Here is a 144,179-nt window from a genome sequence, read left to right as displayed (position 1 = left end):
ATCAGGATCCAGATGGGCCTCACCCTCCATGAAAGCTTTAAGAGAGAACCCTTCCCTGTCTGCCCAGACTCTGCTTGGTTGCTTGGGATAACATCCATTGGTTTGCTATTGTACCAGTCTACTCTCTACCTCCTTCACATAAGCACATTTGTCATTTGATTTACAGTCCAGTCTAATTCCTTATAATCTCATCTACTTACTTTGTTTTTGTTTTTCTGAGGCAAGGTGTCTGAACGTAGCCCTAGCTGTCCTAGAGCTCACTCTGTAGAACAGGCTGGCTGTGAATTTACAGAGATCTATCTGCCTCTGCCTCCTGAGGGCTGAGATTAAGGGCATGCATCACCACACCTAGCTTTTCATCTCTAAACAATTGCATTTAACCAATAACCTTTTTCCAAGTAACGTTGTAGTCCCTCCTTCTGAGTGGATGTAGCTTCGTGGTAAAGGGCTGAATGTGTCAAGCCCACCAACCATTGGCAAAAATGTGCCAAATACAAACTTTACTCCATCCCAGGAGATAAATTCTACCTCCCAGAGCAACAGCAACTGCTAATGTCCCTGCACTTTGTCATTTCACAGGAATTCTCCTTATGGCTTAGAAATACACATCTACAGTGGCTACATAAGCTGGAAGAAACTAACCCAGAAAAGGTACAAGCTCACAAGGCTGTGCCCAGTCTGTATAGAGGGTTCTCCTGTTGATCATAGAAATATCCTACACAGGTGACTTAGCATGATTTGAACAACCCCCAAGGTTATAGAACATATGATGACAGATTATTTTAAGGATGTAAACATGGTCCAGGATATACATTCAAACCTGAAATGCTTGGTTTGACTTCAGGCTGTGCCCTGTGGGTATAAGGGTCAGAATTCCAAGGCCTCCCATCTCAAAGAAAGCAGACATGAATTGAAAGGTTGCGTAGATCTTGGCTCCATGCTGGCCAAGAGACATTGACACTATTTTCTTCCAAAACATCTTCCTGTCTACCCTTCTCTCTTCTCAGTCCATCCTGCACCAGGGTCAAGATGCTTGAGATGGATGCTTCTCTGGTCCCAACAATCTTCCCTAGAGAGACTTATTTCTCATCTGACTCTCAGTCCTCTCCTTCCTTGAATCTCTCCTCACTGTGCTTTGGCTTCACAGTTCAGGTATCTCTGTGAAGTTCTTTCTTAGTGACTTCCTTTGTCAACCCTTATCACATACGTCTTTGCTGATATTGGAAGGTAAATAATGCCAATTTTTTGCCCTTCTTTATCCCCATCTGTGTGATGTCACTGTTGACTGGCACTGGAAACTTCTTCTTCTTCTTCTTTTTTTTTTTTTTTGGAATGTTTCCAGCTCCTACCCCAGGCCACTTAGTTTTATAGAATTCATGAATTTTAGAATAGTTGCCTTCCATTAATGCTTAACTATTCTCAGAAGTAGTTGTAGAAGTTCCTGGCTTTGATCCTGTAAAAAGACTCATTACTAATTGTATTATTTAGCCAAAAAGAAGAGCAAAGTATCATATCCAGGGATCTGACCACTTTTATCTATGACTAATGCTGTCATCATTGAATCTGTGTAATAGGAACTATCAGGGATTAATTCACCAAGCTTCCTTCCCTAGAAAGTAACTTTCCAACAGCCTGTGTACTGTCAAATGCATGATTCAGTGGGAGACATTTTCTGTCACTCCTGTGTCATAGCCTACATGGGCCAAGCTGAGTCAGCCACTGCCCACCTGCTTTTTAAAGAGCTGAATTCTCTTACAGGCCTATGTAGAGAATGTTATTATCATCTCCATTTAAAAGCAAGAAAACTAAAATCCTGAGAGGTTTACAGACTTGGACCCTGGCTGGGCTCGGCTTGTCCATCTGACCCTACTGTGTTATAGCCATGGCCACATGGCCACACACTGCCACCTTTGGGAAGAAATAGTGGATACCTTAATGACCTGCACCTGGGATGTCGAAATGTGTAAAGAAAGCATGATCAATGTAATAAGGCTTCCATGGACAATGCTTCAGTCAGGCTTTCTATTGTAGCAGTAAAACACTATGACCAAAAAGCAACCTGGGGAGAAGAGTTTATTTGACTTACACTTCCACATCACTATTCATTATCAAAGGAAGTCAGGACAGGAACTCAAACAGGGCAGGAGCCTGGAGACAGGAGCTGATGCAGAGGCCATGGAGGAGTGCTGCTTTGTGGCTTGCTCCCCATGGCTTGCTCAGTCTGCTTCCTCATAGAACTCAGAAGCACCAGGCATGGATGGCACTACCCACCATGGGTTATGCCTCCCCATCAATCACTAATTAAGAAAATGGCTTACATGCGTGCCTACAGCTCAACCTCATGGAACCTTTCTCTTGAGGTTCCCTTCTCTCAGATGACTTTAGCTCCTTTGTAGTGACTTTAGCATTTTTAGTTTTATGTCAACTTGTCATAAACAAACACATAGGTTAAGAATGAGGTCAATGTCTTTGAATACATTTTACACATGAGGAAATGGGGAGAGAGTCTAAGTCCAGCTCCTCTAGCTCTCTCTCCCACTCTCAGCTGGTCCCAAAGAACATCCCTTCCCCACCAAGCTGACATGACACCTTGTGGGTGTGCCCTGCTTCCATTGAGAAAACTGAAAAGCAACTTTTGTATTTGTTGGCCTCCTTGTCTGCAGTCTGTCTATATCTCTGCTTCTCTTGAGCCCAACTCTGCAGGATGTGCTCCTTCAGTAGGACTGGAGTTATACCCAGAACTGACCCATTTATTCCCAGTAAGCCTCTCTGAGGAAAATTTCAGTTACAATGCAAATATGTTGCCTGGCAGAGAGGTCTGGATTCTGTTCATTTTTTTCATCCCAGAGAACACGGCTTGTGGGTAGTGAGATTTGCTGGGTGAAATGATGGGGTGGGGTGGGGGGGTCATGGTGCAGAGGACAGTGGTCAGAGAGAATTCAAGTGCAGCACCAGGGACGAGGGAAGAGAAGGAAGTTCTGGTCCTAGAGACGGACAAGGATGGGATAGGCCCTACTCTCTTCAGTTTCACCATAGGCCACTTGGCTCTTGGAAGCAATTAGTCTGATCCAGTCCTCAGAGAACGGCTAATCATGGATGAAGTTCTGGGCTCTGTCTTCCTCAGTTCCTATAAGGGCAGCAAAGTAGATTCTCCAGGAGTGCACAGCTATGCATTCACCCACTGTCTCCTGTTCATTCCTGCTCTCTCTGGCTTTTTCTCACAGAACAGCAGGTGCGAGGGGGCATCATCCTCGCCCACCTTCCAGTCAAGTTCAGCAAAAATCTGCTTTCTCTTTCTCTAGAGGCAAGCTTTTCCTAAACCTCCTCTCGGCTTCAAAACACAGATAGAGGTGTTGTGCTCAATAATGGGTCCCACTCAATACACAGTCTGTTGCTTGTAGGTTCTGTTTAAATATATTGAGCATCTCCCTGTCAGTTCCAATATATAACCCATAGCTTTAAGACAGCTGCATTGTATCATATACTACAAATGTTTGTGTTCCGGTGTCCTTTGGTTGCCTGTTCCAGAACTGCATGGTCCTCTTAATGGTATTTTTATTTATTTTCTTTTTGTTTTTCTTTTCTTTTCTTTCTTTTTCTTTTTTTCTTTTCTTTTCTTTCTTTTTCTTTTTTCTTTTCTTTTCTTTTTTTTTCTTTTAGTATTGCTGCCAGTTACACATATGTGCTGTATCTCATGTGTGTGGAATGACAACTGCATTTTAGAGGCATCGTGGACTTTAGTGTTTTATTCCTGTGGTCTTATGAAGGGAGAGGGGAGGACTGAATGCCTCCCAGACCTAACCTTAGAAGCTCAGCTCTAGGCTGTCCTGACCGGAGGGCAGCCAGTGAATCATTTCACCCCAGATTGGGGCCAGCATCACAGAGATCAACCATGAGTGAGAATCTTGACCCCATAGTCACCACCCAGGTGGCCTCTGGCTTCCCATTCCAGGGCACACAGGCTCTCCTGCATCATTTTCTGTAAATGTCAGAGGAAATCCCCAGAGAAGGTGGACTCCCTCCCTGCCTCCCAGAAGGCACTCCCACGGAGATAACCGGATGAATAATTCTCTCAACCCCAGTCACAGTTCTCAATGGACTCTGCCTGCCAAAAGATGATAGTTTAGTTCACTGCGGCCACCACCAGACACAGCACTTCCTAGAAAAGACTAACTCCATTTACTGTCTCATCTCAGGGTGGCTGACCATTTCCCATAAGCTCTTGCAGTCTGAAAGCAGGTTTTTGGTAAACCTCAGTGAACGTCTTCATGGGGGGATGCTGAGTATCTGTCTCACCTACTCAATGTTTGACATTCCAGGACGAAGGAAACCAAGCGCCTATCCTTGGTTCAGCTTCAACCATTCTCTACAAAACACGATTCTGCTTTTACGAACATTCTCATTTTAACATTCCTTTGTAGAGAGTCCCTGAACAAAAATCAGTAAGGTCATTTACCTGTTACACAATGGACAGCACACATTTTCCACACTGGTCATTAGTCTCTGGATTTAGTCAAATAGTCTGTGAACAACTTATATAACTAATTTCTTGTGATATTTAACGGCATTTTTAGTTGATGTAGCTTCATCCTCGTTAATATAATGGATTTGGCATGTTAATTGTATCTTTAGTGCATATTAAAATTTAAAATTGTTGCATATCTGCTAAAGTGCTCTGGAGCCCAGAACAGTGGCACACTGCCAAGCTGCACCACATGATGTCCCACACTCACACCCTCCTTAGGGGAGCTCACGTGGGCTGACTGACGACTACTCAGACATCAAGAGATCCTGCCATTTTATACCTCACAAGTCCAGAAGCTGAGTATTGGGAAGGATGAAGAGATTGCCTCTTTTTCATTTGAAAGAGAAGCCGAGTGGAGAACAATGTAGACTTAGGTATCCTTGCTAGTGACAGTAACCCCAGCTCCTCATTTCAGAAGGGGCAAATTTCTAAAGAAACCTGACAGCCACTTTCTAAACTGGAACGAAGATTAAATGAGGTAAAATATGCAAGGTGTCTGGGATCACTGTCCCCAGTGAAGCCAGCATGAGCTTCAGAGAAAATGCAAATGCGGCAATCCCCCAAGTGTAGGCAGGCCACACCCACTTGCTCCTGGGGGACCTCCGCAAAGGAAATGTAAACTCAACAGACAGAAAGCAGCATCGAGTGATGGCAGAGTCAAGACCTCTTTGAGGTGTCCTGGGATTCCTGGAGATGTATCAGAGGTGTTCTTCCTAGTGTCCTGGGCTGCTTTCCCTCACTCAACAAGCAGCATAGGGGTTAGAAGTTAAGGTGAACTTTCAGGCATGTCTCTTGAAAAATGGAAGCTGAGGCCCACCATGTTAAGTTCTTTCAAATGGGCAAAGGCAGCTCCATGCCATGGTGAAGGTGTGGGCCCTGGATTGGTACCTGGGCTGGCAATTCCATTTCCACTTGTACCGAAGCAGCCTATGCAAAAGGCTGGGGGTAAATATGTTGCTGAGGATTCAGAAAACAAGCAAGGAGCCCGCGTACCGGAGTGGGCTAGAGGAGGGGATTCAGAAAACAAGCAAGGAGCCCGCGTACCGGAGTGTGCTAGAGGAGGGGTTTCAGAAAACAAGCAAGGAGCCTGCGTACCGGACTGGGCTAGAGGAGGGCTTGATGCATTTCATTCCTGTCCTCCTACCTTGATCGAGAAGACAATGAGAGAAGAGACCCGGCTTTTCAATACCAAGAGGTCTGGTGACTCTGGCACAGGACTGAAAGCCTGAGTATCAGCTCTTGCTGTGGGTTTAGGCCGATTTGCATGTCTTTTGGAGGACACAGTGTAGGATCTTGAAAGACATTCTAAGAACCCGGGCTAGTGCTTGGAGCTGACACGACACTTGAGGGTCTTTTGAAATGGTGGATGTATGTCACCTGAGCTTCTGTTGTGCCCGGATGATATCAGACAGATCACAGAGCTGGTGTCTATTCTCTATGTCTGAAATAAAAGCTGGGGTAAGCAGCTTAAAGGCTGTAAGAGCAATATTTATCCAAATTCTTGTTCCTAAAAGGAAAAGGAAATCATGCGTTGTAGACAAGTGGGCCTGCAGTCTGGGATGAAGGACTGTCATATCTGATCCATCTGAGGTCTTATTTCTACTTCTTGACAGCCATGTGATCATAGCCCAATCACTGGCTCAGCCAGCAGAGATCCCAGGGTCTTCAAAGATAATATCTAGACACAGAACCATTGAAAAGATCAGACAAAAGACATGAAAGACCCCTCCCCTACGTACAGAGTAGAAGCTGGCTGATAGTGTTTTAGCCCTGTACCAGGGTCACCAGGCTTATTGGTACTGAAAAACTCGGTCTCTTCTCTCATTGTGTTGCAGAACTGGAGGGCACAAAACAGTACTCTTGGCCCCAAATAGCATTTTTAAAGTTCTAAAGGGCACTCTGGACTCGTGACCACATTGATGATGTTGTAGCCATATCAGGTCTTGGGAAAAACTTGTACAGCAGGAGCTTCCCCTGCCCCTGGGGTGGATCCAGTGTACCTTCACAGCTCCTGCGTGATGTGGGGTCCAACTCTCTCCAGCTGATGCCACACAGAGCCGGACAGTGTTGGGCCACAAGAAGGACTGTTCCAGCTGACTTCCTGCGGTGAGATCTCACACAGTCGTCCTCCCTCGGAAGATGCGCTCAGATGTGCTGCTGAGAAAACAACCCACTTCCTGCGGAGACTTCAAAAGCCCACGCCTGCTCTACCGCTGCACATTTTTGCAGCTGAAGAACTGCTGGAAATAGGAGTTTCCCTGACGTCATCCTCCGAGGCCAACTGTGTTCTCTGGGAGACACCAGGGAGTTGGCTCAGGAAGGGCTGGGTGGGAATTGATGCCGCTTTGCTCAAAGGTGCTGCGTTCTTCCCTCAGGGAGGAAAAGTGGGGCTCGGAGTTGGTCGAACTTTCACTTGCCCCTCATGGCATCACAGTTCAGATTATGAGCCCGGAGTGGGAGAGGGAAGCAGGTAGATTGTCAAATATTCCAGCCATTCCTCTCCGCACCCCCAGCCCCAACTCTTTCTCCAGTGGACTCCTCTTGTTCCTTCTGGTTCCCATTCTTCGGGCAGTACTCAGAGGTGCCTAGCAGGTCTGGGGGTGTAGCTCAGTGCTCGAGTGTTTGTCCAGCATGCTCAAGGCTTTGGGTTAGATTCTCAGCACTGCAACAACCAAAAATGTAGCGGCCACGGTGGCTCTGACTGAGCAAGCCTGACAACCTGGATTGGATCCCTGGACTCCATATGATGTAGGATGTGACGTGCCTTCTCCCTTCCTACACACACGATAAATAAACGCTCGGGGAAATTCTGAATGTTGGCTATTGTTCTATGTGGTTGGGATGAATTTCTCTGAAAATTGACAGGAAGGAAGAAACACCTATCTCACGATTCTCTGTGAACTGTTATTTCTGAATAATGAAAGATTAGATACATAAAAAGTCCAAGATGAGCATGGAGTCACATACTTGTAACCCAGCATTCTGGAGACTGAGTCAGGGGCTCTTGGGTTCCAGACAAGCCTAGAGGCCATAGTGAAGCACTGTCTAAAAAACACGAATGTTCTCCCACAAATGAAAGACTGAGGAACTAGAAAACTATGGTTTTGCAGTCTCTGATTATCAATGGTTGCTGACTGGTGAAGGGGAAGTTTACAACAGGAAATGGTAACAGAGAACATTGTGTTCTGTGTTGTTTTTGGCTTGATTGCGTTTGAAACGATATCTCTGTACATGGTCTGGGGTGGGCTTGAGCTTTATACCTTCCTGCCTTCTCCTCCTTAGGAACTGAAAATATAGGTGGGACCTCCATGCTCTGTTGAGAGGATTGTGTACAGCGACCTCAGCCAGGGGCACCGTTCTGTGCTTGTAGCCCAGCCATCAGGAGGCTGAAGGAGGAGGATCCTCAATTCCCATAGTTCCAGCACAGCCTGGACAGTGTAGTGACATGCCATGCCTTTCGAAGAGCGCGGAGAACCTCGGTGACGACAAATGCTGTGATGTGATTTTTGTGTATAAAGTGCTTCAAACAGTTCACTCTTCCACGTGTTCGTGGTGGACGATGTAATCTCTCAGCCGCCCTCCCGCTCCTGCTGCCTGCTGCCACACCCTCCTCACCACTGTGGAATTGTAAGCCTGAATAAACTGTTCCTTCTACAGGTGGCCTGGGTCATGGTGTTCCATCAGAGCAACAAAACGTCACTTCTTCACTCTGCCTCCAGCTCTGAGCTATTCAATATGATAGCCATGGTATCCCTGAACACTCGAAATGGGTTATCCTCACGGAGCAACACTTTGAACAGCTAATATGCATATTTGATTTTGAACAATGTAAAGAGGAACAAAAATTTTTGTTTAGAATATTATATCAATCACATTTTGAACTGATGATATTTTGGCTGTTTCACATTGAATTAAACATAGTATTAAAAGTAATTTCAGGACTGAAGAGATGGCTCAGTAGTAACAGTATTTGCAGTGGACCCATGATGGGATTTGCAACCAGATCCAGAGGCCGTCCACTTCACTGAACGTCATTGCTCTACCCCTAATTTCACAGTGTGAAGAAAGTTCTGACCACATGAGAGTTACTTAAACAATGCCAGAATGTGGGGAAATTCTGCCAATATAACAATGACTTGTTCTCTGCAGTGACTAAATGATTTGGAACAGGAAGGGAAGGAAATGGCTTCAGGTCTCAGCCTCTTATTCTGGGTGATGGATAGCCAGATACAGTTTCTGAATGGTGAGACATGAGTGTTTTGGATCAGAAATAGTTTCTCACCAGAAGGAACTGACGGTGGTTCTGGCAGAGCTCTCTCACGAAGCCGTGGTTCTGGTCACATGACATGACTTTACATTGCACATATTACTCTACAGTGAACACTGCCCCAAACAGTTCAGCTTGGATTACAGACTTCTGACTTCCACATGCACACTGTGGCATAAGTGTGCCTACACACTCATACACGCTCATACACACACTAATTCCTACCATCATTACTCCATGTAAACAAATTACTATACCTTTGTCTTATATTATACTAGAATGGTATATATATATATATATATATATATATATATATATATTTAGGACAGTGTTTCTCTATGTGGCCCTGACTGCCCTCGAATTCTCTGTTAGACCAGGCTGGTCTCATACTCACAGAGATCTGCCTGCCTCTGCCTCCAGAGTGCTGGGATTAAAGAAAGGCAAGCATCACCACTGCCCAGTTAGAATATTTGACTTTAAGAATTGTTATCAATGGGCTGGAGAAATGGCTTAGTGATTAAGAGCACTTGTTGCTCCTGCAGAGAACCAGGGTTCAATTCCCAGCATCTGTAGTAACAGCACAATTGTCTATAACTACAGATCCAGGGATCTAACGTTCTATTCTGGCCCCTACATTCACCAGACATCCATGTAATGCACAGGCACACCTGTAAGCAAAACACCTATATACATAATATAAAAATAAAAACTGAACTAAACACTGTCTGGGAACTTGAAGAAAATCAGTGGATGAGTGTTTGGTGTGCAAGCATGAGGCTCTAGTGTGATCCTGAGGACCTACATGAAGAGTGTAGACAGGAGGACGCAGTCTCATGCTGCTAGCATGGGGCAGGCACAGACAGGCAGATCCCTGGAGCTCACAGGCCAGACAACCTACTGAGTGAAGTCTAGTGAAAGATCTTATCACAAAAAAAATCAAGGTTAAGTTAGTGGTGAGGAAGACACCTGGGGTTAACCTCTGGCTTGCATACATGTACACACACACACACACACACACACACACACACACACACACACACATGCATACACCCACAATAGATGGGGCCAGATGGGAGGAGGAAGGAGATCAACAAAGGCAGAAAGACAAGAGAGGGAGATGGTGGCCATGATCAAGCACATTATGTACATGTATGAGAATGTCATGATGAAACCCATTATTATCTATGATTAGTATATGCTAAGAAAATCACTTTAAAGATTTAATTTTTCAACTAGAAATAAATAGGCAAATCCCTTGTATTGGTTTGCAAATTTTCTTTCATACTTAGTAAATGACAAAATAATATGTCTACTATGAATTGTTCTTTTAAATTTTCCTGTGTAACTTTCTAATCAGTAAGTGATTGAACTGTACATCTGTTCTGTACATCTAAATTCCTAGGGCTGCATAGGAATGCCTGGGGCAAAGGAGGTCCAAGTAGCTAGAGCTCTCGAAGCCTTGTTTAGACTGAAATAGATGAAGCAGCCAGGTGCACACAACATCTGACCCTTGTTTGCTTCCTCGGCAACCAGTTACACAAAGAGACCTCTGGAAAAATCGGGAAAGTGACTATTGGGACTGGCTATTAGATCATATTAAGATTATATTGCTTACTTTGTTGCAGGTAATAATGGCATTATAGTTATGATTTTGAAAACGCCCCTATCTGGAGCTACAATGCAGCTCAGTGATGAAACATGTGCGTAGCATTCACGAGGACACGTGCACGTCTATCTCTTAGGATTGTGTGATGATTGATTCTACTGTCAACCACACATTACCGTCACTCGAATAGGGATTCCCCAACTAAAGAACTTTCCTGATTGCTCTAAATGGCACAGGACACTGCACCCCAACTGTGGGCAGCAGCATCTTGTTGGAAACCCAGATAAAAGAGGTTAACAGAGGAGGAAGATCATTCCTTACCTTCTGCTTGCTTGACCTTCCTTCCCTCTTGCTGCTTGGCCTCCGCTCCGGATACTGAGTTCGTTTACCGTTGCTTCTGCTGTTGTTGCCTTTGATGCTCTCAGAACCAGTCCTTCCGTCGTGGACAGAAGGCCAGCGGCTCTCCAGGGCTGTCTGGGGCTGTGGTGCTAGACTGGAACTGCTCAAGTACCCAGGCTTGTGCACTGAGCAGCTGCCTGGTTCTCGGCTTCTCGGGCGTGAGAGAGACATGTTACCATCTAATATAAGCTGTATTAACACACACACACTCAGTCTCGAATGTACACATGCACGAGTACACACACACACACACACACACACACACACACACACACGCACACACACTGAGGACCTACATGAAGAGTGTAGACAGGAGGACGCAGCCTCATGCTGCTAGCACGGGGCAGGCACAGACAGGCAGATCCCTGGAGCTCACAGGCCAGACAACCTACTGAGTGAAGTCTAGTGAAAGATCTTATCACAAAAAAAATCAAGGTTAAGTTAGTGGTGAGGAAGACACCTGGGGTTAACCTCTGGCTTGCATACATGTACACACACACACACACACACACACACACACACACACACACATGCATACACCCACACTGTTTGTTTTGTTCCTCTACGGAACCCTAACTTATAGAGACAGTAATCACCGGCATTTGCTTTAAATGCTTTTGAAGTTCACAGTCACAGTGTTTGGAGAAAGGATGGCAAATGGATACAGTTCTAGGTGGTCAACATCCAGAGTGAAATCCCTGCACTTTAGGGATTGAGGCAGGAGGATAGCTGTAAGTTTGAGAGTTGCCTGGGTAAGATAGTTCGAGGATACCCTTGATTATGATGACCCTACCAAAAACAAAAACAAACAAAACAAAGACATATATGGAGAGAAGGGAGAGGCCCCACCCACTCTGACCTCTGGCCTTGTGATGACATAGGTCATGCCTACGTTATCATAAAGAGTGCAGGCTATCCCAGAAGCAGCTGGAAAGTCCTGAATTCCTAGAATGGGAGGAGGATTGGCAAAGCCTGAGGTAATCTACTGAAGGTCTGGAAAGAGCCTATCATGAACCAGACCCGATCACCCCACAGGCTGCTGCTCATGTGCGCGCCTTGGCCCAGGTGATGACTGTCTGTGGTGTATCCTCAGTTCACAAGCGGCACAAGTACAATCCCACCTTATTAACTGACATAGCGCTGCAGCCATCAAGGATCAGGTACATAAATAGCCATGGCCACTGAGCAGCGTGTGGTGGGAAACAGTCCTGTGGGCTGTACCTGACTCGCTTGTTAGTAGAAGAGACAGCCAAACCTTAATTTTGCCCCTGGGGTGTCCTGGCTGATTACCTGAGCATCGTTCTCACTCCGCCTCAGTCAGCTTTGACCGAGATTGTTTCTGTAAAGAAACTCCTCCACGCTTTTACAGAGCAGTCTATTCCTGAAGTGCTGAGCAGTACATCTGTGCTGCTGTAACGAAACACTACAGACTGATAATTCTTAAAGAGGTTTGTTACTCTGGATGCTGCAAAGTCCAAGATTAAGGCACTAATAGTTCTGTTGTCGGATGAAGGATGATCTCTGCTTCCTTCACCTGTGTCTTCACAATGTAGAAGGGGGAAAGACAAAAAGTGTGTGTGTGTGTGTGTGTGTGTGTGTGTGTGTGTGTGTGTGTGTGTGTGTGTGTGCCCGTGTGCTCTTGTGTGTGTGTTTGAGACAGGGTCTTACTATGTAGTCCCAGCTGTCTTGGATCTTGCAATCCTTTGACCTCAGCCTCCAGAGTGCTGTACAAGTCTCTTTTAGAAGACTCTCACAAAGGTCCTGCCTGGACTTACTGGGTCATTGGGAATTAAGTTTCTATAGGACTTTGGAATGACATAGTCAAACTGTAGCAGACGGGAGCCCTCAGCTACCTTGTCAAGTACAGAGAAGGGACAGAATGCAGCCAGGGGAGGCAGAGCCTCACTGTATAGATCCTGGAGATGCATGCTCTAGGATTTCATTTAATCCGCTGCATCTGTTGACCAATTGCGTGGCCTTCAGCAAATAGCCCTCTAAGCCCCGGTGCCTTAAAAATCAGGCCTTTAATATTACTGTGAAAAAAGGATCCCATACAGCATATGGCACAGTGCTGGCACCTGGTAAGCACTTGAGAGATGGCAGCTGTGGGTGTTGTATCACTGTCGTTATTGAGCACCAAGTTCTCCCTGGCTAAGAGAGCTTTGCACATAGGGTCGATGTATATGTCCAGACAGAAGCTTGGAGCTGCACAGCCTCCTGCTGCAAGCGGGGCTCTTCCTTCTTGTCCTTTCCTGCCCCTGCCCTTCTCTTCACTTCATTTCGACAGTCTTACTATACTGCCCAGCTTGTCTTGAACTCACAGCCTCCTGCCTCAGCCTCCCCAGGACTGGGATTACAAGGCACACTATGTTCTCCTCAGTCCTTTCACGCCACTGTGCAGCCTCCTTCTTTGGGAAGGATGGTGTGAATGATGGATAGAGACTGCCCTGGCTTCCCTTCAAGAGGAATAGTTACTTTTGTTTGATTGATGTTTGTTTAGCCTCTCTCTCTCTCTCTCTCTCTCTCTCTCTCTCTCTCCCTCTGTGTCCTCCCCCCCATGTGTGTGTCTTTGTATGTAGTCCAGACTGTTCTCAGGCTGCTTCAGCAAGCCAGGTGCTGAAATTATAGGCATGTGTTACTATGCCCAGCTAGTAAATTGGGTTATAAGCTCAGTATAAACCCCAGTCACAAACCTGTAGTAATTCCCAAATGCTGGTATCCGATACGTACTTAATAAATATTTATTAAGTGATCAGTGGAGGTTTTTTATTTTAAGGCAGTGTTGTGGGGTGCTGAGGGACATCTTTTAAGCCTGGGGACTCTGCTGAGACCAATCACTCCACAGAGGGTGGCTTCCTGACTGAGTTACCCAGAAAGCCAAACTGGCATAAGAGCCTAAGACCAGAGTGTCTGGGGGTAATAGTGATGGGAGCTGGAGATCGTCCTCCTAGCTGTGCCTCGGATCCATTAAGGTCTGCTTCTATGGGATGGCTTCCCGGGGGGGATGGGGAAGGAAGCTCACCACTTAAGTCATTTATGCTCTGATGGCCCAGGCCTGAGGAAAAGACTCCTGGGAGCGATCCTGAAGGGCGGGGGGTTGCATTAAATGGCTTAATAGATCCTGGCAGCTTCAGGAAAGACTAATGGTTCAGCGTTAATTGAAGAGGGACTTCAGATTTGCACGTTCAGCTCTCGCTGGCTTCAAAGCATTGCAGACTTCCAATTCACAATGGCTATGACAAAAACAGGCACTGAATTTCCACACCGACCATCTTCTCTGGGCATCTCCTCTGAAGACAGAGTGCCTAGGTTGTGTACAGCATGGGGAGGGAGTCCAAGAGACGATGAAGTAGCTGGCCTTGTCCCCAGGAGCCTCAATTAAGAAGGGCAGAGAGTGAGCATTAGAAAGAGTGAGACTGGCGGTGGCCAGCAGTATATCAGGGGAAGGCCCTTTCAGGAAGCATGAATCATGGCTGTGCTTGGAGCTGGAGGGGGTGGAGGTGGGAGCTTCCTGGTTGGATGGAGATAGGAGGAGTATAGTCGGCCTCTCAGGTGGGCAAACATGGGTTCTCAGCTAAGGAAGCCCTGTATGGGCCAGGCCGGAAGTGACACAGGAGCACAAAGGAGCCAAGGCAAAGAGTGAGTGGACAGGTGACGTTGGTCCTGAAGGGCGCCTGCTTCCTTGGGAGTATTTTGCTTACCCTCTGATGTGATTGTGAGTCACAAGAGGTTGGGAGCACAGCTGTGACATATGCAGTTATGGGCTGCAGAGAAGTGCAAAGGGCACATACACGAAAGCAGAGACTTCTTCATAGTCACGATGGAGGATACATCTGAAATAGCATTGGGAATGCTGCTACGCTAGCTGTAGCAGTGGGCAGCTTAGTGCACTTCTCTGGGAGCCTTTCTCTAGAAGTAAAAAGGAAGATGGTCCTGTTTCCCACACACTAAAAAGTGTTTAGTGGCAGTAAAAAGTGTTTACATGTCAGGAAAATGAGGATTCTCTGAGAATCACACCCTCCAGTACCTGCACGTCTTAGGGGTTCTATCAGTTGATAAAACACCATGACTGAAAGTGACTCGAAGAGGAAAGGTTCATTCATCTCATATGTCCAGGTCATAGTCTATCAGTGAGGAAGCCAAGGCAGGAAGTTAAGGCCGGAACTGAAGCAGAGGCCATAGGACGGCTGCTTACTGGATCTCCTCACTCATGACTTACTCTGCTTGCTTTTTAATTTCATGGAGGAATGCCAGCCTAGTGGTATTCCACCCACAAAGAGCTGGGCTCTCCCAGATCAATCATTAATCAAAAAATGCTCTACAGTCTTGCTTACAGCCAGATTTTATGAAGATATTTTCTCAACCAAATGTCCCTTTTCTGGGCTGGAAAGATGGCTCAGCTTTTAGAAGCTAGATTCACAACCAAAAATTAAGAGAGTCCTTTTCCCCAAATGACCCTAGTTTGTGTCAAGGTGACATAAAACTACCCCGCACACTGCATCTTTGATTTCTCGGTCTCCAAAATCCAGAAACAAATGTGTGGTATTTTGTTGTAGTTAAAATAGCAAATACCCCACACACACACACACACACACACTCACTAGACAGCACCAAAAAATCCTTTCCGGGTATTCAAAGTGGTAGGGATAGAAGATCCTGTCACTCTTTGAGAACACAGCTATTTGATTTTCACTGCTCAACACGGAGGCCGCAGAGCATTTTCCTGAACAATGTAGGGACTTCCTTTCTGTGGAAGGAAGTTAGTGTTGGGTCCGTGACTGCTATAGACTGAGTTAATAGATAGTGTAACACACATTGGGTTCCAAGCTGCTATAGTCATCATGGACAATGGAAGTCTCATATAATCAGCACAACCCTTGAAACCTTCCCAGGGAATCCAGTTTCAAACCAAGTTACCACCATCATAGCAGAATCATGCTTTTCTGGGTTACGACATGTTGTGAACACATTGGTCTTACTGGAGGGAAATACTCTTTGAGAATTACCAAAGTGGTGCTGAGTACAGTGAGATGCAGACCAGCAAGAGAGACCAGCAGAGCCAGTCCACCCTTGGGTCTGCAATGAGCTCTCACTGAATAATGGCACAGGGGGTCCTGCTTGCTTCTCTCGGTCTCCTTTCTCTTACATTACTGAGCAGGCCATTGAAACCATAGAAACCTGAGGAGCACCTAGTGTCATGATTTCTTGTTTGCTTGTGTAACGAATGCCTGTGTTCATCTCCTGGGATGTGTTTACTGAGCTCTGTTCATGCCACATTCCTTAGAGCCCATGGCTGTGCATGGCACACAGTAGGGTCTCCACCACTGGGGACTGAGTGAGTTCATACTCAAAAAGCCAGGATTGGCAGAGGAGGAGGGCTGGGGTAAGGAGACAGGAGAGGTTGGTGCTCCTCTTACTGGGTGTGGTCAGCCTAATGAGATGCATGACATGAGTGCTTGGCATCAGTGGAAAGACCACATTTCCAATGTGAAGAAGGAGCTATCAGCAAAATCAACAATAGAAGAAAAGTTGTGGTGGGCACAGAGGGTGTGTAAGTTAGGTTTCTGCCTCTGACAAGATACCTGGGACAGTCACCTTAAGGGTGTGGATGGTGGTTTGCTTTGACTCATGGTTTCAGGGATCTCACTACAATGACTGCTTGGCCATATTGCTTTGGGCCATATAGACTATCATGATAGGAACTCACAGAAGAGAAAGGGATTGGGGGCATGGCCCGATGACTGATAGGTTTTTAGGGAGGGAGAGGTGATCAAGAGAGACAAAGTATGGATGGTTCTTCAAGTTCTGTTAAAAGACTTATCAACAGTACAGTGTGTGGTTGGGGGAGTCTGAAGAAAGTGGCTCTAGTCACAACAGCAAAGCAAGGAGCCTATCCTTCAAGGTGTCTGAGAGGAGGGAGGCCTAATGCCACGGGCAGCAGACATAGTTAACATGGGAGCCGTGCTACGTGACAGAAGTCACGGAGACCCCAGGTAGAGGATGGAGTTAATGAAGGCGCCACAACAGTCAAGCTACTGGATGCTTGTGAGAGCAGTGGGTGGTCTGTCAGCTCTTCCCAGGAGCACCCCGAAGGGACAGCAGGAGGGTGTGATCAGGTCTGGGAGGCAGGAGGACCTGGAGGGAAGGACCGGACTCCTAACAGTGACCAGCTTCAGTCCACAAGGGTCCATGGCTTCCCCATAGGGCCACAGGTTGGAGACCATGCCTTCACCACCGGGGCTTTGGACACAAAGTATTTAAGATCCAACCCTGAAGGAGACAGAGACTTCGGGTAAGGGAGGCACCCAAGAATCAATGGAGGTGAACTTAGCATGACTCACTACATTGGGGATGTGGAACCTGAAGAGGCCACCTCCTGTACGACAGGAACTCCAGTGGAGCGATAGAGACACCCACCCACCCACAAAGCTTTGAAACCAAAATTGTATTCTGTCTACAAGAAATGCAGGCACTGGGAATGGAGCAGAAACTGAGGGAATGGCCAACCAATAAAACCAGCCTAACTTGACACCCATCCCATGAGCAAGCATCAATCCCTAACACTGTTAATGGTACTCTGTTATGTTTGCACGTTGTCCTCTGAGAGACCCCACCCAGCAGCTGACTCAGACAGATGCAGAGACCCACAGCCAAGCCGTGGATGGAGCTTGGGGACTCTGATGGAGGAACAGGAGGAAGGACTGCAGTCCCAAAGGGGACAGGAACTCCACAGGAAGACCAGCAGAGTCAGCTAACCTGCACCCTGGGGCTCCCAGAGACCGAACCACCAACCAAAGAACATGCACGGGCTGGACCTAGGCCTCCTCACACATAGGTAGCAGATGTGCCGCTTGGTCTTGATGTGACCCCTGAATAACTGGACTAGGGGCTGTCCCAAAAGCCGTTGCCTGTCTGTGGGATATGTTCTTCTAGCTGGGCTGCCTTGTCTGACCCCAGTGGACGAGGAAGTGCCTCGCCTCTCCAAGACTTGAAGTGTGGGGGGCAGGTGGGGAGAGATACCCAGGGGGTACCACCCACTCAGAGGAGAAGGGGAGGGAAGCGGGGACAGGGTTGTGGGATTGTGGGAGAGGTGACCAGGAGAGGGCAGTGAGTGGGATGTAAAGTGAATAAGTTAGGGATCCTCCTGACTTTCCTCCGATCTCCATCCTGAGGACAGCTCTCAGCCCCACCTAGCCTGGGTGCACTTCATATTGTCCAATGCCTGTAGTGCACTGCTCTGTGACTCTGCTCCTAGGGAGGGTGGATGACATTAGGGGACACTGTGTTTCTCATATCTGCTCTGGGGATCAGACAGTATAAGAACTGATGTTTGCTGGGCTCCACCTCAGAGGAGGTGAGGAATCCTGCACCTACCCTGCCAGTGTCATTATGAGTGTGGGTCTCTGACTCCAGAGATCTGCGGCTGAGGACAGCACTCTCCTCTGTGCAGCGGATTCATGCTGTTCTGCTGTCACAGAAGGGGGAGGGGTGTCCCCTGCTCTGGGGTGGGACAACTTTTTCTGCTGCAGACCTTAGATTTACATCCCAGGTGCAGCATCTAAGGTCATGGGCAGGACAGTCAGATGCCACAGAACAAAGCAGCCACCTGACTCATCAGGAGCCAGGTCAGTCACAACGTACATGGAGTGCAATATGCATCTTATTTTGCTGGAGAAATTCTCTGTGCCTATATAGTAGCCAATTCAGGCTACTGTAACAAAAAAAGATCTGTATCTGTGAGGTCCACTTCCTCATAGAATGTGTATTAAGCAGCTTTCTGTCACTGTAACAAAATGCTCAAGAGAAACAACTTATAAAAAGGGAAGGTTTACCTTAGCTCAGGGTGGGTACAGTTCAGTTAGCTGGTTTTTCCTTTGTAACTGTGTGGCCCTGGGGGACTGTGGAGAAGAAACATTCACATCAAAGAAGCTAAGGAAACTGAACTGAAGGGGAGGGGCGGAGGTTACAACATTCTCTTCAACCTCACCTTCTAAAAGTCCTTCCATCTCCCAAGTGTCACAGTCCAGGAACTGAGAGTTTTACACATGAGCCAAACTATATGGTAGAGGCCATGAGGGTACCACGCTTACCTCCCAGAAGCCCCATCTCAGCCATCAGTGGGGAGAGGTTCAGCATATGCACTTGAGGGTGAGGGATAGCACTATTCAAACTATAGCAAATACAAAACCAGAGTGGCAGCATTTTATAACCTGATCCCCTGCCCTCACACACACTTTCCCCACATCAGGATCCCCATCCAGTGTTTAAATGCAGGGATATCACCCTCTTTTTTATAGCTACATAATATTCTGAGGTAAGCATTTGCCATCATTTGTTCAATAGCGTTCTATTTATTATTGGGCACGCTAAGTTGCTGGTATCGTCTGCAATCATTATAGGCAATACTGCCACGATGCTTTTGTGTGTAATCACATCTGCTTGATAGTTACTAAAAAGATTTTCCTTGAAGTAAAGGCATGAACTGAAGGATGTGAATGCTATCATATGGGTCATACTAATGGGTCAATTTACAGCCTCTGGGCAACAGGCAGAAAGTCTCAGTGAAACCCAGATGTGGCAGCACATGACTTTAGTACCAGCATGTATGAGACAGGTGGATTCTTCAGTATGAGGCCAGCTTGGTCTACAAGGTGAGTTCCAGGACATCTGGAGTTACGTGGACAAGCCCTGCCTTGAAAACCAAGGAATAAAAAAGTGTCAGTGGATATATGCATTCTTTAAGTTTTAATTTTTATTCTATATATAGATATTTTGCCTGCATGTATGTCTGTGTACCATGTGCATGCCTTATGCTCAATGATTCCAGAAACAGATATTGAATCCCCTTGGAACTAGAATTACAATGGTTGTGAGCTTGAACCCGGGTCCCCTGGAAGAGCAGCCAGTGCTCTTAATGGTGGCACCATCTCTAGCCCCACCTACATTATTTTTTGTCTTTACTACACTTGAGATATTTATTTTGTTTTAATTTTTGTGTTTTTCTTTTTATTTATTTACTTTTCAAAATTAGGCATGTGTCTAAATGCTGTGTACATGTGTGGGTTGATACATGTGGGTGCAGTACCGATGGAGACCAGAAGATGGCATCTGATTTCCCCCTGGGTCTGCAGTTACTGGAGTGACCGGATGAGGTGCTGGGAACTGAAACCAGGGCCTGCCAAGAGCCGCAAGTGCTCTTACCTGCTGAGCCATCTCTCCAACTCCTTCGAGTTTTCACTTTTGACCACTAGAGATTGGTTTCTCTAGAGATTGGGTTTCTCCATCTACATATGTGTTTCTTTAAAGTATAACAAAGGTAGCTTATTTGTGAAGTTTTCATTTTTATATTAACATATATATTTGAGACAAAGTTTCACACCGTAGAGCCCTAGTTTGTCTGGAATGTGCAGTGTTTATCATGCTGGCCTCAAACTCAGAATTTTCCCTGGCTCTGCCTCCTAAACACTGACATTAAAGTTGTGCACCACCACACTGGCAGTTCAAGTCTGAGCCAAAATGGCCCTTTCCACTTCATAAGGCTATGCAGACAACTATGACATAATATCTATTCTGTCTATTGGGTTTCAGTCCAGGCCTCACCTCCTCCAGGAAGCCTTCTCTGACTTCCCGAGGTTATCTAGCTGTCCATCACTTCTTGGAATAATCCTTTCCCATGGACTTACTCATCGCATATCACCTGCTACTCATCTGTCTGCTCCCCGAGGGTGGGGCCCATTAGGTCACACTTGCATTCTCAGTTAGTGAGTAAGAGGGCACAGTGGGGGAGAAGAAAGCAATGGATACCAGGGAGCCCCAGGACTGGCCACCGGCGATGGGCTTAGACAAGCAAAAATAAACCTTTGAAGATTGGGTGTGGCAGAGGAGGAAGATAAGCAAAAGGGCTGGACAGCCAGATGCAAGCAGTGTCCTGGGGAGAGATACTTCAGCTCCAGCCCGGGACTGTCTGATACCGAATTCCAGGTCTCTTTCCAGATTCCTTAAGATGCTCAGAAAGCTGTCTGTGCCTCCACTTTCCTCATTGGTAGAAAGGTCTGTCTATCACGGCAGCAAGGACGAGCACCCTCACATTCCCCAGCCCCTTTCCTCTGCGCATCTCCTGCTTTCTTGAGACTCTGCTGGAAATGTGGCGTGCACGCAGTACACATGGGCCCCAGGGGGATACTATGGCCCTCTCAAGCTACTCCCTGGAAAACACTCGTCCATTTTCTTTCTCTGTGAAGTGACCTGCTCTGATGGTTCACACAACTGACTTATATGGAGTGGAACAGTCTGTGAGCGGCTCTCTCGTGCTCTCATTTGTTTTACTTTTGGAGACCGGGTCTCCAGGCTGGCCTCAAGGGTCCTGTGCAGCTGAAAGCTGAGGCTGACCCCGTTGCCTCCACCTCCACATTGCTGGGACTACAGGTCTGCGCCTCATACTGACTCACTCGTCATACTTTGTGGTACACTGTACCAGTTGGAGATGCTTCGGGGGTTTGTTTTTGTTTTTGTTGTTTTTGTTTTTTTTTTCTGGCTAAATAATTTTCCAATTATTTTATCCCTTCTATGAATAATCCGTTTATTCGTTCACTGACATTTGGGTTGTTGCCCCTTTTGATGTCATCAGTAGTACTGCTACGAAGATTGAGTGTCCCTTCCCTTAGCTGCAGAGGAAATACTCCATGGAGTCTGTTTGCTTTGCTTTGCTTTTTCTCATACGTGCACATCTATGCTAAAGGTCATTTAGTACATTAGGTATAATGAGGTTAGGAGTAATAACTAATGAGAAAACAGTTAAGTTGACACGAAGGAAGAGGGATTCATAACATTGAGGATTTGCCTCTCTCTCTCTCTCTTGCTTCCTCCTCTTCCTCCTCTTCCTCTTCCTCCTCTTCCTCCTCTTCCTCTTCCTCCTCTTCCTCCTCTTCCTCCTCTTCCTCCTCTTCCTCCTCTTCCTCCTCTTCCTCCTCTTCCTCTTCCTCTTCCTCTTCCTCCTCTTCCTCTTCCTCTTCCTCTTCCTCCTCCTCTTCTTCTTCTTCTTCTTCTTCTTCTTCTTCTTCTTCTTCTTCTTCTTCTTCTTCTTCTTCTTCTTCTTCTTCTTCTTCTTTTCTTCTTTTCTTCTTCCTTGTTGATGGCCATTTTCTGAACTGCTAATTGAAGTGGGAGGATCCAGTCCACTGTGGGCAGTATGTGTGTGCTGGGTCAAGGGAAGTGTTCCTAGTCAGACAGAGCAGGATACAAATGCAAAACTTCTCAATTGTTTGCTTCTTTCAATGTCTCCCACTGAGACTGACTGAGGGTACCTGAAACCCTGGAGAGCAACAATTCAGACAAAGGAAGGGTACACTGAATAGTTTCACTCCTCAGATTCTTTGGGGTATGTGTGGAAATTTCTGGGTTCTGCGATAACTTGACAGCCTGCTCTCGAATGAAGCTGAGCGTTTTACATTCCCGCCAGCAGTGCCAGAGAGTTCCTGTCTCTCCACACTCAAATGATACTTATTTTCTGGAGTTTCTGTTGGTTTGGGTTTTTGCCATAGCTGTAACAGTCAACCTGACTGGATTGAGAGGTGTCCAGAATAAAGCCTATTTCTGGGTGTGTCTGTGAGGGAGTTTCCAGAGATGCCAGACAGGTAGACAGTATATGAGGATGAGAGACCCACCTTGAATGTGGGCAGCAGCGTCTAATGGGCTGGGGGCCCAGGCAGAATAGAGGAGAGGGACAGCTAGCCCGAGGAAGGGGAAACTGCTCTTTCCAAGTGGGAGAACCAGAAGCTGCAGCTGCCGCGTGTACTCCAGCTTCCTCAGCCTTTCTCAGCACACACACCAGCACCAACAATGACACCCCACCCCCACCCCCACCTTCCGACTGATTGCACCATTGTTTCCTTTATTCCGAAGGCTTAGCTTCCTGGGCCAAGCAGCTACAAGGCTCCACAGTATTTACCTTCCTGTGGGTCCTACTCCTCTGGAGAAGTGAGCACTCCTGGCGCTGTGTTTAAGGTGTAGGGCACCCAGGCATCTCACTCTGGTTTTGATGTGCATTTCCCTAATGACCTAGCTTCTTCCTACACACTGAGTTGAGTCCCGGGCAGATTGCAGCTTGGTGGCCTTGCACTATACAGGAAAATGTCTTTAGAGAGTTCAAGCCTCTTGCCTTGCTCTTCTACCCAGGGTATGGGGTGGCCTGCCATACCTGTGTGAAGTCAGTGCTGCTTGGCTCAGACTGAAGGTGATCATACAGTGAAGTAGCCAAGAGTGAGGACTCTGAAACCATGGAGCTGTGACCTTGGGCTGCAAGAAGCTTGGTTTCTTGGTTTCTTGTGCGCAGCTGACTTACAATAAGGACTGCTGTGGAGAGTCACTAGAAGAAGTGAATCGTGAGTGTCTGAAGCCAGCATGAGTCAGCACAGCTGGCTGGCACCATCTTGGGCCTGCTGTAGCTCAGCTTCCTATGGACATGGCCTTAAGCTCCTGTGTGTTTCTTCCATTCTCAAGCTCCTAGGAGCTCTTTATGAACCGTTTCCATTTGAACTACATAAGGACTCTCATCTCTGTTGTTAGTCTGCGAGAGTCTTCATGTGATGGTGCATTTGTGTCCAAGCAAGACTTTGAAGAGAGCTGTTAAAAGGGCAGGGACAGAGTGGAAAGGCCAGCCTCTTTCACCACGCACAGCTGTCAGGGCCACAGCGGTGTAGCTTTCCTCCTCTCAGCTCCTCTGTCTCCAAACACGGAGACCCTGAGGCACACAGCTGGGCTAGCCTAACGGAACATTCCAGAAACCACCTTGACCTTGCCTGTTTCTAACCCTGGTTTCCTCTATGCAATCTGGGATTCTGCCATGCTCTCACTCTTGGTCTGAAACATCTTAGACAGAAAAGCTCTTAATTGGGAGAAGATTGTTCCTTTGATATTTTACTTGAACTACCCTTTAAGCCCTACCCCCTTTTCCTACTAGCTACAATGAGCAAAATCCGTTTTAGATCATGGGAAATACTTTGTTCTTTTTTTCTTGGATTCAGGCCTCCGTAGTCCTGTGGAAGCTTCTAACACAGCACTGAAACAGCCTGCTGGAAGGCATTCTTGTCTTTGTGAGGTGTAAGAAATACTTGATTCTGGAGCCATGGAGTAACCATGGGTTGGGGACACAGGATTTAGACTACTCCAAATTTCCTGTTCCATTGTGGGTGCAGTTTTATAAAATTTTTGTAGTTTTACAGAAGAAAGAAAGCCACAAATCAAAACAAGTTTAAAATATGTCCGTGTATACATCAGAGAGGTGGGTACAGTGAGACGGAAGGATCTTTCTTACAAGTCTAAGATGGAAACCATTCTTGTAGCAAAAAAGCCAGGTATGGACTGGGTTGTTGAGGTGGGGGTGGGGGTATGCTAGGACAGTGCCCTGCCTCTGAGAGCACTTCCAGCTCACAGGGGGGCACGAGAGCCACCCAGGGACCCTTTTCAGCTGCAGAGAAGCACCGGGTGCACCAGAGACAGCATTGTTGCTGGTTCTCATTTGCATGGTGGGTCTGATGGCTCTGTCTGTGGTCAGCATGATTCGGTGGCAGCTCAGATCAGTCCCATGGGATTCTAAGGGGGTGTTCCATGCTCTTTGTTCATCGATCGAGGTGAAAATCAAGACTGTGGGACTCACAACCAGACAGGATTCCTGGGCACATCCTGGAAGCCCCCGCTCTACTGGAAGGCATTCCAGAACAATTTCAACACGCCCAGCCTTCCAGTCAGGCTCCAGTGGGTTGTGAGTCTGCAAGGCAGGAAAGCCCAGATCTCCTCAGCTGTGGAACAGCAGACCTTGTCACTGCACGTATTACTCCACCCTCAGCAGGGCCCACTCACTGGTGTCGTCCTGGGAGGTTTACATTTCTGCCTCCAGTGGGCATTTTTTCCAGCCCCTTCCTTTTCTCCCTGACCCCTCTCCCCTCCCCCCCTTTCTTCCTCCCTTATTTTCCCTTCCTTCCCCCTCCTTCCTCCTCCTCTTCTTCCCCCACTCCCTCAGGCCATGTACTAGGAAGTTCTGATGACAAGAAGCTGCAGACTAAATCAGAGCACATGACACTGTGACCCGGGCAGGGACGGAACAGGGGCAGCCCAGATCCTGTGTGTACAGTTGGCCCAGCTACACATCTCTGTGCATTTCCTTAGCTTGACCACTTCAACCTCCTTCATCTACTTTTTGACCAAAAATCTAGCTTTAGGAGGTTTTTGTTTTGTTGTGTTTTGTTTCCTCTTCCCATATTCTATAATCTGGCCTTGAGCAGTCCTTTTGGTCACATTAGCTCATGAATGTGCCTCTGGCCATGAAAGTGGAGACCTACACACGAACTCTCAATGAAGCAAAGGAATGTGCCCACATATGTGCATATCCGCGTGTGGACTTGCTGTACTACGTATCTGTCTCTTAGGCTTGTGGCTGGGGTCTATCCTCAAAGTGCCTCTGGTACCCTGGCATGGTGCCTTGGAACTGTCTGCTTTGTGTAGCACCTTCTCCTCTCAGAGTTCTCCATGGCTTGCTTTCTTTCTAGCCTTCTGCAGGGACCTTCCCTTGAAAGTTTGCTGACTGAACTCAAACGTTATTAAGTGATGCATAGGACAGCATTTCTCTTTAAGCAGGCACAGTTTTGGATACTAAAGAGGAAAGAGACTGGGTGCCCAAAGAGTCTGGGTTTAGTCCCTCTTCTGTGTCTCACAGAGCAGCTTAGCTGAAAAAGTCAGCTGGAAAGGTGGGTTTCTCCACTTCCTCACTGAAGAAATGGGGCCGTGACACTCATCTACTATGTTCTGGACACACCAAGTGCCCCATTTTCAGAACAGAGCAATTTGTGTCTCATGAAGCAACGCAGTATTCAGTCCACACAGGAAGTGGTTTTTCTTTGTTTGTTTTTGGTTTACTAAAAATATTTACCCTTAACATGAAGAAGCCCACTTGGCCCAACACTTAGTTGACAAGAAAACCAGGAACAGTTAAAATGATGTCATGAAGGAAAACAAGCAATTTAGAGTGTGGACTCTTCCTCAAGACAACCAGCCTGGCCACTGTGAGCACACTGGTTTCATGAAAACAATTACGAAAGTGAAGAACTGTTCAGTCACTTTGGCAGAATCTAGAATTCTCTCTGAGCTTACTGTCCGGGGACTGTCTAGATCAAGTTCCAACTGTGGGCAGCGGCAGTGCCTAGACTTGGATCCTGAATTAAAAATGGGAAATCTGGGACTAAAGAGATAGAGTTTGAGAGCACTAGCTGCTCTTGTAGGGGACCTGGCTTTGGTTCCCAGCTCGCCATAGCTAGCAGCTCACAACCATCTGTAGCTCCAGTTCTGGAGGATTTATCGCCCTCTTCTGGCCTCCTCAGGTACTGCATGCATGTGTGCAGGCAAAACACGCACACATATAAAATTAAAAAGTAATAAATAAAGGGTTAAGCTAGCTGAGCATCAGCATCCATTGCTCTCTGCTTCCTGCCTTTGGCCGCCATGTGACCAGTTGATCCACACTCCTGCTTCCACCCCTTCCTTGTGATGATGGAGGTGCCTTGATCATACACGTAAACAAAACATTTCTCCCACACAGTGCTTTTGTTGAGGTGTTTTCATCACAGGAGCAGGACAAGAAGAGAATAAAAGAGGCATGAAGTGCATGGAATGCAGTTTTAAAAGACATCATTTGGCCAGCTAAGACATGAGGACCCAGTATTTAGGAAGCTGAGGCCAGGGGATTGCTATGAGTTAAAGGGCAGCTGGGTCTACACAGTAGCATCATTTCTCAAAACAAACAAACAAACAAACAAAAAAAAAAGCCAAGGAAAAAATATCTACATAGGCAAAGCCTGGAGAAAATGCTCAACAAACACCTAAGCACTGCGTGTAATACAGAATGCCGTCTTGAAGGAAAGTCAGCACTGTGTGCCCCTCCATCCCCCATCTCCCTCCCCTGTCACCTGCCCCCTGCCCCAGCTGGCTTTGACCATGTGATCTTCCTTCCTCTAACACCGGAGGGTGGCCTCCAATGCCTGTGCCATGTCTGAAGGTAGATGAGCCAGGCTGGCAATCCCACAGCCAGGCTGTGGAGAGAGAAACAAGGGGAAGCTGGAATTCTCCAAATGTGCAGGGAAGTCTTTGACAGAGCTATCCGACCAAGCCACTGGGGTTACCTTTTCCTTTTTATGAGAGCTTTACTTCTTCATTTTTGTCCTTGAAATCATGTGTGTGAGCGTGTGTTTGTATGTGGATATGTACATAAAGTGCAGGTGCCTGAAGGACCAGAGGCATTGGATTTCCCTGGACCTGGAGTTCCAGACAGCTGTGAGCCACCAGTATGGGTGCTGGGATTCAGCTTCAGAAGAATAGTAATTACTCTTAACTGCTAAGCCGTCTCTCTAGCTCCTCCCATTTAGAAGAATGACTTTTATGTGTTCTCGTCGATTTCATACATGTATACAATGTATCTTGATCATTCCACCCCTAGAACCCTCCTCCCTTCTCACCCACTGTTTCTTGTTAATATTATTCATGGAGTTCATTTCGCTGCCTCTGGAATGTTGGCTGATTTTTCGTTGACTTGATCCAGTGCAGGTAACCATACCTGCTGTGGCCAAAACAGCATCTTTCAGTGGCTCTTAAACTCTCTCCACCCTCTGTACATGAGGATTCCCGAGTCTTGGAGAAAGGGAAAATGTAGATGCTCTATTTGTGTTCTCGGCACTTTGACAGGTCATGCAAGTCTTTGCATTGTGATTGCTATTATACCAAACTGTCAAGGAAGATGCGCACACCAGAATAACAGTGCTGTGGTTGGATTTAAGGCCTGCTTCATAGGGCAGAATACAGGCCATGGTCCCCGAGATCACGACCCCAAGGGGAGCAACCACTGTGATTGTCTTACTAAGTGAGCATGCTGTCAGACTGCCATCTGATTTTATAGCTAAAAACAATGTAAATTAAATAAACTAAGCTCAGAAGGACAAAAAAAACCTATCAACTGGATGCTCTAGGCAAATCCCACCCAACCAATGGAAACAGGATAAGTGTACAGCAAAGACACGTTCCTAAGGAAATCTAGAATATGGATTTTGATGTAAACAGTGTCAGGAATTGCTAATGTGATATAATATTTTGGCTATGTATTTTAGGAGATTTACATATTGAAGCATTTGGAAACATATACACATTACCCTGAAGTTCTAAGAAAGAGGGAGGAATACGAGAAAAGAAGAGAGATAGTTTGGTCCAGTTAAAGAGAAATAAAGGGAAGTTGGGTGTGGTGGTTCACACCTTTAATCCCAGCACTCAGGAGGCAGTTTTGTGAGTTCAAGGCCAACCTGATTTACAGAGCAAGTTTTAGGACAGCTAGGGTTGTTAAAAGGAGAAAACCCTGTCTTGAAAAACTGAAATGGGCTGGAGAGATGGCTCAGTGATTAAGAGTACTAACTATTCTTCCAAATGTCCTGAGCTCAATTCCCGTGCAACCACATGGTGGCTCACATCCATCTGTAATGGGATCCAATGCCTTCTTTTGGTGTGTCTGAAGACAGTGTATTCATATACATAAAATAATTCTTTAAACAAAGGAAGAGAGAGAGAGAGAGAGAGAGAGAGAGAGAGAGAGAGAGAGAGAGAGAGAGAGAACAATGACCAGTTGACAGCTACAAGACACTAGGTAGTAGTCATTGTATTGTATGCTTTTGTCTTTAAAAACAAAATTATGGTCTTTTCAGGGTATGTGTTAGGGCCTAGGTAACTGTTACCTAAGCCTTCCATTTTATACTGTCACTAGGTTGCTTCTGCTGTTACTATGAAACTCTCTCATGCTTAAATTGACTACATATTGTGCTATGTTCTGTGCTCTTGGAAACCAGTCACCATAGAAGTTGGTAGAACTGCTTTGTAGAATTAGCCACAATGAGCTTGGACCCGAACCACCCACCCAGTAGCACCTCCTGCACCAGTGTGTAAGCTTCTCTGGTATTTGCCTTTATAAGCTGCAGTTGGGATGGACCCCTGCACCAGTGTAAGAAACTATTTTAAATAAGACTTCCTTTTTTAATAGTGGTAAAGTTTAAGTTCCCAAGACTTCCCTGGGTACTGACATCCTTGTTGGCAGAAAGAGACATGTACACGGGTAACTGACATCCTGGGTAGGAAGTTAAGACAATAATGTTACATAAGACGAGTCCCATCCTGGTAGACAAGTTAAGACATGAATGTTAGACAAGACGAGTCCCACAGTTGGATAACCCAACCAATGGAAACAGGGTAAGTGTACAACAAAAACATGTTTGTAAGGAGATTCCCCATCCTTAAATCTGGACTGGTGCAATAGCTTGCCACAGATCTTAACTCAATGTCATGGTCCAGTTCCCGAATCTGGACCATGGCCCTGGTCAACCAGTCCTGGAGCCTATGCTCAGTAAACTATTCTGAATAAAATAGGTGTTTGTGTGAGGCAATTCCTGGACCCCCAACAGAATGTGTTTGTGAATGTGAGTGCCGCACCCTCAGAAATCAGAAGAAGGGGTCGGGCACAATACCCCATCTTGGCTACTAGGAACCATTTTTTTTTTTAAACCATTTTGCAGATTATAATTAAAAGGTGTGAAACATTTCTATAGACTGCAAGGTATCTTAGTGTGTGCTTAGAGTCCCTGCTACTCACGAGCTTGGGGTAGAAGGACTGCTTGAACTCTGGAATTGCAGGCTCAACTGAGCAACAGTAAAAACTGACTTCTTAAAGGAAAGAGAAATGGAAGGAGGGAGGGAGGGAGGGACGGAGGGAGGGAGGGAGCGAAATTCCATGGAGCCTTAATGGGTGTGAGCAATTGGGCGCCTCTTGCTTCTCACTCTGGGGGCCCTGGGAGACCCCTCTGCCACTCCTAGAGGGTGCTATGCTGGTGTGAGTTGTTTCTTTGTTGTTTTAAATGTTCCTTGAAAGGAGCTCTGTGTACAGAAGAAGAGATGCTATTTGAGGACAGATTTTAGACGTTGTGCTTAGGGCTAGGAAGGTGGCTCGGTAGGCAAAATGCTTTTCATGAGAGGATGAGGGTCTGGGTTTAATCATAAGGCATGCTGGCTTGTAACCCGGGGCCAGGGAGGCAGATACATGGGGAAACCTGGGCTAGTCAATCCAGTCAGCATTGGTAAGCCTCAGGTCGGTCATCTGACATTCCCACATTCGAGCACATACAGGTATACATAAATGTACACATTTGCATACATAAAGGCTGTATTCAGTTTACCTAAGCAATACATTGAGGAAAGTGTAGCCGTTCATTCTCTTTAAACTTCTAACTCCAACTAACGACTTTCATTTTCCATATGAACTTAAATATTCACAATTGCTTTGAGGGGGAATTTTATGTTTTGCTTAATTAAATCCCCTTATATATTTCAAAATGAGTTTATAAATGTAGTACATTTGAGTTTATTTATAAGGATTTCAAATGCTGAACAATCAGAACATTCCCAAACACTTAAACAATTCTAATAAGGATAATAAATTACACTTTAAAATACAGCACATCTCAAGTACTCATAAACATTCCAATATTGTTTACAAATCTAGTAAAATCACAAATCTAAACAATTACTCAATTACACATTTTAAACTGGAATCATGAGGCTCATATATTAAATTCTTAAATACTGACATTACAAACACTGAAAATGCCCAATATACACAGGTCACTGTGAAGCCATGGGGAAAAGTGTTCCCACTCCGTCTGACCCCTTCCTGAGGTCAACAGACACTTGTGCATAGAGAAAACAATTAGGTCGACTGCAGCAGCTTGCAGTTTCCTCCTGGGAAACTGAGGTGCTGTGGAAGATTCTGGTTCTCTTGAGACATTCACAGACAAGAGGAGTTAGCACAACAGAGACTCCATGGAGGGCTGGAATTCACTGCTTAAGTGACCTCTCTTCTGCAGTCTGTCTGTCTGTCTCCTCCCCTTAGATAGTTTTGATGTGTTTATTGATTATCTAATTCTGGTCAGGATCTACTCCTCACATTCCATCCAATCTCTAGTGGGACCACAGCTCTTAGTGTCAAACAATACCCAGGTAGAGCCTACGTCTCTCCAATGGTTTTGTTTAGCTCCACATTCAGCACACAGAACTCATGCTGGAGGTTGACCTAGAGCCCAGAACTCAGAGACTGCATCCCTGAGGCCACACTGAGGGCACAGATACAAGCTAAGCCTCTGCCACAGGTGTCCCCTCCGCTCCAGTCCTAAGAAGCTGTGTGTCTTCCAGATCTGGGAGTATTCTCCTGCTGTGTAAGCAGGTGGGGTGCCCAACCTCATGAACTCAAGAACTTTATCTCTATTCGCCTTTCCCCAACCCTTTTCCCCTTAAGAGCTTTAGAAGGCAAGCACGAGAGACCGTCACATCTCTCCCTCCCTCTCTGTATTATTTTATTTTGCTTCATCGAGATGAGGTCTTGCTATGGAGCCTGGGAGGCTTTGCTAATGCTGGGTGGGATTCCATAAATGTGTCTTCCTACTTGAACTGCTCTTTCCTTCCTCCCTTCCCTCTCTCTTTCTTTCCCCCACCCTCTTTCATTCCTTCCTTCCCTTTCCCCCTCCCTCTTCCTTCCTCCCTTCCCTCCCTCTTTCTTTCCTTCCTCTTTCCTGTCCTCCCTCCCTCCCTTCACTTTTCTTCCCTTTACCTTTAGAAAACTATGGAGAATTTCAATCATGCAAAGAAAAGACAGTATAAAGGATTTCCAATGGTGCCCTTTACTGTATATGTAAATGCAAGGCATTTGACCAGGAGGATCTCTGAGTTCAGCATCAGCCGGGTCTACAGAGCAAGTTCCAGGACAGCCAGGGCTCCACAGCCAGATGCCCTTCAACAGAGGAATGGATACAGAAAATGTGGTACATCTACACAATGGAATATTACTCAGCTATCAAAAACAACGACTTTATGAAATTCATAGGCAAATGGTTGGAACTGGAAAATATCATCCTGAGTGAGGTAACCCAATCACAGAAAAACACACATGGTATGCACTCACTGATAAGTGGCTATTAGCCCAAATGCTTGAATTACCCTAGATGCCTAGAACAAATGAAACTCAAGACGGATGATCAAAATGTGAATGCTTCACTCCTTCTTTAAAAGGGGAACAAGAATACCCTTGGCAGGGAAGAGAGAGGCAAAGATTAAAACAGACACAGAAGGAACACCCATTCAGAGCCTGCCCCATGTGGCCCATCCATATACAGCCATCCAATTAGACAAGATGGATGAAGCAAAGAAGTGCAGGCCGACAGGGGCCAGATGTAGATCGCTCCTGAGAGACACAGTCAGAATACAGCAAATACAGAGGCGAATGCCAGCAGCAAACCACTGAACTGAGAATAAGACCCCCGTTGAAGGAATCAGAGGAAGAACTGGAAGAGCTTGAAGGGACTGGAGACCCCATATGTACAACAATGCCAAGCAACCAGAGCTTCCAGGGACTAAGCCACTACCTGAAGACTATACATGGACTGACCGTGGACTCTGACCTCATAGGTAGCATTGAATATTTTAGTAAGAGCACCAGTGGAAGGGGAAGCCCTGGGTCCTGCTAAGACTGAACCCCCAGTGAACTAGATTGTTGGGGGGAGGGCGGCAATGGGGGGAGGGTGGGGAGGGGAACACCCATAAAGAAGGGGAGGGGGAGGGATTAGGGGGATGTCTGCCTGGAAACCGGGAAAGGGAATAACACTCAAAATGTATATAAGAAATACTCAAGTTAATAAAAAAAATGATAAATAAGAAAAGAAATAAGCTGGGCACTTGGCAGTGGAAACCCTCATTTGATCTTCCTTTTCCTCCGTTGAGCCTGAGTACTGTTTGGAGCTCATGCTTAGCACTCAAACTTTTATTTAATAAGTGCACTCATTGTCAACAAACAGTTGTACATCTTCATAAATAAACGACATCATATAATGTAGCCCCTGGCCATTTGCTTTGGTATTCGGGAGTTCGTCGGCTTATGTTTATCACGTCATTTCTTTTTTCTCAGCTTTTCAAATGATCACACCACTATGGGTCCATTCTCCTCAGGATGGACAGGTTGCTTGCATTTTATCCGCCCAAGCACAAGAGAGAGAGAGAGAGAGAGAGAGAGAGAGAGAGAGAGAGAGAGAGAGAGTCTTGCTACATTCATTTCATTCTCTGAGGGGCACGTGTGAACCGGTCTCTGTGTTTTCATAGGAGTGGGTGGTTGTATAACAAGGTGCACGCATGCATCTTTACAGAGTGGGAGGTCGACTCCCGCCAGCAATGACGGTTACGCCTCTCCCTCCACACGCCAGAGAAGCGAGTCAGACTTTGGTAGATGGTGAGACACGATCACTCAGTGAGACAGTGAGACAGACTCACTTACCATTCTCTGCAGGATTTTCTAACCCGCGGTTTGATCTCCTGCACTCATGAGCAGAGCTAGTCCAGTTATTTTTAAAAGGAAGAAAGGGATGAGTAGCTTCCACAGCCCGACGAAGAGAACGTATTTATTTTTCATTCTGAGGTTCTAGGGATCAAACCCAGGGCTTCATGCTACCTAGACAAGTGCTCCGAGCCTTCACTTTCCACAACGCCTCTTTCTCTTCCGTGGTTACCTGTGGCTGCAGGACAGCCTTCCTCCAGCAGCAGCATCTTATGTTGCCTGTAAACCCAGCCAGCAGGGATCCTTTCTGGTGTCTTTTGTTTTTCAAGACGTGTGTGTGTGTGTGTGTGTGTGTGTGTGTGTGTGTGTGTGTGTGTGTGTGTGTGTGTGTGTTTCTCTGTGTTTCTCTCTGCCCCGGAACTTGCTCTGTAAACCAGGCCGACCTTGAACTCAGAGATTCGCCTGCCTTTGCCTCCTGAGTGCTGGGATTAAAAGTGCGTGCCAGTGCTCCTGGCTAAAGATCCTGTAACCGTGCACCCCAAAGGCTTCCAGCTGCCATGTCTGTCTGCATGAGCAGCTTGGCCCTTTGTGTAGTAAGGGCAGCCTACAGGAACGTTTTCATTTTGATGTTTGACCACCTCCTTAGAGTCTCCATATTATCCCGAAAAGCTTGGAAACTTCCATTATATTCAAAGAGCAGGAGCAGCATGGAGCCGCGAATAGGTCTCTGATACCTATTAACTAACTGTGTCTCTTTCACTTCTTTTCACAGAGAAAGTGACATTAGCATTTATCATCATTTATTATAGTTTTAAGGACTACCCAAGCCACCTGTGCAGCACCCAGTCTCCCCACTGGATCCAGAGATCTAGCCTCTTGGTTTGTACACTTGAAATTAGATGCTAGCACCTTAAATCATGGCCCTTGCTGTATTACTTATTAGATGAACATTGTCACCCCATTAATGCTAACCTTTAATTGCTAAACGTTTACTAAGGGCTAGAAAGATGGTTCAGCTGGTAAAGACACTTGCCACCAAACCTGATGACCTGAATTCAATCCCCAGGGCCATAAAATGGAAGGAAAAAAGCCCAACTCTAGATCCCCCCATACCCAAGAACGTATACGTGTAGGAGGCCTATATGAATGTATGCATGAAGTTGTGTGCATGCACGAACACACATACACACACAATGAATAAATGTTAGATGTATTTTTAAAAAATTTACTAAACATGTTCATTTGTTCATGTATTCTATTTTAAAGAGCTTTATTGGAATATAATTTACACGTCTATAAAATTTACCATCTAGAAATGCGTGGTTTAACAGCTTTCAGCATCTGGAGTTATATATACCCATCATGATCAGTTTCAGGTCCCTTCACCACCCCAAAGACAGACTTAGTCTCCTTTGCTGCTCTCTTGTCCTCCACTCCTGCCCTCAGACTTAAGCAGTTGCTGTGTCTGTACACTTGCCTCTTCTGGGCATTTCATAAGTGACGTCATGTGTCTGGTATGTTATGACTGGCTTCTTTCATTTCATACACTGTTTTCAAAGCTTATCTTGTTCTATCATATATACATGTATATATCACCTCATTCCTTTTTAGTGGCCAAATAATATTCCATTGTGTGGATATGCCACATTTGTTTATCCGTTCACCCTTTGATGCCCATTTGGCTTTACTTCTTAAACATCTGGACCAAGGCTTCTATAGACATTCATGTAGATGTTTTTGTTTGAATACCTATTTTATTTATCTTTTCTTTTTGTTTATTTATTTTGGGATGGGTTCTTATTATGTACTCAAATTCCTGTCCTAGAATCCCGAGGGCTGATATTACATATGTGCACCTGCACACACTTACACGAACCATTTAAACGTGAGCACACACATACATGTTCACACACATTCACAACTAACAAGGTAGGCTGGGCATGTAGCTCAGGGGTAGAACCTAGCTTGTTTGATCTCCAGCACCATAGAAGACAAAATAAATTTTAAAAATTTGTAAGAGAAAAACATAGCCTAAAAAACAAAAACCATAGGGAGTTTCACCCCATGACCACTACTAGCTGGGACATCAGTAGTAACTCATTGGACTTCCCAATGAATGCTAGAGTGGCTGCACCCTTGTGTATTTCCAGAAGCAGTGCACAGGCTTCCAGAAGCAGTGATAGCTGGGCCTGGGCTGCATTGCTCAGGCTTACGGGAGTCATTGAGAAGAGCCCGGCTCCTGCTGAGAGTTATCAGCACTAAGTTCTGCACTGGAATGCAGAGTCTGTGACTATGTGAGCCCTTAGCCCCTGCCCTAAGGCCACCACTTGACTGTCCACGTGCCACACTGGACTCTGCAAACTGCCTACAAGCTCCGGTGCCAGCCAGCATTTCAGCCTTGTGGTTACTCTTCATATCTCGGGGCATTTGCTATGGAGGGGAAAATTGGAAGAATTTTGGAGAATAAAGCTCCACTTGCATCTACGAGAAGCCAGCCAGCTCATTCCCATGGGGAAGCACCTTCCTGAACATTAGCAGGAAGATCTGTAGTACAATAGCTTCTCTGTCCTGAGGGCCTACTGGGTGCCAAGTACTCCAGGGGGAAGGAAAACAAAATGGAGTCTGATTCAGGAAGACACCTGGTCTAGCCAGAATCAAACTGTGAGGTGTGAAGACCAGCTGCCCTCTTGGCACTGCCAGAACGGTGTGCCTCTCAGAACCTGGGACAGTCTCGTGCACTCAAACATGTCTTGAATGATACCCTGCCAGGTCCAAGGGATATGGTTGGGGGAATGTTGCCTGTGGTCTTTTGCACACCCTTGACATTATATCTGGGTGAGCCTGAGAGTGACTGAGAAAATGACTGGAAGCTAGGCCAGGCACCACAAGGCACCGTGGCAGGTGTCCGTCACTGTAACCCTCTCAGAGACGATTCCTGAGCTGAGCTGAGAGCACTCACAGGCTCTGGTCCTCCTCTGTCTCGGCAGCACTGGCTGGCAAGCTATGTGTTTGTATTGCAATTTCTTCCTTCCCTGTCCTAGCTGGCAAGGGTGGTGTTGGCTTTGGAGAGCTGTGGCTACTTGTAGATAGAATCTACTCTCTGAAATGTCCACAAGGACTGTAAGTCACTCTGGTGGTCAAATGTATTCGTGGTTGCCTATAGATTTGTTGAGGTAGGAGGATCACATGACTGCGGAGTTTAGGACCATCTAGGCAACACAGAGATCCTAATCTCTTAACGAAAAAACAATATTTGACCAAGAGAACAATGCTAGAATAAGCATTTAATATGCACAAGGCCCTGCATTCAGTCTGAGAGAGAGAGAGAGAGACAGAGAGACAGAGAGACAGAGAGACAGAGAGACAGAGACAGAGAGAGAATAAAACTCACATTTTATCCCCTTGGTAACATTTACCATCTTAACAACTTAAAATATATGTCACTATAGATCCAATTTTTCTCCAACTTCCGCACTGTACCCATTAAACAACTTGTCTCCCTTTCACCAGCTCTCACAACACTTATTCTACCTCAATGGTGGCAAAACGTTTCATATGAATGAAATCATGATCATTAGGCCCTTTTGTGACTGATCTATCTTATGCAGTTCACAAAGGCCCTCAAGGTTCATTCAGGTCAGAGTATTATGTATGTATGTATGTATGTATGTATGTATGTATGTATGTATGCATGTATGTATGTATGTATGTATCCATGATGGGGTGGGGGTGGGGGGGTGGAAGAGGAGGAAGAGGAGGAGGAGGAGAAGGAGGAGGAGGAAAGGTCTTGTTATGTTGCCCAGGCTGCCTTCAGACTATGGAACTCAAGGGATTCTCCTGCCTCAGTCTCCTAAATAGTTAGGACCACAAATATACATTATGTATGCCTGATGAACTAACTTCCTTCTGTATGCATATATGCTTGAGTGTGTATGTGGATGGCGTCTTGCGTGTCTGTGTGTGTCGTGTGTGTGTGTGTGCGTGTGTGTGTGTGTGTGTGTGTGTGTGTGTGTGTGTGTGTGTGTGTGTGTGTGTGTGTGTGTGTGTGTGTGTGTGTGTGTGTGTGTGTGTGTGTGGTATACTTGTATCATTGTCCCCACTTAGGTTTTAGGGTCTCTTACTAAACCTGAAACTCAGGTTTGTCAAGAACAGCTAGCCAGCAGAGCCCGGAGATCTCTCCAACTCCACCCCCAGCCCTGGAATTAGAGGCACAATATGCAGTACCTGGCTTTTGAGCTCACTGGCCTTTCAAATGGTAGCTGGGGATATAAACTCAGGTCTTCACACCTCATGCTCTTGTGGTAAACCTTACCCACGGAGCCATCTCTCCAGCCTGCCTTTCTCTCTCATTTATTTATTAATAATTTTATTTATTCACATTTCAAATTATATTCCCCTTCTAGGTTGCCCCTCCAAACTCCTACCCCTCCCCTTTGCTTCTATGGGGGTGCTCCCCTATCCACCCACCCACTCACTCACCTATCCACTACTGCCTAACCTCCCTAGCATCCCCCTTCAATTGGGCAACAAGTCTCCATAGGGCCAAGGGCCTCCCCTCCCACTGATGCCCAACAAGGCCCTCCTCTGTTACATACGTGGCTGGAGCCACAGATCCCCCATATGTGTACTCTTTGGTTGGTGGTTTAGTCCTTGGGAGCTCTGGAGTGTCTGGTTGGTTGATATTGTTGTTCTTCCTATAGGGTTGCAAACCCCTTCAGCTCCTTCAGTCCTTCCCCTAACTCCTCCATTGGGGTCCCTGGGCTCAGTTCGATGGTTGGCTGTGAGTATCTGCATCTGTCTTAGGTGCTGGCAGAGCCTCTCAGAGGACAGCCATACTAGGCTGCAAGAACATCTTATTCAATAGTGTCCAGGTTTGGAGTCTGTGGATGGGAGGGATCCCAAGTTGAGGCCGTCTCTGCTGCCTTCAGTCTCTCCCTGCATTCCCTTTAGACAGGAACAATTCTGGGGTAAAACTGTTTAGATGATCCCTCCCTTGTCTATCTACTGGAGATGGTCTCCAGTCTCTATTTCCCCTCTGTTGGGTACTTCAGCTAACGTCATCCCCACTGGGTCCTGGGAGCCTCTCACATCCCTGTCGTTTGGGACTTTCCAGTGTTTCCCCAAATTCCCCACCCCATCTCCCACTGCTGCTTATTTCTATTCATTCTCCTGACCCTCTGGACTTCTCTTCCCATACCTGGTCCAGCCTCCCCCCCCTTCTCCTCCCCCTCCTCTCTCCCACCCAGGTACCCCCTACCTCTGCCTCCTGTGATTATTTTGTCCCCCATCTAAGTGGGCTTGAAGCCTCCACACTTTGTCTTTCCTTCTTAAGTTTCATATGGTCTGTGAGTTGTATTGTAGGTATTCTGAGTTTTGGGCTAATATCCACTTATCAGTGAGTACATACCATGTATGTCCTTTTGAGTCTGGGTTACCTTACTCAGAATGATATTTTCTAGTTCCATCCATTTGCCTAAAAAGTTCGTGAAGTCATCATTATTAATAGCTGAGTAGTACTCCATTGTGTAAACGGATACATTTTCTGTATCCATTCTTCTGTTGAGAGACATTTGGGTTATTTCCAGCTTCTGGCTATTGTAAATAATGCTGCTAGGAACATAGTGGAACACATGTTCTTTTTATATGTTGGGGCATCTTTTGGGTATGTACCCAGGAGTGGTATTGGGTCTTCAGAGGAAATATTTCCAATTTTCTAAGGAACTGCCAGATTGTTTTCCAAAGTGGTTTTACCAGCTTGAAATCCCACCAACAATGGAGGAGTGTTCCTCTTTCTCCACATCCTCACCAGCATCTGCTGTCTCCTGAGTTTTTGATCTTAGTCATTCTGACTGGTGTGAGGTGGCATCTCAGGGTTGTTTTGATTTGTATTTCCCCATGACTGAAAATGTTGAGCCTTTCTTTAGGTGCTTCTCAGCTGTTCAGGATTCCTCAGTTGAGAATTCTTTGTTTAGCTCTGTACCTCATTTTTTTAATTGAGTTATTTGACTTTCTGGAGTCTAACTTCTTGAGTTATTTGTATACATTGGATATTAGGCCTCTGTTGGATGGAGGAATGGTAAAGATCTTTTCCCAATTTGTTGGTTGCCATTTTGTCCTAATGACAGTGTCCTTTGCCTTATAGAAGGCAAAGTTTCATGAGGTTTCATTTGTCGATTCTTGATCTTAGAGCATGAGCCATTGGTGCTCTGTTCAGGAACTTTCCCCTGTGCCGATGTGCTCAAGGCTCTTTCCCGCTTTCTCTTCTGTTAAATTCAGCATATCTGGTTTTCTGTGGAGGTCCTTGATCCACTTGGACAAGAAGATAGGAATTGATCAATTTGCATTCTTCTACATGCAGACTACCAGTTGAACCAGCAACATTTGTTGAAAATGCTTTTTTCCACTGTGTAGTTTTGGCATTTTTGTTAAAGATCAAGTGATCATAGATTATTTCTGGGTCTTCAGTTTTATTCCATTGATCTACCTGTCTGTCGCTGTACCAGTACCATGCAGCTTTCATCACTATTGCTCTGTAGTACAGCTTGAGGTCAGAGATTTTGAATCTCCCAGAAGTTCTTTTATTGTTGAGAATTGTTTTCATTATCCTGGTATGTATGTATGTATGTATGTATGTATGTATGTATGTATGTATTTATTATTGTTATTCCAGATGAATTTGAGAATTTGTTCTTTCTGTCTGTGAAGAATTGAGTTGGAATTTTGATGGGAATTGCATTGAATCTATAAATTGCTTTTGGTAAGATGGACATTTGTACTGTGTTAATTCTACTGATCAATGAGCATGAGAGGTCTTTCCATCCTCTGAGATCATCTTCAATTTCTTTCTTTAGAGACTCAAAGTTGTTGTCATACATCTTTCACTTGCTTGATTAGAGTTGCCCCAAGGTATTTTATATTATTTGTGACTATTGTGAAGGGTGTCATTTCCTTAATTTCTTTCTCAGCCTGTTTATCCTTTGAGTAGAGGAAGGCTACAGATTTGTTTGAGTTAATTTTATACCCAGCCACTTAGATGAAGTTGTTTATCAGCTATAGGAGTTCTCTGGTGGAATTTTTGTGGTCACTTAAGTATATTATCATATTATCTGCAAATAGCGATGTTTTTTACTTCTTTTTTTCCAATTTATATCCCTTTGACCTCTTTTTGTTGTCTGATTGCTCTGGTTAGGACATCAAGTACTATATTGAATAGGTAGGGAGAGAGTGGGCAGCCTTGTCTAGTCCCTGATTTTAGTGGGATTGCTTGAAGTTTCTCTCCATTTAGTTTGATGTTGGCTACTGGTTTGCTGTATATTGCTTTTACTATGTTTAGATATGGGCCTTGAATTCCTAATTTTTCCAAGACTTTTAACATGATGGGATGCTGAATGTTGTCAAATGCTTTCTCAACATCTAATGAGATGATCATGTGGTTTTTTTTTCCTTTGAGTTTGTTTATATAGTGGATTACATTGATGGATTTCCATATATTGAAACATCCCTGAATCCCTGGAATGAAGCCTACTTGATCATGACGGATGATCATTTTGATGTTTTCTTGGATTCTGTTTGCAAGAATTTTATTGAGTATTTTGGCATCGATATTCGTAAGGGAAATTGGTCTGAAGTTCTTTCTTTGTTGGGTCTTTGTGTGGGTTAAGTATACATGTAATTGTGGCTTCAGAGAATGAATTGGGTAGTGTTCCTTCTGTTTCTATTTTGTGGAATAGTTTGGAGAGTATTGGTATGGTATGAGGTCTTCTATGAAGGTCTGATAGAAGGTCTAAACTCATCTGGTCCTGGCCTTTTTTTGGTTGGGAGACTTTCAATGACTGCTTCCATTTCTTTAGGAGTTATGGGACTGTTTAGATGGTTTATCAGATCCTGATTTAACTTTGATACTTGACATCTGTCTAGAAAATTGTCCACTTTATCCAGATTTTCCAGTTTTGTTGAGTATAGGCTTTTGTAGTAGGATCTGATGGGTTTTTTTTGTTGTTGTTGTTGTTTTTTTTTTTTTTTTTTTTTTTTTGGATTTCCTCAGATTCTGTTGTTATGTCTCCTTTTCATTTCTGATTTTGTTAATTGGATACTCTCTCTATGCCCTCTGGTTAGTCTGGCTAAGGATTTATCTATCTTGTTGAATTTCTCAAAGTATCAACTCCTGGTTTTGTTCTTTGTATAGTTCTTTTTGTTTCTACTTGGTTGATTTCAGCCTTGAGTTTGATTATTCCCTGCTGTCTACTCCTCTTGGGTGTATTTGCTTCTCTTTTATTCTAGAGGTTTCAGGTGTATTGTCAAGCTGCTAGTGTATGCTCTCTCCGTTTCTTTTTGGGGGCACTCAGTGCTATGAGTTTTCCTCTTAACACTGCTTTCATCGTTTCCCATAAGTTTGGGTATGTTGTGCCTTCATTTTCATTAAATTCTAAAAAATATTTATTTTCTTTCTTTATTTCTTCCTTAACCAAGTTATCATTGAGTAGAGCCTTGGTCAGGTTCCATGTGTATGTGGTCTTTCTGTCATTTTTCTTATTGAAGACCAGCCTTAATCTATGGTGATCTGATAGGATGTATAGTATTATTTCTATCATCTTGTATCTGTTGAAGCCCGTTTTGTGATCAATTATATGGTTAATTTTGGAGAAGTTACGAAGAGGTACTAAGAAGGTATATTATTTTGTTTTAGGATGAAATGTTCTATACATATCTGTTAAATCCATTTGGTTCATAACTTCTGTTAGTTTTTCTGTGTCTCTGTTTAGTTTCTGTTTCCATGATGAGCGTAGGGTGTTGAAGTCTCCCACTATTATTGTGTGAGCAATGTGTGATTTGAGATTTAGTAGAGTTTCTTTTATGTCCTTGTATTTGGAGCATAGATATTCAGGATTGAGAATTCATCTCGGTGGATTTTTCCTTTGATGAGTATGAAGTGTCCTTCCTTATCTTTTTTGAAAACTTTTGGTTGAAAGCTGATTTTATTGGATATTAGAATGGCTACTCCAGCTTGTTTCTTTGGACCATTTGCTTGGAAAATTGTTTTCCAGACTTTTACTCTGAGGTAGTGTCTGTCTTTGTCACTGAGATGCATTTCCTGTATGCAGCAAAATGTTGGGTCCTGTTTACATATCCAGTCTGTTAGTCTATGTCTTTTTATTGGGGAATTGAGTCCATTGATGTTGAGAGATATTAGGGACCAATGATTGTTGTTTCCTTTTTTTTTTTAGAGGTGGAATTATGTTTGTTTGTGTGGCTGTCTTCTTTTGGGTTACTAGAAAGATTAGTTTCTTGCTTTTTCTAGGGTGTAGCTTCCCTCTTTGTTTTGGAGTTATCCTTTGAAGGATTAGGGTTGTGGAAATACATTGTGTAAATTTTTTTTGTCATGGAATATCTTGGTTTCTCCATCGATGGTAATGAAGAGTTTTGCTGGATATAGTAGCCTGGGCTGGCATTTGTGTTCTCTTAGGGCTGGCATTTATGTTTTCTTAGGATCTGTATGACACCTGCCCAGCTTTCACAGTCTAGCTTTCTTTTCGCTTTCATAGTCTCTGTTGAGAAGTCCGATGTAGTTCTGATAGGTCTGCCTTTATATGTTTCTTGACCTTTTTCCCTTACTGCTTTTAATATCCTTTCTTTGTTTTGTGCATTTGGTGCTTTGACTGTTATGTGATGGGAGGAATTTCTTTTCTGGTCCAATCTATTTGGAGTTCTGTTGGCTTCTTGTATGTTTATGGGCATCTCTTTCTTTAGGTTAAGGAAGTTTTCTTCTATAATTTCATTGAAGATATTTACTGGTCCTTTAAGTTGGGAATCTTCACTCTCTTCTATACCTATTATCCTTAGGTTTAATCTTCTCATTGTGTCCTGGATTTCCTGGATGTTCTGGTTAGGATCTTTTTGTGTTTTGCATTTTCTTGGACTGTTGTGCCAATGTTTTCTATGGTATCTTCTGCTACTGAGAGTCTTTCTTCTATCTCTTGTATTCTGTTGGTGATGCTTGTATCTATGACTCCTGATCTCTTTCCTAGGTTTTCTATCCCCAGGGTTCTCTCCCTTTGTGATTTCTTTATCTTTTCTATTTCCATATTTAGATCCTGGATGGTTTTGTTCAATTCCTTCACTTGTTTGGTTGTATTTTCTTATCATTCTTTAAGGGATTTTTTGTTTCCTCTTTAAGGGCTTCTACCTGTTTACCTGTGTTATCCTGTGTTTCTTTAAGGGAGTTATTTATGTCTTTCTTAAAGTCCTCTAACATCATCATGGGATGTGATTTTAAATTGGAATCTTGTTTTTCTAGTGTGTTGAGGTATCCTAGACTTGCTGTGGTGGGAGAACTGGGTTCTGAAGATGTCTTGGCCTTGGTTTCTGTTGGTTATGTTCTTGTACTTCCCTCTTACCATCTGGTTACCTGTGATGTTAACTGGTCTTACTGTCTTTGAGAGTGGCTTGAACCTCCTGCACTCTCAAGTGTGTCCCTACTGAGGGATTAGCTCTCTCCCAGTGTGGTCAGGGCACAGAGGTCTGAGGCTCAGTGTCAGCTCTAGGCTCAGACAGAAACTGGAAGGATCCTGTCCCAGACTGCTCCTCAGCTCCTGCGTCCCATTCTGAGGGCTCGAGGTGGGTCCCTGGGAGCAGCAGTGGTAGTCCTACGTGTGCTCTCAGGTGTGTTAGCACTCCTGGGAGGCTAGTTCTCTCCCAGCGGGATCTGGGCACAGAGGGCTGTGGCACAGGGTTAGCTCAGGGAGCAGATGGAAACCGGAAGGGTTCCTGTTATTTTCGTCGTCAGTGGTGGTATTATGTTTGTGTGGTTGGTTCTCTTCTTTTGGGTTTGTTGTGAGATGATTAATTTCTTGGTTTTCCTTGGGTGTAGATTCTCTCTTTGTATTGGAGTTTTTCTATTATCCTCTATAGGGCTGGATTAGTGGAAAGATATTGTTTAAATTTGGTTTTGTCATGGAATATCTTGGTTTCTCCATCTATGGTGATTGAGAATTTTTCTGGGTATAGTGGCATTTGTGTTTTCTGCATGACATCTGTCCAAGATCTTTTGACTTTTAGAGCTCTCTTGAGAAGTCTGGTATAATTCTAATAGGCCTTTATATGTTACTTTACCGTCTTCCCTTACTGCTATTAATATTCTTTCTTTGTTTTTTTGCATTTGGTGTTTTGACTATTATGTGATGGGAGGAATTTCTTTTCTGGTCCAATCTATTTGGTGTTCTATAGGCTTCTTGCATGTTCATGGGCATCTCTTTCTTTAGGTTAGGGAAGTTTTCTTCTATGATTTTGTTGAAGATGTTTTCTGGCCCTTTGCATTGGTAATCTTCTCTCTCTTCTATTCCTATTAGTCTTAGGTTTGGTCTTTTCTTTGTGTCCTGGATTTCCTGGCTGCTTTAGGTTAAGAGTTTTTTGCATTTTGCATTTTCTTTGACTGTTGTGTCAATATCTTCTATGGAATATTCTACACCTGAGATTCTCTCTTCGATTTCTTGTATTCTGTTGGTGATGCTTGCATTTGTGACTCCTGATCTCTTTTCTAGGTTTTCCTTCTCCAGGGCTATCACCCTTTGTGATTTCTTTATTGTTTCTATTTCTGTTTTTAGATCCTGCATGGATTTGTTAAATTCCTTTACTTGTTTGGTTGTATTTTCCTGTAATTCTTTAAGGAATTTTTGTGTTTCTTCTCCAAGGGCTTCTACCTATTTATCTGTGTTCTCCTGTTTTTTTTTTTTTTTTTTAAGTGAGTTATTTGTGTCCTTCTTAAGCTCCTCTATCATCTTCATGAATTGGAATTTTAGGTCAGAGTTCTGCTTTTCAGGTGTGTTAGGGAATCCAGGGCTTGCTGTGGTGGGAGAACTGGGTTCCGATGGTGCCAAGTATGTTCTTGTGCTTGTCTCTCACCATGTGGTTACCTCAGGTGTTCACTGGCCTTGCTGTCTCTGACTGGATCCTGTCCCTCCTGGGAGCCTGGTTGTGTCAGAGCTCCTGGAAGTCAACCTGTCTCTGGGTGGGGGAGGGGTCTAGAGTGCTGGCTATGCCTGGTTGAGTTGTGGGTCAGAGGAAGATGTGTCTCCAGCAGGGCCTGACTTTTCTTTCTTTACCCTTTTGGGTTGAATAACATTCCTAAGTGTGTCTCTTGTAGTTTATTGGGGTTGTTTTCACCTTTAGGAGTTGTATACAACCTGCTACAAAAACAAAACAAAACAAAACCATGAGTATACACATTGAGAGGACTTTCAATTTTCAGGGGGGCAGGAGTAAAATTGTTGGTTCACATGGAAGTTCTGGCTTTATTTTTATTTTTTGTGCTTTTGAGACCACATTTCCCTATATAATTCAGGCTAGTCTTGATCTCAAGATTCTTCCGATTTTATGTTCCAAATATTGGAATTATAGACATGTATCACCATGCCTGGCTCATTTGTAAATTTAAAGGGCTACCCCACTTTTCCATTCCTGCCAACATGGTGGGCATTCTAGTTGTTTCCATAGCTATTTCATGATTGGAGTGTGCTCCTTGAATAGGCTTCATTTTAAGTTCAAAATGCAGAATCTCCTCTTCTTCCTCCTCTTCCTCCCCTTCCTCCTTCTCTTCTTTCTCCCTTTTCTCCTCCTCCTCCTCCCCCCACCTCTTTTCATTTTCCTGCCTTCCATGAAGGGGTTTTTGAACCTGGCATTTGCTACTTTGTGGTTTCTTTTTTCTTCCATCCTTTCCCACCATTTTTTCTAAACTTTCAACTCCCTTACACTAGATAGGTGAGAGAAAAGGATAGAAGGGAAAGGGGTGACATCATTGTCAGCCTGTTTCCTGCTGATTAGGGGCATTAGGGGTTCCTTGGGACAAGTTTGATCTTCACCATGAAGATTCCTAATTCTTCTTGTTTCTTCTTCGAGCATGATCACTCAACAAACCTTGACTGATAGCGACCAACAACCTGCCCTGCCAACTGGGACCCCATTTATGCACCTCTGAAAGTCTTCAGAATTCAAACCACACAATCACGGAGACCACAGCTGGCAAAATCATACGCCTGCTACAACACTGGGCAAATCCGAGTCAGCTGCTGTGGACAGTCTGAGGCAGCCCCATATCCCATGCCTGAGATTAAAAGAAAAATATTCACATAATACTTTCTGAGGGTTTTTTCCCTCTTAACTACAGGTTTTAGAGGTGTAAAACAAAGAACAAAGTAAAAATGCTAGAAGCCCTAAGACTGACTGTAGATCTACCTGGGTCTGCAAACCTTCGCAGCCAAGAAGCACCTAGTAGGTTGACAGAATTTCGTCCTTTTTAGTTGATACCTCACCTATTTCCCCAGTCACTCAGTGTCTTCTTAATCCATAAAATACCTCTTCCTTTCTAAGATAAGTCATTTCAAACTGACACTCCCTTGTGGAGGATAAACAGAAAAGTCTCAATCAAGCTTTTTTTTTCCTGTGCCTCACTGAAATAAGCCCTCTGGGACTTGAGAGAAACTTGCTCCTCAAAGTTCTGTTCTAGGGCTTTGCAGTCCCTGCTCTCCTGCTTTGTGCGTTGCAGGTAAGGAACATAGTTCCTGGGTTTTCAGCTGGCCAGAGGATGGTCTCCTGAGACACAATCCAGGCGCCCGCCCGCCCGCCCGCCCCGCGGAGGGCAGGAAGTTGAGCAGCTGGAGGAACTGTGGTTAGGGAATCTCCCCTGGGCTGCAGTTTTTGCTCCTCCAGCTCTCTCCATGACAGCCATATTCATTTCTTCACTCCCTGGCCACGTTGTGCATTTCCTGGCTCTTAGGCCTCCAGGAATGTGAGGGCAGTGACTTGGGCTTGAGTCCTCAGGAGGAAAGCACCTCAGGTGCTGTTCCGGGGGCTTTTCCAAGACCCTCAGCGTCCTGCCTTCTGTCTGAGAAAATCTGACAGTGCCCAGCCGGCATGGAAAACAGAGCGAGCAGGGAGGAAATGGAGCAGTGTGCTGCAGACAACACAGGCTTCCATTCTGTCTTCCTGTCAGAGACAAGCTTCTCATTGCCCCTTCCAGCACAGTGCTGCTGATAGGTTCCTCCCTGCCTGCCTCGGTGCCTGCCTGTTTAAAACTCCGCCTGATCTCTGTTTTATTCTTTGAAATGCCAGGTATCATGAAGGCCTGGGGAGATCTTCCCTGGTTGATCTGAGTCTGACTGACCTTGGAAAGGCTTCACCAACTTCTGGCTTTCTGTAACTCTGCGTCCAGGATGGATTTAAGAGCCAAGGCCTCCGAAGCCTGTCTGTCTTGAATTTCTTTCTTTAGCAGCTCCTTGGAAGCAACAGAGCAGGAGAAAACAAGTGGGTTCATAAGCAGAAGATGTGGGAAGTCCCTTTAAGGTAGATGTTGACACATTCCAACTTCTAAAACATGAACTACAGGTATCTAAATCCCATGGAGGAGCCCAGGCCAACCTCTATGGAACATCCCCTGTGCCTTTGACTCTATGTAGTGCTAGGACCAAGCCCCCTGAAATAATTAATAGAGAGGCCAAGCCCTTAATTACAGTAATTGATTCCAGCATAATACCCAGAGTATTATAAAACACTTTTGGACTTGTGTACCATGTTGTGTGTGCACACACATACAAAATTAAATGTCACCCAAACATATTTGGTCTTTATGTCCTCAGTTCCCAGCATAGAGCTCCTAGAACTCAGAATTTCTGACATGGTAAGATCTTCTCTTTTTATTCACAGGGCACCTCTTGCAGTCATATCTGAGTTTCTGCTAATGGAGACTGGGCACGTGCAGAGTTTGAAGGGTTCTCTTAGAGGTGAAGGGAATTTTAACCAGCACACTACTCTGTGGAGAGAGAGCAAATGGAATCCACCCTGCAGTGGCCAATGATTTGATTCAAGCTCCGTAACAAAGCCTGGTGGAGCATTTTTATTTTATTGACTGATTGATTTGGCATAGTCTCACTCCACATAGCCTTGACAGTCCTGGAACTTGCTATGTAAACAAGGCTGGCCTCAATTTTACAGAGATCCCCCTGCTTTTGCCTCCTCGGTGGCTGGGAGTCAAGAAGGGCCCCACTCTGCCCCGCTCTTCAAAACCTCTTGCTCTGATGAAGGCTCATCATCCGACCACTCTAGAGTTGGAAGCCTGAGGTCAGGGCCAGCCTTGACTACAGAGCAAGGTCTAGGCCACCCTCAGGCTGCAGGAGTAATACAACTACGCCTGTCTCAAAACGCAACACCGAACAGAGCAAGTAGAAACCAGTAACACAAAGAGTCCGCTGGTGTTCATGGGGGTGTGGAGTCTTGGGCCCCACCCATACTTTTCCTGTGTAAGGGCATCTGGCTGTCCATCTATGTTTTTTCCACTACAGACCAGAAACACCAGTGTTTTCCAGAGTTCTGTGTTATTCTAGGGAATTCTCAATCCTGAGTGGGGTTGTGGGAGCTTCCTAAATTTGTGATCCTATAGATGGGTAGCCTGGGGACCCATTTTACAGATGGTATCTGAGGTAGGGGCAGTGTTTTGGAGCTGCACCACTTACTGTGGCAGCTGTTGCTGGGGACTCTCAGAAACTGGACTGAATTGTACAGTGCCCAGATAAAGGCAAAGGCCATGGGAAACAACAGCCCTAGAAACAGACACTTGGGTCTGACTACTGCCCCCGCCCTCGTGCACACTGTGAAGGTGAACGTGTGCGGTTGCTCTTTTGTAGACACAAAACTGCATCCATTGAGAGTGTACAGGAAGGTCAGGCACGGTGCACATTTAGTCTCAGGATTCAGGAGGCTGAGGCAGGTGATCTCTGTCAGTGTGAGGCCAGCCTGGTGGTCTACACGGTAAGACCCTGTGCATCCAGCCCTATCCCTCAGCATACTCTTGACAGAGGCCTGCTATTAGTCCCGGTTTGTACCAGAAGGAACTGAGGCCTGAGAACGTTCAAGGCCAGGGACAGGCAGAGCAGGGTTGGAGTTCGAGCTGACAGCAGGAGCGAAGGTTACTGAGTTTGCAGTGGAAGTGTTTCAACCTGAGTGGCTTAAGATGAGACGAATCAGGCTGGGGATTAGTTCAGTGACAGGCCCTGAGTTCCATTCCCAGCTCTGTAAAACTGAAGGAGCAGGACTCTATCCCTTTACAAGTCTGGAGGCTCTGAAACCAGAGCTGCAGTGGGGGTTGGCTCTTTCTGCTAAGGGACAGTCCTGCACACCCTTCACAGACCCTGGTACTTGGTGTAAAAACTGTCATTGTCTCTGCCTCTGTGTCTACCTCCACCTCCCTACCACCTACCTGTCCCGTATACTCCACATTGGCCTTGAACTCACTATGGAGTAGAGGTTGGTCTTGAATTTCTGATCCTCCCGTCTCCACTGGAGATTATACGTGTGTACTATGTGTGTCCCCTTTCATGCTGTGTTGGGGACAGTGACCGTGATTTTTGTACCTGGCAGGCACCATTGGATCACATCCGTCACCTTCCAAGTTCTTTTTGGTAAGGACACCAATGACTGAATTTAGGGCCACTCTGATCCAAAGCAGTCGCATCCTGGTTCCATCGGAAGATGCCCTATTTCCTCATATGGGAGTTTCTAGAACGTCACTGCGTCTTTTCAGAGGACGTGTTTCAGTTTGTTTCTGCCCAGCAACTCTACAGGATGCTGTGCGGCTGGCTCACGGGACATGTCCATGGGCCAGCACGACCACCCACTCAGTAGCCACCTGGACCACTGGGTCCTGGAGGAGATGGATGGACTACAGCGTGCGGGAGGATGAAGGAGCTAGTCACGCTCTCCCCTAGGAGGAGGGGGTGGGGGTGGGGCTGTGGTGGAGCCTAGGTGGACCACCCAGGATGCATGGGCAAGGGAACGGGGCATTTTTCTTGGCTGCTAGGCACATACATCTCTCCCAGCAGCATGGCTTCAATCACCTTGACAGCAAAACCTCAAGTTTCCAGTCTGGGCTGACAATGCTTTGTTTTTCTTGCTAATCAAGACTCTAGCTTTTGGCTCATGCTGACAAAGATTTCAACAGCCACAGCTAAAAAGGTTGTTAGGGGCTCCTTCTTGGAAGGCACTATGCTAAGCTCTCCATGGAAACAGAGCAAGGTAAACGAGAAATAACCTGGGAAGAAAGGCTTTCTGGAAGGAGGAGACAGGTATCTTTCAGCATCTTCAGAGTGACAAGTCATGAAACCTTTGCCATCCCTAAATAACTGTAAACCCAGGAAGAGTTAAGAGTAAGTAGGAGCTGAACCGAGGCCTCACACTCTGCCTTGGCATTCTCTGGGGGGCAGGCACATCCATCTTGATCTGGGTCCTGGCTTCAGCAGGTCTTGGCCTCCAGTGAGTTTAATGCTTCAAGGACCAGATAGGAACACATTGCTGTGAACGGATTGATAAAGGCTGGTCCCATTTCATGTTTTGTCACACCAAGAGAATGCATTTTAGCTACCATGTATCCATTTAGTAACTCCTGAAATGTATTTTGTTTTCCCCCAGGGTTCTCATGAAACATTGCCTGCATATTTAAGCAGTTCTTGCTTCTGAGGCCAAACAAGCAAAATTGCCAGAGAACAACTTCTAGGATTTGCTTAGCAAGAAAATGTCCTTTGCTGTCTTAGCAATGGATTCAGTTACTAGAAACCCTAGTGGAAGATTAAACACACCATGTGCTATCTGTTAACACTGTTTTCACCTTAAGGGGTCCCCACCCCAGGGATGGCCACACAGACTTTTTCTTAGGACAAACTAAGGTTTCTGAAGTGTGACTCAAGCTAGAGAGAGAACTCAGGCTAGGGTTCAGGCAGGAAGGAGGGCATTGTTTCTAGTTGAGTTTCTTCACTTTGGGAGAGGAAATCCAAGCCGGGTCCCTGAGTCTCTTCATATTCTCTTATGGCCCCACTTGGATCTGTCATGCCCTTCCCCCTCCTGGGTCTGACTATTTCACAGCTTCCGAGTCTAGAATCACAGTGCCAAACTCCTTCCCTAGGCAAGGGTCCATGTCCAGCTACAGGTCAATGAAGATCACCCCCCGCACCAAGAATACCACCCTCCACTCCTCCCAGTACTGGAGCCCAAACCCAGAGCTGTGTGCATTCTAAGGCTGTTCTACCATGGAGCTATGTCTCAACCATTTTCTACTGAGACATGATCTTACTAAGCTGCACAGAACGGCTTTTAACTCATTCTATAGCCCAGGCAGTCTTGAATGTTTTTGCTCCTCCTGCCTCAACCTCTCTTCTATGTAGCTAAGGTTAAAGGCCTACCTGAATGACCCACCCCAACGTAACATTGCTGTGTGGAGTCTGTTTTTTCCACTGAAGATGCACTGACTCATTCTTCGTGGGTAGCACGCTCTTCAGTCCTGAGAGCTGGTAAGTTAACTATGTTTAGTTCAGCACAAGAGCTCCGTCCTCACTGCCCCCTGCCTTACAGTGGGTAACCTGGCTCTGGGTAGCAGCTGTCCAGTGGTTTCTTGCTTCCATTGTCTCAGGAATCCACAGAATTCTGGTGGATTATTCTGCTTCCTTCCCATATGAAAAGAAGCTGGTTCTCATCGAGAATGCGGGTTATTCTCAAGATGGAATCTCCTTAGAGAGTAGGGACCATTTCCCCCTCTATGTTCTGCTTTAGCCACAATGAATACAATTTAACTCCTGGGACTTCCCTGGGAAGCCAGCTACATCAGCTACCAGGTCCCCGCTCCCCATCTTGCTGAAACCTCACCAGAGTCTGAGGCTTCATGCATCGTGTGTGTGAACAAAGGCACTGGCATTGAAATGAACAAGCCACATGAATCCCCGTGCAGAAGGCTGGTGCATCACACTGTGGATACACGTGGCCTCTGTGCTCCCGGCCACTTCTGGCCCTTACAGATCTTCCTCACTCATCTCTGTAAGCAGGTGCAGTGCAGTCAAGGAATCTGGCACAGAAAGAACCTACCTGCCTCCCCAGTTTCTGCATCAACTTAGAATAATTTCTGCTAGTCGGAAAACAGTCTTTGAAAAAGGCACATCACTTTTCAACTTGGGAAAAACTAGAAAGGTATAGCCATTCAAAGAAACAGGATTCTCTGTCTCTCTCTCTCTCTCACACACACACACTCACACACACACAAACACTCTCACTGTCTGTCTCTTTGTCTGTCTCTGTCTCTCACACGCACACAAACAGCCTGGCTTTATGGAGTTCAATCCTGTCAAGCTAATCTTACGTGACAGAGCAGCAGACCCGGTAGATCAAGGGGGATAATAGCTGGAATTTATCTTTGTCGGCTTTGAAACTTCTGATTTCTAAGTCCTACTCAATATGATTATCATTAAACTGGTTGAGAGATTAGAAAAGACAGGGCCAGTGCTGGCTAGGGACATAAGTGGGACTCCCCGGGGATCAGCCTTAGGCCCTGTGGCCCTGAGCACTCACACACGTGAACCAGCCAGGAAAGAGAACACAAGAGTCAGCATTACTGTCAAGGTGCAAGCTGGGGAGGGGACAGGGGGTTACAGATGATCCACCATCCAGAGAAATAGCCTTGCAGTCACCACAGTGATCAACGCCAAGTATGGAGGCTGAGTTCAAGTGAGTCCATGTTGTGCAAGTACAACAGAGATGCACAAATGCACACTAGGCAACTTGACTATGTTGACAGGAGAGGATGAACAGTATGTGGAACTCTGCAGTTCTCAGCCCGTCTCACCACTAACCCCTTCCAAACTGAACATAATCCTGGGGAAGACAGGTGGACAGTTCAAGGGAGCCCAGAAGCAATTAACTAGGCTAGAACATGGAAATAAAAGACAAAAAGTTAAACAAATTAGGTTTATTGAACTTGGAGATGGACCACTTTATAAGGGCCAAACCAAACGAAAATAGAAACAGATTAGACTCTAACACATGAGAACAAAATTAAATGTAATGAGGATTCTTGTTGGCTTTAAGGCTGATGAAACGGGCTATTAAATGAACAGACTTCTCCAGGATGGTTTTCCTAGCCTAAGTGGGAAAAGACCTAGATAACTTGAAAACAGCTGTCCCACCCAGCACTGTTAGAACACTGCTTCATACGTGAGAATCAAGCAGCAGTTCATAAATTTAGTGTTAGACTGCCTCAAGGCGTGGTTGGTTGTCATACCTAATGAGAAGTCCAAATGCACAATAAAGATCAGCAGTGAGCCAGGCCCCTTCCAGAATGTGGGGTCCCTGAACAGAGGCACCCACACTAACACAGGCAATGGGTGACAGCGACACCCACGCTAACACAGGCAATGGGTGACAGCGACACCCACGCTAACACAGGCAATGGGTGACAGCGACACCCACGCTAACACAGGCAATGGGTGACGGCGACACCCACACTAACATAGGCAATGGGTGACGGCGACACCCACACTAACACAGGCAATGGGTGACAGCGACACCCACACTAACACAGGCAATGGGGTTGTTCTCTCTTCCCATTTCTAACAAGCTCTTGGTGAATGACCTACTGTGGGCAGCTGGTGAGACTGGAGACTGGACTACATGAAACCCACCCTAAGTGTTACCCCATTCAAACACTTCTTTGAGTAACCAGAGTAAGATAGGCAGGGGAAAACCTCACAATGCTTTTCCTTATAATGTGGTCGACAGCTAATAACCACACAGTCAGTTATGTAAGTATTTAATCAGTTCTTTAGAAAACTTCCTGATTAGTAAAGTTGGCTTCTTGGAACAGCCTTAAACATTGGTCACCGTTTAAACAAGACATCCTAAAACAAACAAACAGAAGCAATCACATAATGTTCATAGTAATTTACAAGAGGATGGTACACACGTAGATACAGAGGTAGAAATTCACTTTACAATGTTTCACTAATACACATATACCAAATTCAAGGCACAAAATAGTTTGCTTTACAAAAAAATACTGTAAAAATGTCATTTGCTGTTCTACAATGTGAATAAACCTTTCAAGGAATCTTTACACCCTTCACAATACTCCATACAAGATCCGTCCCCCACACTAATCAAAGCTGGCACGAATGTGGGGACTTTTTAATGCAGAAATTCCCATTATCTTTGTAGAGCTGCTGTGTTCGGTAGACAAGGTCCTCTCTCCTCCCTTAAATTGCAGCTCCGTGAGGAAAGGGCACTTTCTATATGCAGCAAAATTCACAGGTAGAAAATGTATAACCATTTGGATTAACCAGGTCTCTAAACATGTAATCTAGTATTTCAGAGATTGAATTTAAAAATCACTGACTATTTAGTCTGTAAGTTTAAGAAAGAGACCCATGGCCTTCACTGTGATGGTCAGACTGCACTGATCTCAAACTGACATCAAAAAATCCAGACACCCAGACGTGCATGAGAAGAACCGACAACACAACAGAACAGGCCACACTGTCGGTCCTTGAATGCAGAAGGTGCCACCTGGGCTTCCACGGTAATGAATGACTCAATCCTGTGGGGACCCAGAAGACTAAGCACATGAAATACACGGCAGCCATCATCTCTAGACTCTGCTCATTAAAAAATAGTGATGTCACGTAGTGCTGCCTAAATACTGGACTCATGTTTAGGGCCCTGTCTAAAAAAGACCCCGCTGGCAAAAGCCCAAGCTCACAGTTTTCAAGCACACTAGTCAGTTAATTTACACTTTATTATTTTTTAAAAAGTTGATTAGAAAAACAGTCGGCATGGGGTTCGAATCCAGACGTTCAGTACTGCTGATGCACATGGACCAACCATCCTGACAGAAACGGCACTCCGTACAAAAGCACTTTAGATTCCATTTTTTGCTTCATTATTGTTTGTGGCTTGTTTTCTCTGAGCAATAAAGGGATACATACACTTGTCTGCTCCTAGAAATCGATACATGCACACGACTGCTTCGAAGGGAAGGATGCTGCAAAGGAAAGAACAGTTAGCACATGGCAGGCCACACGTTCGTTCACCGGGGCTGGGGCGGGCAGGGCAGGGCTCTCCGTTACCTCTTCATGAATGTCACGATGTACATGAGACGAGGGGTGCAGATCATGGGCTGGTCAGTGAGGATGGCCTTCATGGCCTGCTTCACACAGTAATCGGGCTTCAAAGGGGGCAAAAAGGGCTCAATTTCTTTTCTGAAAATTTACAGAATTAACACAGTAAAGAAGGATGACAATACTCCGAAATACTGTGACATTAACTGAGGGACAAGATTTTCTGGAACACTTTATTTCTTTCTTGGTATTTTTGTTTTGTCTCACATTTTCCTATTATAAAAAAACTCCACTTGTACCATCTAGTAAATAAGTTAGGAGATAAGTAAGCAAAACTAGGTGGCTCTTCTGTAAAATGAGATCAGGTTGGTGAGATGCCTTATAAGACAAACTTCAAATTATTCTGATTTTTTCCTTGACTAGAAAGGCACTTGTTATTGCAATCATTAAGCTCTAGCAAGCGATGCTGCCCTCTGTGTTAGGTGTGGCTGAGACGGTGTATACACAAGCAAGCAGCCTTGCCGAGTGTGAGACTCAAGGCTGGCTGAGGAAGTCAAGCTGTATTCTAAGGCATCTGGGGCAAAGGACTACATTCTAATTCACTGCATCCCGTGCTGCACACATAACATGAGACAGCTTCTTCCTTCTCACTGCTCTTCAGAGCCTTTGCCCTGACCACTGTGCTAAGAGGACACCAGGACCCCAGCAACACAGACCTAAACAAACGCCACAGTCACACAGGTGTTCGCCAAGGATATTAGGCAGACCCGGATTTCGTTTTCCTGTTGGAGCTGGGAATCAAACCCAGGCCTTGCACATGCTAAGCACATGCCCCAGATCCGAGCCACATCCCAGGCCCTAGAGCGGATGTCTAGTCTAGACTTAGCGCCAGCTGGAGAATGGAATGACTCAAACCATTCCCCATCCCTAATTCTGCTCATTGAGTCTAAAGAGCAGTCCCCAGCAAACAGGGGCTGTCCAGATCATTGTCCTTTGCCTTGCAAATTCACCCAAGCAAAGCTCTCAAGTCAGCAGCTTTCACAAGTGTCCCTGCTGAGTCACAGTGGGGTTCCTCCTGTTGAGAGTCCGTAAAACCCAGTGTTGAGGTATTTAGATTCCCATATGCCTCCTTCCCAAGTCTGAGGGGGAATTCCACTTCATTGTTAGTAAATCTAAATGGGTTTGTCTTAATCAAGTTGAACTTAGCTATATACACTTTCTAGAAAAAAAAAGCTTTCAAATCTGGAGCACAACATTCAGTCTTTTTAAGAAGACATGTTAATCCTTTGTGCGGGTGACATTGTTTCATAGCCAGATTAAAGTCATATTAAGGACTTCTCCCCTGCAGCCATCACAATAGTAGAGAAGTCAAAGGACCTTGACAGACTAAGAGGAATCCTGGACATTTGTAGGTCCCCTTGAAGATGGAGAGAAACCCATTCTGTCTGATAGTCTCACGTATCCCAGTACGTTCGAATCAAACCCTCACTTGTGATCTTACACAGCTTCTGTACAAACCTGAACTAGAGAGCTCCAGGTTAGCTGCCTTTCCTTCTCGTTTAGCTAGGTCTCACTACGTAGCCCCTGCCCTTGGAGAAGTGCTATGTGACTCCAAATGTGTGCTACACAATAAATGGCCTTAGCCAAGGCTCTACTGAAAACTCAAGTACAAGACGCTGACTGGAGATGAAGTCCACACATTGTCCTGACTGTTGGGATTCTGTCTAAGCTCCATCCCCACAGCTACCTGGCAGCAGCTAGGTATGCTCCGCCCCACAGTTGCCTGGCAACAGTCAGCTGTGCCTGACACTATCCTCCTCCTCCTCCTCTTACTCCCTCCTACCCTCTCTTACCCCTCTTGCTCTTTGTTCTTCTCTGTTCTCGCTCCCTTCCCCCGCTCCACGTGCCCATGGCCAGCGCCTTTCCACTCTTCTACTCTTCTCTCATTAAACGTGGAACCATGGTGTCTTAGTATTTTCTGTCCGAGCTGAGATTCAAAACCCTAACATTGGTGTTCTTTCCCCACAGGTGCGACTGATATTCTGATAGTATTAATAACTCATATATGATATTAATATCTGAGATTTAAATAACAACACTGACATTACTCTGTTGTATTGGTAAGAAGATGGGCACTCACTGACCTGATTCGGCAGCCTCTGAACATGCCCGTGTCTACAAGGTAAGGGCAAACCAAAGTTGTTTTAATTCCATCCTTTTCAGCAGCCTTCAGTTCATGACTCAGAGATTCATGAAAACCCACAACTCCAAACTTACTGGCACAGTAATCCTGAGCAAGAGAGGAGAGAACAGAAAGGGTGAGTCTCTGTAAACGGTCCCGTCCAATCTGCAGCTTCCTGGTCCTGTTTGGCTAGGTGTTCATTACAAAAGGTTAGAGGTAACGAAGCAGAGAGAAGGAAGCTGTCTTAAAGGACAGATATCTACCTAAAGTGGTTCAGAGCAGAAACAACATTTTCCAGGCAACAACAGAAACAGAAGAATACTTTTTACCACATCAACCAAGTATCGTGTTTCTTTGGGGGAAGTCACTGAAGAGGGTTCTATGACAGCTAAAAGACTGAAATGAAAAAAATGCAGGGAGCTTCCCTTTGAAGTGCCTGGAAAGTTTACAAATGTCTCTTGTTTAGCAGCAGAGACTGAAAAACCTGTTTGTTTACATTAATGTAAGAACAAAGACAAGTCTACTGATCTGAAGTTAAAATGGCAATAGTACCACATCTTCTGAACTTGAACTAAAACTTAAGAGCATATGATATGAAAATATTTACATATTTGCAAGAAGTGATGCTTTCAACTTTCTAGGCTTCTGGAAGCCAAGCCTTAAAGAACAATGTTGTATAATTTGGACACGGTTAAGAAAGGGTTAAGAAACCCAGACCTGCCACTGGCCAGGAGCTCATTGAGCTCGCAGCAGGCAGCTCACTTTTGGCCGGTTGACTAAAACAGAATGGGAGCCCTTACTTCTCTGTCTTCGCTCTATGGGCCATCTTGACCCTAGGCCTTAACCAGCAAGGCTGCTAAGGAAAACTGCTCTGTGAGGACTGGGCTGTTCTCCTCCAGAGCTGGTCCTGGGTCAGAGGGAAGCACCATGAGCTGACAGGAAGGTGTGGTAGCCGGTCTTTTTGCGATGTGCTTTTGAACTGACAAACCTCAACTCCAGCAGTGCTGAACAGTCCCAGGGAGCTCGCCACCGTCACAATATGGCCATGATTAATCTCCAGCATCGTTGGAAGAAAGGCCTTAGTGGTCTGAAAGAAGATGCAGGCTTTAGAACTGACATGTCAACATCTCCTCTAAAACCCAGGATCACAGAACAGTCTCTGAGCCGTAAAAATTGCATTTCCCAGTTCATTTAGAAACATCCTACGTCTATCAATAGAGACGCTCCTTTAAGTGTCTGGCTAACCTAGCACCGTATCATTGCCCTGCTAGGCCTATTATGAGCCGTGACCAACAAGGCTGTAACCCAAGAGCGTTCAGAGTCCACAGATGAAAAGAAAGTCATTAGGAGAAGGCTTTTTATCACCTTCTGAGCAACAGTGGCTGGCGAATCTGAGCTTTTCCACTCATGCCATGGCTCAGCTGTGTTCTAGTCTGTGAGAGACCGACTGCCAGCCTATCTACCAGCAGATGCCCCATAGTGTTGGTTTCTTCATGGCAATGTTTCCATGGTGACACTCCCGTGAATGAAGAGCCATCCTGTACTGTGTGTTAGCACCCGGGGTTTATAGTCAAAGTAGACTAGCAGGAGGTGAGGTATTTTAGAACATAAAACTTATAAAGTGCAGAACACCATTTCAGTGAACAATTAGTGCCAGGGTGTGAGTGTGGTACTGCTAGGCACCCAGGGTTCTCTGCAGGGTCACACTCCAAGTTCACCCACTCAGGGGGAGCAAAGTCAGGGGCAACACAGACTTCTTACTAAACTTTTATCTTCAAGACACAAGGCTTTATTTAAACAAAAATCCTTCGAATTTCTTAAAATGATCTATAAACCATCCCGCCAGGCTCCCAACAGTTTTATAACCTGCTTCTTAAAAGAAAGCGGAGGAGAGCAATCTGTCTGCTGTTGAGCTATGGTCCACTGCCAGCACTGGGCCCACGATTCACGAAGCTAAAAGACAAAACACTACACAGCCTACCTGAAGAAGAGCTGTGTTCCACTTCAGGCACTTTCCTGGCTAAGGTATCAAGTCAGAGCATGGATTTCCAGTGTTTGGATAATCGTGTGTACAAGATCAAACACAGTGGTGCAATTAATTTTGAAGTTTTCCACGCTTGACTTCGTGGAACAGTTGCCAGATGAGTGTTCGTCAAGCTTCTCAAGGTCTTCCCTAGCCTGCCTCTTGGGCTGTCACAGAGCACCCCATTCCGCTTTGGAACCCATGCCAAACTCGTTTTCAGTTGCCCCCGTAAACTACATAAATTAAAGTATAATATTAATTACTTGTTTATCTAGTTTTAAAATGAGTTTTAAATACTTCATATCACTGGAATCTCTAATGATGTCTTTACTGATTTTAAAAACCCAGCTAATTCTTTCTTGAAGATATTTTTGCCTTCGTGTATGTGATATCAGAGATTGAAGCCAGAGCACTCTGTAGCACACATATCACTCAAGTACAGCCAGGTCATGCTGTCTAGAAGTATTCTAGAGCAGCTTAACATAGCTAAGTCTCTCGGTTATAATGCATATCACTCACCTTAGCATATCATTATAGATTTTAGTATTTTGACTCTGCTTGTTTTACAGTTACTTGTCTGACTGTCCCAGATAAGCTCAGAGACATATATATCAGTCAGTCTTGTGAATACAAGGGTCAACTCTCTTATACAGGACAGGGCCAGCACAAAACTGCTGTCAGAAACAGCATTTTGGTTCCATTGTGTTTCTTTATAAATAGGGTCAGGACAGTTATGATTCTAACACTACCGTGGTCAGCCTGATACCTCAGAAGAACTGGTACTTCAAGTCATCTATAGGCTTTAAACCTTAAATGTGGTGGTTACGTCACAGATCTGAAATAAAGTAGTTTGCAGAGGAGCACATACATTCCAAACTAAAGTAAAAAGTCTTAAGTCTTAAGAGTGCTACGTCTTCTAAACATCTAGTTAAGATTAGTAGCTATAAAGTAGGTAAAAACCCTAAGCTTGTAGTTCAGCTTTGCTCGTTTAAAAACGTTGTATATGTGTGAATGTTTTCTGGGGGTGGGGGGGCAGTGAAGGGGTGGCTGAGGCACACAGAGGCCGGAGGTCAACATCAGGTGTCTTCCTCTATTGCTTTTCATCTTAGTGTTCGAGACAGGGCCTCTTACTGAACCTAGAGCTTACTGAGGGTGAACAGGCTGAATGGCGAACTCCATCCATCCGTCTCTACCCACCAGCAACAGATTCCCACCACCTTAGTTGGCCTTTATGCGGGTGCTGGGGACCCAAACCCAAACTTTGCGCTTGTACAGCAAGCTCTAGGCCAACTCCCCAGCTCCAGGAGATTTTATTCTTCATGTTCATCTGAGGTCATTTCCAAGGCTTTATGAGTCTACCAATAAACTCACTGTAAGGAGAAAGGACATTTGCTATACCATACCTACTGCACACTGCAGCTTCTCCTAGCCCATTTCAAGTGTGCTCAGAGCACTTGTGTCACCTGGGCACAAGAGCGGAGCGATTAAAAAGATCAGAGTTCAAGGCACAGCTCCTTCTGAACGTACTATCATTTCAAACCATCAACAGTAAAGGGGCCTGAGGCAGACCATTCTGAGCTAACGGGGCTGTCTATATTAAGTTTGCCTAGTGTTGAAAGACAGGGATAAATTTAGTGCGTTTTTAACTTTTTGTTTTAGAAGTTCTTACTGTAGGGCAGGTACAGGGACTTGACATTATATGCTAAGAAACTACACACAGTCTAAAACACCAGCAAGATCTCAATCTGATCCTCTTGTTGAAGTGGCTGTGGGAGGCGGGTGACTGAAAACCTATACACCAGGGTAGGTGAGATCCAGACAAGGACCATGGGTTAGGGTCCTGTCTACAGGTAAGTAACTACCCAGACCCCCCCCACACACACACACACAGAACAAAGACAGGTGACAGCATATTGACATGTTCCTACCTAGGTTTCAACTGTAATTTTGAAGCAAAATTCTAAAACTGATTAATGTTCCTTCCTCCCTTCAGAAAGGAGTCTGGTGACATCAATGTGTCCAAGTAATACGTCTTTCCTCTACACCTACTATTCGCAGGTGCAAATAGTATAATATAATATAATGACCTGGTCAAGCAGTCATTAGTGAGACAGGAGTTGGTCCATTCCTACACTCCTGTCTTTGAGCAGAATTCTACATTTACCTGTGCATCAAATGTAAGCCAGTTAAAAGTTTACCTTGCACACAAGACAGTTACTACACAGTATAAAAACAATATGATTTGGGTCTAATTTTGCTCTGATGTCCCTGGTCCATCCCACCCACCTGCAATGTTGTCTGGAAAGTGAAGCTACTTTGTGTTTAAGGGAAGAAGGCAAAAATAAAAAATCCAAATATGGCCATATAATTAAAGTCTTTATGTGTGCACTACAAACACACAATAGGAGAGAATTATTCGAGTGGCTAGTAGTACAATATGGGAGGAGTGCTTTGTTCGGATCTGAACCTTTAAAGTAGCATTGGGCCAATGTTCAGTTTAAAGTATATGCTTTCTTCACCTAACAGGCAGACCTTTGCATGAGGGGAATGGAATAGGCTTTTGTGTCTTTTTGTTTAGAAAGTGTCCAATTGCAGGTGAAGCTAGAAATCACTATAGCAGCTCCGGGTGATGCCCATACAATCATGCTGTGGTTGACACTAAGAGGTGAAGACACCTGAGGCCACACAGTCAGCCTGCAGGTTTCCTGTCCCTTGCATAAAACTCTTACCAGGCCTGACCCTTTGCTAAGCAGGGACAATGAACCCTCTGAGGCAATTGAGCCCACATGAGGGTCATTCTGCTGTCTCTGAAGCCTGTGCTCCTTCCTCTCCCTGCTCAAGTCCAGGACATGTGACTGCACACTGAGGTTGTTAACCACTTCCTTGCTGCCTGAATAGATATGGGCGATGACAGCTGCAAGCAAACTCACCTGGGGCATGAAGAACTATTAAATAAACTCTGCAGAAGAACTACTGCAAAGGGTGACTAGAAAACACGGCTTTCTCCAAAGCAAGCCGAAACTGGTTTTCCTTGCTAACAGCTCCTGCCCTCAATATCCTACTCGATGGCATCTGAGATAGCACGGTGTAGTCTGTCCTTGACACAGCTTGACAGCACAAAGAAATCTGGCACTTTGCAATGAATTATTAATGTGCACAAATGTTGTAGCATGTGCGAGGTGGAGACCAGCAAAAGGTGAAGTTCTAGTTGCCATGACACCAGTCAGTTCAAGCTGAGGTTCATGATCTTTACCTTTGTCTCAAAGAGTCATTATAGGTACATACAAGGCAAATCGGAGCCTCACACCTAAGTGACTTCAGGTATGAACCCGAGCTTGTCCTCCGTGTCTGATCTCAAAGGGGCCGCTCAGAAGCCACTGGCCAGTCAAGTCCACAGAATCTAGATGGGTCTTTCAGGCAGTATGGCTGCTTGGATTTCTTAGCTGGCTGATGCCCTTGGTAGCTGATAAGGCTTGCTAGATTCTGACTTAAATTAAGACAACTGTTGTCTATCTTCTAGTTTATATGTCTAAAAAATATAAAATAAAAAACAGGAACAAACTAATGCTTCACTAGAGAAGTCACAGTGGTCACAATAGCAACAACTCTTATTTGAAACAAGGGAGCTCGGTGTGTTTAGAGTTAGAAAGATGCTAAGTCTATTTAGTGTTTGTCCGCCTCCCCTAACCCCACTCCCCAAGCACACACTCATCTGTGAAAATGAAAACTCTTTAGTAATTGGCTCACAATGTAAAGTGTAAAGACAGAACCTCAACACTCTGTGATTAATTTTATCACAAGCCTCTAATGCACAACTTGCTGGCAGCTAAGGACAGTGACTGACCGAAAGGAAGGAAGGCAGGCAAGCGAGCCTGACTGAATGGACACTGGCACCCACTTTACTGCTGCCCAGCTCCTCGGGGCTCCCTTGTGGAGCTCTGGGCCCTCGGCAAGGAACTGGAAAGGTCCCTTTACTCTGAGCAGGGCCTTCCTGACAGGGGCATGTGGCTGCACGGGGGCACGGCACCCCACAGCCTGAGGACAGGGGCACGGCACCCCACAGCCTGAGGACAGGGGCACGGCACGCCACAGCCTGAGGACAGGGGCACGGCACCCCACAGCCTGAGGACAGGGGCACGGCACGCCACAGCTTGAGGAATCTTTGAAAGTCACATTTACACCAGATTAACTTCCAACTTCTGCCCGCTGTCCAGATTGCTCTTGGTGCTCTTAATGACAGCCTGGGCAACATGGGGCCTGCAGCTGCGGTGTCAGGACAAATTAGGTTCAACCAAAGACACTGTGAAGAAACGTGGGACCAGGCAATGTCTGACTTCTGAGATTTGGAGAGGCATCACACCGTGGAGCTGCAGGTCAGACACTCAGAATATATTTCACAGATCTGAGCTACTTCAGGTTCATAGGCACTAAGGACAAAATTAATTTCTCTCAAGAGGAAAAGGTTTCACATTACATTGTGTGTGTGTGTGTGTGTGTGTGTGTGTGTGTGTGTATTTGCCAGACCATTCTAGGAACAATTTCAGAAAAAGCCATCTTAAAAAAAAAATCCAAAGAATTTGTTTCTCAGTTGAATATTCAAAGATGAGCCAAAACTCATTTTAAAGCTGGACCATGAATTGTATTATGGTAGGAAATGGATTAATAGCCCTGACATAATATAGTTAAGGATTTTCAGAATTCCAGATGACAGCATGATAGACAATTTAGGGAGGAAAAAAATGAAGAGGAAGAGGAGGTGAGGGGCATGAGGAAAAAGAAGTGCCGCCAAGGGGCTGGGGATTTAGCTCAGTGGTAGAGCGCTTGCCTAGGAAGCGCAAGGCCCTGGGTTCGGGTCCCCAGCTCGAAAAAAAAAAAAAAAAAAAAAAAAAAAAAAAAAAAAAAAAAAAAAAAAAAAGAAGAAGTGCTGCCAAGAATCCACTGAGCCAAGATTTCATACAGAAATACCAACAGTGGCAAATGCCTTTTTTCTTTTTGCTTGTTCTGCTGTGCTGTTGCCAGGGCCTTTATCAAGCTCTGGCAACAACACAGCAGAACATCCTGCTTCTCTACAAGACTATCACGGAATCTGGTGGCATTCCTGGGAGGCCTCAGTCACTGTTCCTGGAAAAGTGACTCAAAGCGAAAATTGTGTGTGTGTGTTTGTGTGCACATGCACCAGAGGCACCTCAGGTAGGGTGTGTGTGTGTGTGTGTGTGTGTGTGTGTGTGTGTGTGTGTGTGTGTGTGTGTGTGTGTGTGTGTCAGGGCCTCAGTCTCACGAATAAGGTTAGGCTAGGCAGACAGTGAGGTCCAGGGATCTACTTGGCTCCATCTTCCCAATGCTGGGATTACAAACATGTGTGAAACCTGGCCTTTGAACTTGGGTCTCCAAAAGCACTTTATCTGAACTACCTGAGGACCCAGCTATACCTCTCTTGGGCATATACCCAAAAGATGCCCCAACATATAAAAAAGACACGTGCTCCACTATGTTCATAGCAGCCTTATTTATAATAGCCAGAAGCTGGAAAGAACCCAGATGCCCCTTCAACAGAGGAATGGATACAGAAAATGTGGTACATCTACACAATGGAATATTACTCAGCTATCAAAAAACAATGACTTTATGAAATTCATAGGCAAATGGTTGAACTGGAAAATATCATCCTGAGTGAGGTAACCCAATCACAGAAAAACACACATGGTATGCACTCATTGATTAGTGGCTATTAGCCCAAATGCTTGAATTACCCTAGATGCCTAGAACAAATGAAACTCAAGACGGATAACCAAAATGTGAATGCTTCACTCCTTCTTTAAAAGTGGAACAAGAATACCCTTGGGAGGGAATAGGGAGGCAAAATTTAGAACAGAGGCAGAAGGAACACCCATTCAGAGCCTGCCCCACATGTGGCCCATACATATACAGCCACCAAACTAGATAAGATGGATGAAGCAAAGAAGAGCAGGTCGACAGGAACCGGATGTAGATCTCTCCTGAGAGACACAGCCAGAATACAGCAAATACAGAGGTGAATGCTAGCAGCAAACCACTGAACTGAGAACAGGACCCCAGTTGAAGGAATTAGAGAAAGGACTGAAAGAGCTTGAAGGGGCTTGAGACCCCATATGAACAACAATGCCAACCAACCAGAGCTTCCAGGGACTAAGCCACTACCCAAAGACTATACATGGACTGACCCTGGGCTCCAACTGCATAGGTAGCGATGAATAGCCTAGTAAGAGCACCAGTGGAAGGGGAAGCCCTTGGTCCTGCCAAGACTGAACCCCCAGTGAACGTGATTGTTGGGGGGAGGGCAGTAATGGGGGGAGGATGGGGAGGGGAACACCAATAGAGAAGGGGAGGGGGAAGGTTGGCCAGGAAACCAGGAAAGGGAATAACAATTGAAATGTAAATAAGAAATACCCAAGTTAATAAAGATTAAAAAAAGCACTTTATCTACCAAGCCATCTTCCCAGCCCTTGGCAAAAACTTTTTAAAGCACCAGAAATATAGCTAATTGTGTTAGGAAGACTAATAGGATAAATCGCCAATATGCCCAAAGTGTACAAATGGTGACACACTACACTCTATTAGAATACATGGCTAAATACCACGGATTTTACAGATTTGAAGGTATCTGTTTAATATAAATATATATCTGCTTAAATATAATGATCGAACTTTATAACTTTGGCAATAGACAAGTGTTATTTGATAACAGCAATCTTTATTACAAAAATACCTTTAGTTGAGAGATAAAGTATATTTGCTAGGAATATACTGATTGATTCTTTTAGATGCAGTTGACAGATCTTGCTGCTCATGTAGCTAGCTGCATGAGAACCAGGGCTCTGTCCTCACTGGCAGAGGCAGAAAGGTCTTTGAATAATTGTGCAATACAACCCCAAAGCATTGGAGCCTGGAACTACTCTTCTCTTAGTCTTAACACAATGTACATCATCATTGCCACTAAACTGAGACACGACGTTTGCTTTAAATATAGAAGAGGGACTAAAGCATGTGTCATGAGCGTCACATCTGTGCTAGTACTGCACTGCCTAGCTTTTAAAACATGACTGGGGAGCTACAGCAGTGGCTTAGATTGGAACAGCATCAGCAGTTAAGACTTGACACACATGCACACGACTCCTACAGTTGCCCTGCAACCAAGAAGCTAATAAAAGCTCAGCTTTTCAGATGAACACCTTGATGATGACACCATAAGTTATTCAGCAAAAATAAATGCTTCATTAACTTGTCTTCCCACTGTTAAGGATGGGTGAATCTAGCCCAAGGCAGAAGACATTATACCAACATTTGCTTACACTTTAGGGATTGATCTGCAGAGGGATCAGGAAGTGTGACTTAACACTCCATCTGCTGGGAAAGTATATTGGTCTTTGAAATCCAGAACCCACAAGTGCCAATTACTTAACCTCCCTCTGTATGTTGATGGACTTGTTTGTGATATAAGAGGAGATCTCTAGGAGTTATACTTTATACTCATTCCTTCACCACCCTTAGCATCAAGCACTCACAACACAGGTCCTCGCACTGGCGCACTCCTTGCCTAAGTCTCTCGTAAATGACTCAATAATGAATCAACTCTATTATTGCAGCTGCCAGCACCTGGTCATCGACCCATTAAATATTTATTTGTTGTCATGGCTGTACCTTTTCACATAGCTTAACATGCGTTCATACCTTATTATCTATTAAAAATTACAAACTCTGTGTGAGAAACACTTGCCACTTTTTCTGTTGTATTTGAGTCTGTGGCAGTCCCGTGCGTTAAGAGAGGAGCACGGGTTTGGAAATGCTGATTCCCAACCCCCCACTGCTCCCTAGATGATCAAAGGAGGGCCAAGGGCCTCTATTTAATAACTCTATGGAATAAGGAACTCAGAATTGCAGCCATTCACCTAGTGAGCGGCCGGCTGTTGCCAAAGCCTGTATCTTGCACCCCTTCCCAGAACCCACAAAGCAGACAGATCTTGAAGGGCAGACCCTGTCTCTGCACCAGGGATCAGAACCACATCCAGAAGCCATAAGCAATGCCTGCCGTCTTTGTCCCTGTTCTAAGGGCTCCATGACCATCAGCTTCTGCAATTCACAAGTGCAAATTAAGTCAATTTTTTCACTGCTTTCCAATGTGTTTACAGCAAGTCTTTAAAACGAACTCTTTATTTAACACATGGTAAGTATAACTGAGGGATTAATTTGTGAAACACCTATGGTACCTGAGCTAGTTAGGTGCTGCTAAAAACAAAACAAAAATAAACACTTGTGACTGTCTTACAGAACTTTCAGAATTATAGACATCACCTTTTGCTATAAAGCAGTGGTTCTCGAGTTCTGCTACATACTAGACCCGTCTGGGAGGCTTTCCCGTCTGGGAGGCTTTCTCCTGACGCCCAGGCGGTCTACCGCCAGCTATGCCGGCACCCATGGATGCACATTCCCCAAGTGGCTGCAGTAAGCAGCAGTATGGGATCCAGTGCTATAACACAGAACGTCTCAGACTCAGGGCTACAAAAAGTGCAGTGTTTCAGAGGGCACTGAAGGATGCTGACAGCTTGTCTCTCCTCTCTTTACTAGTTGCCAGCTTCACCAAACTGACAGGAAAAATGTTTCCAAAGGTTGAGTGTTCCCCATGAAGGCCAAGATGCCTCTTGGAAGCTATTCTCTGAGGAACACAGCCAGGATTAAAGCAAGTTCTATATACAACCAGAATGATTTTTCTCTTAATGGTAGGGATACATTCTGTGCTGAAAGAACACCAATGAATTTGCACTCAATACCTCATTACTTTTAGTTTATATAGCTTTATGCTACCATTTTACTAATAGGTAAGGAATCTCTATGACAGACAATAATGCTGATGATCCAGCTAGGAACGGAACAACAGTAAAGAAGTGTGTGTGTGTGTGTGTGTGTCTGTGTGTGTGTGTATGGATGGATGTGTGTGTATGTGTATAGGTGTGCGTGAGTGAGTGCGTGCGTGCGTGTGTGTATATGTATGGATATGTGTGTGTGTGGTGTTGGGAGTTCCATTAGGTAAATGCTTCACTACTGAGCCACATTCCTCACTAAAGAACAATGCATGGTGCCAGGCTTTGAGTTAGGAGCTAGGGCTCCAGCTAGCAAACCGTGGCCAAGCTCAGGTCTAAGCAGGAAGACACAGCTTTTCCTTTTCTGCCACAAAGCTTATAGAAGAGGGCAGCAGTGACTTGGAGAGTCAGGGGAGAAGGACACCCTGGACTTGCTCTTTTAGACTCTAGAGCTGAACCATAAATCAACCAACCAACCAACCAACCAACCAACCAACCAAACAAACAAACAAACAAACAAACAAACTAGCTGGGTGTATTAGTGCTTTTCTGGAGTCTCAGCACTCAAGGGCTGAGGTTGAAGATACTGAACTCTAGGCCAACCTAGGCCTTATAGTAAGACTTTATCTGAAAAACAGTAAATGACTCTTGGGTAGGTGGGCTCAGTAGACACTGTAGTCCCTGAACTCCCATGGCAAGATAGAGACTGAAGCAGCCTGACAAGCTCACAGGCCAGCCGGCCTGGCATATCCAACGGTGAGAGAGAGGACAGACATTCAAGGTTGTCTATCTCCAGAAGAGCACTGGTATGCTGTGGAATGTGTACACACACACACACACACACACACACACACACACACACACACACACACACACACCATACACCACACACAAGGCGGGGGGAGGGTATAGACAGACACACAGAAAGAGGTGTGGGGAGAAAGACCCACACACAGGTCAGGGTGGGTCATCCAGTGTGAGACAGGACAATTCCCTATTTACAGGCTGGTCAGTGGAAAAACAAAGGAAGGAGGGACATTAAAGCATGGAAGAAAGAAGAGTGGTCCTCTTCAAACATAGATGAGCACAGCGTAGGACCACCTTGTAAGGAGAAATGACTAAGACCATGGTATGCATGTCTGTTTGCCTCGGGTCCATTTTCTGTACTAGTATGTCCCCATTTGCATTAGAACACAGTCTCAAGGGACCAACAGGTTTCACAATCTACTGATGCTCCCAAGGCTTGGCTGTCAGGACAATGGGGACACGGCCCACTCAGCGCCCCTTCCACTTTTTAGCTTTTCTAGGGAGAGCCACCTATGGCTGGCACGCTGAGGAGCCCACGAGAAAGCCCCACCTAAGTAAGAAAAGGCTGCCTCTGTAAACTCGGATGCTTGGGCAACAATGTCAGCGGGTTGAAACTGTGCAGTTCTGAAAATCCATGATGAAGATTTTTAAAGAGAAGCTTTACAGACTCGTCTGGGATTCTTATGCCATAAGATGCTTATGTAACAGAATAAAGATTTTTACACTTCCCAGGAGCTAAGGAAACAGACTCAACCCATGGTGACTAAAATTCTGTGCCAAGCGCTTATAGGGCCCTGCCCGTGTGCCCATGTGAAGAGCCCTTTCCACCTGCTGCCCTCCCAGGTTCAGCTGGTGATGCTGCTATTAGCCAGGAAGTGAAGGACTGAAGCTGGGTATTGAAGGATGCAACCATACCAACTCTCCAGAATTCCAGCCACCTCCACTATAGACTACGGGGAATCACAGAACAGAAGGAAGGCCCAGAGCCAGGCTCTGGAGTACAATTCCAGACATTGACATCGATTCTTCAAGCTTGAATTTTATATGCATGTCTAATTTATAGAGCAAACTGTCTGGGGATATTAGCTAGGGTTAATCAGTTATTGCTAAACTTACCATGCTAATAAAGAAAAAAAATCCCATTTGAAGATTTTTACATTATACCACAGGGCAAAAACTGCAAGTGAGTCACAGGAAAATGTACTGTACAAGAGCTTTGAACATTTAGCTGGGGTGACTACACGTTCTGACTTGACGCTCGCTCTCAGCTGAGGGTCTGGGTCCTATCACCTGCCTGCCTGCCTTCCCTGAAGGCCTGAAGGAAGTTTCCTGATCTACCTTAAGACTGCTGCTCTGTCCACAAGTGAAGGGGTAATGGTGCTACCTGACTCAATTGGAAGGTGAGAGTTGTGAGGACTGCCATAGAGTAGACAGAGGCCAGGGAATGGACAGAGGTTCCCTGCGGATGTGTTTGTAGGCTGTTTTGGTTCAGCGCTATCTATTTTTGGCTGGGTTGCTTCTTACTTCTTTCTTCCAGTTCCTGTGGTACTCAGTCCTCCCTGCTGCTCTCCACACAGCACCAGCCCAGACTCTGGCTACACCCGAGTGGGAGCACTGGGGAAGACTCTGGCTACACCCGAGTGGGAGCACTGGGGAAGAGTCTGGCTACACCCGAGTGGGAGCACTGGGGAAGACTTTGGCTCCCACAGCTGAGCAGTCGTTTCACACACTTTCTCCATTTCTCCCAGAATCCCAGAGGATGCTGGGACAGCAGAAACACGTCACAATTCTAATTCTTTTCTTCAGTACTTTAGGACTAAGAGCTGAAAACAACTTTCAAATATGAACCAAAGTGCTTGAATACAGGTTAAAAATACTTTGCTACAAATCTGTACAGAAGTATTTAAAATAACTGATTGTGCTAATTATCCCTCATGTTTCTTTGCCTGTGAGAACTCAGAAGCATCCCATTTAAAAGTCCTTGAGAAATCAGTAGGGGGCAGTATGCTAATTACAATTTGCAGGTGGGAAAATCAAGGCTTTGAATTTTAAGTTTCACTTGTCCTCAAAATACCCATGTGTTTATGTAACTTACACTACAAATATTTTCCCAGTTACACTGATTTGGGAAGTGTTATTTTGAGCCTCATTGCTTAGAATAACACTAAGAAACCAAACCTCATTAATATTCAAAAATTCCAGTATTTGAAGGAAAGGCAAGAAATTCACATTTTATGCAAGCAGTAAAAAACCATTTGTGTGATCTTGGAAAGCTTCACAGACCAGTAGGGTTTTGTCTGCAAATGTGAATGCGCACTAAGTGCCTTGTCCTGTAAGGGGTGGAGGCAGCAGCATTCAGTGCTCCTCAGTAATTGCCTTTTCTTGTTAACCATTGCAGCAGCCTTCATCCAGGGCTGGCACTGCTGTGATCATTACCAGAGACTCCCTTTCCTCTGTCCTCAGAATTTTAAGACAATGGACTCCATCCACCAGGTGTGAACTTGGGTTTTAAGAGAACTGATAGATATCATGAAAGGGAAAGAAGGGATTCATGATCAGGGTACATCCATCAAGTAAAGCAGGCCAGCATTCCAGTGTGGGGAGCCTTCTCTGGGTGGGGATGTGGATGCCTGCACAAACCCAGAGATCTGGGTCACTGAAATTGGTTGGCCAGGGATCTGAGCCCTGAGGTCATGCTCTACCAGCAGGGTTAAGTGGAAACACTGGGGCATTTTCTCATGCTACCTACCTACTTCATATATTCAGAGAGAGCCAGGCATCCATCCTTGAACTATTTCCTAATTATGCTTGTGTGGAAGGTTCAGTCTGAAAGGAGATTCTAGATGGGCTGTCAGAAATGAGAAGGGCAAGACTGAAGAACTAACTTACTGTATTACCCTCTAAGACGAGAAATCTCTAATTAAACCAAATGAGATTACACATTTCAGTCTAAATCTGGGAAATTCAGGCACAAGCACTAGACTTAACTCAGTCCAGTAAGTCAGGTGGTAGACGGTTATTAGACCTTTTTATTCCTGCCGTACTCTTAGGATTAGTAACAAAGGGTCCTTTCTCCTAGGGGAAATCTTGCTGTCTATAGGAAATGATACAAAGCTGTCCTGTCGTGACGCCCCCTAGTGGACCGTTAATGAAGCACAGTTAGGGTCTGAAAACATCTCCGGTACAGCTCGTTTCCCTAATTCAAAATGCCAGCACCACCAGAAGGATTTAGAAGTTTTCCATGTTGGCATATGTAGAATGAAGTGTAGAATGATAGGACTCAAGATTAAACACAAAATTAACTTACAGTTTCATACATACTTAGCACACATACAAATACAAACATTTTGCTTGTGTTTTGACCTTATCACATGGTCAGGGCGGAACGTCCACATTTCTGTTTCTCAGGACTTCTGGTTCAGATGGACTTTCTTGAGGCCGTGGCTATGTGCACCAGTCCCCTTCCCACTACTTATCATTAGACAGAACGAAAACAAGCAAGGAAATGAGGGAAGCCAGTCCTCTGCACACTCGCCCACAGAGCAGGGATCTAAATATAGGCAAACCGGCCCGCTCAAGAGTGTTAAATTTTAGTTTCTGAAAGAACTGAAGCAGAACTTAGGTGGCTCTGATTACTAATATTCCTTATCCCAAGAAAAGCCTTAAATAAAAGGGATTCCTACTTAAAATTATTTCAATTCTCAAATAAGGTTATTAAAGTACTTCCAAGTAATTTTCTGTCACTAAATTAATTCACTAAGGTCACAGAATCAATCCACTGGAATTTGCCAAAGATCTTGGACTTAACTCACTCCAGGAGGCAGGCGGTAGATCCGGCTGTTAAGATTTTTTTCCTGCCATACTCTAAAGATTAGTAACAAAGGGTCCCAGACAATTGAAGCAAAAACAAATTGAAGGGGAAAGAATAAACAGAGAGAATTTGGGTGGCTGAATGTTTAACTACAACATGTGTAGCTCTTCCCCTGCCCCGTGGCCAGTTCTGCAATGGAGGGCTGTGGCCGGCTGCTGGGGGCACTCTCCACTGAGCCTTTTGGAAAAAGTGCTCAGTGTTAGTTAGCATTAGCATGGGCTAAAGAATGCTCCACTGACGTGTCTTCTTGATGAATTTCTAAATTTCTATTTGGGTGGATGGTGAATAAAGCTCTGGGCATAGAAATTCCCAGGGATAGAGAACAAATATCAACTTTGCTTAAAGAAATTGCAATAAACAGCACAAGTCACTCCACGACCAAACAACAAGATCATTCCTTGAACTGAGAATTGGGGACTGTCCATAAGGGCCTGCCATCCTTATAAAGACACTACTGGCCCATGTGGAAACATCTGGAGTCTGTTTCTCTTGCATAATTGTGCTATGTGTCTGTCTGCTTCTGAGAAAAGGAATCCCTCTGCAGCCCAGACTGGCACCTAACTCATGACAATCCTGACTCAGCCTCCCAAATTTTTGGTTTATAGTCATGAGCCACTATTGGACATTTTATTTTCTTTTTTGAAAAAACTATTGACTTCTGTTGTCTTCCAATAAAACAATTTCTTCTCAAATGGCAGCAGCATTTCTGGGAAGCAGGGTACAAATTCTCTCAGGGCAGTGAGGTGTCTAGTCCAACTGAGGTTGAGACCACACTAGGGGACATAATAGATACTAAACTGGGAAGATAGGTGGAAACCGGTTTTGGAAGGTTCGAGACACCATGCTAATGGTCTTTGATTTCTGACTGTGAGCACCTAAGGTTTTAAGTACCATATTTCAAACTCAATACTACTTAGATAAGCCAGGTTTGGGCAGCAAAGAATAGGAAAAAGGTCCAGAGGCTCGTTAGAGTCCACACGATGACATAGAGACTTGTCTGCAAAGGACTTTTGAAGAGGACAGGATAGACAACTGCTGCCAAGCGTGGTGACTTAAGAGGGAGTTAGCTTATTACCAATGCTCAGGAGAAGAGGTGAGTAGCTAAGGTAAGCACGAGTTTGCTAATGGCCTAGAGTCAGTTAGGCAACTGAACCAGATCACCCAGTTAGATAGAGGCACAGTGTGAATGGTGTGAACACAGATCGCTAAGGAGCTGGAGAGCTAAGGTGGAGGAAGGGTGGAATCCCTTGCATTTCAAAGAGATAGTCAAGGGTACATTCTGTGAGAACACAGGCTTCCCTTTGAACCAGGCACCAAAGGAGCACTGCTAAGGAGCACTGCTAACTGCCCAGACAATTGAGAATTTACGGCACATGATATCTAGTGCTTCCTAAACAAGTCTGACAACCAGGCACACATTAGCCCACATTAAAGATGAAGTGACACTTTGTGCGACAGACACAGCATCTTGCTCTTGCTTACACCAGCGATGCAAAGTACATTACATCACACTGTAAGTTGTGATGCTCCGAGCAACAGACCTGGGCCCCACAGTCCCGCATGCCTCCAAGCAGCTGCCGATCTAGAAATGTTTCATCAGTTTTCAGCGGCCACAGAATCTGACAAGGGGTCGAGGCTGCCCTCAGCTCAGCCTCCACCCTTACTCCCAGCGTTGCTCACAGACTCTTACACAGAGCGTGCATGGAGGGAGAGAAGCCAGTTCTGGCACACTGTCAAAGACACATGACAAACTCCACATTTTGAGCACCCATCCTAAAACAGGAAAGCGATATTCTATAAAGCATTTAGTTTTATAATATTAGTGTGAAGGAGAAAGCATTAGATAAATAATTTTATGAGTACTTTAGAAATACAAATTTAAATTCTAAGTCTAAGAGAACTTAAGCTAAACTATATTTCTCTAGTCTGAGAATATAGGAATAGATATATAAGATCAAAACCCAGTAAATCTCATAAGAACTCAAAATGTTAATGATCAGGGACTATTCTTGAGACATTAGGTACCATGGCAGCGTGCTAATGTCTTTAAGTGCTGCTTATTCTGGTCTAGCTGGTGGGCTTTTACTTTACTTGGATGGATTTTAACTAGACTTTAGACGTTTGGATATAGATAAATGCTGAATTCAGTAATTAGTATTTTAAAACTGTGAAACCTTTTAAGTTAAGTGGTCTATTAATTAACTACCAATTATCTTGTCTGACTACCATATCAATAGAAGTAAATTACTGACTAGCTATCTGACAGATTTAGTCCTTCACCATGGAGAATTTCTTCTGTACATAAAAGGCCTGGGGTTGAACACTTTTGCTTTCCTCTTTTGGGCAATCAGGGATCAGTTTGCCATTTTGATAAAAGCCAAACACAGTCCCTTGGTCAAAAAGGATCTACAGATAAACTCTGGCTTAGAAACAAACAGATTCTACTCCTGCTCCAGAAAAACAGTAAGTAAAGCTAAGCTAATTATTCTGGGGAAGTGTGAGATCGTAGCCACTGTATGCAGGCCTGGCTTCTATGTCACTTGGTAGAATAGAGGTTTGTTTTCAAGTTCTTGTTTCTTGAGAAAATGATTTCCAGGCAAATGTGCACTTGTCCTCAGTGGTCTTGTTCCACAGCTCACTAAAGCCTACCCTGCATCATTCATTTTCTGACTGTTGACCAGGAGAAGGTTCCTGGAAGATTGGCTAGGCACAAAATGACTCTACAAGTTAATGTCAATGCTGACCAGAGGGGTGTGACAAATATGAGAGGTGGCCGAAAAGCCTTCCAAGTCTGCCAAGTGCACTTGGCTCAGAAAGACATGGCCACTGCAATACTGCTTCTCTTCTGGAGGCCTGAGTCACAGGGAAAATGAAAGATGGCTGCCATGCATTCAGTCTGAGTCTGATTCACACTGGCCTACAATAGCTCTTTTAAATACTGACCTTCACACCAAGTAGTAGGCATAGTGCATGAAGGAAAGACGAGTACACCAGGCAGGGACAAGAGGAATAGGAGATTTGGGTAGTGCAAAGGGATATGCAAATAATGAATGGAAGCCAACTCTGACTTGAAGTCTTGGCAGCTTGACTTAGTCCAGCACAATGTTTCCCTTTCCAGAAGTCACAGCATGGACCCAAGTGAGTGCTTGCTGAATAGGTTATCTTCTAAATATTTAAGCACAAGCTCATCACATATGATCAACTATTTCTTAACTAAGAATACAGCTCCAGTGTGTGTGTGTGTTTGTTTGTGTGTGTGTGTGTGTGTGTGTGTGTGTGTGTGTGTGTGTGTGTGTGTGTGTGTGTATGTGTGTGTGTGTGGTGTGTATGTGCATTATGTATGTATGCGTTGTATGTGTATGTGTATGTAGTGTTGTGTTGTGTGTATGTGTGGAGGAGTTTGGGTATAACAAACTGCCACCAGACAGTTTGTCATCAACTTTGCTATGTAGATAGTTATCCCAAAAAGCACTTCTTATGCATCAAAGGACAAAATATACCACAAAGAGTTAGTGGAAATGGAAAAAACAAACAACAAAAAGTTTTAACTGTAGCTTCATTGGAAAGTAAGGGTTGAGGTTATGGTGTAGCTTAGGAATAAAGTATTTACCTATCATGTGCAGGAACCAGAGGACAGGCTCCTTACAGTTCCCAAATCCGGGAATACCAGTAAAGGCACGGGTTGGGAGGGAAGCTTACATCACCATCTTGAAATAGACCTTAAGAGGAGAAGGAGGGGAGAAAGAGGGAGTTCTGGGCAGTAAGAGGGGGCCATAAAAGTAGTAGCTGGAGTCTGCAGGGCACCTCCAGAGTGGAAGTCACGTGCTATTCTAGTTTACTCTAAATGAACATGACTTGAACTCTGAGTCAGGATCAACACACAACTCGTTATTCTATGAAAACAGACACTGACTGCTACTTAAAAGTTGGTCTCAAGATGATCTGTCCAAATAGTTGAATGTACTCTCTGCTCAGCAGATCCACAATTTTAACTGAATGGGGCAACTTCTTTTCCCCACCTAGGCACAGTCGAAAGACTCACTGATCATTTTCTTCTGAAACAAGAACGACAGAAGCCAAGGTGAGATCAGGTGGTATCTTTGAAAACATAGCACTTAGTCTTCAACTAAGAAAGACTAGACGGGGAGGTGAGCTCAAGTGGTGCTTGGCAATGCTACTTAACCCTACAGCAACCGCCGGAAAGAGGCAAACAGTCTTCTCTTATGTTCTAGTTGCTCCTCTCAACTTCTCCAAAGCTTTCTCAAGTCTTGGCAAGAAGTCAGAAATTCCAATGCTAAAATGAATTTTCTGACTCAATATTGAAAATAAAATCTTAAGTTTAGATGCTTAGGGGAAAAACAGCTGGAGAATTCAGGAGCCTCCCATAGTTTAATACAAAGTGATGTCATTAGCAACCAGGCTTCCAAGAACTCCCTAAATTGTGTGGTTAAGCAACTTCTCAGAGCTCAGTGAGGAGGGCAGGAAGGTGCAGCTCACCCTTGGTGCATGGTCCAGAATAGGAGCTGATGTGAGCTCTTCCTGTAGAAAGCGGCCACAGTGAGCCTGCAGGACCTGTGTCCACTCACAGGCGGCTGTGGGCTCTCCTTCTTAGCACTGAATCAGCACGTATAGAATGTCTAGGGAAGGTTTCTGCTGTTCTGTGGTGTTTAACTGAAGGCTGGATGGCTTCTTTAAAAACCTGGGTATATTTACATTTTTATGTTATCAAAATAATTTCACAGAGAACAGTCAGGATGCTGAAATGAGGGAACTTAGTGAGGGGAAAAGTTAACAGTTAGGAAATCTCACACTACCTCAGTCAAAGGTTATTGAGGAAGAAAATCTGTCTGTGGCTCATACTGATCATCCAATAGTTGCGTAGGTTTTTAAGACTAGCAAGTCAACTAGAATCAACTAGAATTTCTGTGGTAGCTCAACAACATGTGAAAAATGGAAGCCATACTCTACCTGCGACTTGTTTGTTTTGGAGCCCTGGAATTCACTGTTACCAGGCTAACCTTGCCTCATAGGGATCCAGTTGCCTCTGTCTCCTGAGTGCTGAGGGTAAGGAGGTGTGGCCATGTCTGGCCCAGGCACATGGCCAGGCCCACTATTTTTATTCAGAATTACAAACATATAGTATTCTTGACAAGTTGTCCTGCCCTCACTCAGTCATGTCAGTGCTGTGACACTTAACGACTGTTCTCAGCAGCAGAAAGCTTGTCTGTTGCTTACACACGCTGCACACCTAGTACATGCAAGTGCTTGTTCCTCCGAACTATGTTTAGTGATCTTCTTTTCATTTAAGAAAATGCCTCGATGAGTGACTTCAGCCTATTCATGTTTATTTCTAGAAGCTTGGAAGTAAATTATATAAAGCTAGTGCTTCCAAATAAAAATTAGGATAAGCTTCACCCAGAACCAGAGAAGAGGCCTAGTACTGGATAAGCAACATCTGAACACTTCTGAAGCCAGATTAAGTTTTTAAGCAGTTGCTAAAAAATTAATGAGGTTTAATGTGACCTATTTAGGAGAAACAGTTCTTTGTTGACTTCTACGAGATGTCTCTGCCTATGGGAGTATAATTCTATCTCCCTACCCTCTCTCTTTCTTTGTCCTTAGTGCTAGGAATGTAACCCAAGGCATGCACACACTCAGCACTCTGGAGTGAGCTACCCCACTCCTCCTTATCCCCTTTACTGTTATTATTTTCTGTCTATATAAGAACAGGGAAAAGAAAAAGAAAAATGTACAAATTGGATCAATGCTGCAAGCACAGAATTAGGGGGAAACTTCACATCACCTATATCGACAATTTAGCTAAAACGCTGGCGTTACGGTAGCCCTGTGGGAACAGAAGACCCTCCCTATCCCTGGTGCTGCAGGAGCTGCAATGTCTAAAGGCAAACACAGTCTGAGTTCCTGCTCACCAGGCCTCATAAATCCCCTGTTCAAAGATCCTGGGTAAGTCTACAGCGTTCCGAGATGCCCAAGATGCCCGCCGTTCTGCACCGTGTGGACAGCGGGGAGATAAGTAAGTAGCTGCCAGGGTGCCCTGAGCACTCACTCCCAGGGAGCCACAGCTGCTGATCGCAGACTGTCTGGGACTTTCTAAATGTGGCTGAGCAGTAGTTTGGAAGCCTAACCCCTGACTTTACGAATTCATAAGAACCAGGGTTTTATAAACTCAACAGAAAGCTAAATAAACAAAGCCAGGGCTTACACTCCCTCTTGTTACTGTTACAGCGATCTTTCAAACTAGTTCCCATAGTCAATTTCTGCCTTCTTAAGATAAGGAAGGGGAGCAGTTTAACATGGCCAACACTGTAGCGCCTCACTGGATGAACTCCTCACTAGACGAGGACCGTGTATAGAGGGCACAGATGGCGCATGCTTCTCTTCCCAGTCTTCTCATTGAGGAGGGCCAGGAATAAAAACAAAGACATTTGTATTTACCCAGAAGTGTGCGTGGCAGTTGACCATCATGGTTCTCTCAATGAGCTCATCAGGACATTCCAGAAGGTGATGTCCAGAAACCACACCAGCGTTATTGACCAGGACCGAGACCTCACCAACCTCCTTGCGGACCCTTTCAGCTGTCAGGTAGACATTCTCTCTCTTCCCCACATCACAGGTATAGGTAAAAACCTGTAAGTTACATGGGGGCAGGATTTCCTCCTCACCGTTCCCAGCTGTCCTCGGAAGTCCAGATGAGGGGAGAATGCAAGAGAGAAGGGGGTGCAGAAAGTGAGCCACAAGACAGTAGGACAAAAATCATACAAAGCAAAATACTACAGTGAGCTTCAAATTTCTAACACTGTAATGCTTGCCAATAATTCAGCTTACAGCTGCCTTCCTCCCCTGAAAGTCTTTGGGAATTACTGGACAACCTTGCTTAGGGGAAAGTCATGTAATTGTGGCAAGTCCAATACAAGTAGACCACATGGGATCAACTTGCTGGAGCTAGACACCTGCAAAGAACTGATCTCAGCCCAGAGAATAGCACACATTACACATTCCAGCTTGCTGATGGGGGTGGGGAGGAAGCCAGTGGGAGAGTGCTGCCCTCAAAACAGAAATTCACTTTAAGGCTCAAACTGTAAGCAACAATCTGAACTCAAAGCCAAGAAATGAATGAGCGGTTCTAATGAAAGAATGCAGGTCACTGGCTTAATTTTAAACTGATTCCCCTAAGAATTAATCTCACAGATGAAGTTTAGACCTTAGAGTCCAAACAGCATCAAAATCAAAATACCTTCCCTAAAGCATTGCTTTCTTTTAGGGTTGGGCAGGAAGCACAAACGCCCAAATTTGTTGCTTCTCTACACTAGCTTTAAAAATGTAGCATTTTTGAACCTTACATAAAAAAAAAAAAAAAAAAAAAAAAAAAAAAGCTTCCGGTAAGTTTGGTAACAAATGACAGGTATATGGGAAAGTGGAGCCCAATTCAATCTAGCTGTTAATTTTCCTAGACCAGTATCTATAGTGAATCATGATTTCCACTTAGACTTTTAAAAAGTTTCAGATGCAAACTAATTGTTAAGTACATAAGATGCAGACTGGGGTGCCTCCGGACCAGGAGAGAATTTTACAAAAGGCTGAAATCATTGAAGCACTTTCTCAGGAGTATGGGAAGCCCTGTCATTTACTCGGGGTTGGTTACTAAAGCACTTACTTAAGGCTGGGGAAACAATGTAATTATTTTCCAGGAGCTAAAGTTATAGTGAAGGGATCTATAGCACCCTAGTATAAGCGGCTCAGACCTCACAGAAACAGATAACTGCTTCACTCCACTGTGGAAACAACTTCCCAAAGACTCTCTAGCTTCCCACCATGCCATATGCAAGTCCGACTGAGAAATTGCTTTCGGATCCAAACCTGTGCTAGCCAAGTTTCCCCTGTCTTAGACTACTCGCAGAGTTTAGGAAACCCCAGCTTGGGGATGAAGAAACAGGATCTCCGGTGTTTGGCACGCTTCCAGTCTTCTAACCCAGAAAATCGTGCTCTCTTATCAAAGGGCAAATTCCACTCGCCTTCCAGAAGACCAGTGGGGTGTTCCTTTCCTGGAGAGCGAGGCTGCCCATGACAGTGGGCAGTGCAGACCCTCTGGGGTGGGGAGATGTTTGACCCAACAATGCACTGGCAGTTACCTTGCAGAGCAGCGGCGTCGGCCGCCTCCAGGTCCCGGTAGATGTGGCGCACCATGCCTGCGGTCTCCTCATTGCTCTGCGTGTTGATGTCCCAGAGAACCAGCAGTGCCCGGCGTCGAGCGAACTCCAGAGCGAAGAGGCGGCCCAGGCCGCTGCCCGCGCCCGTGATGAGGCACACCTGGCCGGCCACGCTCTTCTCCTTGGGCCGCACCAGCCAGCGCGCCGCGGCCAGCACGAACGCCCACAGTACTTTGAAAGTGACCAGGAAGAACTCCACCACGATGTTCATCGCGACGCCCCGGCCCCGCACGAGCCCAGCACGGTGTCCTCACCCTCCCCGCGCCAGACAGCCCAGCTTCTGGCCCCGGGGGCGCTTGTCACCGCGATCCGGACGCGAAGACTGCGCCCCGAGTCCGCCCCCGAGGTGCTGCGGGGCTGAAGTGCGCGGGGCCAGTCCCGCCCGGGCTCGGCGCAGTGGCCACGGGCTGTGCCTGCCGCTGCTGCCTCCCGGCTCGGCGCCTCCTGCTGGCGGCCGCCTGCTTGTCCCGCAGCGCCCGGCCGTCCGGTCCCGCTGCAGCGGCGGTGACAGCCGCGAGTTAGGCGACGCGCGCTGCCCTCATGGCCAAGCCGTCGCCGCCCGAACGTCCCCGGCGCTGCTGCAGCGGCTCCCTGTCCTCCTAAAGCAGGAGTGCGCCAAGCGGATGCCTCGGGTCGCGGGAGTTGTCAACTTGACTCAAGTTGCGGGAGGGTGCGGGCAGGGCCGGGAAGGGGCGAATGCGGGGCGCACGCGAGGGCTGCCAACCGCTCGAGCTGCCAGCGCCGCTCCGGTCCCGTGCCCTGCACTCGTGCCGCTGTCACTCGGGCACCAGGTTCCGCAGCGTAGCTACGCCCGCGAGTCGGAGCTTTCCCAGCCGGCTCTGAGGTAGCGCTACACTCGGCGCTATATAGCCCACCGCCGGGAAGCGCCGGCCGCTGCAGTGGCATCGGCCCTCCCTCAGCTCGGCCCTCCCCGCCCCCGGGCGCACCCCGCCCCCGGCCCAGCCCCCCTCCCGGCCCGCCCGCCCGCCGGCCGCCCCACCGCGCCGGGCAGCCCCTCTCCCACGACCGTGGCCGAAGCTCCCGCCCTCGTCGCGCCTCTTTTTGCGGCTCACGCCCCCTGCTGTGGGTCGCCGTGGCTTGTGCCTGCCCGGTCCCGCAGCAGAGAACCCCCCCATCCTCCTCCGACCGTCCGGTCGTCGCTCTTCCTGGTCTCGCCACTTTCGCCAACCGAGGGACTGTGGACTCCGCGCGGCCGGCGATCAGGCTCTGCGGAAGACAGCCCCACAGTCCGGCGAAAAAGGACCTCGGCAGCGCAGCCGAGGTGGGGGAGCAGGGCTGCGTGGCCACGGGCCGCAGAGAACCCAAGAAAGTGACCGACAGTGATTTCATATCTCAGCTAGCCGCCGGGGATGTGAAGCCTTAGACTCTAATGAGCCTAAGGGGAATCACCGCCGCGAAGGCTGTCCAGAGTGCGGGTCAACGTCGCCCTCCAGCCCCGAGGGTTATGGAGTGATGCATGCTGGGACTTGTAGTTTACATGCATGAACGTGCCTTTTGGGTCCAACGATTCCGCAGAACTGGACCTTAAGGTTGTCAACGCAACCTGGGGAAATTAAGCCCAGAGCTGACAAGGTGTCCCCGCAGTATTCATTAAAAAAATTACTCAGTGCATTTGTTTTCCCATGAGTTTTACCGTAAAGTTGACTGGCCGTGACTAAGACAAGCTGTTGTTAATTTTGCGCCTGCGAAGTGAGCTCTCAATTCTAGATTATTTTCAGGCTTATCTCAGGACAGCTATCAGGCGTGGGGCTTCGCGCTCTCGGACCTTTAAGGGGACAGTGCGCATGCGCCAGCTTCCTCTCTTTTTCCGGCTGGAACCATGGAGGTTGTACCGTAAGTCGATTCTCCTCTTTCCAAGAATCCTTCTCCATCCCCGAAACTAGAGCCATTGTGTCTCACTTTTCCTGTACCTGAGTGTACCCCGAACCACTGCCTATCTGTCTGGGTGTTTGTGACGCTGTGATACTAGGAGGGGGAGCGGGTGGCCTACACGCGTAGGCCTGGGCAATACCAGGAGCAACCCGAGGGCCAACTGCGGATCCGGCTACTTGGGTGGAGATCCATTCTTCGATAGAATGTGTTGCGCGGAATGAGTTGCTTCGTAGCTAAAGTGATCTTAGCCGTCTGCCGACCTGCCTCCTTCAGCATGTGGAGCGAACGGGGACAGTCGAGTGTGACTAAAAGTTAGTGTGCAGTAACAGTTTCGTCAGCGTGGCTTGGCAACTTGTAGTACAGGCCAGGACTGAGGACCTGGAATAAGCAGAAGTCTCATTCATTTCATGTCATACGTGTTTACCCTTAAGCTGATGTGTGTGTGAGGTGAAGGCTGTGGGCGGTGAACTCTGCATCTGCAGTAGAGCATGTGGGATCTGCTGGTTAGAGTGGGTGACAGTTTTGACTACAGTACTGAGCACCTAGTTTGTGTGGTACTTCACCTATTAACAATGTCCTCTACTAACGACAGAGAGAAGAAAAAGAAGGTTGCCGCTGCGCCAGGAACCCTTAAGAAGAAAAAGGTTCCTGCCGTGCCAGAAACCCTTAAGAAAAAGCGAAGGAATTTCGCAGAGCTGAAGGTCAAGCGCCTGAGGAAGAAGTTTGCCCTGAAGACAGTAAGTAAAGTCTGGAGGCCCTCAGTGGGCCAGGGAGCTCATTAGGTTAGGGCTGAGAGCGGAGTAAGTTTAATAATACTGCTAGAAATGCGTGTCTGGCTGCTGGAGAGAAAGGAGCTTCCTGGTGTGGCAGGGCGGTTGTATAGAGCTGATGCTGCGGCTCTGTTTCAGAGCGAAGGATTATGAATAACTGGCTGTTTTGGTTTTCAGCTGCGAAAGGCAAGGAGGAAGCTCATCTATGAGAAGGCAAAGCACTATCACAAGGAGTACAGACAGATGTACCGGACTGAGATTCGCATGGCTAGGATGGCGAGGAAAGCTGGCAACTTCTATGTGCCCGCAGAACCAAAATTGGCCTTCGTCATCAGAATCCGAGGGTGAGTTCGCTTGGCGTGGTGTTCGGGAGTAGTGGTGCGGAGGCATTGACTAGTGTGGCTGCAGTTGGGGAGGGGGCAGAAATCACTGGGGGGCTTGCCTGTGGGGCCTGTGCCTAAGCTGCCTGCTCTGACCGCATGGTCTCAGTGTCCTGCAGTTGTCTAAGAGCTTGAATACAACATAGTATTGCAGCAAAGATGTCTGTAGAAGTAAACATGGAGTCAGGAGTCAAGAGGTAAGAGGAGGCGAGCTGGCAGTAGGACAGAGGAGCCCGGCTGTGGGGACTTGGTTGTCTCTTACTGGGTCGTTTGGTCTCTTTGTGACAGTATCAATGGGGTGAGCCCAAAGGTGCGCAAGGTGCTGCAGCTGCTCCGTCTCCGGCAGATCTTCAATGGCACCTTTGTGAAGCTCAACAAGGCTTCAGTGAACATGCTGAGGATCGTGGAGCCCTACATTGCATGGGGGTACCCCAACCTGAAGTCAGTAAACGAGCTCATCTACAAACGAGGCTATGGCAAAATCAATAAAAAGCGCATCGCCTTGACAGATAACGCCTTGATTGCTCGATCTCTTGGTAGGTTATGCTTTGGGGGGGATTGATACTAGGCCAAGGTCATGTTTTCTGGCCACACTAAACAAATATATTTTTATTTTGTATGCATGTGGGTGACCACCCAAAAAAGGTCTTCCTTAATCACCCCACTACACTGTGGGGCTAGGTTCCCCCTGAAGCTCAGGGTTGCATTTCAACCTGGCTGTCGGAACTGTTCCTGTGCACGTTGGGTGTTGGGTCTGAGCTCCTGGCATCAGTCATTCTCCTGCACTGCCATCTCCTGAGCCGTTGTTTCCAACCTGGTCTCACTTAGGACAAATCTTTACGTCTTAAGTTTGAGACATTTTCTCTGTGTCTGACCTGGAATTCAGGTTCCCTCCCACCTGATAGGATTAAAGGCCTGTGCCACCACACCTGTGTGTGTCTTTCTGTCTTTCTTTCATGCCTGCTTGATGGTTAAGTTCTCACTGTGTTTGGAATATTTTAAAAAACTTGATCTTGGGCTCATTTTTTTTTTTCAGGTAAATTTGGCATCATCTGCATGGAGGATCTAATTCATGAGATCTATACAGTTGGAAAACGCTTTAAGGAAGCAAATAACTTCCTATGGCCCTTCAAACTGTCTTCCCCACGAGGTGGAATGAAGAAAAAGACAACTCACTTTGTAGAAGGTGGAGACGCTGGCAACAGGGAAGACCAGATAAACAGGCTTATTAGACGGATGAACTAAGGTGAGAAAATTAGGGTTTTTGTTTTGTTTTGTTTTTGTGGTTTTTTTTTTTTTTTGTTTTTGTTTTTGGAGACAGAATCTCTACATATTTCTGGCAATCGAAAAACTGTAGATTAACCTGGCTTGGAACTCGAGACCTTTGATTGAAGGCTTTTCTGTGGAATACTTGGTTGGGTGTATCATTGAGTTGTAGTTTGGGAGAAATCCGTCTTCAATGAAAGCATGCTCCTTTACAGCTGATGCTGACTCGTAGCTTGGAGGGCCAACTCTAACGTGTGTGTTTTTCCCTTTCAGGTATTGCCCATGGTATTTTTATAATCTGGTCGGTTAATAAACAGTCACAGCTTGGCAAATTGAAATGTGTTGGAGTCTTTGTTGACCTGCCTTTGGCCTGTCTACCACTGTGGCAGCTAGTCTTGGAGAGTTCAGTCAGCCTGTGACGTACAAAGTTCCAGTTTATGGTTTGTGAAAGAAATGTTAAAGGCTTTTCTCTGAGAAGAGTTAAATTCTTCATAAGTACTTATGATTTCTAGGAAAATTGTGAAAGTTTGGTGTGCTAGATTTGCTGCTGAAGTTCCATGTCTCAGACTTGGACTTGTGGCCACACCTATACATGAATGCGTTTTTTTCTGTCCCATCTTTAGTTTTTATTTTTATGTGTATGGATGATTTGCCTGCATGTGTCTATGTGCCACATGCTAAGGGGACTGAGGTTGCTGATTGAGTGAGCTACCATGTGGGCATTGAGACTCACTGCTCTTCACTGCTGAGCCATCTCTAGTCCTTATGAATTACAAGTACCTTTTAATGTGTATTTTAAATAAATTTTGTATTATTATATAGCATTTTAAGCAGTTGAAAAGAAATGGACCAAAACCTAAAAGTTTGGGTGTTTTGTTTTAAACATAAGTCTTCCCATCCTGTCCCACTAAAACCCACTGCATTTAGTTAGGTTACTTACATGAACACAGGTATGTGGGCCTTAACCTGATAAAGGCCAGGTTACCAATGGTTTATACCAGTAAGATGAATCACTCCCCCGTCAGTGACTAACTGCTCACCTCAGAAGGAGACATAGAACAGTAAATGTATTTTTTGTTTTAATTATGCCAAAAGTTTTGAATGCAATGTCAAGTAAATGACTTGGTACTGCTGGTGAAAAGTTCTTGTCACATGTTAGGAATTAATTTTTATTAATGGTCCTCCTAGGTAATTTAGGTAATTGAGTCTGAGTTGTGGAGAGGAATCCAGATACTTAGTAAAAAACACATTAATGATGGTGTGCACCTTTAATCCTAGCGCTCTAGATGAAAGTGAATTTCTGAATTCCATGCTACATAGTGAGATCAAAGGACAAAAAAGGAAGAAAAATGGTGCAGGCTCATTGTGAGCAACATGGTGGCTCTGAGAACTGAACTTGAGTCCTCTGCAGGAACAGTACACTCTTGACCTCTAAGGTATCTCCTAAGGAGCTACATGTCTTGGCGTGTCCACTGCTTTGAAGTGTAGACAGCTCAGTTGCTGGAGCCTTTCAGGTTTGGGGGGGATAGTGCTGTATAGGTGCTGCCCTGGAGAAATTAATACAATTTGGTGGTCTTTATCAGTGTAAGGGGCTGTATGTTCTTAGGGTCTTAGATAACCCTTTCCTGGAACTCATGTAGTCCAGACTTGCTTTTAATTAAAGTTTTCTAAGTGTCGTCTTAGGTGTGTACCATCATTTGCAGCCAAGATGTTTTTATTTCACAAAACCTGCTACCATTCATGGTGTGCTTTTAAGAGTCCATGGATTTCTCCCCAAAATTAGAAGCCTTTGAGCAAGATAAGCATAGGTAGTTATTTATGTAGGAATGCCTGGGAAGAAGGAAGGCAAGAATGGCATTCCTTTGCAGGTACTCTCATGGAGGGGTGGAGTTGATGGCAGGAAACCAGGAAGGGGAATAACATTTAAAATTTAAGTAAAGAAATATATCTGATAAAAAATTTTAAAAAATGATGAACATTCAGCAATCATTTAGTCTTAGCACTTTGGCCAATGATAAATATTTGTTTTCCTAAAATATTTGTTTGTTTTGACATAACTTCCTTTGCCAACAGATTCTTCACTGTCATGTCAACCGATTCCAAATATTCTTTACATGTGGAGAATAATGACAATTGCATGTATGGTCTAATATAGACAAAATTTTCTTTGTTGAATTGATTTTGTAGTTATTTTTATTATTCTAACTTTACAGTCAGAAAATCTTATATCATAGAGAGACTGAGTCCTATCCCATCACTATAGTGTAAGGCACCAATCCCTTACACTATTACTGATGCTATGTTGTGCTTGAAGACAGGAGCTTAGCATGGCTAAGATAGATGAGACAGATGCAGAAACTCACAGCCAAGCATTGGAAGGACAGTGACCTCTGTGGAAGAGTTAGGTGAAGAATTGAAGGAACTGTAGGGGATAGCAACTCCATAGGAAGACCAACAGTATCAAATAACCAGGACCCTGGGGAGCTTTAGATGAAGTCACCAACCATAGAGCATACATGAACTGGTCCACGGCCCCGGCACATGTGTAGAGGAGGGCTGCCTTGTTCTCAGTGGGAGGGGATATGCCTGATCTTGTAGAGGCTTCATGCCCCCAGGCTAGGGGGATACTCAAGGGGGAGGGCACCCTCTCAGAGGAGAAAGTAAGTGGAGATGGGGGAGAGAAAACTCTGTGAGGGAGGACCAGGAGAAGGGCAATATTTGAGATGTAAATAAATAAATTAAATAATTAAAAAGTCATAAAAAAGCTTCATTCTCATGGGTAGGATCAGTGCCTTATAAATTGACGGGGTAATAGAGCAGGTCTCTTTACCCTTCTCCATGTGGCATTTGTCTTTCTGGAGGGATGCAGTGTTGGAGAATCTTTTTGAAAGAAAATATTGTACCCTCACCAAACACTGACCATGTCTTCTTCACCTTGATCTTGAATTTCTCAGCAGTAGAACTTTAAGAAAAAAAAGAAGAAAACTAAGATAGAGTTTTAGAGATGCAGAAGAAGAACAGTGCAGAGAGGCAGGATCTGTAGTGTACAGAAGCCGAGGGCTACAAGAAGACGTTTCAATCACAAGTGTTTGCATGCTGGTATACTGTTTAGTCCATATAATCTCTTGTGTGATTCTCCACTATGCAACCCAGAACTGAATTTATAGCTGGTTTTGAGATGGGCTTGAGACATTTTCTCCTAGTTTCCACCCTTGTCTTAAGGTCTGCTAGTATGCAAACCCAATCCTAAATATGTTTCTTTAGCCTTACTTTTTCATGAATTCTTTTAGTTATATTGGAGGCAGGATCTCGTGCTTCCTAGACTAGCCTTGAACTTATTGTAATGACCTTGAATTGACCCTCCTGCCTCTACACCGTGTGCTCTTTGTGTGATGATAAGCACTAAAAAACCCAAGCCCTGAGGCACGTTAGGAAAACACTCCACCAAAAGGTCTAGATGCCCCGCCCCCCCGCCCCGCCCCGCTCCACCGGCTCCAGTTCTACGTGAGGGGTTAGCTTTCTCTACCCTGGCCTTACAGCCTGGGTCTAATCTGAATTGGCTTTCTTAAGCAGGGAACTTCAGTACTGGTGTTTTCTGTGTCAAGCAGTGTGAGGCACAGTGATGGTGAGACCTTACTAAGTAGGTGCAGCTGCTAGATTTCCAAGGTAGGGAGGGGACCCGCTTTTCACAAAATACTTGAAACAATCTAATTACGTTGAATATGAAAAATGAGACTGACACCAGCTGATGTACCAGTGGCCTGGGTAGACAAACTCCCCTCCTTGTCCAACTGCCCATTCTCACCTCTACGCTTGGAAGACTATCAGGACAGCTGTCAGACAGCCTCGTTTTTTGCATAGCTCCCCTCTCAGAAATGACCCAAAATCAGGAATAGTGTAAGCGGTCTTCTAACCATTGGGCATCCACCCTGGCTCCATACCCTGACCGGGTTCCTTCTCCGTTCTCTCAGCCATCCCAGCATCCATCCTGGCCCACTATCCTCATGCCAGGCCCTTTGCTGCTGTACCTGCTTAGCTCAGCCTGGCGGCCCCAGGCTACGGGCGCCTAGCAACCAACGGCGCACCGGCCAGGCCGGGCCGCAGCTGCGAGCGCTCACTGGCCCTAGCTGGCCCCGGCCGTGCTGAGCGGCGGCTGTGCCTGGAGCACCGCCGGGCTGCCGGCCGCCGAGCATGCTCGCCCTGAGAGTGGTGCCAGTGCGAGAAGGCTGCGGGCCGCCCCGCCCCGCCGCGGTGGACAGCCCGGAGACGCGGCCAGCCTCGGCCGAGAGCTCGCGTCCACCCACGGCCGCCGCTGGCTCCCGCGCTGCCCGCTGCCCCCGCTGGCCGAGAGGTCCTCCTTGGTGCCGTGGGTCCGGCACCTGAAGAAGCCCATCTCCTCTGTACAGCTGCGGGGACGGTGAGTGAGGGGAGCCGGGGCTCCAGGCTGGAGGCAGGAAGGGCTCTCCTCAAGAAGGGGAAACTGATGTCTAGAGAGCTACGCGGGACACTCCAAAGCTGCGCTCAAGGCGCTTCAACATCATGGCTTGGGCAAGAGGACATAAGCCGGCACCAATTTGTGGGATCAGGTGGCAGGAAATGAGGATAAAACCGTGAATATTCTTTTCACACCTCTTAGGTTCTGTACAAGCAAAGGACCCTGCGTTTACTGGACACAACAGCTTTACAAGTTCAGTCTGCACCTCTCCTAAAGCTTAACCCTGAGGTTGAGCGCAGAGATGTGTTTACTTTCTTGGACTACCATGTGGCCCCCTTTCTCCAGCAGTCTCAACTTTATGGATCAGAACTCCATATGTTGCCAATTCTCTTTTGTATTTTTTCTGATGTGATCATATTTTGGGGTATAGTTTTTATTTTCATTATAATCTAAAAGTACAAGGAAATAATTGTGCTGGTCACGTAGACTGCTTTATGTGCTGGTCATCCATACTGGTCATATAGCCCCTTTGGAGTCGTAAACGCCAGGGAAACCATAGGGACAAATGCAAACAACTTGACAAACAGTCTTAGGCTATTGTGTTCCTGGAGCAAAAGAATCTCAGGCCTTGGCTTGTCTGTCTGCGAGTATGCATATGTAATGTTACATATTACATGTATTAATTAAATGTTAGGATAATGTTTCGTAAAACTTTTGTTGTTACCCTTTCAAAAACATTGTTTTAAAATTACACATTGGTGGATTTCACTGACTCAGCTCTGAGACTCAGGCTTATTTTCTATTTATTTCCTTTACTTTTAAATACATCCGGTGCTTTCTTTCCTTCCACAGTTTTTCCCTGTTATTTTGGCCACAGGTGATATAACCTGTATATTTCTAATTGATATTGGGTCCAGGTGTTCCATTTTACAAATATTTTACAACAATCAACAATATTTTTTTTAATTTATTCACTTTCCATCCTGATCGATATCGCAGCTCCCCAACGATGAACATTCTTGCATGAGGAAACAATTCTGTAGAATAAAGCCCTTGAAACAGAAGTGATGGGTTGGGGGTGGGGGCTGGGAAATGGCTCAGCTCACGAATGCTGGGCATTTGCAGCACAGATGCCTTGCTTCAATTCCAGAACTCACATAAAGGAAGAAAGTGAGAACCAACTCCACAGGGTTGCCCTCTGACCTCCACATGTATGCTATGGCATATGTGCCCCCCCCAGCCCCCTTCCTCCTTTATACAGGAAAAACAGAACCTCTGGGTCAGGTGTATGTACATTTTTGACAGAAAATTTGCTTTGATTTTTTGGTATTGATTTGCATTTTCTTTTGGGGGAAGGGGTGTGAGACAGTCTCATGTTGCCCAGGCTAGCCTTAAACTCACTGTGTAGCGGAGCTGATCTCTTCCCATTACTTCCCGATTATAAGAGCATCATTGTGCAGGGTTTGAGTTACCTTTCATCAGCAGGCTGTGGTACAGTATGTTTATTATTTAAAAATATATCATGGTTTCTGTTTGCAGAGTGCTTATTGCGCATGCTTCTCACCACTGGACACTTAAAAGGATTTTTTTTTTTTAAAGATTTATTTATTTATTATATATAAGTACACTGTAGCTGTCTTCAGATACACCAGAAGAGGGCATCGGATCTCTTTACAGATGGTTGTGAGCCACCATGTGGTTGCTGGGAATTGAACTCATGACCTCTGGAAGAACAGTTGGGTGCTCTTAACCACTGAGCCATCTCTCCAGCCCCACTTAAAAGGATTTTAAAAGTTCAGTCTTTGTCCACTTATGAGAGTGAGAAACATGGCCCAAGGATTATATAACTATCAGAGGACAAAGTCAAAACTGAAATCTAGGTTCACTGTACTCTAGAGCTTGTCTTTGTGGGGTCTGAAGCCTCACTGAGCCGTTGGCTGGCAATCATTTCATAGGAGTTTGAGCATAAAGTTTTCTTTTTTAAAATTTTATTTTATGAAAATGAGTGCTCCATCTGCCAGTTCACCTGCACACCAGAAGAAGGCATCAGATAGCAGTGTAGATAGCTGTGAGCCACCATGTGGTTGCTGGGATTTGAACTCAGGACCTCTGGAAGAGCAGCCAGTGCTCTTAACTGCTGAACCATGTCTCCAGCCCTGAGCACTGAGTATTAATGTCTTTCTCTGCTACCTCTTGCACCCAGATTTGGTCCCTTGTCTCCGAGGTGCTCTGGGCCGGGCTGTCTCTCTAGACCCTCATCCTTTGCCCATTCCTCATCTCCACACCCAGAAGATCTTAAAGCATCATCTGGCTTTTGTCTCTTTCTCACCCCCCCCCTTGCCAGCCTAGTAAAGCTCCTGGCCTTGATTTCATCTGAAAATAGATAGTTCTTAACTTTTCATCTCCAGAACTGCTTGGTTCTAGGTTGTGACTGTCCATTGGTCCCTCTTTACTCTTGCTTTATGCAAGATGGTGTTCCTCAGTGCCTGTTAACCTTCTCACCAGTTCAATCTCTTTGAAATATATATATATATATATATATATATATATATATATATATATATATATATATATATATATTGCTCATCTTGGTCAAGTTTACAGCCTCAGTCACCATTAAGTCCCCTTTCCTTTGTTAGGACTTCAACATCCGACCCACTGTCAGTCCCATTCTCAATGAACTATTTCAATAACTGCTGAGCAGGGCACAGCAGTGCATGCCCATCATCCCAGTATCTGAGAGACTGAGTAGGAGTGAGTTTGTGACCATCCTGGGCTACATAGTAAGATGGCCATATATTGAAAAGAAGAAGAAGAAAAGAAAAAAGAAAAAGACAGTCACTTGAGTCACTTGTTTTAACAATTTGCCAGCTATTGGGGCATACAGATTCATATATATATATATATATATTAACATTTCTTGCTTACACTATAACAATTCCAAGGCAGGTATATTTATTAATGGGTGACCTTTCCAATTTTTAGAAGAACCCAGGCTCCGCCCTAATCACTTCACTCTTGTCTACATTCAGCTAACCTACAATAAAGAGTTTTCCTATGTATATATCTTGTACTATTGTGTTGTACACTTTGGGCTCAATAGAATTTCATTAAAAAAAAAAACAGTAGAAGAGGAAGGAGAAAGTGTGGATACATCAAATTTACTTCTTTTCTCAGTACAGTCAGGACTTAGTGCACCTGGGAATGTCAACATAGCTTTAGCAGTAACAGTTACCAGAAAGAACTCCCTGGGGTTTTGTTTGTTTGTTTGTTTTGTTTTTTTTTTTTACTTAATTCCTCTTAATAGACTATCTACATTTGCTTCCTAATTATAGATATTTATTTTTACTTTCAGCTCTTAGTGTTGGCATTGTAAATACTTATCTCAATGAATAAATATCTACGCTTTGTTGTATTCACTGGACGTTTGGTCTAAATAAAGCTGAAGCCAGTCTGACTTTTTCCTGCAGTTTGATATTGGGTGATCTTTTCTAGTGAAATAAAAAGTAAGGTTTGCTGTCCTTGAAGATAAACACTAGTCTATACCAGTGATTACTTTAGAATAAGTTTCTGGATGTAGAGTTGCTCAGAGACAATATTTACACTTGTGGCTGGAGAGATGGCTCCATGGTTAAGAGCCTTGGCTGTTCTCCCAGAAGACCATGCATGCCCACAGGTGGTTCACAACCCTCTGTAGCTCCAGTCGTAGGCATCTGATGCTGCACTAAGCATACAAGTATGGTTCACAGCTGCATACAGGAAAAATACTCATTTACATAAAGAGACAAGTAAAATTATATAAAATATAAAAATAAAATGTTTTATTTTATTTATGTGTATCTGCGTATGTGTAGATGTATAGGATAGGACATTGTGAAAGGCAGAAGGTATTGGAAGCTCTTGAGCTATTGTTACAGGCAGTAGTGAGCTGTCCAACGTCTTCTCAAAATGCAGCAAGAATTCTTAACTGTTATGCCATCATCTCTCCAGTCCCCAGATGATAAATATAAAATCATTCTCTTTGCATTTATTATTTTAAATATATTTAAGGAATTGGATTTTGGGTACCCACACAATGGCTCACTGTGTAAAAGTACCTGGTACCAAGTTTGATGAAGTAAGTTTAATGTCCAGAGTGCCCATGGTAGAAGGAGACGACTGACTCATGAAGTTGTCCTTTGACATTCGCAAACATGCAATGCCGTGTGTGCATGCACACACATAATCGTAATCAAATATCTTAAAAATAAGTAAAATTTCTGAGTTACTTATGTCATTGTTTAAAAAGCTATTTGGAGGCTGAGTGTGGTAGTGCATGCCTTTACTTCCTGGCAGATGTCTGTGGGTTTGAGGTCAGCATGGTGTAGAAAGGGAGTTCTAGACCAGCCAGGGCTACATAGTAAGGCCCTGTCTTAGTGTTAGAGCCACGCCATGTTTTGCTCATGGATTCTGTGTATCTGGTATTCTGGCTGTTTGTAGAAGCAGTTTGGCTGTATTTCATGAAGTCTGGGCCTCATCTGGAAGCTTTTGATTTTTAATTTCATTTCTTATGTATTATGGGTGTTTTGCCCACATGTATGTCTACGCTAACAAGACCTGCAACACTGCTGAAGAGTAGTAACTAAGCCAGAGGAGCCAAGATGCTGAGGAACTGACACCAGAATCAGTGTAAAGCAGAAAGGGTGTGAGAAGACCTGCTCTGCGAGCTGGCACTGGACAAGTGCTATGCTTCCCAATGTGCAAGGGCACACTGCAGTGGGAGCCATCTTGAGAGCGTCCCAGCAAGCAGTCCTGGAGAAAGAAAAGGTTATCTTCCAGCATGCTTCTATCCAAGGTGCTCAAAGTCCAGGAAGAGGTGCAAAAAAGTGCAGACTGGCAGAGTAAACATCTGCCTTTCCATGTGTCTGTGTGTTGTGTGTGTCTGTGTGTGTGTGTGTGTGTGTGTGTGTGTGTGTGTGTGTGTGTGTTGACTGATTAACTGGCTAGTGTGCAATTTCTCGAAGTATAGGTATTTCTATTCTCTAATTACTCTTCTCTTCCTCTCCTAATAAAACCCACTCTCTTCTCTCTTACCACTATCCATCAACCCTTTTTCTTTCTCTGTCTTCCTCTTCCCTCTCGTGATCAAGCCTTTTACTTTCTATTTTTTTCTTTTTGAATACTATAATTTTTGTTTTTACCTCTTTTAAACAATCTTTTATCATAACAAAATATAATCCTGTTATTATAACCCTTTGACTTACAGTATTTCTCCACAGTTCTAGTTGCTCTTCCTGGCATTAGAACTGTGGGTGCTGTAGCTGGTACTTCTTTTATACTGTTACATGCAGGCTCTGTTTTGGTGTTCTCTTTTTCACAATGCTTTTGAGACAGAGCACAACCTGTTGTGTAGATGTTGTGTAGGTGCTGCTGAGTTACATACATGTCCAGCTCAGCTAACAGCCAGCACATGTGGCTTTACACATAACCTATCCAGGCTGAAATGTCAGCAGGCACATTAACTCAAAGAACAGGAGAGATAAAAATTCCAAGGCAGCAGTCACCAGACTTTAAGCAGGCTTGGTGTGTGTGTGTGTGTGTGTGTGTGTGTGTGTGTGTGTGTGTGTGTGTGTGTGTAAAGGAGTTTCTGACCCCAAGGAAAAGACCATAGATAGATTCAATCCAATAATAATTAAAGGGGTTATGGATCACACTATTAGGACAACAGTCTCTAAGCCAAACTTGAGATGGTGAGGGAAGGGTTTTTAAAGGCAAAACTCACAAGAAGACCTTGAGTATCTGCAGAAGCAAGCTGAGAGCTGTTTTGCTCTACAGAGATTAGGTATCAAGGCAACCTGGATGTCTGTATTAATGGGTTGCAGAAGCCATAACTCAACCAACTGTATATTTCTATGTGGCAGGGGGCTCACTGAGACAAATGGCCAAAGGGTGCCAAGATGAATGTGTAGGCTTAGATTTTTCAAAATTTAATTTATTCAGGGTTCTAGAATGTTTCAACTTTCCTTCTAGCCCAGCAACCAGAGGTAGGGGAAATGAAGGTTTATAAGAAAAGGGAGTTGTGGACCTGTTTAGAAGTAGTTCTTTGGGGCAAATCTATTCTTTCTTGTCAGGACACCAGCAGTCCAGTCCAATAGCAAACACGAAACAAGAATCAGTAGCAGTGGCCCAATCCTGCAGAAACCTCAAGGCTCCACCGAATCCATGAGTCAGCAGAAGCTGCAAGAGTCAGCTGGACTGCCGCCAGCAATCCTTCCGCACGCTCCTCTCTAGGAAGTGAAGACCAGTGGAGCACTGGAAGGCATAGCACTGCAAAAGCATCCTTTTACTGTCTGTGTGGTTCTAATTATACTCTCTCCAAATGTCGCGGGCCCTCTCGTGTCTGCTTCAGCAAAACATCCTCTCCCAAGACAACTTCCAAAACAACGTCATGTGACCTCTCACAAGACACTTTCCAGAAAAACCTCACGTGACATAACAAAGTTTCCAAAGAAACCAGAAATTTCCCCTTCATGGATGCCTAGCATAAACTGGAGGGTTTTTCAAGCCATCGCGTTTGTGCAGAAGACCTGCTCCTCAGTGTTGGATAGAGCAGAGAAGTCAGTGAAAGTCAATGGATCTGGACTCACTATGGGGACTGCACCACAGGCTGTGTCCACATCCTTCATTCAGTCTTACCAAGACAGAGGACCAATTGCAGGAGGGCCCTATGCATTCCAGTGTTACAACTTTCTGGATCCACCCTTGTAAGACCTACAGAGAAAGCAGGGCCTTGAGTGTTTACTGTTCTTCCAGAGGATTCGAGTCCATTTCCCAGTACCTCTGTTGGGTGTCTCACAACTTCCTGTAATTCTAGTTCAGAGGAACTACCACCATGAATACACAGAAAAGAATAAATCTCACTAGGAAAACAGATAAGCAATCAAATAAAAAGATTTAAAAAATAATAGGAGCAGCTTTGCAGGGTAATACTTGCCTTTGATCCCAACACCCAAGGCAGAAGCAGATGGGTCTCTGTGAGTTCGAGGCCAGCCTGATCTACACAGTGAGTTCCAGGACAGCTGGAACTATGCAGCGAAATCTTGTATTAAAAAAAAAAAAAAAGTGATAGGAGCTTGGATATTTTTATGTCACAACCTTAAGTGTAAATGGTTTTATGTCTCTAATTAAAAGGAGATAGACTGGCTAGTTAGATTGAAAAACAATATCCAACTTTTTGTTGCCTGTAAGAAACACACCTCACCAGCAAAGAAAAACACAAGCAGAAAGAATAGAAAATGGTACACCAAGCACATGGAATCTGGAAGGAAGCACAATTAACTGTGCTCATATTTAATAAAGCAGAACTCAAGGCAAAAACTAAACAAGATAAAGAAGGGCCCTCCACATTAGCACAGGGAAATCATCAGGAGGATATAAAGTGTAAATATATGTGCACCAAATGTTGATTTACTCAATTTTATAAAGCATTACAAAGCAAAAGGTCTAGAACAAAATAATCCAACAAAAATTACTGGACATAAAGGACATAAAGGCCCCAGAATAATTATAGTGCATGACTTCAACACCCCATTTTCACCAATAGGTTGGTGGCCCATGAATATTCCACCCTCCAAAATTATTGAAGGAACTTCAGAGATGAACTATATGTTAGATTAGTGGCATCAACAGACTACTAAGCTTCATCTTAATGTTTCCACATATTTTATATAAATTTTCTCATATATAGATCTCTGAAATTGGTCATTTTTAGGCCATAAAGCAAGTCTTAAGAAATTTAAAATACTTGAAATAATTCCAGGTACATTATCATTAAGAGATGAGATTAGAAACCATCAACAATATATACACACGTACAGAAAATACAATGGGCGTATAGACAATGAGCAATGCCTTTTTGGTATTGTGAGTAGGTCATGGAAGATACAAGGAGATACAAGGAGATACGTTTAAAAGCTTCTACAATCCAACTTAGAATGTAGATAAAATCTATCCACATATGTGAAATATAGCAAAAGCAGTTCTGAAAAATATATAGATAGCCTACATTCAGAAACCCAGAGAGTTCTTAGATAACCCGATGATGCATCTCAGGGTCTTAGAAAACCAGGAACAAAGCAAAACCTGGTAGAGTAAAAAGGAAGGGTACAGCTCAGAGTTGACAATAAGTGCAATAGAGACAATCAGTGCAGAAGAACAATATGAAGAACCAGTGAGCTGGTTCTGTGTGTAAGCTAACGGGACTGAGAAACCTTAGCCCAGACTTCCAAAAGAAGATATAAATTGATAGAGATGAAAAACAAGATATTAAATCCAATAGACCACAGAAACTTAGGAGGCATACTGGGAATTCTTCCATAAACTTAAACAGAACTATCAGAGGGCCCACCTGCTAGGATTGGCAGGCCTTTGGTGTTGACTTTACTTGGGTAAGAGTGAATAAAGAAACAAGAGATATATTCAAAAATGTTGGGATAGGGTGGTTTGGGGCCATAAGATGGCTTAGCAGATAAAGGTGCCTGATGACCTAAATCTGAAACCGGAGATCCACAAAGTAGGAGAGAACCAATTTCCACCAAGTGTTTTCTGACCTACACATGTGTGTGTAACATGCATTTTTGTTGTCGCCCCCCTCCCAGGCCCCCTTGGATTTTTAGAGACAGGGTTTCTCTGTGTAGCCCTGGCTGTCCTGGAACTATGTAGACCAGACTGGCCTTGAGCTTACAGAGACCTCCCTGTGTCTGCTTCAGAAGTGCTGAGATTAAAGGTGTGTACCACCAAGCCTGGGTAGCTTCTTGTTTTTTATTATATCAATACATTCGTGAAGTCATATTCGCTTGCAAATGCACACTTATTTTTTCATTTGTATTTTAAAATTTCCTTTATTTTTTATTAAAAAAATCTTTCTAGACAGTCTCATAGAGCCCAGGCTGGCCTCAAACTTGCATCGTAGCCATGAATGTTCTTAAAGTTCTCATTCTCTTATCTCCATTCTAGTGCTGGGATTATAGCATACATCACACGGTCAGAGTCTTTCTCTGCAGCCTTGGCTTTCTGAGAACATATTATGTAGACTAGTATGGCTTCGAACTTATGTCTTGCGTCTGCCTCCTGAGTGCTGGGATTAAAGATACTCACCACAATGCCTGGCTCTCAAATGTGAACTTTTAAATGAACTTTTATCATCAGAAATTTCAAGAATAGATATAAATCTAGAAATTACAGTATAGTGAGTCTTCATGCATTTATTGTATGGATATTCTAGGAAAATAGTTTTAAGAACATTGTTTTCTGACCCAGCAGGACAAAATGCTTGAGGAAGATTTTGTAGTCTGAAATGTTCAGAAGTCCATTTGTGTGTCCTCATCTTCCCATTCCCATCAGCAAGCAGTGTTCTCTCTGCCACTCCTGTCCTGGGGCTGTTGAAAGGCTGACTCGAAGCTCAAAGTTAGCCAGTAATCTCTACTTCTAAAGATAAGAGAAGTCCTTAGAGCAGAGGCTGGATTGTGGTCCTAAGAGTCTTCTTTCTTTCTTTCTTTTTTCTTGTTTGAGTCAGGGTCTCACTTTGTTGTTCCAGCTGTCCAGGAACACACTGTGTGGACCAGGCTAGCCCAGAACTCACAGAGCTCAGCCTGTCTCTCTCTTGAGTGCTGAGACTTAAAGGTGTGTACTACCATGCCTGGCTAACTAAAAGTCTTGTTTACAAATCTGGAAATTCACACTTCATGTTTGGTTTTGAGTTCATATTCATCATTGTTGTCTCCTATAGAGTGATCTTTAGCCACATATCCTGTGACATCAGAAGCATGTAAGGGGTGGTCTTCAGGGATATCAAAGTGCTGGGGGGTGGTGGTGGTGGTGTCTTTCTGTTACCCCAGCTCTGAGTTGGTGGAGGCAGGCAGGTTTGAAGAATTGGAGAATTCTGTTTAACCGAGGTTACTTGAGACGCTGTCTCAAATCACCAAGCAAATGGAAAGGTTCATTTAAAAGCTTAAAAAATAATAAATTTTATTCTTGAAACTCTCTAGCTTTAAAATCTCAAGAATATGCTGGGCGTGGTGGCACATGCCTTTAGTCCTAACACTTCAAGGCAGAGGCGGGCGTGTCTGTGTGAGTTCAAGGCTAGCCTAGTCTACATAGTGAGTCCCAGGTTAGTCAAGGGCAATATAGTGAGACTTTCAATGAACAAAATAAAACCCCAAGAGTCCATATTTCCATATTGTAGCAAATGTGTGTTAATATCTAGTCTTCCTGAGGATATGAGAAAACATTTACAAGAAATGCCTGTGTTCTTTCCTTCCCTGTCCTGGTGCAGTGTCTCCTTCTCATCTGGGCTATTGAAAGAAGAGAAAATGTCAATGCTATCTCCTGAGATCAAATTTGAGACTTCTAACGCCACCAGAAGCCCCCTGGACAACTGCTTTCTGTTTGAGAGCAGTTGGAGGAAGGCAGTTTTGGAAACACAGAAGATGAGGAAAGGTAACTCCATTTCAGTTCTTACTCTCTTGGAGGAACATAATCATGGCGCCTGGGACTGACAGATAGTTTTCCCCTTAAGCAGTCAAGAGACATTATGTAACTCCTGTGACATTCGTACTGAGCTAGTAGTACAGAAGTTTACAGAAAGGGGAAATGGAAGGTGTTAAGGTTAATGTTCTGTGAGCAGTGAAAACACTATTTATTGGCTTATGGTTACAAATTGTTTTATTTATTACTTATATTTTTAAATTGTTTGAGATAGTCTCACCATGTGGTCCTGGCCGGCCTGGAACTTGTCATGGAGCCCAGGTTCACTTGCTTTTTTTCTAACAGGATTTTACATACCTCAGGCTAACCTTGAATTCATCCTGCAGTCTAGGCTGGTCCTTTAATCCTCCTGCCTCTACTTCCCTAGTGCTAGATTACAGGCTTGTATCACTGCGACTTTTCAAACTTTTAGCCTCTTTCTACCTTCTACCTAGTGCCTTTGTTTTTATTACTTTTTAAGATGTATTTATGTATCTGAGTGTTTGTGTGCATGTATGTATGTGTACCAAGTAGTCCCTGGTACCTATGGAGATGTGAAAAGGATGTGTGGTTCACTGGAACTGCACTTACAGGCAGCTGTGTGCTGCTGTGTGGGTGCTGGGAAAACACCGTTCCTATGGAAGAGTGGCAGGTAGTCAGAACCTCTGGGCTATCTCTCCAGCCTCTGCTTTGATTTCTTGGGACTGAGGAAAGAACTCAGGTCTAGAGCATATAAAGGAGGCCTAGCAGCCTCCTTAATCCATCATACTCGGGAAGAGAAAGGTGGCAAGCTGGTTAGCCAAACTAGCTTAACACAACCACTCTGGGTTCTGCCTTCATATATGAGGTGAAAGAAATTGATAAGGGGACCCAAAATAAATAGTGGGCTTCCACATGCACACACAGAGGCTTACACACACATGCACATACATGCACATACGTGCACACTCACACACACGCATACACACACGTTCACAGCAGACACATATGTGCGCACACATTCACACACACAGACACATGTACACAGACAGACACATGCACACATACAGACACACACATGTATAGATACATACACAAACGCACATGCAATCACATGTATGCACTATAAACACACATACAGACGTGCATGCACACACACATACTCGATAGAAGATAAACAACTTGAAGCCAAGCATAGTGGAGTACACTTGTGATTCAGTTCTTGGGAAGCAGGAAAATTGTTGTAAGTTCAAGTCCAGCCTGAGCTACATAGAGGCTTTGTCTCAATTAAAACTCCAAACAACCAAACCAAGCCAAACACTTGCACCCCTCCCCCCAAAAAAGTTGACAAAGTGTGAAGTCAATAGAAGCAATCTGGATGCTTTGTGTTGGTGTTTACTTGCTATGAATTTTGTAGAGAGGAAATTCAAGTCAATGTCAAGGGTAGGATTTTAGAGGGTTGTGTAATTTCTGCTTTGTGAATACAAATGTGGGATGGATTCAAGTAGCAAGCAGTGCAGAAGTCTTGAAAGTGATTTTTATCTAAACACGGTGCTAATCCTCTGGGGAGTCTGAAGAAAACACGGAACCCAGCAGAACAGCAAGGTTGGACTTCTTCCTTTGTTGATGCTGTTCTTGCTTTTGGTTTGCAGAGAGGGCAGGGGGTGCTTCTAGGGGTGGGATCTAGGGTCTCACAAGTTCTGGGAAGTCCTGCTGTTACAGTCCCTTTGAGCTTTTTATTTTGAGGCCCAGTATCACTAAATTGCCCAGGTTGGACAATTGCTTATATCCAGACTGCCCTTTAATTTATGGTTCTCCTGCCTCAGCTTGCTAAGCACTGAGATTACAGGCCTGAGGCATCATGCCTCTTCCCGGTCTCAGTTCTTTTCCACCCTCTGAATCTACTCCTCCCTGTGGTCAATGTAGCTGAGTTTGAAGTTCATTCTCTTGGAAGCGACAAGTATCTTAATTTCTTTCATTACTGGCTGGTTCACTTTGTGGTACTTGTGTGTGGCAGAAGAATTAAGCATCTAACAAAGATGATTGTGGTTTTTTTTGTTTTTGTTTTTGTTTTGTTTTATTTATCCCAACATACCATAGCATTTGGTCTAGAAGAGCCCAAAGAATGTCTCAAAATGCCATATTTACCAGAATTGTCAAAGAGCTTAAGTTCATCTCCACTAGAGGCTCATAAGCGCCTGCTGCACACCGAGGCTGAGATCCCTCCGATCAGGTAGGTGACCTGGTTTGGGCTCCCTTTTGTGGAATATTTGTTTGTAAGTGAAGATGCTTTTGGGGCTAATGACTCTGAGTCTTGTTTATTCAGTTTCTTCCATATAGGATTGAATATTTTGTTTTTGTTTGTTTGTTTGCTATAAGCTAGCTGATTCACTAAAGTTGATGAACAGGCACTTTTCTGTCTTTTCAGTGACATTGTCAGAAAGGATTAAAGGACCCCGCCCCCAGCCCCCGCCTTTTAAGTATATTGATTGCCAGAGCCTAGCTCAAATGCATAATCTCATTGGAGAGATTATCTATAACGATTTTTACTGAGTCACAGCATGCAGGTTTGGGAACACTGTAGGTAAGTGAGGCTGAGGGACAAATAAAACCTTACTCTATCAGGAAGGAGAGATTCAGCCAGTCACCCACCCTTGTAAATTGTCACTATAAGCCTTTCCTGGCTCAAGAGCTGAGCCTCTAGCTCAGTGGCACAATGCTTGCAATGGCATCTAGGCTCTTAGCTCTATGTGGAAAAAGACCCTAACTGTATCTGCATATCTGTAATTTCAGCACTTAGAAGCCTGAAGTAGGAGGATTTCTAGTTCAGGGATAGCCTAGGTTACACAAGGAGGCCCTGTCCCCCTAAAAAAGAGAACCCTACTTTTCTCATGTAACTCTGACATCAATGAATCAATGAATACTTCTTTCCGGATAAAAGAAAACACCTTTCTACAAAGAAATTGCTAGTGTCCACTTCTGGTGCTCTTGGAGGCTAAGGCTGGTTTGCTGTGATTTTAAGGCCATACTGGGCCACTGCATGAGTTTAAAGGCTTGAGCTGCATAGCAAGATCTTGTGTCAAGAAGCAAAGCAAAACAAAAGTGAAACAACCAACCAGAGAAGCAAGAACCACCCCACAGGATAGAGAGGTGGCTCAGAGGTTCCAGGGTCCTGAGTTTGATTCCCAGCACCCACATTAGGCAGCTTACATAGCTGCCTGTGACTCCAGCTCCAGGGGAACGAATACCTCTCTGGTCTCTGCACACACATGCACTACTGCATCTGTCTTGAGCAAACACACACACACACACACACACACACACACACACACACACTCCTGTAATGCACTACTACATCTGTCTTGAGCGCGCACACACACACACACACACACACACACACACTCCTGTAATGCACTACTGCATCTGTCTTGAGCAAACACACACACACACACACACACACACACACACTCCTGTAATGCACTACTGCATCTGTCTTGAGCGCACACACACACACACACACACACACACACACACACACACACACACACACTTAAAAATAAATATAAAACAAAAGTAAGCTGGGCGTGGTGGTGCATGCCTTTAATCCCAGAACTCAGGAGGCAGAGGCAAGCAGATTTGTATGAGTTCAAGGCCAGCCAGCTCCTACAAATTGAGTCCAGGAAAACAGTGCTGGTTACACTGAGAAACCCTGTGTTCAAAAACCAAAAACCAAAAACCAGAAAACCAGCCAACCAACCAACCAACCAACCAAAGAAAACAAAACAAGCATAAAACAAAACCAGGGATGTATCTATGGCAGCCTCGTGAATCTTCTACATCCCATTTGTTGGCATGATAAACATGGGGGCAAGGGGTAAAATTTTTCATTTTCACTTTCAGGCCATGATCCTTCATTGATGGAAATCAGGGCAGGAAGTCAAGGCAGCAGCTTGAAGCAGAGACGGTGGAGGCTGCTCTCTGGCCACTCTCTGGCTTCAGCTACTTTTCTTTTAAAAAAAAAAAGATTATTTTATTTTCTGTGCCTGAGTGTTTTGCCTGCATGTATATATGTATGCAGGTCTAAATGCAGGTCTGGTATCCCCAGAAGCCAGAAGAGGGAGTTGGAATCCTAGGAACTGGAGTTACAGATGGTTGTGAGCCACTGTGTGGGTGCTGAGAATTGTACCCAGGTTCTCTGGAAGAGCAGCCAGTGCTCTTAACCTCCTAGAGAGCTCTTCAGCCCCAGCTACGTTTTTTGATATAGCCCAGGGCTACCTGTCTGGGGTTGGTACCATCCACGGTTAGCTCTGCCCTTCTATGTTAATTAGCAATTAAAATAATGCCCAACAGACACATCTGCAGGCTAACCTGATGAGGAAATCCTTCAGTTAGGGTTCCCCCTTTCTAGGAGTGTCTCATCAAGAACATACATTAAATACCGCATATTTGTTCATTTGGCCATCTTATAAAAAAGAAACATTATGTGTGTTGTAACTTTTTTTAAGGAGGTGTATACATACACAGATATCTCTCTGGGTGAGTTGATTTTGTGGTGTGTGTGCTTGCTAGATTATAGGCATGGACCACTAGGCTTGGCAGATTTATATTTTGGTATGATCTTCCCACTACAATGAACTTTAGTCATTCACCCACAGGCTGCATACAAGTCTGGGATGTTAGATTTATTTTTTCAGTTGTCTTTGAGATGGAGGTCTCCGTAGCCTAGACTGGTTTGGAACTCATGTTGTGGTCGAAGCAGCCTTGAACTCACAGAGATCACCTACCTCTGCCTCCTGAGCTCTGGGATTAAAGGTATTCACAGGGTCTCAGGTAGCCCAGGCTAGCCTCTAACCCACACTATAGCAGAGCAGTAAGTGAAGTCCTGGTCTTCTGTCAAGTTGTGGGACTATAGGTAGGTGGTTCACACATTCCTTTTTAAAGACTATTTTTACTGACTGAGTGGTGGTGGCACACACCTTTAATCCCAGCACTTGGGAGACAGGCAGGTAGAGCTCGGAGTTCAAGGCCCCCTGGTCTATGGAGTGAGTTCCAGGACAGCCAAACTACATAGTAAAATCCTGTCTCAAAACCCAAAACAACCAAAAAATTATTTTATATATATGAATGTTTTCCATGCTATATGTATGTACACCACATGCACAATTGGTACCTGCAGAAGCCAGGAGGTGGAGTCAGATTTCCTGGAATTGGAGTTGTGAGTGTGTTACAGACAGATGTGTGTGCTGGGAACCAAACCCAGGTCACCCTGAGACCAGCAAATGCTCTCAACTGATGAGCTCTTTAGCCCCGGCTTTATTTCTTGAGTTCCCAATAGGATTTCTGTTAAGTACTCTTGCAGTTAACTGTGAAAACCTAAGTCGATAACTAGACTATATTAATGAAAAGACAGCCAACCTCACTCATGTGCGTGTGAGTTCAGGTGCCCAAGGAGGCCAGAGGTAAGTGGGGAGAAGGACACTATTTGTTCCTAACTGTTGAGCCTTCTCTGCAGCCTCTGTTAAAACTTAATATTAGCCAGACATTGTGGGATATACTTTTAATCCCAGCATTTGGGAGGCAGAGGAAAGCAGATGTCTGTGAGTTCAAGTCTAGCCTGGTCTACAAAGTGAGTTCCAGGCCAGCAAGGGTTGCTTAGTGAGACCATGTCTCAACAAAACAAAATAAGACAAACCCACCACAAAGCAAACAAACCCAACGACACCCCCAAGCTCCTGAAGTTGACACTTACCATGTCATATGATCCTTATTCTGTATAGTCTTTCTATCTAGCTACATTATTATGTGCACATTGCTCTGCCCAACCACGTCCTATTTCAGACTTGTAAGTTCTGGTGACATCTTTGGTTTTGTGAGTAGTATCACAAGGGAGACGTCCTACGTATAGATTTTTGTCAGCCCTAAGACTATTTTCTGAAGACAGGTTTTCCAGCATCAAAGTGTAAAGAGTAGGGCTGGGGACATAGCACTGATAGTGGAATATTTGCCTACCATGCATGAAGTCCAGAGACATCCAGCATTGCATAAACTGTGTGTGGTAAAGCATCTTGTCATCCAAGCCCTCCTGAAGGAGAGGCAGGGGGTCATAGGTTCAAGGTCGTCCTCAGTTATATAGTTATGGGAACTACATGATAATCTCCAAAAGAAAAGGCAGAAATCAAGATAGTAAAAGAGAAACGGCGAGTTGCTGGTGGGGCCAGTGTTGTGACAAAGAGGAAGAATGGTAAGTGTACAGACAGAGGAGGTGCTCTTCAGAGCATGGACCCCAGACCTACTGAGAAGTGTTTGCATCATTTCTAAGACACTAGTGTCCATGGTGCTCCCCTACTTTGTGTAGCCACAGCTCTTTGCTAGGGTGCACATGAGGATATGTAGGGTAGCCTGGGGCAACAGCTTCTGCCAGTTTCATCCAGACTTGTTACCCTTCCCCAACAGGTGCTCAGTGTAAACGAACCAGAAGTCTGGGAAACAGTCCATGATTAACCCTCCTGCTTCTGAGCTTTGACCTTTCTGGCCCTTTTCTATTTCAGCTGCCTTTGGTTTTGTTCACTATCTGGCTGTTTGGGAAATCACTTCATGACATTTTATACTGACAGGTGTGAATTTGCATCTTGGCAAGGGATAATCTGAATACATTGTTTACACTCCGGCTAGCGCCTTCGTGTATAAAGAGGAATGATAGGGGCTGGTGACGTGATGTTTGTGAACATTAGAGCTTTTCTTTGCCTTTGATTGAAGTGCTTTTGTAGCAGCCATTGCAGTGAGAACATACCAAGTTACCTTCAAGTACTCTATTCCCCTCTGCATATTGCACACTGTTCTGTGAAAAACTGGTCTTGGCAAATAACTTGTCGATGCACAGCTCTTCACATTCTTTTAATCCCTCTGAATATTTGATTCTAAGACTCTGGTAAATGTCTAATCTTTTCTCGAATTTTCTTAATGAGGTTCAGAAGTTTTCAGTGAATCTCACAACACACAAGGGATGTGCCTGATAATAGCACTGTAGCTGTAAAGACTTAAGTTTACTGTGGTTATGTGAAGTGTGGAATTCTTACAGTGTCACCTTACCTATTTCTCCTAACTCTCCAGGGACAAGCGTTAACTGTAGGAGGACATCAGATCATAGTGGCTGATAGTGCAGAGATACGGATCCAGGCACCTCATGTGACACATGCAGGCATGGTAGTGTGCCTCCTTTCAGGAGCTGCCTCTGTCAGTTTACCTCAGAGGCCTATGCAGAGCCTCAGTGCTAGGCTACTGCTGATTTAGGGAAGTCTACTGTTGGGCTGGTTCATTCCCACTTCTGATGGGGCTGATTATGGTAGAGTTAGTTCTCATTGTTTAACAAGGTGAGTTCTGGTGGAACACATCACGTGCTTACCAGATGCAAGAGCTTGGGGCATGTCCCCAGAACAGAAGCAAGCAAAGCGAAACAAATCGTGGCAAGCCAGGGGAGCGTCACGGAGACTATGCTGTCTGCCTCTTGTTGTGCTCTTCAAAGTCACAAACTGAGGGTTGATGTGTGCCATTTTGTGACCACCCATAATCTTTAGGATAAAGAAGACCAAAGAGTCATGCAGCATGGTGGCACTCCAGGAGAAGTCAAAAGGTACTTTATTATTTCACTGCTTTCTTCCCACACCTTTTATTTATTTTTTTTTAATTTTTTTTATTTTCCGAATAGGGTTTTACTGTGTAGCAAGGATGGCTTCAAACTCACAGGAATTCCATGCCCCAGACTTCTGTGAGCGCCATTATGTGTCCAAGCCTAGCTTGTTAATGTTTCTGCTAAGCTCTGCTTACTTGGTAAATTTGATGTGTCTGAGGATCATTGCACACACTTCTGTCCTCTCAGGGCCAAGAGTCAGGCCTCCAGCATAGCTCTTTTGCGTGCCTTAGGAGCCATGAAACCGGCTTCCTTAGTTTAAACCGCTGCACGCATCCTCCACCTCACGCACACTACTGCCTGCTCACAGAGGCTCCTCCTCAGCAGCCCAGACTGGAAGGTGAGTTTAGCACTGAGCCCTTACCAGCCTCCCTGAGTGTTCCACTCTACCCTTCTTCTAAAAACAATACTATTCTATGCGCATGCTGCCGTTGTGTGCATGTATGCTTGTGCTGTAGGTACTATGCACCATGTGTGTTTAGTACACTCAGAGGGCATCAGATCCCCTGGAACTGAAGTTACAGACAAGTTGTGAGTGGCCACGTGGGTGCTGGGAATCAACCTGGGTCCTCTGGAGGAGCAGCTAGGGCTCTAAACTGCTGAGCCCTCTCTCCAGCCTCTGCCTCTGCTCCTTCCTCTCCTCCTCCTCCTTTTTAAGATTTTTTTTAATTTGTGTAGCTTACGTATATGGGTACTTTGTCTTCATTTACTCTGCACGACAGAAGACAGGCAATTGTGAGCTACCGTGTGGGTGTTGGGAATTGAACTCAGGACTTTCAGAGGAGCAGTGAGCAGGTGCTCTTCACCGTGGAGCCTTCTCTTCAGCCCAGGCCTCTCATCTTATCTCCTAATTTTTTAAAAAATTAATTCTGTGTTCAGAACAAACTTCACTGCAGTATCTATCTGTATTGCCAATGTTTAGAGCACCAAACTGACTATGAAGTCAGTTTCTTTTCTAAGCACCGTTGAGTATTTCTGTCATATTTGGAGGGAGAGTCTGAATGAATCAGACATTCCCAACTCCTCATTTCTGATGTGCTTGGTTAGAGTTTTGTTTTTTGAGAGCAGACACTAAAAACTGCTGAGTCAGGTAACTTAATGACACCTGTAAGATGTAGAGAATGTTCTAGCAATTCTGGTATCTACATTTACTGCCTCCCCTTGCTGAACTTGTTAGATATTGGGGACATTATGTTAGAGACAGTGTACACTGCATGTGACAGAAAACACACATCCAATATCCGAGCCCTACATTAAACTACCTTAACATGTTAATTTTCCTGAAGTAATTTTACCCAAGTTTCTTGAGATATATACTCAAAAATTTGCCATTTTTTAGGTATGATAGAAGTAGGCATTGGTCTTTTTGCTATGTTGGAGGTATGTAGGCAAAGATTCGGTTTTGTTTGTGGGCATCAGCGGTTCCGCATGTCACTGGTCGTGCCTCACAAATGTCACTGTGCCTTCTGAATTGAGCTGCAACAGCTGGTTTTCTTCCCCACAGACTGTGTCTTCAGCGACCCTTTCACAGGAGCGCCCTCTGACTTCCTACAGAGACTCTCCAGAATGGCCATACTGGAGTATGACACTATCCGTCAGGAAACGCACAAGAAACTGAGGAGAGGCAAGAAACGCGATCTCCGAGACTGCTAACGGATTCCAAACCACGCGGTGCTCTCTTGCCTGGGTTATGGTGCACATTTGCCTGCCGTGTTTCTTTTTTTCTTTTCACTCTTTTTTGATATGTGATATACATACGAATGAAATGTAAATAGCAAATAAATATTTTATGTTATATATGGGATGGTGTGTATTTTGTTGACATGACATTTAACTTGTTTTATTTTGATTTTACTTTTTAACATTGAAAATGAATATTTTATTATTAAAACAGGATGATTTTACTTTTAAAATAAATACAGTACTGAGTTTTGAACCAAAATCTCTGTGTGTGCTATAGGTAAGTTCTCTGCTCACTGAGCTATGTCCCACGTTGAGAAACATTTACATTATGAGAATGTTTGCGTAATACAAATTATATCCCATCAGTTGTATGTATATGCCTTCTGACCTAGTTAGATAAATGCTTCTGAGGGCTTATCTGTGCAATGGGCTTTGCTAGTTGGTCCAGAAGGTTCAAGAAGAATCCAGGGATGGTGCCATACATCTGAAATGTCATCATTCTGGAGGCTGAGGCAGGAGGATTTTTTGTTCTGGACTGCATCGTGAGACTCTGTCTCAGAACAACCAAACAAAACAGATTCAGGTAAAGTAAGTGTTGTCGGCGTTGGAAGGAGATCAATAGGGCCTCTGAGATAGCTCAGCTGGTAAGGATGTTTGCACCTGTCTTAGGGTCTTACTGCCGTGGACAGACACCATGACAGATGCAAGTTTTATAAAGGACAACGTTTAATTGGGGCTGGCTTACAGGTTCAGAGCTTCAGTCCATTATCACCAAGGTGGGAGCATGGAAGCATCCAGGCAGGCGTGGTGCAGGAGGAGCTGAGTTCTACATCTTCACCTGAAGGAAGCCAGGAACAGACTGAGCTTCTCAGGAAGCTAGGAGGAGGGTCCCCAAGCCCAACCCCACAGGGACACACTTCCTCCAGCAAGGCCACCCCTTCTTATAGTGCCACGCCCTGGGCCAAGCATATGCAGACCATCACACCGCCCTTCACGGACCAAGTTTGGCACTCACAGCAGGGCTGCTTGCAGCCACCTATGTCTCGTGGACAGGGGATCTGACTCCCTCCACAGGCACCTCCACACCTGGGGCACTCACCCATGTAAATTAAAAAAAAAAAAACTGTTTTTATTTAAAGGAAAAAAGATTGATCAGTGGAAGGGGTTGTCATGCTTGGAAGCTATGGTGAGAAATATGGAACCAGATGAAGACGACTCATTGATGGGTAATCCTGCCTTTGCTTACAAGACAACAATGGATCTTTTGATACTGAACTTTAGAATGGGGCAAGTGGAGGCACACGGGTAGTGCTCCCCACCTTGATCACCCATCACCTCGAGACCCTCACTACCAGGCGGAACAGAGTCTCTCCATGGTATATAGATAGATGGATCTGCGAGGAGGGAGGAAGGTGAAAAAAATTCACCCCCTCTTCACGGAGCAGGTCTAGTTTAAGAGAGACACTAGGAAGGCTGGGGAGTGTGGACTCTAGGTTACCAACAGCTGCCTCTGGATCACAGAATCTCCTGGGAGTTTAGGAACCAGGTCGTAACCCCTAGTCACGAGAACCCTGTGGGAGACATAGTATTTGAAATGGGCCTTAGGATGAGAGATGTGGAAAACAGACCTCTCCAGAACGCTGGGCAATCCTAAGCAGAGGCAGACACTGTCTGCGGGGATGGCACACCTGGGCAGGATGTATAGAGAGCAGGCATCATAAATTCACATGCCAGCAGGCCTCAAGTCAGCCCCAGGTTGAGTGACCCCATCAAGCAGAGGCTGCAGAAAACCGGAAGGGCCTTCGTGCCTTGCTTCAGCCCTTTGTGCCTCAGGAGTCCACAGCTGCCAGCTACCCCAGCTTTTCATAAAAAAGGAGAGTCTGAATTTTCACACAGCCGTCCCGTTACCCAGTGTTCTATTACTGTGAAGAGTAGGCACATCTGTGGCAACTCTCAAGAAAGAAAGAAAGCACTAAAGCGGGCTGCTTACAATTCCAGAGGTTCACTTTGTTCTTGTCACAGAGGGAAGCATGGCAGTTGCCGGCAGACATGCTCCCCACGGACAGTGGGGAGTGGGGGGGAGGAGACAGCACCAGTATGTTTGGTGTGGGCTTCTAAAATGCCAACATCTTCCAACAAGGGTACCCCTCCTAATCTCTCTCAAGTAGTTCTACTCCCTAACCAAGCATTCAAATATTTGAGCCTCTGGGGGGCCATGCCTGCTCAAAGCACCACACATCCGAACAGTATACAAAGGTCTCTAGTCAGATACGGAAGAAGTAGGACTCTGCCCACCCAGGATTAAAATTCCCTATACACAAACTCTTTGGAGTAATAGCTTTTCACACCAAAAGAGACACCATTGTGGTTTGGATGTCCTCCTCCTGCCACAGGTCATCAGGACCATTTCTTTGTCACAACAGATGAGACGAACTGTAGTAACAAGTATAGTCAAATACCATAGCTGTATGGTCAATCAAACAAATAAACAACCTCAGATCAGTTGACAAATATAATCATGGTCCAGTCCATCAAAATTAAAATGAGAATTCGGCACCGAGCAACACCCATGCCTATGGGGCAGAAAGCTGGGGTTGCTTACATAGATTCTATGTTTGCCCCACCATAGCTCTCCAAGAAAGAACTTAAGACAGTTCCAGAATAGAGCATTTCTCTTTCTTCTAAAATATATCTGTTTTTATTTATTACGGAGCAGTGGGGCATTACCCCCACGTGTGAGCAGGAGTCTCCGAGGACGTTGGATCCTCTGGAGCTGCAGCACACGTGGCTATGAGCAGTCTGACACGGGTGTCGGGTGCCCAGTTGCCCCTGAAGAACAGCAGACACTCTTGTCTGCTGAGCCACCTCTTTTCAATAGACCACAAGATGGGCTGATACTGTTAATTACTTGTTTAGCCTTAAAATCCAACTTAGCTTGTGCTTTTATCAAATATTTTTAAAAATATTTTCTGCCTGTTTTTAGACAAAGTTTCACGTAGCTCAGTGTGGTGGTTTGAATATGCTTGGCCCAGGGAGTGGCACTATTAGGAGGCATGGCCTTGTTGGAGGAAGTGTGTCACTGGTGGTGGGTGGAGACCCTCCTTCTAGCTGCCAGTGAGACAGTCTTCTCCTGTTTGTCTTCGGAATGGGATGTAAAGCTCTTAGCTCCTCCAGCGCCATCCATGCCTGCCTGGATGCTGCCATGCTCCTGCCTTGGTGATAAGGGACTGAACCTCTGAACCTGTAAACCAGCCCCAATTAAATGTCCTTTATAAGAGTAGCCTGGTCCTGGAGTCTGTTCACAGCAGTGGAAACCCTAAGGATCTCAAACTTGATATTAGGTGGAGGATGACCTTGAACTCCTGATTTTTCTGCCTCCACCTTCCCAAGGGCAGGGGATAATGGCGTGTACTGTTAGCATACAAGGTAACAGGTTCCTTAGGCTATAAAACATTCATAGACTGCTACTTTGGATCACATTTACCTTTTGTACTTGATACAGTTTTGAGAAAAGCTAGTATGTACTTAAAGTACAGAAGGCACAAGTTACATCCAAGTAGAACAAACCAAGGTCTTAGAGAAGGGCGAGAGCCAACTTAAAAACATTATTTATTTTAATGTGTATGGATGCTTCGTCTTCATGTTTGGCTAGGCACTGTTTGTAATCCTTTCAAAACCCAGGACGCCAGAAGAGGGCGCTAGATCCTCTGGAACTGAAGTTACAGTTGTGAGGCTCCATGTGAGCGCTGGGAGCAGAGCTTCCTACCTGCAAGAACAGTTAAGTGCTCCTAACTGCTTAGCCACCTCTGCAGCTCCTAGCGGTCAGCTTCTGTTACTGCAGTCATCGTGAATAAGTTTTGCCTTTGTGATTTTTAAACTTCGTGCATTCAGAATCTTGAGGACCTGTACTTCATAATAAACATTTAAGAAGGTAAGATGAAGTTGAGAACAGTTCATTTAAAGGTTTATTTTAAGTATGTGGTGTGTGTGTGTGTGTGTTCATGCTTACATGAGGTCAATGCCCACGGAGGCCAGACGAAAGCAGTAGATCCCCTGGAACTGGAGTTACACTGTAGGTTCCCTGACATGGGTTCTGGTCTCTGGCAGAGCAATGTGTGTGCACCTAACTTCTCCACTATCTCTTTAGCCCAAGAGAAAAGTTCTTTGCACAAAATAGTTACTCCATGAGGGGACACTTCCTAATCACTGATGACTCCAACTTATTTTTTTCCTAAAAATTAGACTAATTTTCTGTAATCCTTTCAAAACCAAGCAGCTTCCTCATATGTAATTTAGATTTCTCAGTAAACACATCCACTGGAAAATGATGCTTTTTCTACATGCAATATCTTGGATTAGAGTGGCTATGTTAGTTGAGTTTATTTATTCTCCCCCTCCCCCTCCCTCTTTCCGCTCTCCCTCTGTGCTCCCTTCCTTATCTTCTTCCTCCCCCCTCTCTCTCTTTTTAAAAATTTATTTAAAAAATTTTTATTCTCTAATCTTTTTTCACAGTTCAGACTTCATTCCCTTCCCGGTCTGCTCCTCTGTTTCCCATCCCATACCTCCTCCTTTCCCCTTAAGCCCCTACCGCTCTTTCCAAGAGGATGTTCCCCACTACTGCTACCCCCACCCCCACTTCCTGGGCTCTCAAGTCTCTCGAGGGTCAGGTGCATCTTCTCTCACTGAGGCCAGCCCAGGCAGTCCTTTCCTGTATATGTGTCAGCTGGTGTATGCTGTCTAACTGGTGGCTCAGTGTCTGAGAGACCTCCGGGTTCCGGGTTAGTTGAGACTGCTGGTCTTACTATAGGGCTGTCCTCCTCCTCAGCTTGTTCCAGCTTTTGTCTTTCAGCTGCTTGTCGGGCCTCTCAGAGGGCAGCCATGCTAGGCTCCTGTCTGCAAGCACACCACAGCATCAGTAACAGTGTTAGGGCCCTGGGGCCTACCCTTGAACTGGATCCCAGTTTGGGCCGGTCACTGGACCTCCTATCTCTCATGTTCTCTCTGTTTTGTCCCTGCAGTTCCTTCAGACAGGAACAATTCTGGGTCAGTGCTTTTGACTGTGGGATGGCAACCCCATCCTTCCACTTGACGTTCTGTCCCTCTACTGGAGGTGGGCTCTGCAAGTCCCCCACCCCTGACTGTTGAGCATTTCATCTAAGACCCCTCCCTTTGAGTCTTGAGAGTCTCTTACCTCCCAGGTCTCTGGTACATTCTAGAGTCCTCCTGCCTCCTGAGGTTACCTGTTTCCATTCTTTCTGCGGGTCCTCAGGGCTTCAGTACTGTTCGCCACACCCAATACCTGATCCTACTCCTCCTTCCTCTCCCGGGCCCCTCTCCTACCCACGTCCTCCCTTCTGCTCCTCCATGACTGCTTTCTTCTCTCTTCCAAGTGGGATTGTGGCAGCCTCACTCGTGTCCTGCTTTCTTTCTTAGACAGGGTTTTATTATGTAGCCGTGGCTGCTCTGGAACTCATAAAGCAAGGCTAGGTGGATTCGCAGTGATCTACCTGGCCCTGCCTCCTGAGCGTTGGGTTAAGGGACACACTACCATGCTTGGGAAACACTGCGTTGGGCTTGTACTGTCCTGGAGTCCTTGCTTTGGCTCAGGAGCGGCAAATGCTCTCCCACTGAACTTCATCCCTAGTCCCAGGGTTTTCTCTCCGTTAGCTACTGGTACTTAGAACCAGTAGCTCTTTAGAAAAATGCATTTCAGAGATTCAGGAACATAAAGTAAAAACCAGATGATCCAGAGAGCACCTCCTCTGCTCTGCAGTCATAAATAAAATCAGGTGGACATTTGCATCAACGCAAATAGATGAAAAGTTAATAAAAATGACCCTAATCTGTGAATGTGGCACTGGAAGATACTCAGTTTAGTTTTCTGAGAAAAGAAACAATAACTGAAAGTCATTACTTAAATTCAAATATTAATTAAGATTATCATAATCGTCATTGCATATTTAAATCAGATTTACATCTGGATCTGTCTTTAGAGTTACCTCTTAATGTAGGTCTTTATTTCCTTCTTTCCTTCCTTTTTTGTGGGGGGAGGCAGAGTATCTTTGTGTGTCCCTGGCTGTCCTGAAACCAGCCCTGTAGGCCAGGCTAGTCTCAAACTCACAGAGATCTGCCTCCCTCCCCACCCAGTGCTGGGACTAAAGGTGTGAGTCACCACCACCCTTCGAGGTCTTCATTCTTCTGTGAGGACTTTCAAATTGACACATGGATTAAAGCTCCCAGAGATTCATTCCTGTAGCAGTTGCGATTGAGAGTCTGAAGCTAAAGGATGCTGATTATAGGCCTCTCAGTAGCCCTGCATTAGCAAGCCCTGCACTCGGGGTCACTGGGTGACCCACCTTTTAGGTGAGTAGCTTGTGTCAGCATCTTTCGCACTCCAGGGTCACTGAGTGAGCTTTTGAGAGTTACCCTCATTTGGGCATGATCTCACAGAAACTAACTTAATTGTTTTGAGGTGCCCCCTTGGACACAGGTGACTCTAAAAAGCTCTGTCTGCCCCTATGATCACCTGTATTCGATCTGTGTTCTGAAGAGAACCCCCTTTTTGTCTCCATCTCCTCTCCAGCAGTTGTGTTTCTAAATCGTCAGCTTCTCCTCCTTGTAATTTACTATTTATTGCTTTTATGTGTATATGTGTGTGCTGGTGTTAGCGTGTGCAGGTGGGTGTATCTAGGAGTAAGAAGTACTCTTCAAAAGTTGAGAAAATATTTAGACATTGAAATATGCCCTTTCCTTCCTAAATATCGTTCTCTCAGAACTCAGTGGATGTTTCCTTATTTTTTTGCTGCTGTCAGCTGCTCGCTGGAGAATCTGGAGGGACACCCCTCTGCTCCTACAGGGTTCACTGGCTGTCCCTTTAGTGACTGTTTAAAGTCCCTGCTGTTGTTGGTGCTTAGAACAATGCTATGAGGAGGCACTCTCACTTATTTTTTTCTGCAACTCCTTGGGATCGTTAAAACATTAAATTCTCTGTCATTTTCGTAATGCATGAAGAAGCATGATCATCAACCGAGACGCTCCCAGGTTCCACCTCCCTGGCATAAAACAGAAGGTTCCCAGTACCATCCCCTGCCTCCTTTCTTCAAAGATGCTTCTCTGGGGGTTGGCTCACTGTCGTCATCTTCTCCTATCTAAATGAACCTCACGCCATGGTTTTGCTTCCTGGTTGTATCTATTGGCTTTTTCCCCGCCAAGGCATTGGCCAGAGTTTCCCAGAAGGTTTGATTGTTTGTTTCTGTTTTGAGATAGATCCAGTGATGTGGTTCAGGATGACCTTGAACCACCATCCTCCTACCTCAGCTTCCCAAATGCTGGCGTTTCAAATATACGACACCACACTAGGGCCCTCAGAAGGAGAAGATCATCTCCTGAGACCTTGTGTAAATTATTTGTCAGTTTTGCCTGAATGGCTGAAGACTTTCTTGATTCTTAAGGCTGAATCAGAATGGTTCAGTGTAGCAAAAGCTCCCGAAACTCAGTGGGTTGTTTCAAGACCACATATTTGATCCTTTCTTCACTTTGGGGAAAATTTTTGCAGCATCCTTGGACTTTTAACTCTTTTTAACCTGTGGTTTTAAGTTCTCTTTTTCCACGGACATAACATATCCTTATTTGGGACCTCCTTCATCTGTTCTAAATATCTAGAGGGGCAGAATAGGAATTTGTGACTATTTTCTATTTTTGTTCTGATTGCTTTACTCAATCCCTGGACACATTCATTGCTGGCTATTTTAGCCTTGTTCTAGGTCAGCAGTCTAGCCTCCAGCTGTGCTTCCTTGATGTTTTTAATTATTAATTCTGTAATGGTATCATTCCTGTTTTCAATTTATGTGTTTTTAGGTCTACAATCGCTCCTTATCTAATTCTTTGTGCAAAGATTGGCAACCTACTTTTCTTTCAATGTCCAGATAGTTAGTATAGTAGGACTGACGAGCCGTTCAATCTGGAAGCAAAGTCTGAACTGTGCCTCTGTAGTAAGAAAACCGCTGTAGACCATCTGTCAGTTGATAGGTATGATTGTGTGCCAATAACGTTTTATTTACAGAAGAGGCACTGGCTAATTCGTTCCTAATTTTAGAATGATTTAGCACATAGTGTTCATTCAGTAATCACTAGAATGTTCCTCTTCCCCCTCTTTAAGATCAGCTTTTAATTCCCTTCCTCTAGGGTTAGTGAACAATTTTTCCTGGGTGTGGATGCCTCTGCCGAGGAATCTTGATCATTAACAGGTTGATTTAATACGTACTGTTCCTTTTGCACATGTTCATTTTGCACAGGGGTGTGCAAAGTGCTTTTCAGCTTGTGTCTTACAGAAAGTTCTCAAAAGCCAACTGTATGGTCCTGGTCAGCTCTCTACTTCTCACTCCATCCCTACAAGCACGTGTCTTTCCATTCCCTCATTCCAAGACTATGACCTTCTTATTTCCTTTCAAAAGGAAAAGCAATAAAACAGAATTTTCATTTTCCCAAGCTATGAGACCACCTGCCGCTGTGCTCATGTGTGTGACTCACAATCTGTGACAACTCATCTGTATTGCGTCTTCTCTCCAGCAGTTGTGTCCCCAAGTCATCACTCTCACCTTTAGGATTTATTGTTGGGAAGGCAGGCAGGGGTGCACAGCTTTAATGCCAGCACTGAAGAAGCAGAGGCAGGAGGATCTCTGTGAGTTCCAGTCCAGGCTGGTCTACAGAGTGTGTTCCAGGACAGCCAAGGCCTACACAGAGAGACCTTGTCTCCAAAAAAAAAAAAAAAAAAAAGTGTGTTTTGGGGGTGGGGGTGGGGGGGGGGGATGCTATGTGCAGGAACCTGCAGAGGCCAGAAGAAACTGGAGTGTCAAGGAGTTGTGAGACACAAGGCAGATCTAGAAGCTGAATACGAATCCAGTGTAAGAACAATGAATATTCTTAATCCATCTTTCTAGTCCCACAGTTTTCCCTCAATTATTTCTGTCAGTAAAAACGTCAATATAAGACGTCCTGTCTTAAGTGCTCTTGTGAAAGCATGCGCGTGCACACACACACACACACACACTCCTGTGACACACTACTGCATCTGTCTTGAGCAAACACACACACACACACACACACACTGTGATGCACTACTGCATCTGTCTTGAGCAAGCACACACACACACACACACACACACACTCCTGTGATGCATTACTGCATCTGTCTTGAGCAAGCACACACACACACACACACACACACTCCTGTGATGCATTACTGCATCTGTGTTGAGCAAGCACACACAGACACACACACACACACACACTCCCGTGATTACATTACTGCATCTGTCTTGAGCAAGCACACACACACACACACACACACACATACTGTGATGCACTACTGCATCTGTCTTGAGCAAACACACACACACACACACACACACACTCCTGTGATGCATTACTGCATCTGTCTTGAGCAAGCACACACACACACACACACACACACACACTCCTGTGATGCATTACTGCATCTGTCTTGAGCAAGCACACACACACACACACACACACACACACACACACACACACTCCTGTGATGAACTGCTGCATCTGTCTCCTTTATAGTAAAACTCTAGTGTGTGGTCTTACACAACCTCTGCTCCTTTGACCCAATTCCCTTTCTTTTCAAACCATTCCAATTACCTCATTAAAACAGGCCTTGACATATTTTCTTAAAATCACCCTGTAGCCAAGTTAGTGAGAATTGTCAGTGTTGCCTTCCTTAACCAAAAAAGGGCATTTGATAAGCTGGTCTCACACTCCTCCTTTTACCAGCAGAGAGGAGAATGCTCTCAGGCATCGTCATTCTCTTCCCACCATCCTCTCTTTCCCTTTCTGGTCCTTCAGGTGCTTCTGTAGAGCGTGATTAAGTGATATGTCTGGCATTTGAACTTCTCAAAGGCAGTTACTAATGGCTGTTTATGTCTGTATTCTCAGTGTGTACCGTTATGCTTAGCTCATGGTATGGACTGACAAGAGTTATATTATTTTTTTCACAAAATATCAGAGCTGGGAGGCCATTGATGATGATACGGTTCAGAGAAGAAACTTTGAGTTCTGTGTAGCATGAGAGCCAGGGCCAGCCAGTGGCTCTTTTTTTTTTTTTTTTTTGGAGCTGGGGACCGAACCCAGGGCCTTGCGCTTCCTAGGTAAGCGCTCTACCACTGAGCTAAATCCCCAGTCCCCAGTGGCTCTTTTGATGACTGAGGAAGAGACGGGGAAACGGAGAAGAGGAAGTCAGCCGGCAGCCTTTCCTTAGCACCTGGCTGACGGGAACCCAGTCTTAACTGGCATACATGGTCTTCAAATGCTAGCAGCACAGAGTCGAGAGACCACTTTCTGAGTTTTAGTCGTCAGGAGCACACAGAGTCACTGAAGAACTAGACTCCAAGTTGGTGCCGAGCGCACAGGAAGTTTACTGGGCAGGACTGTGACTCACTTGCAATGAGTCGTGTGCTCTCCCTGGTGAAGCCCAGGTGACTGACGGACTCCACAGAAACCAGCTGCTTAGCACAGAGAGATCTGGGACAAGCTAAGAGAGCACAGCCAGGGGGTTAGGGATTTAGCTCAGTGGTAGAGCGCTCGCCTAGCAAGCGCAAGGCCCTGGGTTCAGTCCCCAGCTCTGAAAAAAAAAAAGAAAGAAAAAAAGAAAAAAAGAGAGAGCACAGCCAGCAAAGACCAAAAGTTAGATTAGGATTTCAGCCCAACGCACCCGGCATCAGGCGCGGGTATAATGTTTCTCTGTCCTACTTTTCAGATGGCCAGGACTGCAGTGCACTTAGAGTCTGGAGAGGGCTAACTTTAGGGCTTCTTGCTTTAAAAACTGGGCACAAAGCGTGAAGGTGAAAATTAAATGACGGACCATTGGCCAAATGGTGGAAGAAGGACCTTTGAGGGTCATGGACTTTTCCTTTGTCCCCAGTGGGTTCACCGTTCTTTTTTGGTTCTGACAGATCTGATGGAGGACCAGCTCTGCCTTCCAACTGACAAGCGAACTGGTATTCTCTGCAGTCTAAACCAGGCAGGAAGAGGAAGTGTGGATGCTGGAGCAGGGGTGGGGGGTGGTCTCCACTGGAAGGCACAGGGGCGTCTGATCAGATCATGTGGAGTGTGAAGGATGGGGAATCCATTGTTAGCTTTCCATGCTCTCATCCCTCTTGGTCAAACATCTGGGTGGGAAGCTGCCAGCTCACTGTCTCCCCTCATTTGCTTCTCTCTCTGAAATCCTGGGGACTGAATCCAGAGCCATCAGCACGTTAGGCAACCCATATCTGAGAGTCAAGTCCATACTATATCCTAGAATGGGTTGAGTGGTGGCCGTCCCTAAAGTTTTGACTCTGACCTGACTCCTAGAACTTATAAATGTGGTGTTAGTGAAAGAGGTGTGTTCTGGGGCCAGTGACTCAAGGATCTAGATAGAGATGAGACCATACGGAATTGTTAGATGGTCCCTAAATCCAGTAACAACAATCGACAACCTGTAGAGAAAGGGATGCAGGAGATGAGACAGCCAGCTGGAGGCTGGTGTTGAGACCAAGGCTTGCCTGGGACCACCAGAAGCTGGGAGTGGCAGGGTGTGTGTATTTCCTGTTGCGTACAGAGAGAGCTTCACCAATGCTCCCAGCCCCTGCTGCTGCAAGAACAAATTCCTGATGTTTTATGAGACTTCATTTGTGTCTGTGTGCTGTGATGGTCAGAATAAGAGGAAGTCACTACTTTGTGTGTGCATTTCTAACCCTTGTAATGACTGCTGAAGTATTATTTTCTCACTTTACAGACAAACCCTGCATTTTGGTAGGTTACCTGAGTTCCAGCTACTGAAGAGTGGATGGACAAGCACTTGGAGGGGGGCTTGCCTGGATTCAGTCCAAGTCCTGCACTGCAGCATTGTTGTATATACCTCAGTCCACAGCATTTGACTGGTGGGCCTTGGGGAGGGGCTGAGATTATGGCCGTGATCACATCCTATTTGGAGGGCTCATCTGTATCCTGTGGAGGGCTTCTGAGAGGGTAAATTCAGACCCCCACTTCAGAAATGAAATAGAACGATCCGGAAACCCTTTACAATAACAAGCATCCACACTGGTTCCCTCACTCATCTTAGTCTGGTGTTTGACACTGCAACACAAAGCCTTTTCCTCGCAGATCTGGAGGCGGAAGAGTTCAAGGTCCAAACTCTAGCAGGCAAGGCAGAGATGTAAGATGTTTCAGGGGAGTGGACTACTGACTTCTCTCATGGAGAAAGGTAGAAACTTGAAAGGGCCAAGTCTTCACGAGGGACTAAAGCCCTTCACAAGAATCAGCCCTGAACATAGATGTAATTCCAGCACCTGGGGGCCGGAAGTAGAGGATTATTAGTTCAAATTCATCTTAACCTCTGGTGAATATGTGGAGACCTGGGCTATAAGATACTCTGTCTCTAAAGCAAAAGAGAGGCAAACATGGTGACGCATGCCTTTAGTCTTGGCACTAGAGGCGGAGGCAGGTGGATCTCTGTAAGTTTCAGGACAGACACAGCCACATAGTGAGACAATGTCTCAAATAAAAGAAACAAAACAAACACAAACCAAAACCAAAATTCTCAGGGAAGCAGCGTGTTTTCTGGACCCAACTCTTGACTCTACCCTGCGGGCAACACTTTCAAAGCACAGCACACATGCAAGGGATGGTGTGAGCCCAACGACACACTCGGAGGTGACATTGGCTGATTCTTTGGATGAGGGCAATGAAGAGCTCACAGATCAAACAGATTCCTGGTGTCCTCACGGGACTTGGTCATAGAGAACATTTAGAAACGTCTTTTAGTTCCATAGACTTATACAATCTAACGTATAAATCCAAACACTCAACTCTCCTTCCCTTTCCTTCCCTTTCCTTCCCTTTCCTTCCCTTTCCTTCCCTTTCCTTCCCTTTCCTTCCCTTTCCTTCCCTTTCCTTCCCTTCCCTTTCCTTTCCTTTCCTTTCCTTTCCTTTCCTTTCCTTTCCTTTCCTTCCTTCCTTCTTCCCTTCCCTTCCTTCCCTTCCTTCCCTTCCCCTTCCTTCCCTTCCCCTTCTTCCCCTTCCCCTTCCTCTTCTTCCTCTTCTTCTTCCTTTTCCCCTTCCCCTTCTTCCCCTCCCCTTCTTCCTCTTCCCCTTCCCCTTCTTCCCCTTCCCCCTTCCCTTCCCTTCCCTTCCTTTCCCTTCCCTTCCCTTCCTTTCCCTTCCCTTCCCTTCACTTCCCCTTCCCCTTCCCTTCCCCTTCTTCCCCTTCTTCCCCTTCTTCCCCTTCCCCCTTCCCCTTCCCCTTCCCTTCCTTTCATTTCCTTTCCTTTCTTTCTTTTTTCTATCTGGATTTTTCTACATTTGAAAATGTGAATAATTATTTCCTTCTCGAATGGATTCTGAGTAACTGATGTCAGCACACAGCTCTGAACAGAAGAAAGCTGAGCTAAGACCTGCTTTAGAATAAATATTTGCAACTCTTCCAGGGGTTCCTGCCTCTTAATGTATGGCGTTTTCAAAATGCTTATAGTCTGTGCCTTGATGGATTTGTCTGTTTGGAGAACTATAGACATGACATTGGTACCTGATGATCCCACCAGGGTATTAAGCTAAACACAGAAAATGAATGCGCTCGCAGCCGCGGGCACGGTTTACAGTTCCTGGAACAGGAGTTGACGTGGACTCCGAGCAGGAATGTGCTGGGAAGAGGGGTTTTGCCTCATCTGGAGAGTCTTGCTCATGTCATGGCTTTATCTGAAACTAGAGTCTGCATTTTTTTCTCTAACTCTACAAACCTGAGTGAAAACTTCAGTACTGTGCACATAAACACAGACCAGTCTGGATGTGGTAAGGCAACCCCTCCGGGACCTCAGCCTAAACTGATTGTTTCTGATATGGCTACAGACTTAAGGCCTGACCTCACTAGATATTGTTTTGCTGATAACTAAGAAGAGGGAAGAAAGGAAAAACACCCCCTTTGGCTCATGACAAGCCAATTCCATTTAATAGAGATATACTTTTAGCAGATTAAATAATTTTACAACTAGATTTATAAATTAGACAAGTTGCACATAGACCTAAAAATGGTTTCAAAACCTTTCTTAAATAGAAATCATGCTTTTGTAATTTTCTTTTTATTTTGGGACTCTTTCATATGATCCAGGTTGGCCTCGAACCCGATATGTAGCTGAAGATGACCTTAAACTCTTGACCCTCTAGGCTCATCATCCAATTGCTAAGACTATTTAGCACTACACCTGACAACTGTGAACATTTTTATTATGATGAAGTATAGAAAATATAACATTCGTAATCTCAAATACTCTTCTGTTTCTTTATTTAAAACTTTTTATGCTGTCTGAATGTATGTCCATGCACCATATGTGTGCCTAGTGTCTGCAGAAGCACAGAAAGGGCGTCAGACCCTCGGGAACTGGAGTTACAGTGGTTGTGGGTGGGTGTTGGGAATGAAACCCACGCCTCTAAGAGAACAGCCGGAGATCTCAGTCACTGAGCCATCTCCCCGGGCCTGCTTTGCTTGTTTTTGTTTGTTTGTGAGAGGGTCCTCATACCGTACCTGCCGAGATGTATCAGAGACCTGAGCCATCAGACCTGTGCCGTGACACCTGCTCATACTCACTATTTATTTTTTCAAAAATTTATTTTCAGGAGACAGGATCTTGCTGTGTAGCTCGGACTGTCCTCAAATTTGTGATAATCCTCCTGATTCATGTTCTCGGTGCTAGAACACATTTCTCAACTACCACACCCAGCTGCATTGACCACTATGTTGTCTGTTCGCAGGTTTGTGTGTGTGTGTGTGTGTGTGTGTGTGTGTGTGTGTGTGTGTGTGCGCGCGCGTGCGTGCGTGTGTCCAGTCCAGAGGCCAGCGGTCAACCTTGGCTGCTGTTTCTCAGCACAGGTGACCTTCTTGTTTGCTTGTTATGTCTCTCATTGGCCTGGAGCTTATGCTAGGATGGCTGTCCTGTGTACCCTGCTTACACAGAATGGCACAAACACATACACACACATACATACATGCACACACATTACAAAATTAAGTAAATTTATGTAATATAAAATGATTAATGAAAGGGAATACATTAAAATTTAATTAAACTGTAAAGTGAGTGAAATTATAGACTGCTAAGCAGTTAGGAATCACAGCTGACAGTCCAGCCAGAGTGAGTGCTGTTCACAACTGGCGCTGGCAGCCCCAGCACCACCCCGTAATCTGAATTCTTTAGGATGGTCGGGGAAGCCGCAGACACACCACGGTGGCCTGCCACAGTCTTTGTTGTCAGGAGGCACCCATCTTCTTTCATCTTGTGAAAATTACATCCTTTCTGCTCAGAATGGACACAAAACCAAGGCTTGGTAATTGAATCCCACCCAGCCCTGCGGGAACTGAGCAAAAGTGGCCCGTCAGCCCCTCTTGAGTTACACTCCTATTCATGTGGCTTTTAAAGCTCCTGCTCTAACACTGATACTCCTCAGGTTTTGTTTGATTCCTGAGAGGTGGGATAAGGTTATCTTGAAGGATTTTTTAAAAATGAAATAGCATGCAATCAATGCTGTGTGGAAGGTGTCAGCCTCTCCATACTCTTGAGAAATGGGCAGTATTATTTAATTTCTATTTTATATCTCCATATTCCAAATGACTACAGTCAAGCAGCTAGCAAGTTTCGGAGTGAAGATTTGACCTCAAAGCCCATATGGCTACTCTGCATTTCTAAATTCTGTGTGAGCTGAATGGCAGGAGATCCCCAGATCCACGAGCCAAAGGCTTCAGTCTCACTTCCTGTTCTCTTGCTAGATCAAAATACCTATGATCAGGGACTTTATAAGGAATAGAAATTTTCTTAATTGGATATATTTCTTTATTTATATTACAAATGTTATTCCCTTTCCTGGTTTCCTGTCCATAAGACCCTTATCCCCTTCTCCCCCCCCATAAGGGTGTCCCCCCCAAAATCCATCCCCCCTTACTTCCCCCCCCATATGCCTCTGCACTGGGGGTCCAACCTTGGCAGGACCAAGGGCTTCCCTTCTACTGGTTCCCCAACAAGGCTATTCTCTGCTACATATGCAGTTGGTGCCCTGGGTCAGTCCGTGTATAGTCTTTCGGTAGTGGTTTAGTCCCTGGAAGCTCTGGTAGGTTGGCATTGTTGTTCTTATGTGGTTGAAAGCCCCTTCAGCTTTTTCAATACTTCCTCTAATTCCCCCTCCCCCCCAAGGGGGTCCCGTTCTCAGTTCAGTGGTTTGCTGCCAGCATTGACCTCTGTATTGGACATGTTCTGGATGTGTCTCTCAGGAGAGATCTATATCCAGTTCCTTTCAGCATGTACTTCTTAGCTTCATCAATCATATCTAGTTCTGGTGGCTGTATATATATGGGCTACTTGTGGGGCAGGCTTTGAATGGCGGTTCCTTCAGTCCCTGCTCTAAACTTTGCCTCCATATCCCCTCCTATGGATATTTTTGTTCCCCCTTTTAAGAAGGAGTGGAAGCATCTGCATTTTGGTCATCCTTCTTCTTGAGTTTCCTGTGGTCCGTGGATTGCATCTTGGAATATTCGAAATTTTGGGCTAATATCCACTTATCAGTGAGTGCATACCATGTGTGTTTTTCTGTGATTGGGTTACTTCACTCAGGATGATACTTTCTAGTTCATTCCATTTGCCTATGTATTTCATGAAGTCATTGTTTTCGATAGCTGAGTGGTCCTCCATTGTGTAGATGTACCACATTTTCTGTATCCATTCCTCTGTTGAAGGGCATCTGCGTTCTTTCCAGCTTCTGGCTATTATAAATAAGGCTGCTATGAACATAGTGGAGCTTGTGCCTTTGTTATATGTTGGAGCATCTTTTGGGTATATGTCCAAGAGAGGTATAGCTGGGTCCTCAGGTAGTGCAATGTCCAATTTTCTGACGAACCTCCAGACTGATTTCCAGAATGGTTGTACCAGTCTGCAATCCCACCAACAATGGAGGAGTGTTCCTCTTTCTCCGCATCCTCGCCAGCATCTGCTATCACCTGAGTTTTTTATCTTAGCCATTCTGACTAGTATGAGGTGGAATCTCAGGGTTGTTTTGATTTGCAGTTCCCTGATGACTAAGGATGTTGAACATTTCTTTAGGTGCTTCTTGGCCATTCCTTAGCTTTCGATATTTCTCAGCTGATAATTTTTTGTTTAGCTCTGTACCCCACTTTTTAATAGGGTTATTTGAGTCTCTGGAGTCTAACTTCTTGAGTTCTTTGTATATTTTGGATATTAGCCCTGTAACAGATGTAGGATTGGTAAAGACCTTTTGCTAACATGCTGGTTGCTGTTTTGTCCTAATGACAATGTCCTTTGCCTTACAGAAGCTTTGTAGTTTTAGGAGGTCCCATTTGTCGATTCTTGATCTTAGAGCATAAGCCATTGGTGTTTTGTTCAGGAAAATTTCCCCAGTACCCATGTGTTCGAGATTATTCTCCACCTTTTTTTTCTATTAGTTTGAGTATATCTGGTTTGATGTGGAGGTCCTTGATCCATCTGTACTTAAGCTTTGTACAGGGCGATGAGAATGGATTGATTTGCATTCTTCTACGTGCTGACCTCCAGTTGAACCAGCACCATTTGTTGAAAATGCTATCTTCTTTCCATTGGATGGTTTTGGCTCCTTTGTCAAAGATCAAGTGACCAGAGGTGTGTGGGTTCATTTCTGGGTCTTCAATTCTGTTCCACTGATCTATCTGACTGTCTCTGTACCAATACCATGTAGTTTTTATGACTATTGCTCTGTAATACAGCTTGAGGTCAGGTATGGTGGTTCCCCAGAAGTTCTTTTATTGTTGAGTATAGTTTTCACTATCCTGGGTTTTTTGTTATTCCAAATGAATTTGCAGATTGCTCTTTCTATATAAAGAACTGAGTAGGAATTTTGATGGGGATTGCATTGAATCAGTAGATTGCTTTTGGCAAAATGGCCATTTTTACTATATTAATCCTGCCAATTCATGAGCATGGGATGTCTTTCTGTCTTCTGAGATCTTCCTCAATTTCTTTCTTCAGAGACTTGAAGTTCTTGTCATACAGATCTTTCACTTGCTTGGTTAAAGTCACACCAAGATATTTTATATTGTTTGGGACTATTGTGAAGGGTATCATTTCCTTAATTTCTTTCTCAGCTTGTTTATCCTTTGAGTAGAGGAAGGCTACTGATTTTTTGAGTTAATTTTATACCCCGGCACTTTGCTGAAGTTGTTTATCAGGCTTAGTAGTTCTCTGGTGGAACTTTTGGGGTCACTTAAGTATACTATCCTATCATCTGCAAATAGTGATATTTTGACTTCTTCCCTTCCAATTTGTATCCCTTTGACCTCCTGTTGTTGTCTAGTTGCTCTGACTAGAACGCTAGTACTATATCGAATAGGTAGGGAGAGAGTAATCATCCTTTTTAGTCCCTGATTTTAGTGGGATTGCTTCAAGTTTCTTTCCATTTAGTTTGATGTTGGCTACTGGTTTGCTGTATATTGCTTTTACTATGTTTAGGTATGGGCCTTGAGTCCCTGATCTTTCCAAAACTTTTAACATGAAGGGGTATTGAATTTTGTCAAATGCTTTCTCAGCATTTAATGGTCATGTGGTTTTGTAATCTTTGAGTTTGTTTATGTAGTGGATTAGGTTGATGGATTTCCATATATTAAACCATCCCTGCATACCTGGAATGAAGCCTACTTGATCATGATGAATGGTCATTTTGATGTGCACTTGGATTCGGTTTGCAAGAATTTTATTGATTGTTTTTGTGTCGATATTCATAAGGGAAATTGGTCTGAAGTTCTCTTTTATTGTTGGGTCTTGGTGTGGTTTAGGTATAAGAGTAATTGTGGCTTCATAGAAGGAATTTGGTAGTGTTCCGGTTGTTTCTAGTTTGTGGAATAGTTTGAACAGTATTGGTATCAGGTCTTCTATGAAGGTCTGATAGAATTCTGCACTAAACCCATCTGGTCCTGGGATCTTTTTGGTTGGGCGACTTTTAATAACTGCTTCTATTTCTTTAAGAGTTATGGGGTTGTTTAGATGGTTTATCTGTCCTTGATTTAACTTTGGAACCTGGTGTCTGCCTAGAAAGTTGTCCATTTCCTCCAAATTCTCCAGTTTTGTTGAATATAGGCCTTTGTAGTAGGATCTGATGATTTTTTTAAAATTTCCTCAGATTCTGTTGTTATGTCTCCCTTTTCATTTATGATTTTGTTAATTTGGACACATTCTCTGTTCCTTCTGGTTAGTCTGGCTAAGGGTTTATCTATCTTGTTGATTTTCTTAAAGAACCAGCTCCTGGTTTTGCTGATTCTTTGTATAATTCTTTTTGTTTCTACTTGCTTGATTTCAGCCCTGAGTTTGATTATTTCCTGCCTTCTACTCCTCTTGACTGTGCTTGTTTCTTTTTGTTTTAGAGCTTTTAGGTGTGCTGTCAAGCTGCTGACATATGTCCCCTCTTGTTTCTTTTTGCAGGCACTCAGAGCTCTGAGTTTTCCTCTCAGCACTGCTTTCAATGTGTCCTATAAGTTTGGGTATGTTGTATCTTCATTTTCATTAAATTCTTAGAAGTCTTTAATTTCTTTCTTTATTTCTTCCTTGACCAAGTTGTCATTGAGTAGAGCATTGTTCAACTTCCATGTATATGTGGGCTTTCTGTCGTTATTGTTGTTATTGAAGACCAGCTTAGTCCATGGTGTTCTGATAGGATGCATGGGATTATTTCTATCTTCCTGTATTGGTTGATGCTTGTTTTGCGACCAAGTATATGGTCAATTTTGGAGAAGGTACCAAGAGGTGCTGAGGAGAAGGTATGTCCTTTTGTTTTATGATGGAATGTTTTATAAATATCTGTTAAATCCATTTGTTTCATAACTTCAGTTAGTTTCTCTATGTCTCTGTTTAATTTCTGTTTCCTTGATCTGTCCATTGATGACAGTGGGGTGTTGAAATCTCCTAATATTATTGTGTGCAGTACAATGTATGATTTGAGCTTTAGTAAGGTTTCTCTTATGAATGTAGGTGCCCTTACATTTTGAGCATAGATATTTAGGATTGAGAGTTCATCTTGGTGGATTTTTCCTTTTACCAATATGAAGTGTCCTTCCTTATCTTTTTTTGATGACTTTTGGTTGAAAGTTGATTTTATTTGATATTAGAATGGCTACTCAAGCTTGTTTCTTCTAACCATTTGCTTGGAAAGTTGTTTTCCAGCCTTTTACTCTGAGGCAGTGTCTGTCTTTGTCTCTGAGGTGTGTTTCCTGTATGTAGCAAAATGCTGGATCCTCTTTACGTATCCAGTCTGTTAGTCTATGTCTTTTTATTGGGGAATTGAGTCTGTTGATGTTGAGAGATATTAAGGAATAGAGATTGTTACTTCCTGTTATTTTTGTATTTAGAGGTGGAATTATGTTTGTGTCTCTCTCTTTTGGTTTCATTGCAATGAGATTATATTCTTGCTTTTTGTATGGCATAGTTTCTCTCTTTGTGTTGGAGTTTTCCATTTATTGTCCTTTGTGGGGCTGGATTTGTAGAAAGATATTGTGTAAATTTGGTTTTGTTATGGAATATCTTGGTTTCTCCATCTACGTTAATTGAGAGTTTTGCTGGATATAGTAGCCTGGGCTGGCATTTGTGTTCTCTTAGGGTCTGTATGACATCTGTCCAAGATCTTCTGGCTTCCATAGTCTCTGGTGAAAAGTCTGGTGTAATTCTTATAGGTCTGTCTTTATATGTCACTTGACCTTTTTCCCTTACTGCTTTTAATATTCTTTTGCTTTTAATTTATTTGTTTTGTGCATTTCATATTTTGACTGTTATGTGACTAGAGGAATTTCTCTTCTGGCCAATCTATTTGGAGTTCTGTAGGCTTCTTATATGTTTATGGGCATCTCTTTCTTTAGGTTAGGGAAGTTTTCTTCTATGATTTTGTTGAATATATTTACTGGTCCTTTGAGCTGGGAGTCTTCACTCTCTTCTATACCTATTATCCTTAGGTTTGATTTCTCATTGTGTCCTGGATTTCCTGTACGTTTTGGGCTAGGAGCTTTTTGCAATTTACATTATCTTGGATGGTTGTGTCTATGTTTTCTATGAGATCCTCTGCCCCTGACATTCTCTCTTCTATCTCTTGTATTCTGTTGGTGATGCTTGTATCTATGACTCCTTGTTTCTTCCCTAGGTTTTCTATATTGAGGGTTGTCTACCTTTGTGTTTTCTTTATTGTTTCTATTTCCATTTTTAAATCCTGAATGGCTTTGTTCAATTCCTTCACCTGTTTGATTGTGTTTTCCTGTAATTCTTTCAGGGATTTTTGTGTTTCCTCTCTAAGGGCTTCTATTTGTTTACTTGTGTTGTCCTGTATTTCTTTAAGGGAGTTATGTCCTTCTTAAAGTCCTCCACTAAAATGTTATTTTTAAATCTAAATCTTGCTTTTCTGGTGTGTTTAAATATCCAGTATTTTCTTTGGTGGGAGAACTGGGCTCTGATGATGCCAAGTAGTCTTGGTTTCTGTTGCTTAAGTTCCTGAACTTGCCTCTTGCTATCGGGTTGTCTCTGGTGTTATCTTTTCTTGCTGCTTCTGACAGTGGCTGAACTCTCCAGTAGGCTTCTGTGTCAGCACTCCTGTAGAACTGTTTTCCTGTTTTCTTTCAGCAGTTTCTGGGAACAACTGCTCTGCTCTCAGGTGTGTAGGCGCTCCTGGTGACTGTCTTTCAGTTCTCAGCACAGGCAGGAATCAGATGGGTCCTGCTCCTGACTGCTCTTATGTCCTTGCACCCAGGGGGCACAGCTGGCACTAGGCGAGTCCCTCTTGGGTCGGGAATGTGGGCAGAGGGTAGTCTCCTCTGATTTCTCAGGAGTGTTTGCACTTCTGAGCTTCCAGCTCTCTCCCACATGGGATTTGGGTGCAGGGAACTGTTTGACCAGTTCAGTTCAGTTCAGCTCAGTTCAGTTCAGTTCAATTCAGTTCAGTTCAGTTCAGTTCAGTTCAGTTCTGGGTGCAGACCAGAACCGCAGATATCGGCAGCTGACTATCAGGAATACAAATTTAGTAGGCTCAGCATTCTGGAGATCAGAAAGACAGCCAATGTATCAGCTCAACCTTGAGGATAGCTTTCTTATTTCATCACAACATGACATCACAACATGGCAGAAGTCATCACACCGTAAGACAGAACTTGTCAGGTCCTGAGACAGGAAAAGTTCTGTTTGACCTTTATAAGGATGAGGAAAATCTGACCCAGAGACAGAAGAAATATTTCCCCATGCTGACAGCTAATGCCTCTGTCTTCCTCCTCCAGCAGCTGCAGAGAGCAGAGTTTTGGCCATCTTTCTCCACTCAACACTTGTGTGGTATCTGTTAGAAGTGCTACCCCCATCATTATTTCTTTTCCTTTATAGAAAGCTTCAGTCCTCTTTTGTTTGTTTACTTAGAATATTTGTTGGAATTGAAACTCCTGAAGGAGTAAAGACAAGAAAATAAAGAGTAAAAAGCAAAGCCAGTCCACCAAGATTATATAAGTGAACATAACACACTTAACAGTTAATGCAAGGCTGGTTGGGTGGCCCAGTGGGCAATGTGCTTGCTATGCACACATGATGACTCAAGTTGGATCCTAACAGTCCACATTAAAAAGCAGTGTCTGTGTAAGGCAAAGGACACTGTGGTTAGGACAAAACGGCAACCAACAGATTGGGAAAAGATCTTTACCAATCCTACAACAGATAGAGGCCTTATATCCAAAATATACAAAGAACTCAAGAAGATAGACTGCAGGGAGACAAATAACCCTATTAAAAAATGGGGTTCAGAGCTAAACAAACAATTCACAGCTGAGGAATGCCGAATGGCTGAGAAACACCTAAAGAAATGTTCAACATCTTTAGTCATAGGGAAATGCAAATCAAAACAACCCTGAGATTTCACCTCACACCAGTGAGAATGGCTAAGATCAAAAACTCAGGTGACAGCAAATGCTGGCGAGGATGTGGAGAAAGAGAACACTCCTCCATTGTTGGTGGGGTTGCAGACTGGTACAACCATTCTGGAAATCAGTCTGGAGGTTCCTCAGAAAATTGGACATTGAACTGCCTGAGGATCCAGCTATACCTCTCTTGGGCATATACCCAAAAGATGCCCCAACATATAAAAAGACACGTGCTCCACTATGTTCATAGCAGCCTTATTTATAATAGCCAGAAGCTGGAAAGAACGCAGATGCCCTTCAACAGAGGAATGGATACAGAAAATGTGGTACATCTACACAATGGAATATTACTCAGCTATCAAAAACAATGACTTTATGAAATTCATAGGCAAATGGTCGGAACTGGAAAATATCATCCTGAGTGAGGTAACCCAATCACAGAAAAACACACACGGTATGCACTCATTGATAAGTGGCTATTAGCCCAAATGCTTGAATTACCCTAGATGCCTAGAACAAATGAAACTCAAGACAGATGATCAAAATGTGAATGCTTCACTCCTTCTTTAAAAGGGGAACAAGAATACCCTTGGCAGAGAATAGAGAGGCAAAGATTAAAACAGACACAGAAGGAACACCCATTCAGAGCCTGCCCCACATGTGGCCCATGCATATACAGCCATCCAATTAGACAAGATGGATGAAGCAAAGAAGTGCAGGCCGATAGGAACCGGATGTAGATCTCTCAGAGACACAGCCAGAATACAGCAAACACAGAGGCGTATGCCAGCAGCAAACCACTGATTTGAGAATAGGACCCCCGTTGAAGGAATCAGAGAAAGAACTGGAAGAGCTTGAAGGGCTAGAGACCCCATATGTACAACAATGCCAAGCAACCAGAGCTTCAGGGACTTACCCACTACCTAAAGACTATACATGGACTGACCCTGGACTCTGACCTCATAGGTAGCAATGAATATCCTAGTAAGAGCACCAGTGGAAGGGGGAAGCCCTGGGTCCCTAAGACTGAACCCCAGTGAACTAGATTGTTGGGGGGAGGTGGCAAGGGGGGAGGATGGGGAGGGAATACCCATAAAGAAGGGAGGGGGGGAGGGGATGTTTGCCTGGAAACCGGAAGGGAATAACACTAAAATGTGTATAAGAAATACTCAAGTTAATAAAAAAAAAAAAAAAAAAAGCAGTGTCTGATAGCACAACCTTGTAAGAGAACAACAACTTGTGGGAATTGGTTCTCAGCATCTTCCATGTGGGTCTTGGGGACTGGACTCTGATGGTCAGGTTTGGCAAGAAGCATCTTTACATACTGAGTCATCTTTCTGGCCCTAAATATTTTTTGAACTATGTAGCTATACAGCCCAACTGACCTTGAACCTTCAGTCTTGCCTCTTAAGCACTAGTCTATTCATGGTCTATTATTTAACTTTAAACTATAATTTTAGTTCTAGCTTTTCCACCATGTGGACAGTCAGTATTGGATCATCCAGTCTGTACTGTGGACATTAATCAAATAAAGCACCTATGTGACGTATATCTCGCCTATTAATTCTGGTCTGCTAGAACAGTGGTTCTCAACATGTAGGTCATGACCCCTTTGGAGGTCCAACAGCACTTTCACAGGGGTTAGCTAAAACCATCAGAAGCAGAGATATTTACATCACAATTCACAACAGAAGCAAAATTACAGTTATGAAATAGCAACAAAAATAATCTTATGGTTCGGGGGTCACCACAGCACAAGGAGCTATATAAAGGGGCCACAGCATTAAAAAGGTTGAGAACCACTGCTCTAGAAAGACTTTGACGAATACATTTTCCATTAGAGTGGAACCCTAGAAAGTACAGGCGCTTCTTTTTGTTGTAAAGATTAGTGGTAACTGTGCTGGCTGGTTTAATGTTAACTTGACACAAAGATGTCATTTTGGAAGAAGGAAACTCAATCGAGATAATACACATCTGGTGGAGGTACATTTTCCTGATTGATGAGTGAGGTCCCAGCTTACTGTGGGCAATACCACCCCTGGATTGGTGGTACTGTACTCTATAAGAGAGCAAGCTGAGCAAGCCACGAGGAGCAAACCAGTAAGCAGCATCCCTCCATGGTGCTACATCAGCTCCTGCCTTCTTACCCTGCTTGAGTTCTTTCCCCTACTGTCCTCAGTGATGGGGGTGTGACCTGGAGACTCCAACTTGCTTTTGGGTGATGGTGCTTTGTCACAGCGACAGAAACATAACTAAGACAATAACTTCCTGAGGTTTCTGAAGTACCCCTGGCATGCATAGCTGAGATCATTGAACACTTTCTCGGTCTTGCATAGGAGGAAAGCTTTCAATGCTTCAAGAGAAAACAAAGATGACAATGGGTACAATCTGTACAGTTTCTTTTCTTACTCTTATCATCTGGGTGATGTCCATCTATAATTGGGTCTGTGCAAAAGAACCTACTGGTAGATTATTTGGGGCTGAGGAGAGGGTTCAGTCAGTAACACTCTTGGCTACACAACATGAGGGCCTAAGTTCAGATCCTAAGTACCCAGATACAAACTTGTGTGACAGCACACTTGAAGCTCTGGCATGAGGGGGCCAGAGACAGGCAGGTCCTGATGCTGGCTGCCAAATCCATCTAGGACAGTCAGTGAACTCCAGCTTCAGTAATAACACTACCTCGAAAAAGAAGGTGGAAAACAGCTGAGGGAGATAGTGGATGTTGTTATTTGGCTTCCACATTCATATGTGCACTCACATGTATGCAATACACATACATAAAACAGCCCCCAACACAAAGAAACCATTGGTACATTATTTGTAGCAATATGCAACACTGATGTGCTTCACAACAGCTGAGAAAGACACTGGGTGTCAACATCTGGCCTCCACATGCACACTTATGTATGCACATACACGTACATACAACACCTACACACACACACACACACACACACACACACACACACACACACACCACTGGAAGACTATATGCAGCTATGCAAGAGTGCTGTGCTTCACAACTGGCAGATTTCAAATGAACTGGATGTGTAGAACCATTAAGTATCTGGGGTTGTAGGCCAAGTCATTGCATTTAGCGAGGATTTTCTTGAAGTCATGTGAGGCAGTCAGTAACTCTCTGGATAGAAAAAGAACAGCATCAGGAGGCACCAGCATATGCCTTTAGGCATCTGGAGAGATGTAGTTGATCTGACCTGCTTCTAAGAGTTCTCCAGGGGACACACTGTCCAGCCCTGGCTCCTGCAGAAAGACACTGCTGTGGTTCAACTCTTCCTTCCATGGTCACCAATGACGCATGCTAACTACCATGAGGGCTCAATAGTAAGTGAAAAAAGAAGGTAATGCTAAATAAAGTTGAAAAACATTTCCAAGCCTAAGGAGCAGCTCCCATTTGACCCGTTTGTGTCAATTGAATCGACACAATTGAAGGAATCACAGGACTGTTCATTACTTGGGAAAAGGAATTTGGTACTTGCATATCTATGTGTGTTCACAGTCATTCTGGGGCTCTGGTTTTTCAATGCCCCTCTTTCATGCTCTTGAGGATTACACACGGCCATATTCATATGACATGGAGTGACAAATCACATTTGAATTTGTCAGGTTGAAAGGTCAGCCCTATTGGCCATTAGACAGTGAGGCTCCATCAAAGCATCTTAGTCATGGGAACATGGTGGGAATCCCCAGGCAGTCTCTGCCTCAACCCAGTCCATCTTCACAACATGCTGGGCTTTGCACAACCTTGGTGCAAATCCTCATAACCACTTCTGAGTGGGCAGAGCTAGGGCCCTGGTAGAGGAAACCACATATTGCCTGGTATGCTGGCTTCCTTCTGGGAATGGTTCATAGTAGCAGCTCAAAAGTTTGACAAAGATCTCTTTCCTGAAGCCTAAAGAAAAGGTACATTATCCAAGGCACTGTGGTGTGAGAACAAGTCCCTTAGCCAAAGCTACATCCTGAAGTGTAAGGAGGGAGGGAAAACGACCCCTTTACTTCTGTATACACAGGAACAGGATCCAGAGGTTGTCAGTGGTAAGATGGGTGTCTACTTCAAGTAACTGTGGGTCGAGCAGCCTCTGTACATCTATGTACTTGATTCAGGACACTTTACTGCTCTAAGGCTTTGTGGATTCAGTTAAAAGTAATGGACTGACTCCAAGGTGCTTGAATCACACGTGAGCCCTCTCTGTGTCTCTGTATGTACAAACAAATATCATGATACACACAGAGAGACATGCACAGAGATACTCACAGAGACATACAGGGCAGAAGGGACACATCAACCCACTTGTTACCCATTCTGAAAAATGTTGTTGGTTTATATTTTGTTTTGTTTTCTTTTCTGTTTTTTCTTCCTTCCTTTTTTCCTTCCCTTCCTTCTTCCCTCCTTCCCTCCCTCCCTCCTTCCTTTTCTTCTTCTTCTTCTTCTTCTTCTTCTTCTTCTTCTTCTTCTTCTTCTTCTTCTTCTTCTTCTTCTTCTTCTTCTTCTTCTTCTTCTTTCTTCTTCTTCTTTTGAGGGACTCTTCCTATGTGGTTCAGCGGGCTTCACCTCTATAATCCTCATGCTTGAGACTTCTGAGCACTGGTATCAGAAAGGTGAGCAACCATATCTGGCTCTTTGAAGGTTTTTTCATAGTGTAAAGAAATCATACATAAATAAAATACCCAGGAAATTTCTTTTATAGACTTCTAAGTATCAACTGACAAAAATAACTGATAGGCTAATTCAAGAAAAAATTCTTCTCATTGTGAAGGTCTTTTTAAGTCCTTTCCTATGCTTTAGTATCACCTTTAAAAGCTAGATTTACTAACTGAGGACCCAGCTATACCTCTCTTGGGCATATACCCAAAAGATGCCCCAACATAAAACAAAGACACATGTTCCACTATGTACATAGCAGCCTTATTTATAATAGCCAGAAGCTGGAAAGAACCCAGATGCCCTTCAACAGAGGAATGGATACAGAAAATGTGGTACATCTACACAATGGAATATTACTCAGCTATCAAAAACAATGACTTTATGACATTCATAGGCAAATGGAGGGAACTGGAAAATATCATCCTGAGTGAGGTAACCCAATCACAGAAAAACACACATGGTGTCACTCATTGATAAGTGGCTATTAGCCCAAATGCTTGAATTACCCTAGATGCACAGAACACATGAAACTCAAGAAGGATGACCAGAATGTGAATGCTTCACTCCTTCTTTAAAAGGGGAACAAGAATATCCTTGGGATGGAATAGGGAGGCAAAGTTTAGAACAGAGGCTGAAGGAACACCCATTCAGAGCCTGCCCCACATATGGCCCTTACATATACAGCCACCAAACTAGATAAGATGTATGAAGCAAAGAAGTGCAGGCTGACAGGAACCGGATGTAGATCTCTCCTGAGAGACACAGCCAGAATACAGCAAATACATAGGCGAATGCCAGCAGCAAACCACTGAACTGAGAACGGGACCCCAGTTGAAGGAATCAGAAAGGACTGAAAGAGCTTGAAGGGGCTTGAGACCCCATGTGAACAACAATGCCAACCAACCAGAGCTTCCAGGGACTAAGCCACTACCTAAAGACTATACATGGACTGACCCTGGACTCTGACCTCATAGGTAGCAATGAATATCCTAGTAAGGGCACCAGTGGAAGGCGAAGCCCTTGGTCCTGCCAAGACTGAACCCCAAGTGAACATGATTGTTGGCGGGAGGGCTGTAATGGGGGAAGGATGAGGGAGGGGAATGCCTATATAGAAGGGGAGGGGAGGGGTTAGGGGCCTGGAAACCGGGAAAGGGAATAACATTTGAAGTGTAAATAAGAAATACTCAATTTAGTAGAGATGGGGAAAAAAGTAAAAAAGACAAAAGCTAGATTTACTTCTTCCTTTCTGCAACCTATTCTCTTCTGAGTGACCTAAACAAAGTAGTATCTTAAATATGTCTGTTGATAACTATGTTGAAAACTATGGTTGTCAAATGTACTTTTGTTATAAATACATACTAAAGTCATAGATCTATAATAAAAACTCTACAATTCAGGTTTTTCTCTTCACTAAATATTTAATGTTTTTATTATATTATACTTATTATATGCATATTATGTTAGTGAGATACAAAAATCTTTATGTTGGTTAAACAATCTAATTTCCTACTATCCCAATGAGATACATAGAAATATGCCATAGATATTGAAGATATGAAGGTTAGGTTACTTGCACAAGCTCACACAGCTTTGTGAGTGTCAGGGCTGAGATTCAAGCTCACATCCTCCTGTTGTAAAGCCAAGGCTTTACAAGTGTTGATGGGAAATGGTCCCCAAGCATCTGTACTCTGTTCTGTACTCTGCAGCAGGTGGTCTCCATGAAGCATTTCAAGGAATAGCTATTCTGGCCTTGCAGGTGAATGAAGAGTTGTAGTGAATGGCTAAGCAAGGGACAGATACAATGGCTGTGCTGGAGGAGTCTTCCTCTTTCTCCACATCCTCGCCAACATCGTGTTGTCACCTGAGGTTTTGATCTTAGACATTCTGACTGGTGTAAGGTGGAAACTCAGGGTCATAATAATTCACATTTGTCTGATCACGAAGGACTTTGAACATTTCTTTAGGTGCTTTGCAGCCATTCACGATTCCTCTGTTGCGAATTCTCGGTTTAGTTCTGTGTCCCAGTTTTCGATTGGGTGGTTTGAATTTTAGGTGGTTAGCTTCTCGGGTTCTTTATATAGTTTGGATATCAGCCCTCTATTGTGGGCTTAGTGAAGATTTTTTCTCAACCTGTAGGATGCTGGTTCGTCTGATTGACTGTGTCCTTTGCCTTACAGAAGCTTTCCAGTTCCATTGAGCCATTGAGCTTTCCAGTGAGCCTCTGGAGTTCTGTTTAGGAAATTTCCCCTGTGCCAATGAGTTCAAGGCTCTTTCCCACTTTCTCTTCTATTAGATTCAGTGTATCTGGTTCTATGTTGAGGTCCTTGATCCACTTGGACTTGAGCTTTGTGCATGGTGACAAATATGTGTCTATTTTAATTTTTCTACATACAGACAGCCAGTTAGACCAGCACCATTTATTAAAGATGCTTTCTTTTTTCCATTTTGTTTTTGGCTTCTTTGTCAAAGATCAAGTGTGTGTAAGCATATGGTTTTATTTCTGGGTCTTCAGTTCTATTCCATTGATTAACCTGTCTGTCTCTGTACCAGTACTAATGTAGTTTTTATCACTATTGCTCTGTAGTAGAGCTTGAGGTCTGGGATAGTGATTCCCCCAGCTATTCTTTTATTGTTAAAATTTGTTTTCGCTATTCTGGGTTTTTTGCCTTTCCAAATGAATTTGAGAATTGCTCTTTCCATGTCTTTAAAGAATTATGTTGGGATTTTGATGGGGATTGTATTGAATCTGTAGATTGCCTTTGGTAGGATAGCCATTTTTACTATGTTAATTCTGCCAATCCATGAGCATAGGAGACCTCCATTTTCTGAGATTGTCCTTGATTTTTTTTCTTGAGAGACTCAAAGGTCTTATAATAAGGATCTTTCACTTCTTTGGTTACAGTTACCCTAAGATATTTTATATTATTTGTGGGTGTTGTGAAGGAAGTTGTTTCCTTAATTTCTTTCTCAGCTTGTTTATCATTTGTATAAAGGAAGGCTACTGGTTTATTTGAGTTTATATCCAGTCAGTTTGCTGAAGTTGTTTATCAGCTGGAGAAGTTCTCTGGTAGAATTTTTGGGGTTGTTTATGTATACTATCCTGTCATCTGCAAATAGTGATAGCTTTCTTTATTGTTTGCCAATTTGTATTGCCTTGATCTCTTTTTGTTGTCTTATTGCTCTAGCTAACACTTCAAGTACTATATTGAATAGATATGGAGAGAGTGGGCATCCTTGTCTTTTCCCTGGCTTTAGTGGGGTTGCTTCAAGTATCTCTCCATTTAATTTGATATTGTCTGTTGGTTTGCAGTAAATTGCTTTTATTATGTTTAGGTATGGGCCTTGAATTCCTGATCTCTCCAATACTTTTAACATGAAGGAGTGCTGTATTTTGTCAAATGCTTTTTCTGTATCTAAGTAGATGATCATGTGATTTTTTTCTTTGAGTTTGCTTTTTGGTGGATTATGTAAATAGATTTTCATATACTGAACCAACCTTGCATCCCTGGAATGAAGCCTACTTTGATCATGGTGAATGATGGTTTTGATGTGTTCTTGGATTTGGTTTCCAAGAATTTTATTGGGTATTTTTACATTAATATTCATAATTGAAATTGGTCTGAAATTCTCTTTTTTGATAGGATCCTTGTGTGGTTCAGGTATCAGAGTAATTGCGGCTTCATAGAATGAATCAGCTAGTGTTCCTTCTGTTTCTATTTTATAAAATAGTTTGAGGAGTATTGGTATCAGGTCTTCTATAAAGGTCTAGTAGAGTTCTGAACTAAATCCATTGGCCCTGGGCTTTTATTGGTTGGGAGGTTTTTAAATGACTTCTTCTATTTCTTATGGGATCTAGGCCTGTTTAGAAAGTTTACCTGCTCTTGATTTAACTTTGGTATGTGGTATCTATCTAGAAAACTATCCATTTTATCTAGATTTTCAAGTTTTGTTAAGTATAGGCTGTTGCAGTAGGATCTGATGATTTTTTGAATTTCCGCTGTTTCTATTGTTATGTCTTCCTTTTCATTTCTGGTTTTGTTAATTTGGATACTGCCTCTGGGCCCTTTAGTTAGTTTGGCTAGGGGTTTATACATCTTGTTGACTCTTTCAAAGAACCAGCTTTTGGTTTTGCTGATTTCTTGTACTGTTCTCTTTGTTTCTATTTGGTTGATTTCAATCCTGAGTTTGACTATTTTCTGCCGTCTACTTCTCTTGGGTGAATTTGGCTCTTTTTGTTCTAGAGCTCTCAGGTGTTGCTAGTGTAAGATCTCTTCAGTTTCTTTACCAATGCACTTAGTGCTATGAATTCTCCTCTTAGCACTATTTTCATTGTGTTCCATAATTTGGGTATGATGTGTCAACATTTTCGTTAAATTCGAAGAAGTCTTTAATTTCTTTTTCTATTTTTTCTCTGACCAAATTATCATAGAGTAGAAAGTTGTTCAGTTTCCATATATATGCGTGTTTTCTGTTGCATTTGCTATTATTAAAGGCCAGCTTTAGGTCATGGTGGTCTGATAGGATGCATGGGATTATTTTAATCATCTTATATCAGTTGAGGGTTGTTTTGTGACCAATTATATGGTCGATTTTGGAGAAGGTACCATGAGGTACTGAAAAGAAGGTGTATTCTTTTGTTTTAGGGTAAAATGTTCTGTAGATACCTGTTAAATCCATTTGGTTCATAACCTCTATTAGTTTCACTGTGTTTCTGTTTCAATGACCTGTCAGTGGTGAGAGTGGGGTGTTGAAGTCTCCTACTATTATTGTGTGGGGTTCAATGTATTTTTTGAGCTTTAGTAAAGTTTCTTTGATGAATGTGGGTGCCCTTGTATTTGGGGCATAGAAGTTCAGAATTGAGACTTTCTCTTGGTGGATCTTCCCTTTGATGATTATGAAGTGTTCTTCCTTATCACGCTTGATAACTTTTGGTTGAAAGTCTATTTTATTGGATATAGGATGGCGACTCTCTCTTGTTTCTTGGGAACATTTGCTTGGAAGACTTTTTTTCCATCCTTTTACTTTGAGGTAGTGTCTGTCTTTGTTATCAATGTGTATTTCTTATATGCAGCAAAATGCTGGATCTTGTTTTCATATCCAATCTGTTAGCTTATGTCTTTTTATAGGTGACTTGAGTCCATTAATATTGAAAAATATTAAAGACAGATGCCTGTTGTTTCCCATTATATTTTTTTGTAGGTAGCTTTGTGTGCTTGTGGTTTTCTCCTTTTGGCTTTGTTGTAAGATGCTTAATATTTGTCTTTTCTTTGGTATAGTTATCTTCCTTGTATAGGAGTTTTCCGTCTAGCATCCTCTGTAGGGCTAGATTGGTCAATAGATGATGACCAATGAATTTGGTTTGAATTTGGTTTTGTCCTGGAATATTTTGGTTTCTCCATCTATGTTGATTGAGAGTTTTGCTGGGTAGAGTAGTCTAGGTTGGCATTTGTGTTCTCTTAGAGTCTGCATGACCTCTCTGACCAGGCTCTTTTGGCTTTCATAGTCTCTATTGAGAAGTCTGGTGTAAATCTAATAGGCCTACCTTTGTATGTTACTTGGTCCTTTTCCCTTGCAGCTTTTAATATCTTTCTTCGTTCTGTGCGTTTTAGTGTTTTGACTATTATGTGACGAGAGGATTTTCTTTTCTGGTCCTATTTGTTTGGTGTTTTTTAGGCTTCTTGTACCTTTTTGGCCCTCTCGTTTTTTAGGTTGGGTAAGTTTTCTTCTATGATTTTGTTGAAAATGTTTTCAGGTCCTTTGAGTTGGGAATCTTCATTCTCCTCTATTCCAATTATTCTTAGATTTGGTCTTTTCATTGTGTCCTGAATTTCCTGGTTGTTTTGTGTTAGGAGTTTTTTGTTTGTTTGTTTGTTTGTTTTTATGTTTTGAATTTTCTTTGACCATTGTGACAATCTCTTCTACACCTGAGATTCTCTCGTCTATCTCTTGTATTCTGTTGGTGATACTTACATCTGTAATTCCTGTTCTCTTTCCTAGGTTTTCCATTTCCTGGTTTGCCTCCATTTGTGTTTTCTTTATTGTTTCTACTTCCACTTTTAGGTCTTCACCTGTTTGTGTTTTCCTGTATTTCTTTAAGGGATTTGTTTTTTTCTTTAAGGGCTTCTACCTGTTTACCTGTATTTCTTTCAGTCAGTTATTTATATCCTCCTTAAAGGATTGTATTATCTTCATGAGATAGGATTTTAGGTCAGCCTCCTGATTTTCAGGTGTTTTGGTGTATTCAGGGCTTGCTGTGGTGAGAGAACTGGGTTCTGATGATGCTCATGTATATTAGCTTCTGTTGCTTATGGCCTTGTGCTTGCCTCTTCCCATCTGGTTATCCTTAGTATTTGCTGGTCTGGGTGACTCTGTCTGGAGTCTGTCTCTTTTGCCCCTGGGTTGTAACAGGTCTCCTCATAGGCCTGCTGCACTGGCTGTAGCAGCCCTTATGTGGTGCCTTCCAAGTGAAGGTCTTCAGAGGGTTGAAGAAGCTGCTGATTTGTTGTCCTAGCTGCAGTAGATCTCCTGGGAGGACTTCCAACTGGAGTGTCTTCAGAGGGGCAGAGAAGCTGCTGATTTGTTGCCCTGGCTGCAGTATATCTCCTGGGAGGACTTCAGACTGTTGGGTCTTCAGAGGAGCAGTCACACTGTTGTCCTGTGTGAAGCTGTTCTTGGGGGGTCAAAGGACTGTGGTTTCTGTTTCCTTGTGTGCAACCGCACTCCAGGGAGGCTTTCAGTCTTTTGGATCAGTTTCCCTGCATGCCTCAGAGCCCCTGGGCAGTCTTCAGACTGTGGTGTCAATTGCCCAGTTGTCTTGTGTACAGAGGAACTCCGGGATGTCTTCAGGCTGTGGTGTTCTGGGTGCAGTGGATCTCCTGGGATGTCTCTGGTTGTGATATCACTGTTCTGAG

The 144,179-nt window shown here is 44.4% G+C and overlaps 3 protein-coding genes across 3 annotated transcripts; 2 read left to right on the top strand and 1 right to left on the bottom strand.

Annotated features, from left to right (window-relative positions):
* Positions 1-53,782: 53,782 nt before the first annotated feature.
* On the bottom strand, positions 53,783-81,430 carry Rdh10 (retinol dehydrogenase 10). Its single transcript, XM_032906923.1, has 6 exons — positions 80,969-81,430; positions 79,275-79,510; positions 58,272-58,370; positions 57,246-57,391; positions 55,111-55,242; positions 53,783-55,025 (listed from the first exon to the last, which is right to left on the bottom strand). Exons 1-6 carry the CDS (start codon positions 81,255-81,257, stop codon positions 54,902-54,904), a joined length of 1,026 nt encoding a protein of 341 aa, XP_032762814.1. The 5' UTR covers positions 81,258-81,430; the 3' UTR covers positions 53,783-54,901.
* Positions 81,431-83,233: 1,803 nt separating this feature from the next.
* LOC116904067 (60S ribosomal protein L7-like) lies at positions 83,234-85,693 on the top strand. The gene is made up of 5 exons (XM_032906934.1): positions 83,234-83,676; positions 83,887-84,053; positions 84,378-84,625; positions 85,126-85,335; positions 85,629-85,693. Exons 1-4 carry the CDS (start codon positions 83,428-83,430, stop codon positions 85,332-85,334), a joined length of 873 nt encoding a protein of 290 aa, XP_032762825.1. The 5' UTR covers positions 83,234-83,427; the 3' UTR covers position 85,335; positions 85,629-85,693.
* A 3,536-nt stretch (positions 85,694-89,229) lies between these two features.
* C1H8orf89 (chromosome 1 C8orf89 homolog) lies at positions 89,230-109,761 on the top strand. The gene is made up of 5 exons (XM_032890666.1): positions 89,230-89,772; positions 100,103-100,266; positions 102,373-102,505; positions 107,847-107,902; positions 109,464-109,761. The coding sequence occupies exons 2-5, from the start codon at positions 100,140-100,142 to the stop codon at positions 109,610-109,612; spliced, it is 465 nt and encodes a 154-aa protein (XP_032746557.1). The 5' UTR covers positions 89,230-89,772; positions 100,103-100,139; the 3' UTR covers positions 109,613-109,761.
* The last annotated feature ends 34,418 nt before the right edge of the window (positions 109,762-144,179 follow it).

This window comes from Rattus rattus, chromosome 1, assembly GCF_011064425.1.
Source record: "Rattus rattus isolate New Zealand chromosome 1, Rrattus_CSIRO_v1, whole genome shotgun sequence".
Lineage (NCBI taxonomy): Eukaryota > Metazoa > Chordata > Mammalia > Rodentia > Muridae > Rattus > Rattus rattus.
Note: the sequence above shows the minus strand (reverse complement) of the source record. Positions and strands in the feature narration are given on the sequence as shown.

Coding starts and splice junctions, on each gene's coding strand:
- C1H8orf89 (XM_032890666.1), top strand. CDS start 100,140: ATGTCAATGCTATCTCCTGAGATCAAATTTGAGACTTCTAACGCCACC. Junction 100,267..102,372: donor AACACAGAAGATGAGGAAAG/GTAACTCCATTT, acceptor AACATACCATAG/CATTTGGTCTAGAAGAGCCC. Junction 107,903..109,463: donor ACTCCAGGAGAAGTCAAAAG/GTACTTTATTAT, acceptor TCTTCCCCACAG/ACTGTGTCTTCAGCGACCCT.
- Rdh10 (XM_032906923.1), bottom strand. CDS start 81,257: ATGAACATCGTGGTGGAGTTCTTCCTGGTCACTTTCAAAGTACTGTGG. Junction 79,511..80,968: donor CGACGCCGCTGCTCTGCAAG/GTAACTGCCAGT, acceptor TTCCGAGGACAG/CTGGGAACGGTGAGGAGGAA. Junction 57,392..58,271: donor TCAGCACTGCTGGAGTTGAG/GTTTGTCAGTTC, acceptor TCTCTTGCTCAG/GATTACTGTGCCAGTAAGTT.
- LOC116904067 (XM_032906934.1), top strand. CDS start 83,428: ATGTGGGATCTGCTGGTTAGAGTGGGTGACAGTTTTGACTACAGTACT. Junction 83,677..83,886: donor AGAAGTTTGCCCTGAAGACA/GTAAGTAAAGTC, acceptor TTTGGTTTTCAG/CTGCGAAAGGCAAGGAGGAA. Junction 84,054..84,377: donor TTCGTCATCAGAATCCGAGG/GTGAGTTCGCTT, acceptor TCTTTGTGACAG/TATCAATGGGGTGAGCCCAA.